Source organism: Talpa europaea (genome assembly GCF_964194135.1).
Source record: "Talpa europaea genome assembly, chromosome: 12".
Classification (NCBI taxonomy): Eukaryota; Metazoa; Chordata; class Mammalia; order Eulipotyphla; family Talpidae; genus Talpa; species Talpa europaea.
The window spans coordinates 52960579-53104757 of NC_140079.1; the positions used below are offsets into that span (position 1 = coordinate 52960579).

At 39.1% G+C, this 144179-nt stretch overlaps 3 protein-coding genes across 3 annotated transcripts; 1 reads left to right on the forward strand and 2 right to left on the reverse strand.

Annotated features, from left to right (window-relative positions):
* Nucleotides 1-8292: 8292 nt before the first annotated feature.
* On the forward strand, nucleotides 8293-31495 carry SHCBP1L (SHC binding and spindle associated 1 like; the record flags this gene model as incomplete). Its single annotated transcript, XM_084251516.1, has 10 exons — nucleotides 8293-8709; nucleotides 10703-10852; nucleotides 16782-16996; nucleotides 17723-17809; nucleotides 17880-18098; nucleotides 23634-23739; nucleotides 27312-27465; nucleotides 28648-28898; nucleotides 30366-30488; nucleotides 31244-31495. 10 exons carry the CDS (start codon nucleotides 8293-8295, stop codon nucleotides 31493-31495), a joined length of 1974 nt encoding a protein of 657 aa, XP_084107642.1.
* Nucleotides 31496-36356: 4861 nt separating this feature from the next.
* On the reverse strand, nucleotides 36357-72943 carry DHX9 (DExH-box helicase 9; the record flags this gene model as incomplete). The annotated part of the gene is made up of 27 exons (XM_084251002.1): nucleotides 36357-36699; nucleotides 38676-38876; nucleotides 39573-39688; nucleotides 39836-40065; nucleotides 41772-41899; nucleotides 42014-42175; nucleotides 42734-42845; nucleotides 43611-43771; nucleotides 45867-46019; nucleotides 47758-47831; nucleotides 48097-48191; nucleotides 48366-48579; nucleotides 49585-49685; nucleotides 51730-51886; nucleotides 55583-55665; nucleotides 56059-56200; nucleotides 56936-57127; nucleotides 57662-57739; nucleotides 57874-58035; nucleotides 58147-58236; nucleotides 58538-58674; nucleotides 60038-60084; nucleotides 62333-62481; nucleotides 63058-63170; nucleotides 64148-64265; nucleotides 71950-72090; nucleotides 72833-72943. 27 exons carry the CDS (start codon nucleotides 72941-72943, stop codon nucleotides 36357-36359), a joined length of 3810 nt encoding a protein of 1269 aa, XP_084107128.1.
* Nucleotides 72944-81437: 8494 nt separating this feature from the next.
* On the reverse strand, nucleotides 81438-112122 carry NPL (N-acetylneuraminate pyruvate lyase; the record flags this gene model as incomplete). The annotated part of the gene is made up of 11 exons (XM_084250599.1): nucleotides 81438-81622; nucleotides 86465-86504; nucleotides 91049-91133; nucleotides 93302-93348; nucleotides 93476-93624; nucleotides 94481-94573; nucleotides 96869-96944; nucleotides 99064-99121; nucleotides 101121-101208; nucleotides 102848-102921; nucleotides 112055-112122. The coding sequence occupies 11 exons, from the start codon at nucleotides 112120-112122 to the stop codon at nucleotides 81438-81440; spliced, it is 963 nt and encodes a 320-aa protein (XP_084106725.1).
* Nucleotides 112123-144179: the final 32057 nt, after the last annotated feature.

The window sequence follows — 144179 nt, forward strand, 5'->3', positions numbered from 1 at the left end:
CCATTGAGTCCAATCCAAAAATATGCTCAAACTGTATGGAAGAATGAGAAAAAGAATTGCAAATGTGCACTAAAGATACAAATGCAAAGATACATAGAGATGTTCATCGATGCAAGCTGAGACAGGTGGGCAGCTACTGTTAAACATATTGGGATTAGTAGTCCACAAAAAGTAATTCCAGATTATTGTTTGACCCGTATCTAAAATCATTGAGATTTTCATGCAATGCTTAATTCTAACTCACAAAACAGCACAAAATGCCATATTTCTAAAGTACACAAAGATTTCCATAAGAATGATTTTGTACTTTGTAACTAAAGCTATGAGGATTGCAGTTAGCTCAAAACAATTCCAAGAAAATAATTCACTTAGCATTTCATTCTTGTACCTAAATCAAACCATATTAACCATGAAATTGAATACAGAATTTCTGGAATGTATGATCACTAAAATAAAGTCATGTATGTCATCTTATAAAAATGAGATTTATAAGTATTTTTAGGAAAAGATAAGCTCACAACATAACTCACAGTTAATCACCCAACAAGCAACTGCTCTGTGCAAATAAAACCTGTCTAGAATGCAGCCCCCACGGGGACCATTTCCATCTCTGCCCTCTGGGCTGATGCCAGTGAATGTGTGCCTGTGGCAAAGGGTCATGGTCCCAGGCTGCCATGTCTGACATTAAGCCGCAGCACTCAGCACAGGTTCCAGTGGGGCCACATGCACAGGACAGACCATCTCTCAGTGACTGGGCACATCCCCTGCCATGGCCCCTCATTCCACCCGCAGGCAGGCATGTGGGTGCCAGAGTGAGCGGGTGGGCTCCTACCTGGGTGAGATCCAGTGGGGCCACCCGCAGTAGAGGTTGTGACAGTGTGTGGTCATGAGCAAGGGGGAAGGTGGGACGCGCAAAGCAATTTAATTTCTCCAAGTGCTCACAGAAGAGGTTGGAAAGAGCGCGCCACTGGTGTACGGACGTGCAGCCGGGCACAGCCAGCACCTCCCGGTAAAGACTGTCAGCCCTTTCCCTAGACTGAGAAGATGCAGAACACTCTTGGCCTGACTTGGGTAAATCAGCACTGAGCACAGCACATCTTACTAAAGAAAGAACAGCCCTCATTCACCTCCCGGCCATGTCATGCCTAGGGATCCCTGTTGTAAACACCCAGCAGGCGGCAGCCCCCTCCTCCCACGCCTGTTGTGCTCTCAGGGCTCATCAGCCTGGGGGACCTCAAGAGTCCTGGAGGGTGATGACTCAGAAGTTGCTAGAAGTCAACACACCAGAGCACAGAGCACAAGTGACATTTCACTTTTGACCAGACTAGAACTATCACCACGCTGACACCAGTGGCTCCAGGGCTGCCAAACTTACCATCGGGGTAATGTCCTTAGAGGAAAAAAACCCCACAAGGGCTGGACCCCAAACCACAGAGTCTGTCCTCAGTAAGATTCCTTCTCTTTTAAAACACAGATCTTGATAATTCACAGACCCCACAATTCCCTCAGTGGAGACTCTCATATTCACAATCTGAAGCTCTAAGTTGCTCCTTTCTGGTTTCTGTGCGGTCACCTGCTGTGTTGTCCACACAGGCTGGCAGGACCCGGGACTGGATGTGCTCCGCTTGGCCAGAGCTCACAGGCCGGTCCCCAGCTCCCCCCTGAGGTCTTGGTCTCAGGAAGCCCTGAGCTGCCCGCAGGGCCCCGTGGATGTGTTACAGGGCAGCCCTGATATAAAACGGGTGCCTGTATGGAATTAGCTTAGGACATCCTTTTCCCCCTAACAAACGCTGTTATTTAACCCCTGGATGAAGGAGCCCAATACAGAGGGGAAGCAGGCACTTCTGGGCTCTACTTACTTTAATGGTGGAGTGCAAGAGACCCTCAAGCAGGAGAAGCCAGAAGACAGCCTGAGCACCCCCATGTCCTTTCCTCTCAAGGGCTTTGAGGTGGACACCAAGCAGCTGGGTGGAGGCGAATGGGTGTGGTTGGGAGGGCTGAGGCAGGGAGGGAGTGTTGGACACTTGGGAAAAGAATGATGTCAGGGAAAGAGAGTCCTAGATTGGAGTGAGGAGGGTTCAAGGTCAGTGGTTGAGCAGGTCAGAGGTGGCAGGTCCGAGCTGCAAACCAGTGGGAGTGGCAGGAGCAGGCAGAGAGGAGACAGGGCTCTGTCTGCCTCTGAGTCTTCTCCTGTTTGGTCCCGGCTTTGGCAACGCGGGTGTTTTATACCCTCTCTCCACCAATCCCTGCCTTTGTCCCTGTTGCATCACAGTGGACACCCTGAGTGACCTCATGTGGTGCATGCCCCTCCCCCACCTGGTGCTCCCAACTGACAGTTTCCCTCGGGAGCCTTGGCAGATACTGGGTTCTGGTTCTTCAATCCAGGACCCGTCCCCTACTCCTGGGCACTTCCCTCTTCCTTTCCCAGCGGCAGTGACTGAAAAACATCGTGCAAATATGGCAGAACTGTCCAAAGAACAAACATGCAAGCAGAATGGCAGCGTTCCCTCCCCTCTCTCATCTTAGCCATTTACCACCTGAAATGGATGGTTACATCACTTATCTCTGTTGCCCCCCCCCCCACCTGCTATCATGGGTTTTACACCAGGAACCTAAAAGGTCCATGCAGGATGCCGGAATGCAAAAGCCTACCAGGAAGCCCACCTGGGGGGCCAGGAATGCAGATACCTGCCTGGAGGACTCAGACAATGAGCCTCCCCCCTCCCCCTAAGAGTCTCTTCTCAGACAAAGAACCTCTACCTGCCCCACGAAACTCCCCCCGCCCAACAAACTTCCCCCCCCTCCATGAGCCCAACTACCCACCTGACCTCTCCTCACCCTATAAAACTGGCTTCCCCCTAACAACGTGTGCGGCTTCACTGACCCCCACCTTGGGTGCATGAGGTCCGCCTGGGGCGCAATAAACTTTCCCTCCCTTTGAGAAATTTAGCCTGGCTCTCCTTTTCTTTACCGGGCCGAACCTTTCAGAACCTAAATGGGGGGGTTTTCCAAATTGACTCTCATTTCCACCCAGAAGCTCAGTAGCTGGAGCACATTCAGTGACCTCTGGGGCTTGGGGACTACTCCCAGTGAGCTTGGCAGCACCAAGCATGGGGAGGGCCATCCCCATGGGGAGGACCCAGGGACCCAGGAGAATACACCAACCCACTGTGCTCGGCCACCCCTGTCCTGAACTGAATTTCCTAAGGTGCTTGATCTGCAGGACTCACACACAGCACACAGCTCAAGTCAGCCCAGGCAGCTTCACATCTTTGTTGCAAACCTCACCACTTCTTATTGTCATGTAAATGTATCATTAACAAAGTATTCTCTCACTGTTGTAATGCTAAGTCAATGTCTTCAATAAAAAAGAAAAAGTCAAAAGGGGAAACTGAACAGGCTACTCAATTACATCCTGAGCTGTTGCTGCTCACAGAGCCCCAGGGCCAGGCAGTCCTGATTATCAAGCAGAGCAAACCCAGGGGGACTGGGGCTGACGGGTTGGTGGGTGCTCACCCACCTGCTTAAACTGCAGGACATGACCCAAAAGCAGACACAAGGAGAGAAAAGACCCTGACGGAATTCATTAACACAGGGCAAAAAGGCAGAGCTGACAGAGAATTAACAGGAAGGAAAGCGGCCAGAAGTCGTCTGTTCTGCCCCAAATTAAGTCCTTTGAGCAAATGTTAGGGGGAAAGGATGTCCGCACCCCGTTTTGTATCGGGGTTGCTCTACAACACAAAGACCAAGGTCAAAGTTGAAGTTGTTGGTTCCTCCACAGACATTCCCTCCTCACTAGAGGTTTAACTGCTGAAACCCCAGCAGTTTTGTTACAGGGCAGGGAGAGGGGCAGCAAACCTGCCTACTCTAAATGGGTTCTGCCATCTGCCACATCAACACAAAACATATGAGCCTTTAATGGGAAGGAACTTTAATACAATTAGGGAACAATACAGGAAACAAACGCAAAGACTATAGTTTCTAAATCAAGCACCCAAAGTTACACGTCCCCGCATGAGTAAAAGTCCATTCAAATGGAATTGGCCCAGAGCAAGGCCCCAAAGCCTGCCACAAGTCTAAAGCATCTTCCAGTGGGGACCCACAGAAAAGGGTCAGAAACAACCAGACAAGCCCAGAAGGAAAAGAGCAAAATCAACATCAAGATAAAAGCTGCCATTGTCACCTCCCCATGGGTCTCACCCACATCTGTGTCACCCAGTCAACGACCAAAAGACAAGCACAGTTTCTTCACGGGTCTCTAGGCTCCATGCCCCTCCTCCAGGTCTCCTGGCTCCATCCTGCTTCCTTCCTCAGTCTCTTCTGCTGCTTTTCCTCTTCCTGCTCAGCTCCACCCTCCCTTGGGTGGGGCAGGGAACCTCCCCCTTTCCTGGGGACCACCCTGTTACAAAACTAGCAGCTTAATTAACAACGTCCAAAAAGTCTAAGCGCCAAATGCCCTTTTCACCATTGGCCACACTCAGGGCTGGAGTCAGAGGTTGCTTCTCACAGCTCCTCTCACAGTTACAGAAGGAGAGACCAGGAACAGAAGGGGTGGAAGGCAACCAGACTGGAAGAGGCATAACTGGGTCTGCCTGTAGTGACCCCCATTGAATGGCCAAGTTTGTCTGTTTTCCTGTGGCTATGAGAGGCCGCCAGCACGTGCATTGTGTGCTTGTGGAAATCCGCATGAATCAACCTAGGTGTGCGTTTCTGCATCTGCCAATGGTGGACAGGAGTTTACAGCTGTGCAGCCACCTCTGGGCATCTGTGCCCTTCACTGTGTATGTCTGTCTGCATTTGTTTATTTTTGTTACCTGGTAAGTATGTGTCCATTGTGCAGATCTGTGTGTGTGTGAGAGCAGTACCTGTGCAAGATTGGGAGCATGTGTGTTCCGGTGAGAGAGTCTTATGTTAGATCTGTGTGTGTCCTTATTATGGCTATGAATTTGAATTTGCTGTCATTTGGGATATTCCTGAATTTATGCGTCTAATGCTCGCCTAGGGCACCTGTAGGGGAGGAGAGATCCTTCTAGTTGAGGTTTAACCTTGCAGAGTAAGGACTGCTAATACATTTGAATCAAGTGTCTAACAAGGGAAAAGAGCAGGGAAGGGAAAGACCTACTGGCTGTTGGGTTCTCAGTGAAGACACCAGCAGAGTGGGTCAGATGTACTTGCTTCAGCTGGATAAGTCCAGCTGCTTCAATAGGCACCACGGAGGTTTCTCCAAACTTCCCCTCCTATTAGACCCTAACTTCTCCTCTAGACCAGAGTGCTAGAGAAACTAAGAGGTTAAGAGTCCTCCAGGAACAGGTTTGGGGAAAAATACTCTAATGCAGAAAGCTAGCAGTTACAGCAAAGGAGACCGATATTATATGATAGAAGAGATGGGCTGTCGGTAAGGAAACGTATAAGGTTCTTGGACACATTTCCAATGGGAGTAGATGTGGGAGGCTTCCCCAAACCAACAAGCAATTCTCAGTCATCAACAGGATATCCAAGAATCCAACTTAATTCTGCTCAATTCTGCCACTGTCTACCTGGAGATGGCAGAAGGATTTACTCTCCCAAGATCGCCCTCCCCTCAGACACTAGTCACCATCCAGAAAGTTCCTCTGACCCCCTTCTCAGACTTAGGTGCTAGCCAGAAGTACAGGGTGCTACTACCTGTCCTCTGACCACACCTACTCATATAAATCATTGTTCCTACAATCCTCCCCAGGTCCAGCTCATTTGCTAGAGCAGCTCACAGAACTCAGGAACTCAAAAACCACTTATCAGTGATCAGAAACCACTTATCAGTGATCCACTGGATCACTGATTTATTACAAAGCATGTAACTCAGGAACAGCCAGATGGAAGAGCTGAGTAGAGTGAAACATAAGGAAAGGCACAGAACCCCATGCCCTCTCATTTGAAAGAGGGGATAGAACTCAGGCCATAGTGGCCATGGTATTGAGATTTAACCCCTAGGCCACCAGGGAGGCCCTTAAAACAATTTTGAAAGAACGCTAGAGATTTTACTTTTATTGAGTAAAAATAGGTATCCTTTTAAAGCAAAATCTAAGACTCCTGACAAAAGGAATAAACAGTCAATATAGGAGTGTTGTAATTGCCTCTTGAATGACAGTAACACAGTGTTAATCCTAATATTTTCCTCAAGATAAATTGCAAATGTAACTGAATATAAATGCCCTTCCCGATGAGTGTGAAGGCAAGTATTTTCCTAGCATTGTTCTCCGTAGGCCCTGTCCACCCCTGTGTGGTACTTCACCTGACACTATAAACAAAACTTACTCTGATCTGTTCAATGCACATTCAATGGTAAAATAACAGAAATGGATGGGCTTTCTTCTTCTCAAAATGTATTAAGTAAACAGACTTTTATTGTGCAAATTTCCAGAATTTGCACACATTACTTACAGCTGGAAGTCTCACTCTTTCATAGTTACCTAATAATAGCTTTTGTGTGAGAATTTTTGAATACCACTGTTATAGGACAGGGAGAGGGGCAGCCCAAACCCCGTAAACCTGCCTATTCTAAATGGGTTCTGCCATCCGCCGCATCAACACAAAACATAGGAGACTTTAATAGGAAGGAACTTTAATACAACTAGGAAACAATACAGGAAAGGCAAAGAGTCTAGTTTTTAAATGAAGCACCCAAAGTTACCCGTCCCCTCGTGGGTAAAACTCCATCCATATGGGAATGGCCCAGAGCAAGGCCCCAAAGCCTGCCACAAGTCTAAAGCATCTTCCAGTGGAGACCCACAGAAAAGGGTCAGAAACAACCAGACAAGTCCGGAAGGAAAAGAGCAAAATCAACATCAAGATAAAAGCTGCCATTGTCACCTCCCCATGGGTCTCACCCACATCTGTGTCACCCAGTCCACGACCAAAAGACAAGCGCAGTTTCTTCACGTGTCTCTAGGCTCCATGCGCCTCCCCTAGGTCTCCTGGCTCCATCCTGCTTCCTTCCTCAGTCTCTTCTGCAGCTTCTCCTCTTCCTGCTCAGCTCCACCCTCCCTTGGGAGGGGCAGGGAACCTGGAACTTCCCCCTTTCCTGAGGACCACCCTGTTACACCACAACAGACATAAAAACGGACTAACCTATCCTTCTTGGGAGAAAACGTCGTATTGAAAATGTAAAGGAGACAAAATCTGGCCCGTTCAGGGTGGTATGGCGACTGGATCAAGAAGATGTGGTATGTATACACAATGGATTATTACTCAGCAATCCAAAAAGATAAACTCATGCAATTTGCAGTAACATGGATGGAGCTGGAAGGGATCATGCTCAGCGAAATAAGCCAGAAAGAAAAAGAAAATTACCGGATGGTCTCACTCATAGCAGGAATTTAGAAAACCTAAATAAGGGACCAGGAAAACGACTGATTATAATAAAGTAAAAATCGAAATCAACAAGCAACTATAAACCAGAGACACACTATGGGTGTGTGGGGGGGGGGAGGGGAGGAGGGATTAGGGTCAAAATAAGGGGGGTGGGAATTGTATGAGGACTATAACCAAGATGAAAATGCCTACATTGTGCAAAAATGAAAAATGATGTAAAATACATATAAAATAAAAAAAAAGAAACACAAGAAAAAAAAATCTTAAAAAAAAATGTAAAGGAAATGTTTTGGGAACCATGTGAGTAGGGTGGGAGGAAACTAGGTCGCTGGGTTTGTCATTAGTTTCCTCTAGAGATAAGGGTTCCAGTTACTGTGGCCTCAGAATAAAAGACAAATTCGTTCAAGCTGTGTGCGTGGAGAGGTAGGTGGCACATTTGTTAGGTCATAAAGACCTTGTGGGAACTCGCGATCACCCTGAAAACGCATGAGGACGCTAAGGAAACCCACCTTGGGGAGAGAATTTGGTGGCTGGATGGTAGAAAGGGTTGCGGGGTGGGGCCAGGAAGAGTGACCGGCATGGCTACGCCCTATTGCGAGCACGGCTCGGCTCCGAACAGAACTCGGGGCACACCCCTCTTCATGCCCACCTTCAGCTGAGGCCCCTCCCCCGCCCCCCACACCTTGCGCGGGCCACCCACCCCCACCCCCATCCCCACCCCCAACCCCACCGCCACCCCGCAGGGAGCCGCACCCAACCACAGCTCCACGCGGACGCACCCCCACACTCCCTCGGCCAACCAGCTCCGCTGCCCCAACCCCCTCCCGCGCACCCCGCCCCCGGCAGCACCCGCGAGCCGCCCCCCGGCTCGCCCACTGGCCAGCGCACCTCAGGGCGGGAAAAGTGCTAACGGCTGCACTTGAGCCTCGGGAGACCAAGGAGATGGCGTCGGGGCCCGGGGCCACGGTGCCTGAGGGCTCAGTCCGAACCGGCAGCCCCAGCAGGCGAGGCGAGAAGGCTGGCTTGGCGCCCACCGGGGACTCCGCGGTCGCGGGCACCCTCAAGGGCTGCGCATCCCCGGTGAGGTCGGTGGTGGCCTCCCCTCGCCCCGTGAAGGTGAAGGGGAAGGCGGGCCGGGAGGCCGCCCGGCGGCGGCTGCAGCTCCTGCCGGACTCTCAGGCCGAGAACCCGGGAGAGGGAGCTGAGGAGGAGGAGGAGGAGGGACCCCTCCTCACAGTGCCCGAGGAGGATGAAGAGGAGGCGCAGCCATTGCCCCCGGTCTGCGTGTCCCCCATGAGGGGGATGTGGCGGGACGAGAAGGTGGCTCTGTACTGTGACGAGGTGCTGCAGGGCTGTAAGGTGAGGCGAGGGAGATGAGGTGCCCGACGGAGCCCTGCCCAGGGAAGAGACGCCCCTAGGGGTAGAGGGGGGCTTTCTTCTGAGGGTGATGGGGGTACAGAGGGCGCCAAGAAAACCTGTCTATCAAGATCCACGTGGACGGCGCTTCCCCTATAAGAGGTGCCCAGGCCCAGCCCTCAAAGCGTTAGATTATCTGTCAGAGATTCTTCAGTTAAAGAGCTGACTGTAGGGCCTCCCTGGTGGCGCAAGGGGTTAAGCACCGCACCAGGAAGCAATCTGCAGCCTCTGCAGCAGGAGTTCGATCCCCGGCCTGCCAAGGAGCTACCCACATGGCGCAGCAGACCTCTCCTGTCTCGCCCACTGCTCCCCTCAACAGTGTATTTCAGTCAGTCTGCCTGTACCGTTCCCCACTCTGTCTCTGGTGGATCCTGTCACCCCCTGCGTCTCTGGCCTGTACCCAGATCTTGTATGCATAAATAAACAAATCTTAAAAAAAAAAAAAAGAGACGATTGTAATAGTGTTTTCTGATTTTCCAAGAGCCAAAAAGATGTAGCTAGGTCCTATCATTTCCCAGGTATACATCTTAGTACTTTCACATAACAAATTGGGCCAAACTTAAAGATAAGATTTCTTTTACACATAATACGAAAAATGGCAACACTTTAAGAATGATTCCCTGCTATCAGTCTAGGATGTGGACTGATGTATGTTTCAACATATTTTGTTTTTTAAAAGGTCATAGCTGGAGATTTAGTGTATAAAGATTTTCATTGCAGTGATATTTACAAAAATTAAAATTAGAAACTAAATTTCCATCTCTAGAGGTGGTGAAGAACTTATGGTGGCTTCAGATGCTGGTAAATGCTGCAGCTGTAAAATCATGTTTTTAAGAACTGTAGATACACTGTAATTTTAAGTAAAAAAATCAGGAGACAAAACATGAGTGATATATGAATAATTAGATGCATAGAAAAAAGACCAGAAGGAAATACATGAAAATATCAACAAGGCGTTAGAATTAGATATCTGTTATATCTAATTCTGGTTGCCAGGGTTAGGAGTGCTTTTTGTTTTCCTTATTTTTTTGTGTTTTCCAGATTTTCTGTAAGTGAACCATATAATCAGAAGAATATTTTATTTTTTGAAACATTATTACCATAAAGCTAGGGTAGTGTTAGTAAACAAATTATATCTGGTATTGAGGACTGGAGAAGACTAAGTCACTTAAAAGCAGTTGAAAAACATTTATATAAATTACTGTATCATTAATCAAAAAGAGCCTAGTTACTGAATTTCATTATAGCTGATTATCATCCTTGAGATAGTTGAGTTTAAATTTAAGTCAAATGGACAAATATTTATGAATACCTAGTATATTCATTTGTTTTATAGAATGTAATGCAATTTTAAATTTTTATGTTTGAATGCATCTTAAGTAGGTCATTATATCTATATGTTCAGAAAAAGAATGCTTGGACTTCCCTGGTGGCACAAGGGGATAAGTCTCAGCACTATCAAAATGTCGCCAGCCACTGCAGCACGAGTTTGATCCACGGCCAGGGAGCTAACCCGCATGGCACAGCAGGCATCTCCTGTTTACCCACTGCTCCCCTCAGTGGTGTATTTCAGTAGATCCGCCTGTTCTGCTCCCCACTCTGTCTCTGGTGAATCCTCTCTCCTCCCACACCTCTGGTCTATGTCCCAGCTCTTGTATGCATTAATAAATCTTTTTTTTTTTTAAAAAAGAATGCTCAATGGATTAATAAAACAAATTACTTAAGACAAATAGAGCCTCATCTCTGAATTAATGTACTGAAGAAATGGATCTCTTTTAAGTTTTTTATTGTTTATGATATTTTTGTTAAATATAGATCCAGTTAAAGTACTCTATTCCATTATTTAAAGGTATATTGGTTCCACATTTAAGTAGAAATCAGTTGTAAATCTGTAATTTTGTATATTTATACATACATGTATTTTTTGTTTTGTTAGGCAGAAGATGCTGATGAAGCTATGAGTAAATACCTATCAGAAAAATTAAAGTTGAAAGACAAATGGCTTGGTGTCTGGAAGACTAACCCTGAGTTATTCTTTGTGAAATATGAAGAAGCTTCTATCCCTTTTGTTGGTATACTGGTTGAGGTAAATAATTTTTACCTTATCTTTGTTCTTAAGTTATATATTCTTTGCAGACCAAATTATGACTGTATTAATAATTTAGGGCTTTGATATTTAATTAGAGATTGTCAAAATTTTTCCTCTTGTTAATAGTGTAAACAGAAGATAAGGGGATATTAGCACTCACTTACCTATAAACAGATATTATTAAATGGAATTAATAGCATCTGATAATATTTATTGACCTATTTTCATAGCAACATAAGGCGATGGAAGGATATCCCATGCTCATGGATGGGAAGAATTAATATAATCAAAATGAATATCTTGCCTAAAATGATACACAAATTCAATGTGATCCCCATCAAAATCCTGTCAATATTTTTCAAAAAAAACTGAACAGAAATTATTGAAATTTACATGGAAACACAAAAGTACTCAAATTGCAAAAGTAACCTTAAAAGTCTAAAGTTGCCTTACCAATTTTAAACCTTAATATAAAGCAACAGTATTAAAACAGTATGGTATTAGCATAAAAATATATACATAAACCATTGGAATAGAATGAAAATTCCAGAAATATATCCATGCATATACCAGTACCTAATATTTTTTTATTTTTATTTATTTTTTTATTTTATAGAGGCATGTTTATTTATTTATTTGTTTGTTTGTTTGTTTTCTTTATATATGCACTGGGTACAGTCAGAAGCGCGGGAAGGTGAGGGAATTCACCAGAGCCAGAGCGGGGAGCAGAGCAGGCAGAAGGACCAAAGTACACTGCTGAGGGGAGCAGCGGGCGGCAGGAGAGGTCTGCACGCCATGTGGGACCCTCCTCCAGTGGCTGGGGAGCAGCCGGGGATCGAACCAGCGCTGCAGAGGCCGCGGCAGGTTCGCAACCCAGCGCTCAACTGCTGCGCCACCGGGGAGGCCCCCAGTACCTAATCTTTGATAAAACATGCATGACCACAAGATGGGAAAAGATAGTCTCTTTAATAAATAGTGCTGGGAAAATTGAAAGGCCACAGTTAAAAGAATGAAGTTGTATTACTCACTAACACCATACACAGAAATTAATTCCAAATGGATTAAAGATTTAGATTTAAAACCTATGATAGGGTCTCAACTGTGGTGCAGAGGTTGAGCACTGGGTTGCAAAGCTGCACACAGCCTCTGCAGCCCTAGTTTGATCCCAGACCACTGGGCGAGGGTCCCACATGATGCACAGACCTCTCTTGCCGCCCACTGCTCCTCTCAGCAGTGTACTTCATCAGTCGGCCTGCTCTGCTCTCTGCTCTGGCTCTGGTGAATTCTCTCACCCTCCCGTGCTTCTGATTGTACCCAGTGCTTGTATAAATAAATAACTCTTAAAGGTAAAATAAAATAAAATAAAACCTACAATGATAAAGTACATAGAAGAAAACATTGCTGATACATTCTAGGATATCAACAATAAAGATATTTTTGCCAACACCTATAGCAAGAAAACTGAAAACAACTGAGATTACCTCAAGTTAAAAAGCTTCCATACAGTGAAAGAAAATAAAAGATTAAATAGGCACCCTACTGAATTGGAGAAAAGGTATTTACACAATATAAACTGATAAAAGTTTAACACCCAAGATATATAGAAAATCTCATACAATGCAACAATTAAAAAAAACTAACCCTATTAACAAGTACATATCATATATGAACAGACAGTTCACCAAAGAAGATATCTAGAAGGCAAAAAAATATGAAAAATTCTTCATTATCACACCTAATAAGAGAGAGACAGATTAAACTAGAAGGAGATAACAACCTCACGAACCACAGTACTGTTATATCCCAAAGTCCATAGTTTACATTAGGGTTAACTCTTAGTGCTGTATATTCTGCCGATTTGGGTAAATGTATATTGACATGTATTCATCAATTCAGTGTCACACAGAATATTTTCACTTCCCTAAAAATGCTCTGTGCTCCGATGTTCATCTTCCTCCCCCCAATCTCTCAACCCCGATCTTTTCATTGTCTTTATAGTTTCATCTTTTGTAGAATGTTATATAGTTAAAATTATACAGTATGTAGCTGTTCCAGATTTTCTATCATTTAAAGTATATAAAAATTTAAGGTATTTCCATGGCTTGATTGCTCATTTCCATTGGGGCCTGGATAAAATTCCGTTGTCTGAAAGACAACACAAAAAAAACTACAGGCCAATCTCCCTAATGAACACTGATGCAAAAATCCTCAATAAAATTTTAGCTATCAGAATCCAACAGTGTATCCATAAGATAATTCACCACGACCAAGTAGGATTCATTCCACAAGGATGGTTCAACATCCAAAAATCAATCAACGTTATCCAACACATCAACAAAAGGAAATATAAAAACCATATGATAATATCAATAGATGCTGAGAAAGCTTTCGACAAAGTGCAACACCCATTCATGACAAAAGCCATTGAAATTCTTGGGATACAAGGAACATTCCTCAACATCATAAAGGCCATATATGACAAGCCAACAGCCAGTATCCTTCTCAATGGTGAAAAGCTGAAAGCATTTCTATTAAGATCTGGAACAAGACAAGGATGTCCACTCTCACCACTGCTTTTCAATATAATACTGGAAGTCCTAGCCAGAGCAATAAGACAAGAGAACGATATATAAGGAATCCAAATAGGAAAAGAAGAAGTCAAACTATCACTATTTGCAGATGATATGATAATATACATAGAGAACCCCAAAAAGTCCACAGAAAAACTAATTCAACTCATCAATCAGTTCAGTAAAGTGGCAGGATACAAAATCAACATGCAAAAGTCAGTAGCCTTCCTGTACACAAACAATAAATCTGAAGAAGAAATAAAAAAAACCATCCCTTTTATTATCGAAACAAAAAAAATCAAATACTTGGGAATAAATCTAACAAAAGAGGTAAAGTAAAGGACCTATACAAAGAAAACTATAAAACACTGTTAAAACAAATAGAAGAAGACACAAAGAAATGGAAAGACATCCCCTGCTCATGGATTGGAAGAATAAACATGATTAAAATGGCCATTCTACCAAAAGCAATATACAGATTCAATGCTATTCCAATAAAAATTTCAATGTCATTCTTCAGAGAAATAGAACAATTATTGATGAAATTCATATGGAATCACCAAAAACCCCGAATAGCCAAAGCTCTCCTGAAAAAAAAAGAAGGGAATGGAGGCATCACACTCCCAGACTTCAAATTATACTACAAAGCCATAATCATCAAAACTGCATGGTATTGGAACAAGAACAGACACACAGACCAATGGAATCGAATAGAAAATCCAGAAATAAACCCACAGATTTATGGTCAACTAATCTTTGACAAAGGAGCAAAGAGTATGCATTGGAGCAAAGAATGTTTTTTTCAATAAATGGTGCTGGGAAAACTGGGTCACTACATGCAAAAGAATGAAGCTTGACTACTACCTCACACCATACACAAAAACCAACTCCAAATAGATTAAAGAACTAGACATAAGACCTGAAACTATAAAATACATAGAAGGAAATATAGGCAAAACACTACATGATACGCACATCAAAGACATCTTTACAGACACATCACCCAAAGCAGTGATAGTGAAGGCAAAGATCAACAGCTGGGACTACATCAAATTAAAGAGCTTCTGCACAGCAAAAGAGACAATAACAAAAACAAAGAGAAACCCCACCGACTGGGAGAACATTTTTGCACCCAACACTAATGATAAAGGACTGATCACAAAAATCTACAAAGAGCTGATGAGACTCAACAAAAACAAAGAAAATAATCCAGTCAAAAAATGGACAGAAGAGCTAAAAAGAAACTTCTCTGAAGAGGAAATGCAAATGGCCAACAGGCATATGAAAAAATGTTCAACATCACTTGTAATCAGGGAAATGCAAATCAAAACTACCATGAGATACTATCTTACACCAGTGAGAATGGCACATATTAAAAAAAGTAGCAACAACAAATGTTGGCGAGGTTGTGGAGAAAAAGGAACTCTCCTGCACTGTTGGTGGGAGTGCAAACTGGTCCAACCACTATGGAGAGCTGTGTGGAGATTTCCTTACCTACTAAACAGAGCTTCCATATGATCCAGCAATTCCACTCCTAGGTATTTATCCAAAGGACACAGAAACATCAATTCCAAAGAGCACCTGCACCCCTATGTTTATAGCAGCACTGTTTACAATAGCTAAGCTTTGGAAACAACCCAAATGCCCCAAAATAGATGACTGGATCAGAATGGTACATATACACCATGGAATATTACTCATCATTCAAAAAAGATAAACACATGCAGTTTGCAGCAACATGGATGGTGCTGGAAGGGATCATGCTCAGCGAAATAAACCAGAAAGAAAAAGAAAAATACCAGATGGTCTCACTCATAGCAGGAATCTAGAAAACTTTAATAAGGGACCAGGAAAAAGAATAACTATAAGAAATAAAAATCAAAATCAATAAACAACTATGAACCAGAGAGACACTTTGGGGTCTGGGGGCGGGGAGGGGAGGGATTGGGGTCAAAATAAGGGGTTCACAATTGTATGGGGAATATAAAAATAAAAAAAAATTATATAAAAAATAAAAATAAAAAAATAAAATGAAATTCAATTAAAAAAAATTCCATTGTCTGGATGAATCACAGTTTATTACCTACAAAGGACATCTTGATATTTTTCCAGTGGAAGTTTTGGCAATTATGAATAAAACTGCTCTATAAGTAGCTTTAAGTAAAAGAAAAACTACTGAAAAATAAAGTATTTTATTGAATGTGTACTGAAAATTTTCACAACTGATTATTAGAAGTATTAATTAAGGTATAATTGACAAAATGATAAGTTACTTAAAGTGTACAATGGGATGATTTGATATACTTATATATCAACATTTTACATATTATGAAAGGACTCCACTTACTGAGTTAATTAACACAACCTCATATGTTTACCTTTTGTGAGAAAATTCATATTCCTTCAACAGATTTCAGTTAAGCAAAACAATGTTACCCTTCTAGGCACTAATGTCATACTTTTTAAAAAAGATTTACTTTTATTTATTTATGCATATAAGAACTGGCCAGAGCTGTGGGGGGTGAGAGGATTCACTAGAGACAAAGTGGGGAGCAGAACAGGTGGAGCTACTGAAATACACTGCTCAGGGGAGCCCAGGTGAGACAGGAGAGGTCTGCTGCACCATGTGGGTTAGCTCCCTGGCTGGGGATAGGACTCATGCTGCAGTGGCTGGTGATAGCTTGATAGAGCTGAGACCTTAAGCCCTGTTCCAACAGGGAGGCCCCCACTAATGTTATACATTAAAACCTCAGACCTTCTTCATCATATACTGATAGTTTGTACCCTTTTCCAAACTTTTATAAATTTTTAATTTTTTGTTCATTTAGTAATTTGTAAAACAGTATAGTAAACTCAGTGAACCCAGTGGTTCTCAAGACTGATTTTCAGACAGATTCTGGAGATTATCACTTATTTGAAATGAAATAATTAAATGTAGTATTTTTTTTATTAAAGCTAAGTTTATTCAACTTAAGGACTTTTTTGATTATGTCCTTTCTACTTTTGTTATTTGAATAGTCTTTTCTTTACAAATGATATATTATAGATAAGATTTTTTTGAAAAGACACTTTGATGGCAAAATGAATGCTAGAATTTTTTTTTTAATTATCACTATTCTAGAAAATCAAAAAGTCTGGCAATTCAAGTTTAAAAAAGAATTGCTGTCATGCATCTTAAAATTAATGTGTATAGGATTCGAAAATTGTGATATTTAATATTGATCTACATTCTCTATTAGCTACTGAAGGAGTGATAACATTTAAAAGAAGAATGTTTTAAAGTAACTCACATTAACAAAAAAAATCCTTATAGTTTACTTTCATTCGTAATTACAATTTTATGACATTTATCTTAGGTAACTTGTAAACCTCGCCAAAGTTCATCATCTTGTTTCAAAGTTACTGTTTCTGTTGCTGAGCCCTTTTCTTCTAACATTGCAAATATTCCAAGGGATTTGGTGAATGAGATTCTGGAAGAACTAGAGCACAGTGTGCCTCTCTTGGAAGTGTACCCTGTTGAAGGACAAGATAATGATATACATGATATTGCTTTGGCCTTGGAAGTTGTAAGGTAATAGGATTTTTTACCTCTTGAAGTTAAAATTATATTTTAAAAGTCAATATTTTATTTGTTTATTTAAGTACTTCACAAATATTGATTTAATTTTCACTCACTGCTGAATTCAGTTGGTCCTTCTAAAATGAACATATTTAACTCTTAGTTAAAACATTTTCTTGCCAGAGTATTACATACAGGCAATGAAAAGTTTTCCAGTTGTTGATCTTGGATTTTATAAAAATTGAATTTAAAAAGTTCTATAGATAAATAATATTAATTTCTGTTCATATTTAATCATCTTAAATGTATTGCATTTCTCAAATAGATTTCTTTTTTTTATATTTAAGGACATAAATACTAGATCTCATCACTCACATTATAATTGCTTCTTACAGATTGATACTATCCATAAACAAAATGCAGACTGTGGGGGCATGTGTTTAGTTTTATACTTCTCCCTTGGTATTACAAATTCAATTGTATCTTAAGTATAATGTCTTTAGTGACAAAATTTATGAAATTTTGAAACTAAAGTTTATGATACCACTTCAAGAAAACACTATCTCTGTAGTAACCTAAAATAGAATACAAGATCATCTCAATTTTTAGTCTTTAATATTTCACTGAAAGGTCATTTAGAGATATTTTTCTTAAAAATTAAAATTTATCTGCAGAATTCTATTTTAAACATCCCAGTAACTGCTTTGATCACTATTATCTTTATCTGATTTATTATAGGTTTTTTTATGACTTTCTTTGGAGAGACTGGGATGATGAAGAAAGTTGTGAGAATTATACTGCTTTGATCGAAGAAAGAATTAATTTGTAAGTATAGTTGAAAGCTTACCCAGCAGATTATTAAGATAAACATTATAACTACATTGCTACTTTTCAGGTGGTGTGCTATACAAGATGGAACAATACCTGGTCCTATTGCACAGCGTTTTAAAAAAACTTTGGAGAAATATAAAAACAAGCGTGTTGAGCTCATTGAGTATCAGAGCAATATCAAAGAAGATCCATCTGCAGCAGAAGCTGTTGAATGCTGGAAAAAATACTATGAGATAGTAATGCTCTGTGGATTATTGAAAATGTGGGAAGATTTGCGCCTCCGGTAATAATTTGCTCTATTTTATTTTTTTTTTCATATTTGATTTGATTTGATTTTTTTTTATTTTATTTTTATATTCCCCATACAATTGCAACCCCCCCTTTCTGATCCCAATCCCTCCCCTCCTACCACCCCCCCCCCAAAAGTGTCTCTGTTTCATAGTTTTTTGTTGATTTTGATTTTCACTTTCTTATAGTTATTCATTTTCCTGGTCCCTTATTTAAGTTTTCTAGATTCCTGCTATGAGTGAGACCATCCGGTATTTTTCTTTTTCTTTTTGGCTTATTTCGCTGTAATTTGCTCTATTTTAAATGGAATCAAAAAGATTACATGGTCATTTCTTTACTGTATCAATTGCCTTGTCATGTACCCTGATTGAAACAGATCACACATTAGATGTCTAGTTTATGAGGTAAGCACAATGTACAACTACCAATATTGAAAAAAAAAATTTATATTAGCTGAATTCACGGAAATCATTATTTTGAGGCAAAAAATGTCATAAATCTTCTCCTTTCCTTCTATTTCATTTTTACAGCCTTGATTTTAGCCAAAGCATCAGAAATGAGGAGTTAGGCCACCTGTTTTGTATAGTGTGCAAAGTAAAGAGACAGTTTGTCTAATTTGACTGCCTTATAATTTCTGCATTTCTAACCAACATAAGATGTCAAGTTGCTTTTGATGATAAAGCATTGTAGATTTAACCATGATAATTTCCAGAAAACTGTGAAACATTAAAATAGTTTTACATTGCTGTGTAGTAAAGTACATATTTCTGTTTTTGCTTAAGAGGGAAAACAGAAATTATTGCTCCTGACCTCAAAATTAATGGAAAATCTTGAATGGAGCCAGAGGTTTCCTACTATTTCTCAGTAAATTATTAAACCCCTTCTTGTATAGTCCACCACCATTACTCATTCTTTGCCACAGGAATTCTGAACCAAACAACAACAACAAAATGAATACTAAGTCAAATTTTACTTGTCCAACAATTTAGTTAACTCAAATTTTTCTTTTTGTATTTCTTTCAAATTTGACCTATTTCTTAATCTAGTGCCTATTTTTGATGTCATGTTATTGTGATCCCTGTGTATCAAAATCTTGGCATTACTTTAAAGAATCGATAAGATTTTTGAAATTCACTTATTTCTAGATATTCAACTCATGTTGAATTTGATTACAGGTTATAACTAAATTTTTGATTCAATGGTATAGGGCAACACAGAGTTGGCTCATTTTAAAAGTTATGATTGCAGAAAGTATTTTTAGGAGTGGTGGAGTGATTTGATCAGTCAAACCCAACTATTTGAAGGTACTATGAAGTGACCAAAAGCAGGCAACAACTAGAAAAGTTCATCCTTGAAATGGATTTATCCTCGAAATGTGTAAGAAATGTAAATTTGTAGTTTTTTGGTCTTAGGATGATCCCCAATTCCCATAGCTCTGGCTAAAAAAACAAAATATTTTTAGTAATTGATATGTTAAGAGAGTAAATAAAAAGGAATCACAAATTACTCAACTAAAACTAAAAGAGTCAGAAATGAGGGAGAAAACAAAGGCAAGTACAACAAATAGCAGTTATTGGTATAGCAGGTATTAATTCCACTATATCGGTAATCACTTTAACTATGAATTGTCTAAATACACAAAAGAGAAATTGTCAAATTTGATAAAAATATATGTTTTAATTATATATAACAAACCCATTTTAAATATATAGGCTTAGAAATGTTAAAAAGTCAGAGATTAGAGAAAGATACTTCATGCTAACATAGCCATTAAGAAGTTGAAGTAGCTATATTTCAGACAAAATCAAACTTTGAAAACCAGTTAAATTATCAGGGACAAGTACAAGCAGTACATAATGATAAAGGTTCAATTTTTCAAAAAGGCAAACATTTTTTAATGAGTGTACATCAAAATAGAGCATGAAAATATGGGAGGCAAAATGAACAGAAATGCAAAAGCAGACAAGTCAGTTATTCTAGTTGGAGATTTCAGCATTATTTTTTCAATAACTGATATATCAAGCAATCATAAAATCAGTATGTAGTTTATCTGAATAGCACTATCAATCAACTTGATCTAATAGACATTTATAGACTACTTCATCAGACAACAGCTGGATACACAATATTCTCAATGTCACATAGAGCATTTACCCAGAGACCATATTCTGAAAATTAATAAACATTTTGATAAATTTAGAAGAGTAAAATATATGTTCTCAGATGACAATGGAATTAAACTAGAAATTAACAGTAGAAAAATAGCTGTAAAATTCCCATATTTTTATATTAAATATCACTTCTAAATAACTCATGGGTCCAAAAGAAGTCTCATAAAAAACAAACAAAAAATGATTTTAACTTAATGAAAATAACAAAAATTATGGCATACAGCAAAACCAGTCTTTAGATGTTTTAGTATTAAATGTGTGTATTAGAAAAGAAAGATGAAATAAGGTAAGCTTTCCTTTTAAAAAAAATAGAAGAACAATTAACCCTAAAACAAACAAAAGAAAACAAATAATAGAAGAACAATTAAAAATAGAGGAACAATTATAGAAAAACAATATAGAAGAACAATTATAGAAGAACAAAAATAGAAGAACAATTAACCCTAAAACAAACAGAAGAAAACAAATAATAAAATTGAGAGCCAACAATCAATGAAATAGAAAACATGTTAACAATGGAGAAAATCAGCACACCAAAGCTGGTTCTCTTTTTCTTAGACAGCCAAGAAAAAGAGAAGACATGAGTTGACAATATTAGAAATAAAAGAGGGGTGTCACTACTGATTCAATGGAAATGAAAAAAATGAGAATATTGTGAACAACTTTTATTAAATTTGATAACTTAGATAAATTGGAGTAATTTCTTTAATGACAAATTGCCGAAATCCACAAAAGGGAAATAGCTTCTTTGAATAGATATGTTTATATTACTGTGTCTATAATAATCTTCAAAAAAAGAAGCATCAGGCCCAGATACTCTCACAGATGAATTCTACCAAACACTTAAGAGGGAAGTGATACCAATTTTCTATAATCTATAAAATTGAAGCAGAGGAAGCATGCCCTAACTCATTCTGTAAGACCAGCATTACTCCAAGCACAAACCTGATTAAAGCATTACAATACAGAAAAATTACAGATCGTATGTCTCATGAACATGAATGTAAAAACCTGTATTGAAATATTAGCAAATAAAATCCAACAATTATTAAAATAATAGTATATCATGACTAGTTAGGATTAATGTAAGATGTGTTAGGTCAGATCAACATTTGAGTTTCATTCAATGTAATCCACTACACCAAAAGATTAATAGAAAAAATCATGCTATTTTTTTGCTGAAAAATGGACAAAATCATTCTCAGCATAATAGGAGTGGGAGAACGTCCTCAAGTTGATAAAGCACATTAAAAAAAAAAAAACTACAACTAAATTCTACTTAATGGTGAGAAGTTGATGTTTTCCCTCTAAGATCAGGAATAAGACAAGAATTTTTTTCTCTCATTCAATATCCAACTAGAAATCCTAGATAGTGCAATAGAACAAGAAACAGAAATTGAAAAATACAGATTGGGAAGGAAGGAAGAAAACTTTGCAGATGATAAGATTGTCTACATAGCAAATCCCAAAAAGCAGCATCAACAATAAAAATCTCCTGGAACTAATAAACAAGTATACCAAGTCCACAAAATACAAAGTTAATGTCCTAAATTTAATTGCATCCTTACATATCAACAAATAATTTGAATTTTTAAAAATATCATTTATAGGAAAGCCCAATAATGAAATACTTAGGTATAAATCTAACAAAATATGTATAGAAGCTATATGTGAAAAACTATAAAACTATGATCACAGAAAAAATAATGCAGAGATGTGCCATTTATCCATTGGAAGACTCAACGTTGTTAATGTCACTTCTTCCCAATTTGGTCTATAGATTCGATACAATCCTAACAAAAAATACCAGCAAACTTATTTTTTAGCTAACATAGTACTGAAGAAGAATTCAGTGGGATTATTTCAAACTCCACAGTTTTAAGACTTTTTTATTAAGCTACAGTAATCAAGAAAGCATGGTGAGATAATAGGCACATAGATCAATGGAACAGAATATAGATTTCATTAAAAAACCCACATAGAGTTGTCTCATTTTTGGCAAAGTGGTAAAAGAAATTCAGTGGAGGGGCTTCCCTGGTGGCGCAGCGGTTGAGCGCTGGGTTGCAAAGCTGCCCGCGGCCTCTGCAGCGCCGTTCGATTCCCAGCTGCTCCCCTGCCACAAGAGGAGGGTCCCACATGGCACGCAGACCTCTCCTGCCGCCCGCTGCTCCCTTCAGCAGTGTACTTTGGTCCTTCTGCCTGCTCTGCTCCCCACTCTGGCTCTGGTGAATTCTCTCACCCTCCTGCGCTTCTGACTGTACCCAGTGCATGTATAAACAAACAAACAAAGGAACAAACAAATAAATAAAAATACATGCCTCCTTAAAAAAAAAAAAAAAAATTCAGTGGAGGGCCTCCCCTGGTGGCGCAGTGGTTGAGCGTTGGGCTGAAAAGCTGCCCGCAGCCTCAGCAGCGCTGGTTAGATCCCCGTCCACTGTCGAGGGTCCCACGTGGCGCGCAGACCTCTCCTGCCGCGCCCGCTGCTCCCCTCAGCAGTATATTTCGTCAGTCTGCCTGTTCTGTTCCCTGCTCTGGCTCTGGTGAATTCTCTCACCCTCCCGCACTTCTGCCTGTACCCAGTGCTTGTATAAATAAATAAATCTTTAAAAAAAAAAAATTCAGTGGAGAATTTTTCAACAAATGGTACTAGAATAATTGTCCAAATGCAAAAACATAAGTCTAAACGCAGACTATACATTTCACAAAAAATTAATTTAAAGTGGTCCATAGTCAATTTTTTTTCTAATGGAATACTTAAATGATTAAGAGATGGGAAAAAGGAATAGTAAAGGAAAACGGAAGAAAGAATAGAATTAAAAGTGAACTAAAAGAACTAAATAGAGCTACAAGTGCTGAATAGCAAAGTATAAACAACTAAAAATCTAGAATTGTTCTGCTGGAAGGAAAACAATCTGTTAATTGAACAAAATATCTAAAACTTGACATGTTCAAAAAGATTCTTAAGCCTTTTTATCACAGACACAACTCACCTGTTTTGTGTGAGTCTACAATTCATTGGATCATGAAAGTACAATCAGGAAAATTTTCTACTGTATCGAAAAGTTGAGGTGTTTGAGGTATTGATTGCAGTGGGCTGCATGCAGATTTTTCAGATACAACACATTTAAATGAACAGATATATAGGGTTCAGGTGCTTAAACACTAAGTTAACTAAAATATTTGAATAATTCTATTGCTCTCAAAGATGCTCATTACTCTCAAGGAACTTAAAACTAATGAAACCTATCCTTGATGTAGATTACCAAGTTTTTATTTTCTAAGTGTGTATAGGTGAGTCTTTTTAATGTTAATTTCAGATATAATTCATGCTAACTTAATGATAAATGTTTCAATTCTAGAGTTCATGGGCCCTTCTTTCCAAGAATTCTGAGGCGTAGGAAAGGAAAGAGGGACTTTGGAAAGACTATAACACATATTGTAGCAAAAGTGATGACTACTGACATGGTAAGAAATACATATTATTCTTAAGATTTCACTCCATATAGTAAGAAAAGAAACTCTTAGAGGGTAGGATTATTGTCTGTCTCATTATTGCCTTGTTTCCTCAAAAAAAAGGGCATAGAATAAGTACTAAGTAAATAAATGTTAGTGACTATTCACTGAGCACTAATCAGGGAAAGGATAAGAGAGACTATTATGAGAAGATTGCATTTGAGGGAGATCCAGTATTGGTTCAGACCCAGCAATGTCTTTCTTCTTCATACATTTGCTAACTTTGAACTATGATGCAGCTATGGTGGCAAATAGGCAATTACACTTATAACACAGAATGATAAATGCTATATATAATAAGAGTATGTACAAGATGTACCTAAGATGGATACATAAACCAGACATTATAGCTCGCTGGTTGGTATAAATAACAGCTGAAATCTGAAAGGTGAATATAAATTTAATCATTCTAAGGGGGAAAATGTAAGTGAAAGAGTAAATATTTCCATCTCATTTGACCTTTCAGTAGCATTTCACAGCTCTCTCCTTGAAGTATTCTTTTTCCTTCTGTTCCTGTACTTTATTGGTTTTCATTCTCCCGAGTTGCATATTTCCCTTCCCTTCTGTCCTGTAATTGTTTGGCACTTTTCTCTGTACTATGTTATCCCTAAGTAATTATCTGATTTCTTGCCATTACTGCCATTATATTTACTGATAATCTAAAATGGTGTGCACAGCTTAGGTTTTTGTTCTGAGCCCCAAACCTATATACCCAATGGCCTATCTCCAGATGATTGTCTCACAAATACTTAAACTCTCAAATGTCCACAGTTAAAATCTCCATTGACCTGCTTATTTTCTAGAGTGCCATTCCAACAAATGGCAATAGCATTTACTCACGTAATGATTCATGATGTTGAACATCTCTTCATGTGCTTGTTGGTCATTTGTGTATCTTCTTTGAAGAAATATCTATTCAAATTCCATGCCCATTTTTAAATAGGATTGTCTTTTTGCTGATGATTGTGTGTTCTTTATATATTCTGGATACTAGAGTCAGATGTTTACTTTGCAGATACGTTCTTCTGTTCCATATTTGTTTTTTCACTTTCTAGATGTTCTATGATGCACAAAAATTTTAAAGTTTGGTGAAGTCCAGTTTATTTTTTTTTAATTAGTCATGTTTTGGTCTCATACCTAAGAAACCATTACCAAACCCATGGTCATGAAGATTGGCCCTTATATTTTCTTCTAAGAATTTTAAGATTTTAGCCCTTAATATTTGAGTTATTGATCCATTTTAGTTTTTGTATACAGTATGAGGTAGAGGTTGAGTTTTAATTTTTTTCTGGATAAGTATAATTACTTTATGATAGTACATGAAAAAGTAGGGCTATAAGCTCTTCCCATTCTTCAGGACGTCCATGATGGAAAAGGCATTGAGGTCAGGAGATTCTCAGTATGTTGGATAAGTGGGTAATGGATCCCCAGCAGCTAAGGATCTCTCTTTTCCTAAAATACACTCACTTGCGCTGGTGGTACAGGAAGATCTTAATTCTTGGTGGGCAATTTCATTCTTTCCCACAGATACCCAGTTTTCCCAATACCATTGTGGAAGAGACTGCTCTTTCCTCTATTGAATGATCGTGACACCATTGTAGAAAGCCACTGGCCATATTTGTATGTTTTTTTTTTTCCTGGACTTTGGATTCTATTGTCTTTTATGTCTAGTCTTGTTATAGCACCACACAGTTCAATTGCTGTAGTTTTGTAGTAAGCTTTGAAGTCATAAGTGTGATTCTTTCAACTTTTCCTTTTTTTTTTTTTGATACTCAGAGTATTTTGCAATTCCACATGAATTTGAGGATGAGGTTTTCCATTTCTGACATATGGTGTAGCCTAGAGAATGTTCCATGTGTACTCCAGAAGAATAAGATTTCTATGCTGGCTTCTGTATATGTGTATTAGGTCGACCTGGCATATAGTGTTGTTCAAGTCCTCTGTTTCCTTATTGATCTTCTGTATAGATGTTCTAGTCATTGTTAAAAGTGGATTTTAAAATTCTCCAACTGTTATTGTAGAACTGTCTGTTCTCCCTTCAATTTTGTCAATGTTTCTTCATATATTTTTGGGTCTCATTGTTTAATGCATATGATTATCATAATTATATCTTCTTGATGCATTAACTTTGTCAATATAAAATGTTTCTAATAAGTTTTTGACTTACCAGTATTTTGTCTAATGTTACTATAATCACTGCAGTTCTCATTTGATTACTATTTGTATCAAATATCTTTTTTATATGTTTTTACTAGTAATATGTTTGTGTCTTTGAATCTAAACTGAGTCCCTTGTAAGTATAATATAACCATCAGTTCATGTTTCTTCATCCGTTGTACTAGTCTCTGTCCTTTAACTGGTGATCTTCATTTATTAACATTTGAATTGGTTACTGATAAGAATTTACTTCTGTCTTTTGCTATTTGTTTTCTGTATGTTATATTCCTTTGTGTTTAATTTTTCCTAGTGCATGTTTGGTTCACTCCTTATGTCTTCTCTGTATGTTTTTGTTATATTCTAAACATGAGGATTATCATGGGGGGTTATAATTAACATTGTAAATTTATAATACTTTAGCTTGAAAAAATAAAATTAAAATGCTTTTAAAGCAAGAAAAAAGGAATTTGGTTTGAATTGACAACAACTTAGCTTCAATACCATATAAATGTCCATATATAGCTCCATTCCTTCTTTAAGTTGCTGTTGTCACAAATTGCATTTTATAGATTGCCTGCTCATAACCTTGGATTTATAATTATTTTATGCAGTACTTTTTTAAAACTCAATAGGAAACAAAAAGAGGAGTGTTAAACCAAGATTACAATAATATCAGTCTAATTTACTCATGTATTCATCTTTACCTGAGTTCTTTATTTCTTCTTAGTGCTTTGATTTACTATGCAAAATCCTTTCCTCTCTGTTTGAGGGACTCCCTTTACCATTTTTTGTTTGTTTGCTTGTAGGACTTATCCAGCCTTTGTCTATGTGGGAATGTCTTAATTTCTTCTTAAAAATTTGAAGGACAATTTTGCTGGATATAGAATCTTTGATTGACAGTTTTTGTCACTTTTAGCACTTTAAATATCTCATCTCACTGCTTTCTGATTTCCATAGCTTCTGATGAGAAATCAGCTGTTAATATTATTGCTGATTACTTGTACATATAAAATTGCTTCTTTCTTGCTGCTTTCAAGATTCTTTTCTGTTTGATTTTCTAAAGTTTGACTATAATTTGTAGTGATGTGTTTAGCTTTGTGTTTATCCAGCTTGGAATCTATCAAGCTTCTTGAATATGTAGATTCATGTTCTTCAATAAATTTAGAAGTTTTCCCAATATTTCTTCTTAATCTGTGGATTGATATTTGAACATTTGATAAACAAATACATAAATTACAGTGTACTAATACTTATACAAGATAAGTTTGGGGGAAAGCAGATGTTACCTATTATGTTAATTGAATACAATTACTTATTGCAGCATAACCTTTTTGTTCAAGGTATATTACTTTATTTCTTCTTTTCAGGTAAAGGACCTATCTTCAGACACACTTCTCCAACAGCATGATGATTTGGATTTGGCTTTGGATAGTTGTTATAGTGGAGATACAGTAGTTATTTTTCCAGGAGAATATCAAGCTATCAATCTTGCTTTGTTGACTGATGACATCATTATAAAGGGTTAGCAGGGCATCCTTTGCAATCTTTTAATAGTAATGTGCAGTGGAAAAACTGTATATTATAAAATATGGTTAATGAAACTACTAAAAATTATAGCATATTTTATGTTACACAAAAATCCTTATGAGCCTCTTACTTATTTTTCTCATAGCTTATATGACCTTCTCATTGCTTTAGATGACCTTCTTTGGACATACTGTACAGAGCAAATCAATCAGTGAGACTGCTTCTTCACCATGATAATACAGCACTATTCACAGAGATTCTACATAAATGAGCAAAACTAGAAAAAAAAATATGTTCATATTATTTTCAATAGGTTGTATATTTTCTCAAAAGCCACTTTTTTTCTCACCTATCTCCACTTTAGGAGGAAAGCTCACATGTAAGGATCTATTAAAATTTATTCAGCATTTTCTCAAATGCAAACTAAACTAGATAAGAAGTATAAAAAGAGTTTGCTACATTACTTTTAGTTTTTGAACATATTTAGGAACTTTGTTTCTGTCCTTTTTCATTGGAATAAGGGTATTCCCACTGTTTGGCCAAAAGAAAAGAATGAGTGACTTAATTTTTGCCTATCCAAAAATTGAATAAATTTTTCAATAGATTTTTATGCTAGAAATAGTGTTTTGCCTAATTGCATAGGTACTAAGAACCATATTGTAACTCTAAAAAAATTGTAGCCCCCTTGAAAACCCAACCCCTTCCTTATTTTTAGATTGATGTTTAGTTTAGATGTTTTGACTATTGCAAGGCAAAATTATGGATGTTATTCAAGTAATCTTTTAATCTAATTCAAGTCTGACAGTCTTTTTTAGTTATAGTAATTTATTTTGTTTTTAAAGCAGGTTATGGTAAGATACTTTTGTAGCTTAGACATTGTGCACATGACTGCAGGTAATATAATTTATGGAAATATGTAGTGAACTGAGTATATTAAATAAATAACCATATGTCCATTTACATTTGTTATAAGCCTAGATTTTTCCATCATGGCATCAAAATAAGGTCAAAAGATTACATTAAAATTAAGTATATAATTATAACTGAATAATTATATATATTACAATATTATTTAAAACATGTAAAAAAAGAACTTAGTAATTATTGACTGGCTAAAGGTCTTTGTATTTAGGGATTGCTGATTTAATTAGGTGATTTTTTCTTCCTATTATTCAGGAATTGGAAAGAGAGAGGAAATTTTGATTACTTCTGAACCATCTCATGACAGTTTTGTGGTGTCCAAAGCTGATAATGTGAAATTAATGCATCTATCTTTGATACAACAAGGGACAGTTGATGGTATTGTGGTGGTAGAGTCTGGTCACATGACTCTAGAAAACTGTGTGTTAAAATGTGAAGGAACAGGAGTGTGTGTTCTTACAGGGGCTGCTTTGACAATTACAGACAGTGAGATAACTGGGGCCCAGGTATTTCATTTTATAAAAACTATAGCTCTATATGCCTATAGGTAATTTTGAATGCTCTTAACATAAAAGGGTAACAGTTATTTCATCTTTGAATTATAATTAAGCCTAGAAAATGATAGAAATAAGCAAAATGAGGACAGGTGCAAGAGTATCATAGTGTACTTAGGAAATATAAACTGTTTAAATCCACAGTAAGGAATTGGCAGCTTTGGTTTAAATGTGAGTTTTTAATAGTATAAGAATCAGTGGCTATAAAACAGATCATGAGTCAGTTACTTGATGACTTATTTTAAAAAAAATAAGTCCTTATGTATCAGACATGACTAAAGTATTAAGATTAGTTCTGATAGTTTCTTTAGATAGCAATCATGTAGCTTGAAGGACTGGAAAATTGAATTAGAAAAAAATTAAAGCAGAAAAATGAGAGAAACGTTTTTAAACAATGATTTTTTCTTAATTTCCACTAGCTAAGGAAATTAGACTTTAAAAGCATTATGAGGGATTTGGAATATTTATACATTAGTCCTTCCTTATTCATATGAGATAAGTTCCAAGACCCAGTGGATGCCTAATATTATAAGTAGTACCAAATCCTGTAATTGTTTCCTACACACACAGACCTATGGCAAAATTTAATTTATAAATTAAGCAGCTTTTGTTTAAGTGTAAGTTTTTAAATGAGTTTATGAATTAAGCACAGTAAACAATAACTAATAAATAATTGTAACAGTAAGTTGTAATAAAAGACTATATGGGACCTCCCCGGTGGTGCAGCGGTTGAGTGCTGGGTTGTGAAGCTGCCAGCAGCCTCTGCAGCGCCAGTTCGATCCCCGGCTGCTCCCTGGCCACCGGAGGAGGGTCCCACATGGCGCGCAGAACTCTCCTGCCGCCTGCTGCTCTCCTCAGTAGTGTACTTCGTCAGTCTGCCTGCTCTGCCTCCCGCTCTGGCTCTGGTGAATTCTCTCACCCTCCTGCGCTTCTGACTGTAACCAGTGCTTGTATAAATAAATAAATAAATCTTAAAAAAAAAAGTATGTTTAAAAAAAAGAAAATGAATGTAGTCTATCTCTCTCAAAATAGCTTATTTTCATAACATTTTGGAATCATGGTTGACTTAGGTAATTGAAACCTCAGAAGGTAAAAAACCATGGAGAGTGGGATGAAAGGGGTAAGGGGAAGGCAAACTGCTATAAGTAAGTTTTTATAATTATTGGAAAGAATTGCCTAGATTTTTTACTCCTTCCAGTGACTTCATTTGGGTGGGAGAACAATGTAGTGACCTTTGTTGTAGACCTAATGATTTTCTTAACACAAATTAGAACATCAGCTCTATAATAAATTGGTTCATGCACTATCATGGGTTTTCATATATAACACTGTGCTTCGATTGCTAATACAGTTTTCAAATATAAAGAAAATTTGGAAATGTACGTGCATGTTGTAAATTGATTTTCTTTTAATTGGCAGGGTGCTGGTGTTGAGCTGTATCCTGGGAGCATAGCCATCTTGGAGAGAAATGAAATTCATCACTGTAATAACCTCCGAACAAGTGATAGTTCAAAAAGCACCTTAGGTGGAGTTAATATGAAGGTATTTTCATGTTTCTTAATATAGGATTGTTATAATAATTATAGTTATTAGAGAACTAAAATATTTGCTTTAGCCTTAAGATTTAGTCTACATGTTACTGATTTGGGAAAGGACAGTAATGTAAGTAATTATGATTTAAACAATTTAAATTCTTAGTAAATGAATATGAGTAAGTACATTAACTTTTGCACTTACAGAAAAGCTTTAGATTTTTCATTGGGCAGTTTTAGAATACATTTTGAAAGAAAATAAAGGGAAAATGTGAAGTATTTTGTCTTCCAAACTGTAAAATAATTCAAGCTAACCGATTAAAACATCAATAGCAACACTTTCTAAGGGAAGTGCATTTACATTCCTCTGTACTTCTATAATTTCTGTCTTTCTAGGTCCTTCTCTAGACTTGTAGAGTTAATAAAGTTCTCTCCCCTGGAACTCTGCTTATCATTACTTGAAATACCATCAATTTATCATGTTATATTAAAAGTCAGCTTCCTGGTATATAATTGTGTCCCCATGTACAATCAGTTGTTTTTATCACTGATGAAAATAAATTGAAAATTTTTCATTTAATATTTTCTCATTAAACATTTGGTAATATTCCAATTAATCAGGAAAATAACACTTGTTCAAAAGTGAGATTCAGTTGTTTTAAAAATATTTGTAAACCCAAGAATAAGCTCCAGAGTTTGATATGTTCATTAGTTCCTAGCTTTTAAAAAATCATTTAAAAATTAATTTTTTGAATAATTTAACAGGTTCTTCCAGCACCCCGATTGAAGATGGCTAATAATCATATTTACAACAACAATGGTTATGGAGTAAGCATTCTTCAACCAACTGAACAATTTTTTATTGTATCAGAGGAAGCCCTCAACAAAGGGGCTGCTTCAGGAGATAAAAAAGATGACAATATGCTTTCCAAAGTAATGCAAAATCTGAATTTGGAAATGAATAATAATAAAATAGAAGCGAACTTAAAGGGGGATATCAGAATAGTGACAAATTAAAGCATTTGGATTTATGTTAAAATTTTATATTTCAGATATTTCTCATATCCCACAGATACGGTAATTTTAATTCAAAACTTATTTAAAGACACATAAACATTTAAAATGCTCTTTCATTGGCTGATTCACTTCTTTTTTTTTTAGTAACAGTTGAAAATACTCCAGACACCATAAAATTCGCCCTTTTTGGGCAGTGCTGGCAGAGGGCAGTGCAGAATGCATCGATATTTTGGGGGCCGAGGGGAGTGCGCTTCAGTGGGGCCTCCACCCCCACCACCTGTCTTGTTGCTTTCCTGGGCACCACTTCCCCCACCAGCTGCCCTGATGTGATGCCAGCACTGCTCTGAGCAGTGTCACCCTCTGTACCAGAAAGCTGGGGGGCACTATGGGGGAAAAGAGAAAAGAAAGTGGAGGAGGTACTATTGCATAATAGGAGGGGAGAAAGAAGAGTATGTGATGGGGAAAGTTCTTGACCTTCAAGTAGTAAAAGGTACCGTGGAGTTACTTTCTGAACTACAAAGTGTTCTCAGATTAGGACAACAGGGCGGCACCAGAAGAGAACCTGGAAGGCTGGATCTCGTGGCCAGGGTTCTAGTCTCAGAAAACAGCAGGGGACAGATCAGAGGGAGGCAAGTGCAAAGCTGACTGTGGTTCTGAAGATAAGGGAGAGAGCAAACCAAGGGTGGGGGGGGGGTGGAAAAAGGAGATGCCAGGAGAGAGGCTTGGGGTGGGGAAGAAGAGAATTGGAGCGAGAGCCCACTGTTTCCAGTGGAGAACTCATGTTCCTGCTGAAATGGGAAAACTGATCAGGCTAGTCTGGCCCCTGCCGGGGAAGCCAATGTCAAGTTGTCATATCCTTCTAGGAAGCCAATGTCAAGTTGTCATATCCTTCTAGATTTGACATTGTATTTCTACCCAAGGAAGATGACCAAAAAATCGGCAAGATTTAACTCTTAAGTACCAAACTCCTGTCATATCTGACTGTGGGTTTCAAGTGGGAAGGGGAGGAACTCAACTTTTCTTGAAGCCATGGAAGTGGCTTGAGTCAATGTCCTTTGAAGAGCCATAGTAGTTCTGTGTCCAGCAGCAAGCCAAGTGCTTTAGAGCTGTTTCATGCTATATTGTTTGCACACCCAGTGGAGGGCTAGGACATTAAGTGGCTGAGAAAAGCGAAGGACCTATGAAGGACAAAATTTGTAGATTGGGTGTGGAGTTGGGGGTGGGGGGAGCAAAAAAAACCTGCAGAGCTTCATAGAACATCTCCACAACCCACAGCCTTCTTCTCAATAGTGTTGACTTGGAAGTCCACTGTGTCGCATGTGCAGTTTCTGGCTATTACTGGTGTCTTGGTGGTGGGTGGAAGGGTTGGGGTGGAGAGGGAAGGATATAGGTGGGGTGATTTTTGTTAAAATCTGAGGCCTGATTGGGGAAGTGGTGAAACAAGGGAAAGAACAGACAACTAATGGCAATTTGGTTCTATGTCCAGAATATATTACCATTTTCCCCAAAAAGTTATCGGCAACATGAATGAGGAACATGAGACTTTAAAAGCTGTGAATTCCTGAAACTTAGCAGCCAAGGTATTCCCTGCCTGAGCTTAGTGATCTTCTCAACAAAGCACTGAGCCAGTCAATAATTGCCCCAAACTGCATTTGGGACTGAAAACTGATCGAGGACCAAACTTTACTGATGTGTACAAGCAGGCAGATTGTTCTGTCACAAAGGTGCTAATTTTTGAAATGGACATGAAGACCTTTTATCTATTTTGAAGGTATAAATTATACCAGTTTGTCCATTCAAGCTACTGGCTGAGGTATTTGGAGAGTTAAAGGTCAGGGGAAAGCAGGGAAAAGATGGGGGCCATGCACTGAAGAGTGAATGGCTCCTGGAGCCCTGTTTGACTTTGAACTCAAGCCACTAGTGGCAGGCAGGATTCAGCAGCTACTGACAGCACAAGCTCCACTGAACCACTTGAAGAGTTGGATCATTTAAGCCCTGACTTCAGATTAAACTTTCAGGGCCTCCCAGGTGGTGCAGGCAGTTGAGCGCAGCGCTGTGAAGCTGTCCACAGCCTCTACAGTGCCGGTTGGATCCCCGCCGCAGGATTTGGAGCAAGCCACATGGCGAGCAGACCTCTCCTGTCTCACCCGCTGCTCCCCTCAGCAGTGTACTTCAGTAGATCCACCTGTTCTGTTCCCCACTCTGTCTCTGGTGAGTCCTCTCACCCTCCCGCGCATCTGGCCTGTACCCTGGCTCTTGTATAAATAAAATGAATCTTTAAAAAAAAATAAACTTTCATACTAAGGCAGTGGTTCACTTTAAAATACAGGAAAAAAAAATTAATCCTGCGCATTAACTAATACCCAAAATGCTGACATAAATCTTGAGAGCCATCAGTTCAGTTTGCCATCGTCTAGACCTGTATCTAGAGCTCCACTGTAAAATCTTTTCAGGCATGTTAGGTTTCTGTGGAAAGTGTTTAAACTTTATACCAGTCACTTTTTCTCTTAATAAAACTATAGGTTTTTAAAAATCACCCTTTTAAAGTACACAAATCAATGGTTTTAGTATGTTTCTAGTATATAGTACCATCATCACTAATTCCAGAAATAGTTTTAAACATTGTTTTTAGCATAATTCATCCAGTAAGAAGCATTAGGTGTTCTGTGTAGAGAACAGAAATTGTTTATAGCCAACTCCTTAGTCCCATTTACCTCTGCTAGTAACCAGACTAAGGTTCAACTGCTAAAAAGGAAATCCAATATGAGAGAAAACATTGAGATGCATTTTCCCTTCATGTTTAAGTCCAGAACAGGACTTGTGGAGATGTTCCTCAGTGTAGAGCTGGTAGGTGAGTGCTTCATACTAGTAATTCAGGCTTGCTCTATGTTCTAACCACTTAGGGGTTCCACTCAAAATCACATGGTCCAAGATGACAATACTTCATTATATTGTCAAATAGAATTAGGACATTTCTACAAAGTTTCTTTCAACTTTCATGTATCCTTTCAGCAAGAATCTAGTCACATGGCTGCACCTACCTGCCAAATGGAGCCGGGAAATATAATCCTTAAATTCATTGCCAAGTGTCCTCTGAACAGTCAGTTGAAGTCTGACATGGGTCTCAATGGGCAAAAACCAAGGTACTGACAAGGGCTTTATTCCTAGACGTTTTAGGGGAAATTTTTTTTTTTGTTCATTTGGATGGTTGCCAGATGAGGGCTTTTACCAGCTTCTGATGGCCAATTGCATTTGGGTTGTATGTATCTTTCCTCCACTTTAAGCCCAACTACAGAAATTGTAAATTATGATGTTCAAGCAGGAGCACTATGTGTGTGTACTTAAAGCCATCATTTGGTGTATATAGAGTAAGAGTATTTCTTCTTGTATTAATTAGGTTCTTAATTATGTAATGTCCATCCCTCTCTTTTTTAATTGGAAGCCTTTTTTATCTGACATATGTACAGCTGTTTCTGAATCAGTTTTGCAATTTGCTTATAGTCTTTAAGTCAGTGCTTGTCCTTGCTGGTAAAATAAGTTTCCCGTAAACAGCAGCAGATTGGACTTGTTTTGAAATATACTCAGCTACTATACTTTTTAGCTGGTAATTCATTTATATTTAGGGTAATTCACAAACCTTTTACTGTTGTACACACAATGGGGCATTGCACAAATACTAAAGTACACAACTACAACTTTAATAACTTTTCTGATTGTGTTGTGACCAAATCTAAAGCTTTTAGGTAATGAGTGGAAATTGCAGCTCTTTATCAGTCAAAGTCAGAACTTTCAGGTCAGTTCCAGATCAATTCAAAATTGGTCTGGTCTTCTCCACTATCCCCCATCCCATTTCTGTTTCTAGATTCAGAGGGAGGGAAACTGGCATTCAAATATGCATTTTGCCACAGTTGATACCTGTCCTCTAATTGTGTTGACACATCCATTTTCTTCTGGTCTGTTTCCCTGGCTCGGATGATGCCTGCAAGATTTTATGTCCAGCTTCCCTGCACTGGAAAACCCGCTAAGTTGTAGCTCCTTCTTAGCAACACTGCTGCATATTCTCTTGACAATAGTGCTGCAGCGTCTCTCAGGAACTGCCACATCACCTAACTCCTCCACTTAACTTTGAGCATCTTTCCATTCCCTTCCACATCACCCTCAGCCCCAAAGCAAGCTGTTGAGTTGTTACTGCTAAAACCTCCAAACTTAAAAGTGCACAGTGAAGATGCTGCAGACAGAACAGGTACAAATCACCTCACCCCTCCCTGACTTTTTAGAAGGGCAGACCCAATTTTGTCAGTGCCAGCTCTAATTATATTCCCAATGTATGTGCGGTGAGAAGAGGGATGATGAGCAGTAATTTCACACCTTTCTACATATTCTTCCTTTCCAGATTCTTTCCCCTAGTGTGTCTAGCACTATTCACTTCCCTACTGAATGGGAAAGATACAGTCAATTCAACTAGTACTTGCTGTAACTTCTTGTAAACTGAATATATTGTCGTTCTTGGTAGATTACAGGGGGATGCTTAAGAAAGGAAATGCAACAACTACATAGCCAGTATTCAGTGTAGTACTTTATTTTCTATTTTATTAAACTAAAGCCAAGAAAATACCAAGTTAATTTTAAAGGCAAATCTTTACTCCTTAAAGAAAAAATACAAACTGGTACTTTTATAATAGGTCATATTTTACATAATATAAACAAAATCACTAGTCTATATACTTGAGTTTCCTTAAACTACAATGAACCACAAAATGGGTGGAAAATGGGTTTACTTATCGGCAGCAAATAAACAACCTGGGAAAATAGGTAGCATGCACTTTTAACTATCTATGCACAGGTACTGACATAACCAAGATTAATAGCCCCCTCCTCTTCCTTGTCCATAATAGCCACCCCCATACCCTCCTCTGCCACCTCCTGCCTGGAAACCCCCAGATCCCCTGTAGCCTCTTCCACTTGACCCTCTGTAGTCCCCCCCTGAGCCACCTCGGTAGCCACCTCGGTAACCTCCTCTGTAGCCACCACCACTGTTCCCACCATAGCCTCCCCGATAGGAATTAGAGCCCCCGCCATAGCCCCCACCACCTCCATAGCCTCCAGTGCCATAGCCTCCGGTGCCATAACTAGAACCACCCCTTCTGTATCCACCTCCATTGTCATATCGGGCCATCTTGGGAGGACGCGGACCATCTCCATACCTGGGAAGAGCACAAAAGCACCACGTTAGCAAAGGACCCTTAATACTTTTCAACTTTCACAAAATACATTCAGTCACATTTGAAAATTGAATGCATAAAAGGAACAAAGCCAAGGGCAAAATGCAAATGGAAGTGAAAAAACCTGCTATTCCAAAATAGATGCAGGAGGACGTGCCAACTGTAACCATGTGTTTTTCTAAAGTTCTTTCTGGTTCAGCCTCAAGATCTTAAATTTTGGCAGGAAGTCCTTACCACTTTAATATAGTGCTCTTTCACTCAGTTCAAATATATAGCACTTGAAGAAAGCAGCAATATGTTAGTAAAGAGGCTCTTGGAGCTGGTAATATATTATTTCATCTTTAACAAGTATTTTTCTGCATTAACTCTGAAATATGTTCTTGACACGTCTTTGTTTACAGCTAAATCTGCTTTGTGTAGCAAAGAAAGAAAAAAGGGGCAATGAAAAATTGCAAAAGTCAGATTTTTCATTAACAAATCCAATTCAATATAGCCCAAACTATTATTCCTGTGTAGCTTTTGTCAGACACCAGCAGTAGCAATTTAACAGTTGCCCAAGTTAGAAATAGGGCTGGAATCTCTTTTCATTCATTCACTAATTTGTTCTAACATCAACTGCTACTGATTTTACTACAAACCTCTCTAATCTACTCAGTTCTTCCCATTTCTCTTCCCCCTACCATAATTCAGGCCACCATTATGTTGGTATATTTTAAGTTCTTTCTCCATTTATCCCATCCTTCCTAGTTTCTGGTCCTTCACAGAGCAGATTATGTGTGAAGCCCTCTTGATCACCACTGCTCCTGACAAAAGTAATTTCCCTCTTTCAGACACTTGTTAAGGATGCCCATGACACCTGGATGGTGTAATAAAGGGCAGCACCATGTCAGGAGTCACAGTGCTTGAGCTCAAATCCAGCTCTACCATTCACTAGCTTGTGACCCTGAGTCTTCCTTGTTCCTAGCTTCCTTATTCACATTGAAGGAGATAATGATTTGTCTACATCATAGGTAGATTAAATATTAAGATGAGTTAATACTAGAAAAGCACTTAGCACAGTGCCTGGCACATAACCACTATGCTTAATAATGTTCAAAATTTAGTACTCACAGTCAAATTGGGAAACCCTAATTCACAGATATGATTTTGCACCTTAAAATTACAATTGTAATTGTTTCAATCACATGCAGTAAGGTTAGCTTGATGGAGAGATTAAAGAATACTTCTGGATAACTATAAACATTTTACACACTTGTATAATAGGATTACAACACAATTTTAGAGATGTGATCAGTGTTCTGTGGCTATGTTCTTAAAAGATAAAGGATACTGATGTAAAATGCCATAATATCTGCAACTTAATCACAAATGATTAAGCAAAATTAGATGGACGTGTAATAGATCCATGAAAGTGTCACAAAATGCCCACAATTAGAGACTATGTGGGTGTTCACTGTACTGTCATTCTCCCCTTTCTGTAGGTATCAAATATTTACAAATAAGAAGTTGCAGCCAAAGGAAAAAAAGCAGAACATTTTAAGAATTAAGACACAGTTCACATTTTTTAAAGATAAGCATGTTCCTGTATTTCCCTAAGATGATAAACCCTGCTGCTTTTCATTGGAGGATCAATTTAACTCCTCGCCAACATTTTTTCTTTAGCAGTTTCAACATAGTGCTGAGGAAAAAGGATCGGTTGAGTTCTGGTTGTGTGACTAACCTAGATACTGCATGTATTTTTAAGGCCCCTTTCTATCTCTACTATACACATGTGTAATAGAGTAACAAGACAAGAGTAAACACCCTTTTAGTCTGTTAACCAGAACTAAACTCCATATTCAGTGTTTGTCCAGAATTATATCTTAAAGCCTCTAGCAACTCACTGTGGAAATTTTAGGCCTATGGAAAGATTACTGTCCTCTGCTTGGTTCAAAGAGAAATTTTACTATGCTCCTCACCGTGTACTGACGATCATTAGGTTGATACCGGCAGCAGAGGGCCTAGATATCTGGCGGATTGTGTTCAGCATACGCTCGTTAACAGGGTCCAACTGGCTAATGATATTAGGTTGTTTGGTTACTTCAACAACCAGAGCCTCCATGGCTGCCCGGAGAGCTGTGATACAGGCAGCAGCTTCATGAGAAATTTGCAGTCTGATCCTAAAATAGAAAAAATTTTACAAATGTGCATACAGGGGAAAAAAAAAAATTATCTCTCAAGTTACTGCATGACAACTGTTTGGTACTATGTGCCAATACTTACGACGACTGTAATGGTTCCATCTTATGGAAACAGATGTGACTAACAATAATACTCTAGGCTAAGTTCTTAAAATTCACCATCAGCTACTGGCAGGAGTTTTGAACTATAAAGACTATCAAGCAAAATACTGCTAGCAATACAGACCACTAAGTCTCTCTAGTAAGATGGGAGTAAGAGACTCAGATTGTCTGGGTTTTCTATGTTTTCAAAAATATGGCCAAGCCTGCTGACCGTCCATTAATTTCTAATCCATTTCGTCAAGTTATTACTAGCTACTTACCGCTAGTCTCTAACAAATGTATAGGAATCCAGGCCCTATCAGAATCTAATTCCCCAGTGTACTATTCATGTTGGCATATATATCTCCAATTCCTAAGGTTTTGCTTCGAGTTATATAGTCAGTTGAAGACTTTCTACCAATTGTGAACCACACTAGCAAGCAAGGCATCCTATTACTCACAGAAGGCATCATAAAGCACCTGATGTACCACCAAATTATGTGATGTTTGTTTCACAAATTAGATAAGCAGTTGATTTACATTCCCTCTCAATTGTAAGAATTCAGTTTGGGGATCGCATCTGAAAATTCATACCAGTCATCTACAAACACAATCTCTCCATCAGATTGGACTTTCTTGGAGGCAAAGAGAAGCAACTGCAGGGGAGTGACTAAGGTCATGCCTTTGGCAGAGATGGCCCGGGTTCGAATCTGCAAGTGGAGAAAAAGGGAAGAGGGCACAGTTGACATTCCAACCATCAAGTGATGCTTCGAAAATTAAAATTTGTGTTCCCACTGCACATTAATAAGAAAATTTGCATTTTCAATGAAAATTTTTCTGAACAAATTCTTTCTTACCTTTTCACCAAACACAAAGAAGGGAGATGGGTACTTCATGTCTTGGCTGCTAAAAGGACAATTAACAGAGGACTTGTGGATAAGTGCATTACGCCCTTCAGTGGTGAGAATCTTCCTCTTTTCTTTATGATAGCACACATTGGGGTAGACACCAAAGGCCAGAAGTGAAATGACAACATCCAAATTATTATCTGGTCCGGTGTTTGTAAACACTTGTGTCAACAAACAATCTGTTATGAGGAATCAGGTTAAAAAAAACAAAAATCAACTGACTCATACTCATATTGCACATACACTATTTAAAAGAACTGGCTCTCGGGCCTCCCCCATGGCACAGTGGTTGAACGCTGGGTTGCGAAGCTGCCCGCAGCCTCTGCAGTGCCGGTTCGATCCCTGGCTGCTCCCATCGGAGGAGGGTCCCATATGGCACGCAGACCTCTCCTGCTGCCCGCGGCTCCCCTCAGCAGTGTGCTTCGGGCCTTCTGCCTGCTCTGCTCCCTGCTCTGGCTCTGGTGAATTCTCTCACCCTCCTGCGCTTCTGACTGTACCCAGTGCTTGTATAAATAAACGAATAAAAAAAAAAAAAAAAAAGAAAGAAAAAAGAACTGGCTCTCCTTTCATCCTTTGTACAAATAAATTGAGTAACTTCCTCTCTTAGAACTCCTACTAAAGACTAAGTCAAGGAAAAATTTTGTTTCTACAGTAAGAAAATTAAAATGTTCTCTTACAGAACTCAGCAATAATATAAGCTTGAAGTGCTTACTCAAAAAAACAAAAACAAACAAACAAACAAAAAAAAACAAAAAAAAACCCCACAATCACCTACTCTCACAATAAGACCTGGACTGATAGAACCACTAAGTACCCCATCTGCTGTTCCTAATTGCTGTTACTTCCGAAGATGGAGTGATAATACAAGGGGAGTGCACTGGAATTAAGGCTGATATTTTCATCACGACTCTGGTTTGAGTATTTTATTATTGTTTAGGAAGCTCTGATGGTGAATGACCAAAAGCATGGAAATATTTTACTCTAGACAAATCTGAGTTCCAGTCTTACAGCCTCCTAACTGAATGAGTTTGGACAAGTAACTTAAACCTGTGTGAGCTTTCTCTTCTACAAAATGGGATAATAATATCTGCATCTCAGAATTACTGTGGATTTTAGCATATAAAAAATGTTTTTCCCTTTTCCTTTGATTTTGTAAAAGAAAAATTACAAATGTAGTCAGCTTATAATAGACGAGAACTATTTTGCTTAGTAATTCAGATCACATCCTTTCAAAATTTAGTGTCTTGTCCCACTTCCTTCTATCTCTCAATGAAACATGTCCTTCAGGTTATATATACCAGTGCTCAACTATTTTAGGAAATATTTAGGAAATAGTTCTATCTCAATCTAGTTGCAGATACAACAGCTCAACCTCTTCTCAAGATAAGAGTTGGATTGCTGTTTCTACATCAGTTTTCTATATCCACACACTGAAACTTTAAAGTCACTGAAGACATAATGCGATAGAATTTACATCAAAAACGAACACATGGGCAAACAGACACATCACTTCACAACCACTCTTTTGAGGTTACTGAAACAAAGCGCTCACTCCAAAGTCCTGAGAGCAAGACCAGTGCTCTTTACAAGAGATTTTAAAAAACTCCCCAAGTAGTACAATTTTTAAATATCCGTTATCATCCGTGTGCTATATTACAATTACTTTCTTTACCTTTGAGCAGCCTCATCTTTTGTTTCATTTTTAGAAAGACTAAACTGATGTGGAAAAACTACCATCATAGTTCAAAGAACTAAGGAATACTAGCAAGTTTTAAAAAAAATAAAGCAGAAAACTAAAGCATGAAACTAAAATATACTGCACCGTCAATTTACATCACTACATAAATGTCAATTCAGATATGTCTTAAGAATTTGAAAGTAGTACCTTCTGGAAATCCTGAATTTATCAAAATCTCTTTGAGTTGAACTTTGGCTTCCCAGGTCATTCTTAGTGTAGCCATATTGAGCCTTTTGTGCTCACAAAAGCGTATTTCTGCTTCTTCTCCACCCATCCTAAAATAAATAGGAATGAAAAATTATTCTGAAAGCCCACAGAACTAGATACAGATTAAGAGAAAGAGACACAGTTCACCCAAATCTTACAATTCTCCCCTCTCGAGTCCATACCTAGCATCATCCCAAGCTTGAAATACTGATAAAAGGGCCACATGATCAGAAAATCTGTTTCCAGCAAAATTCCGATGGATATAACCCAGTCTCTTTCCTTCACTGATGAAAGGCTCTGGAAAGCAGGTGGCGGCAGAGATGGTGCAGACAGCATCTCCCACACTGAAAAAGAACAGGGAAAAGCCATCTAGACCAGAATCTTGTTCCAGCAGCTTGGACAGTATTGTCAACTATGGGTCAGTCTTTATCAGCTAATATACTACTCTATTAGCACTGAAACTGGTTTAACAAAGAACGTTACAGCTGTTCTCTCCAGAAGCAGAAAGGAAAAAAAAATGAGCTCTGATATTAAAACATGCACATTTACCACAAATTATAATCTTATTTTCCCAACTTACCAAATTTTTAACCTTCAAAACTTTCTGATAAAATATACCTGTTTTCCTAATGCTACTTCTCTTTTAAGGACAACTACTTAAATCTTCTGGGAGGAACAGCAATTTTCTTTTGAGAAATCTCTGCTCTTTCCCAGGTTGTTCCCAGGTGTCCACCTACTGGAATTACTCATCTTTTCACTTTATTCTTCTCTGTAAGTATCTAATGTGTGCTACTTCTCCACTTGAGAATAGTTTATTCCTTCTGAGTCCATCTTTTTAATGGGGAGGGGAAGAAGAGTCTAAAATTGTTCTACCAAATAAATATCAGCAATAAAACACTTACTAGAAAATACACCCCATTATCATCATTTTGCCAAAACGAGGTTCGATGGGGAGTTTAGCCAGGATTCGTCCCAGAGGAGTCAACTCATCATTGGCATCTAATGCATCAAGTTCTGTAGGGAGACATTTCTTTGTGAGCAGATACTAATGAATAGTCCTTTAACCTAGGCAAACATTATGTATTTCTATATAGATTATGGTTAAAATAACACACTTCAGTTCTCATCTGTCAAGACAATTATCAGTACCCATGCCCAGTAATTCTCTTCACGCAAGAACAAAATCAATTTCTACTGGGTTTGAAGAAGTTACTAGAATTAGGCCCAGTAGGTTATAAATTAAACAGTCCACAAGATATCTATAAATACAGTCACCACAAGCACCTGTATGCCGTGACAAGTTTGAAAACGTGCAAGATTAGAGAGAGGGAAAAGAAATCTGGAGAATCAAGAACTGAAGTTCACAGAGCAGGTGAGAACTAAATTCAATTCAGATCCTCTGGTTCCAATGCCATTACTTTTATCACTGTACCAAACTGCTTCTATAAGTCAACTGGAAAACAAACATATTCTAAAAGATAATACATATTACAGGTATCACGAGAAATCTGTGTTTTAACAATTAAATATTTAGCGATAACACCCTGACTTTTCACCACTTTTTTCAGGAAGAGTCACGTCATCTTTTTCCTCATGCTGCTCACTATACAAGCGGCCATGGTGAGGTCTGAAGCAACACTGGGTACTTTAGCACCCCAGCCCTGTTTATCATCACAGCTCCGCTTGACAGTGTCTTCTTTTATTTGTTGCTATTTGCCAGGACAAGACAGATGGTATAAAATAAACACTTGTGTTAGGTAGGTCTGCATTTGTCAGTACCTCTAAGAGTGTGCTCTGCTTCAATCACAGCATCCAAAGGTGGAGGTTCAATGGCTTTGGCCAGGAATTGGCCAATTCCTCCCAGACGAAGAAGTTTTATGCTCAAAGCAATTTCATGCAATGGTGTTCGGAACATCTCTGGTGTCATGTGGGTTTCGAGTCTAAGAGACCATAAACATAAAATAACCACCTTCCCTGGTGTGTGTACACACACACTCTCTCTCACACACACACTCGTTTAATAAAATCCTTGCAGAGAAATAATCAGGTAGACAGAGCTACCCTTCCATCATCCTTTAACCGTTATCAAAAAATGTTTTATATTTACTACACTCTCACTGAAAAAGACCCTATGAGTTGTTTATGACTTTACAATTACAGCTTGATGGCATTTTCAGCTGAGGAGTGGAGGATTAAAAAAAATATCAAAATTCCGTGATACTATTACTCCCACTGCTTTTTTTTAGGTCTTTCCTGCTGACAAACATGTTAAAAGGGGTGACCAGGCTTTTGGGGGCAATGTAAGAACGCCAACATTTTCCTACAAACTGCTCCCCTTCCTGACCCACATAATTCCACTGGAAAGGATCTTAGAGATCACTCAGTCCTTTTGAAATTTTAATAATATTGATTTATAATAACAGCTAACATTTAATGAGCTTATTATGTACCAAGCACTATACTCAGTATTTTACATTATTAATTCATTTCTCAAACAAATCCATTATGTTGGATATTATATATATTATCACTCATAGACTGGAGAAACAGAGGTCTAAGGAATGCAAGTATTAGTTTATGCAATGTACTAGGCACAAATAGTATTAAAACACCAGTCTCTACACTTCTAACTGGGGCTTATTCCCTATAAAGTGTTCATGATGAAGATTCCTGGGAATCATTTACAAGTGGTTCTAACACTGCTGGCAAGATTTAGATCAACTTTAATCAGGTTTACATAAAAGCAAATAGTAACCTATTCCTCATCCTACAAAGAACAAAAATTCCTTATTAAAGGTCTATTCACACCGCTACTATTTAGTAGGTGGTTTTACCCTAAGTTGCTAGACACAGTACTTGTTTCATCAGTTCAAGGGACAATCTAGCCTTTAAAAAGAACTAGGTACCTATCAAATGTTGCCCTGAGTTAACGGCTTAGTGCTCAACTAAGCCTGCACGTGCAATTATTAGGGAGTCATGTTACCAGGATAAAATCAACTCAAAGTTTTCTTTAATTTTTCTTCAGTGCATGACAGACATGTCACCTAGCAGTCTATCTCCCTAACCCTACCTTTATTATCAGCTGGTTTAAACAAACATATAACCACCACATAGATCTCCAGAAATATACAACTATTGATAAATATTTTAAAGCTATAATGCATAAACACAATTTTTAAAACCAACAGGTCCCACCCACAAACATTCCCCAAAAGGCCTGTAGTATAAATGGAAATTAGCAAAGCAGTAGGAAACTTGGATTTCGGTCCTGTCTCTGATACAGTTTTTATTAAGTTAACCAAGTTTCTTAAGCTTTAGTTTCCTTATTCAAATAATGCCTCCCATTTCTCAGGAGCAGGATCACATGAACATGAGACGTGCTAACAGTAGAAAATAGGAGTATTCTATAATACAAAAGTATTGTTATTTAACACTCTGCAAAGAGTTAACCAGTTTGTAACAATCAGTAATTCTCAAGTGATGATGCCACGTGAAGCCAAAATAGCATCCACATAACCTCATTTTAAAAGGTACTTAGGGGCTTCCCTGGTGGCGCAAGGGGTCAAGACGCTGTGCAACCTATGAAACTATCCACAGCCACTGCGGCACAAATTTGATCCCCGGCCAGGGAGCTACCCACATGGCATTGCAGACCTCTCCTGACTCACCCACTGCTCCCCTCAGCGGTGTGTTTCAGTCAATCTGCCTGTTCTGTTCCCTACTCTGTCTCTGGTGAATCCTCTCAGCCCCCAGGTCTCTGGCCTGTACCCCAGTTCTTATATGCATAAACAAACAAAACTTTAAAAAAAAGTAAAAAAAATAAAAGGTACTTTGTAGACGGTAACTGGTAGCAAACATGCCAACATCAACAATTTCTGATTTCATTCTTTCCACAATCTCAATATTGGAAGCCAGATTTCCTCTAGTACACTTAAATGGTGACATTTATGTATTAAATTCACTGGAGGACAGAGAGAGAGAGGATGTGTAAAGGGTTAAAAAAGTTGTCCGTCTTTACTCAAGAGTGAGTCACACCTCTCAAAACGAGCTCGGCTGCAGAGGTGAAAGCAGAATCCAGGCCGCACACGGCCCGCTCGTCCTTTCCGCTGCTCGAGGTTTGTTTTGGATGCCCACACCGTAGCGTAGTTGGTCATGTTGTTGTGAGCAGTGAACAACTTCACTTTCTGCCTAAATAGAAAAAGAGAGGTAAGTTCTAAAACTCACAGGTAGTAAGTTGTAAGACCGCCAGCACATAACTCTTACACTCACTGAGTGGTGGCTGCTTTCCAGATAACCACACCTACTGTGATGTCTATTTGTAACCAATACCAATAAAAACCAGTAACTTGATTCCCACTCTTCAGCTGTCAATCTACTGAAAGGCAGCAGAATACATTCATTTTCTTCATCTAAAATAAGTATATTAATATACTCATTAATATAAAATGAGCATATTAATATATATAAGGGGCCTCCCCTGTGGCGCAGTGGTTGAGCATTGGGCTGCGAAGCTTCCCGCAGCCTCTGCAGCGCCGGCTCAATCCCCGGCTGCTCCCCGGCCACAGGAGGAGGGTCCCACATGGCGCGCAGACCTCTCCTGCCGCCCGCTGCTCCCCTCAGCAGTGTACTTCGGTCCTTCTGCCTGCTCTGCTCTCCCCTCTGACTCTGGTGAATTCTCTCACCCTCCCACGCTTCTGACTGTACCCAGTGCTTGTATAAATAAATAAAAATAAAATTAAAAAAAAAGTATATTATTACCTAACTCACAGGGATCCTATTTATAAACACTGACTGAATGAATGAATGTGAAGCATTTAAAGACCATGAGACACACACATATAAGTAGGTAATAATTATTCAAGCCAACTGTATCCCAAAGCTTAATTTTTAGGCTAAAAGTTATGTAGTGACCAGAAAATGTGGATAACCTCAAGAAACAGTGCCTGCATAAATCTTTTGAAACCCTAAGCAGTTTCAGAATCCTTCAATGTCACGTACAGGCAGAAGTCTGAGATGATTTGGATTGCACAACAGAGCTGCGTGCTTTGCACCATTCCCTAAAGTAGGAATTGCCAGGAGAGACTTGAGAGACTATATAAAGAGAGGTCAGTTATGGGGCACAAACAGCGATATACCAAGTTTTGACTTTTTTTGTCTTGTGTATCAATTACCATAAGGTTACTTATCTACATATAAGCTCTTGCCTATGTTTATTTCCCAGGCTCATTCCACACCCAATAGGAAGGCTTTTAATTCTTGAATGAGTGTTCAACAGGTAGGATGTTTATTATGTGACATATATTGGTCATCTTTCTACACCAAACAGCATGCTATGGTATGGCAGTGGTCAGTGGAAACACCCACTGGAAATGAGCAAAGCACCAGCAGTGACTACAGTGGGAAACAGTCACTTTCTATGATGATTCACTGATTTGTGATGATCAATACAGAGGATTACTAATCAACATTAGTCGTGTGTGTGTGTGTGTGTACATGCACAGTAATTTTGATGGTAGAACACATAAGTTTAAAAATAAGTGCTTTCTGGGGCCTCCCCAGTGGCGCAGCGGTTGAGCGCTGGGTTGCGAAGCTGCCCGCAGCCTCTGCAGCCCCGGTTCAATGCCCAGCTGCTCCCCAGCCACCAGAGGAGGGTCCCACATGGTGCGCAGACCTCTCCTGCCGCCCGCTGCTCCCCTCAGCAGTGTACTTCGGTCCTTCTGCCTGCTCTGCTCCCTGCTCTGGCTCTGGTGAATTCTCTCACCCTCCCGTGCTTCTGACTGTACCCAGTGCTTGCACAAATAAATAAATAAATAAATAAATAAATAAATCTTTAAAAAAAAAAGTGCTTTCTATTATTCCATTAACTGATAAGCAATAGGGCAGTCTAAAGATTTATTCTAGGCAAATAGGTTCCTTGGGAACTTACTTGCAAGAGTCAATGACATAAACAACATCATTTATGGTAATGCTTGTCTCAGCAATATTTGTGGACAAAATAACCTGTGGAGAAATGAAGTAAGAAAAATTAACTTCAGGAAACATTCTCCTGCTAAGTATTCAAAAGGAAAGATTTGCTTCTGTACTCGTAAGGGAATTAACGACATCTTTAAAAACATCATTGACTAATGAAAAAACCTACATTCAGGAAGAAGACCCCCTTTTTCCTTCTTAATTTAGATGGATTACACATTTTTTGATAGCTCTTTGAAGATCTGTAACATTTACTTAATATCTATGTCACGTCCAACTTTGTAATGGTATTTACCTTGGTTACTCCAACTGGCACTGGATCAAACACTTTGCGCTGTTCCTCCCGAGGAATCTGAGAATGCAGAGGTAGAATCTGATACCTGTGGCTTCCTATAACAATAAGGAGAAGTTAAGATCTAAAAATAGAAGCTTACTTTAAAACTGTAATATGTATTCTAATTGCAAAATTAACACAGCACTAAATTTTGTTTTCATGTACGGCTAGGGAATAAACAAAAATATTTACTTTCACCCTCAAATATGTGAGAATTCAAAGACTCATACCAAAATGTGGATTCATTTCTAAATGCTTCTGCATAGTATATATCAAATTCCAGCCAGGCAGAAAAACCAACACAGCTCCAGGAACATTAAGGGTCTCGATGTACTTAAGTAGTGCCTCAATAAGTTCAAAGGGAGTTTCCTTTTCATTCAGCTGAGCCATGCTCATCCTTGTTTCTGGACCATATTCATCACCACAAATCAGGTTGCAATTTGCCTGCCAAAAATAGGGAGACAAATTTTGGGTTGTCTCAATTACCACACCTTATAAGTATTACAGATTTGTTTTTAAAATAACACCTAATGTCCTTATTGATCTCACTGATTCATCAGTCATATACTGGCATACAGGAGACATTAAATTTCTAAAAATTTTGGACCTATTGTAAAGTAACACACTGAATTTCTCAACAGACCAGTAGTTTCCACAGGACATGTCTAAAAATCAAATACTAACTCTAATAAACTTTCTAATTTACTATTCATTTACATCCTCAAGTATTCTGATTAAAAACATCCAATCTCAGGTTATCTTCTCTCAAATTCTGCACTGCTCACTTAGTACTCAGATGTTTAAATGTCCAAATGCAAGATGCATTTTACATTACCATTGGATCAAGACTCAAGTACTACAAAATGTCACTTTCCCCTCCTATTTATTCTGAAATCTTTTATTATTCCCTAGTTTTGTACACTCTCCACCTGACAAAGTAATCACCAAATAATCTCTTTAATCTAGAATCAAACTGCTGCTCCTCAAGCTGCACTGTACACATGGATCACCTGGAGATCTTGTTAAGTGTAGATTCTGATTTAATAGATCTGAGGTGGGAACCAAGATTCTACCATTCTCAGGTGTAGTGGTTTATGAAAAACACTTTGAGCAACAAAGTCTTATAAAATGGATTTATCTATCATACTCTGGGGCATCTTGTCAGGTTGCATAAATCTTTCATGTTTTAAATGGAATTATCTTTAACCACATGTGGTCTTTAAACATCTTACTTTCCTCTTCTTTTTTGTTTAACTTTATGCCAGAAATGCTTTAACTCATGGTATGAAGAAGAGTGAATTCTTTGGAGTGAAATACATCAACTGTTTTTTTAGTCAATTTTCAAAGATATTTGCTATAATGCTAATTCACTGCATGCTTTTACTCAAATTACTCTTTTCTGCAATAACAATTTTCCTATAATGAAAATTTTTCATAGGATTCACTTACATCATCATCCTCACCACCATCATCCTCCTTATCCTTCTTCTTCTTGTCTTTTGGTGGAGGAATAAATTGGGTCATCTGAATACAGTCTTCCAAAAAATATTCTGCCAAAATAACCCAGACAATACATTCAGAAAGAAAGGGTCTTTAAAATTCACAGTTCAAAAGTACTTAATATTAATCTGATTCTTCACAAGTGCTTAGAAACTGCATTGTCGATAATGTGTTTTCCAATCAAATTAAGTGCTCCCATCCCTTGGATCCTGAAGGAGGATGAGGTCTCTCTTAATTTGTTCCCCCAAGTCTATTATAATCTTCTACATGCAGTATCCAAAAATTTATGGAATGCCTACTGTACACATGCAAAATATTGAACAGTCCCAACGGGTGGGTGATACAGGAACAGAAATTAAGTCAACAGTAACATATTGTCATCCTTCTTCTATCAGAACAAACATGTAAGATAGGCTCCTTTCAAGTTATTCTGAAAAGGACTTCAATGTAAGGATCAGAACATCCACTGATCAATTAGGCCCGTTCTCTGACAGGCACAAAAGTGTCTCATAATTTCTAAACACTTCCCCTTCTCTGCCCTAAGAACAGCCACAGAGCCATTCCATCACAATGTAGCAAGAGTACATGCTATCAACATGACTTATCACAGGTAATGTTAAACTTGAAGTCCAAACTTAGACTGTATTTGTCAAGTTTTTCCATTGCAAACTCTGCCCCCATTCCTTCCGTTCTATTCTTTGGAAGCAAATCAATAAGCATAGTCCACTCAAGGGGCAGGGAGCTAAGCCTCTGTATTTTGAGGCAGGAGAATCTTCTAAAACTTTTTGAAATTCTTTCATATGAGAGATTTACCTTTATTACCCACATATTTATTCAATCACTATAGATATTCATGGGTATTTTATTATATTAGGGTTATAATCCAATATTGTATTTTTGGTTTTGCTCTAACTATTCTAGCTTTTTCCATTGAGAGCTCTTTCAAGTTGGCTCCCAGTGGCTCTTTGTCCCCAACAGTCTATGTGTGTGTGTTTTTAAGTACATCCTTACTGTCTAGCACTACAAGTTGTTCCAGGCTTTTCTTATATATTTCCAGCCTCAGCAATTAGAAGCAGCCTTTTCTCCAAGGACATCTGATACCTTTAACTGGAGAATGGTATTAAAAATAAGATTTGGTGCTGTGCATGCTCCTTCTCACTGAAGTATCAGTGCTCTGGATGTGCTTAGCAGACAGAGCTAGGAAATCTAAGTATACTAACTCATGCTTCCATACAATATCTGTAATTATTTCTGTATCTCGCCATTTGATCTAAACAAATGTATCAATCTGTTCGTATCTAAGCATTAGATCTTGCTGATGAAGTCTCAGTCAAGTCTTCATTTTATCTATAACCTTTCATTCTAACAACCAACTTGACTCCCACCATCTGCCATCCATTTACTTATATTTTCAATCCAAATATACATGTAAAGCAACTTTAAAACTGTTAACCTGTATACTTTGAGATACAACTGTAGTGACTTTTATTTCAGAGCTACCGTTACTTCTGAATATCAAAAATTAGCACCCTAACACAGTCATTCATCATTTTACACCCACACTGCAATTTCATCTTGTTTTTATGCCCTCAATTAGACTAATTCATTCTTTTAACCAAGCCATCAGATGACTATCCTAGAAAAAGGTGATGACAAAACCTCCCAGAGAAAATAAAAAGGCTCCTGACTATCAGAAATACTTGATTTTGAAGTACTTGTCTCAATCTCATTTCAAAGCCTGCCACCTCGGGCTCCAAGGATTTTCTTGTTAATTTGATATTAACTGCTTAAACTTTTAACAGTATTTCTCATGAACACCTGCAGGCCAAATTTATTTATATTTGACTATATAATCTTGTAAGTTAAGTGTGGCTATAAGTAAAAGCCAGCACAAAATACTACCTGATCTCGCTCCTCAAACTGCAGTCACCACACTTCATGACTAAAACTCCAAAATGCTATGTCTGACATTCTGAATCTTGCCTGTATTTTAAATATCCTTTAAACTGTTACTCTATTCTCCAGGATTAAGAAAATCCAACACTACTGCATAGAAGATGTTCACCCTCCCACACCACCTCCCACAACGTTCACCTTGAACTGGATATGTTCTCCCATAAACTTCAATGATGGGGCAATTGAAGAAATATTCACAGAACATGCTGGTATCAATGGTAGCAGACATGAGAACAATGCGAACTTCAGGGTAAGCCTGAACTACATCACGCAGCACTACCAAAAGGAAGTCAGTCTACAAAAGAAAAAAAGGTACATAAAAGTTTACTAATGAGATATACCGAAAAGATTTAGTGACATCAGTGAAATTCAGTTTCTTAGGTGACTTATGGAAGTTTAAGATAAGGGGTTACAGTTGGATGTATTAACAGTATTTTTAAGAATAGTTGGAGCTGTGGGGATTAAAAATGAATGCTACCTGGGTAGAGGAAGAAAAAAAAAAACATTAATGAGAGCAGAGAATTCATCTCAAGCTTTTTGCTGAAATTTCTAAAAAAAAAAAAAAGAAGCCATGAACCGAAAGTTCTAATCACCTTCAAAGCTAATCTTAAGAATATTGAAAAGGTCAGATTTGTTCAAACAAACAAAATAATGGCCAAGACATTTACTATTTAATAATATGAAGAATCGGGCCTCCCCTGGTGGTGCAGCGGTTGAGCACTGGGCTGCGAAGCTGCCTGCAGCCTCTGCAATGCCCGGTTCGATCCCCGGCCACCGGTGAGGGTCCCACATGGCGTGACAGAGCTCTCCTGTGTGCCCACTGTTCCCCTCAGCAGTGTATTTCATCAGTCTACCTGTTCTGTTCCCTGCTCTGGTGAATCCTCTCACCCTCCCATGCTTCTGATTGTACCCAGTGCTTGTATAAATAAATCAATCTTAAAAAAAAAAAAAATGAAGAATCCATCAAACCACCAAATACAAAGCCTAGAACTTTGACAAGACTTCTCTAGATATAAGGTCCACCCCCTTTTCACTCTTCATCTCCCTAAAGAAAACTATTATTCTGAATCTATCATTCCTTGTCACACAGATTTCATTTCTTCTATAGTTACCTAAAATGTGCAGACATGTGTGTAAAATTTACTTTATGGGAGTAAAGTAAATACTATAGAACTGCTAAGATCCATCCATGTATATCACTACAGTTATCCAGATGACAGTTTAATATCCCAGAGTGTGATTATATCAATTAATTTGCCTGTGGGTATCTGGCAGTGCAAACTGCAGGTAGACTCTGTAAGTATCTAGGTTGTTCCCAGAGTTTTCACTAATATGGACAACACTTCCCGCTACCATGAACGCTCATTTTTTCTCCATGACTAATGCTGTACATAAAACAAGTTTCCATGGCTAAGTGTGGGTATGAACCTATCAATATGTCAATATTAAGCTTCAGGAGATAATGCTAAGCTATTTTTGTAAGTGGTTTGCTCAACTCATATACCCCCATAAATAACGAATAAGTGATTCTGCTACTCCGCATTCTCCAATACTTGGTATCCTTACTTAAGTTTTATTAAAGTGACATAAGCAGTACATTTTTAGTGTCTTGATCTGTACTTCCAGATTCACACTTCCTCACATTTACTGGTCAAATATGCATCTTTAGGAGGTATTTACAATTTCTGTACTAATTCTCTTGGCAATATTAGAATCTTAACTTATGGTTTTCCTTAAAGCGTGTTTTGAGTGAACAAATAATCTTAATTTAAAAAAAGACAAATATACCTATCTTTTATTTCGGGGCTAGCACATTTTGTGTTTTAAGAACCCCCTTCTATAATGTCTAGAACATGTCTTGATACAGTAGCCATGGGGTTACATGTAACTACTGAGCAAAGGAAATACATGCAATCCATATTAAGATGTGCTGTGTGTGTAAAATACACACTAGATTTTGAAGAGATTATATGTAAAAAAGAATCCAAATTATTAGTATAGTTTTAAACTGACTGCATGCTCAAAATATTTTAGATATAAATAAAATATATCGAAATCTTTACCTTTTCATTTCACCTTTTAAAATGTGTTACTAGAAAATTAAAAATTACATATGTGGCTCACACTATATTTCTATTATATGGGCAGTACTAATTAGGTATTTACATATACATTGTAAAAAATGTAGCATTTTGAAAATGCTCTGGCATTTAAGTCCTTAATTTTCCTGGAGTTTATTTTTGCATTTGGTTACGAAGATTCCAAATTCAACTATTTCCTTATAGATGACCATTTGTTTTCAACTCCATTACTATTGATTTGGCATGCCATCACTCTTGTGTAATGCCATTAAGCTGCATACCACACAGAATCTGCTCCTGCACTTAGCACCATTCCATTGGCCAAGCTATCAACCCATGACTGCCTCAATTATTACAGCTTTTAAGTCTTGATATCTATAAAGCAAAACCCTCCATTCTGCTCTTCTTCAGAAATCCTAATTATTTTTTTTTTGCCACAAATCTTCCCTATAAGTATTAAGTATGAGCAATCTATTAAATTCTGTGAAAAACCTTGATTAGAATTGAATTCAAACTATGGATCAACTTGGGGAAAATTGTGATCTACATAATAAGCCCTCCTAGCCACGAACATGAACTGCTCTTTTTAAAAAAATATTTTGTGATAAAGTGCTACTTTTTTCTATAGAGGTTCTGTGTGTCTTTTTCTTGGACTTAACTCTTAAGTTCTTGACAGCCTAGCCACTGTAATGGTTATATTTTTTTCAGTTGTCCTCCAGTTGTTTTCTTATACATGACTTTTGCACATTAACCTTTTATTCAGTTACAGTTAAATTTTCCTACTCTCCCATCTCTACAGTAATTGGTCTGTAAAGAGTTTCTCTGTTTCCCACATAAAATGACATTTAGATATGCTTCATCAGAAAAAGAACATAAAAAGTTTCTGGAAAGGCATTTTTCCATTTTGTCTACCATTCCAGATGGTTAGTCTAAAGACTTGACAATCTTTCAAGGAAGATTTTAAAAGAAAAATAATGATGATTCATGGTATCAGTAAAACTTGGAATAATTTACACTCAGAACATTGTACAGTATCATGCAAGTAAAGACAAGACTGAAACACTTTAATGTTGATAAAGTTAACTAGGAGGAGAACATCAAAGAGTCTTTAAGAGACTGCGAAAGACAAAAATAGCAAAATTTTATCCTGATTTAAAAATCATCTGATAAAACACTCAAACTTTTTTTCTTTAGCTCTATCACAGAGGTCAAAGTTTGCTAAAAGTAAAGATGAGTAATAACCACCATAAAATTATTTTCAGAAGAAGAGGGTCTTCAGTTATTTTCAAAAGAAGAGGGTCTTCAGTTTTGAGTAAAGCAGCTTGGTAACAGTCAAATGACATACTGTCTATATAGTAACACTTTTACTTGGGTATGTAAGATAGTAGCATGAAAACAAATCATTACTTTTAGGTATCAGTCTTCAAATTTTACAATTAAATAATAATTCTATGCAAGTTTAACCAAGATCAAAAGAGGGAAGGGTGTGAAATAAATTCTAGTTTCCTAATTTGGGCATGATAGTAATTATCATTTACATTTGAAAAGATAAAGCCGCAAACATCCAAACTGAAACTGTATTCAATTATATTTTATTAAAAATAAAATTTATCAAACTTCCAATTCAAAAAAATTAAAAGTATTAAAATTCTATCAAGCTGTTCATTATCATAAATCATTACTTCCACGGCTGAACTGTGCTAGTTCTTTATTGATCAATGCAATTATACCTGCTTTACAAGGTCTTTTAGTATTCTGTGAGTTTAACAAAAGGGGAAAAAAGTTGAATGGTTTTGCTAAAAAAAGATGGTTCATGGTTTTTGATAGAAGGTATAAGCTGTGGGAAAAGTTATTCTTGTTTATTAAGAATATTAGCATTAGTACCTTACTGTCACCCTCAAGTTACTTACATTAATGTCTCTTTCGTGTATTTCGTCTACAATTACATGACTGATTCCTCGAATGCCTGCTTCTAATTTTCTTAGGAGCACACCTTGAAAAGAAAATCAGAACAACTAGAGATGTGTTTCTAAGTTGATTAAAATGGGAGGTATAATAAAGTGCAAAGAAACAAATATCTAGACAACTATGCTTCTGCATCTGCTTTGGAAAGAAATACTTGTATATTTAATTATTAAAAAGGTGACAATGCAATTGGTTCAATGAAAAGAGTATTAAAAGAGGTACCTCTAGTAACTTAAGCTTATTTCTTTATCTCTAAGCTACAACTAGCAGGCATTTTACATTCCAATCGCCCAAAGTTCTATTAAAACAATTCTGAGACTGGCTCCTTGATTATTTCTAGCTATTCTGTGCTATGACCAAGTTCTTCTTAAGCAACACAATATAAACCCCAAATAAAAACCAAATAAAAACCAATACTGACCTACAGTACAAAACATTATACTGGCATGAGGGCGGGGAAGTATAGACTCAAATCGAACACTATAGCCACAGCTTTTCCCAGGTTCCTCTCCTCGCTCATAAGCAACCCGCTCTGCCACAGAAACAGCACTGATTCTCCTGGGCTGAGACAAGATAAAAGAAATGTTGATGTAAAAGCTACAGAATTACCATTATACTCACTTATTAGATTTATTAAATTATTTTAGCAAATCTGTTCCACTGCCAGTCCAGTGATTAAACAAACAACAAAGATATCTTTTGGAATTACTACTTGAATGTATATGGGAGACACTGAAAATAAATTTCTTCACCAATGGTCCAAACTTTTAATGATATTCAGAATGATTTTTCAGTAGGGTAGTGAGCAAAATATAGGTAAGGAGCTTGTTTTCATAACTGCCTGCCACAGTCAAGGCACATGTTTAGAAGATCACTTAACTGAGATATATGGGTATTAAGAAAGCACTATTCAATAAAAATCAGCTATTATGTGTTTTGCTTGCTTGACTACTCTAGTTCAGACTGTATTTTTACTGAATAGTAAGGTGATTAGAGATTATCAAGATTCAATGTAGATTCAAAGAGAAAGAACTCTGCTTTGTCTGATTCTAGGTCCAAAGACCTCCTGTAGCCAAGACAAAAAGAATTCCCTCCATGGTTTAGCTTCAGTGGAGGAAACGCCAGTTCTATTAATGTTTTTTAGTTTTCATGTTTAAGGATTCTGCCTCTTTCAGATCCTTGTGTGGCTACAAAGAGGAGTTGGTCAGAGATTTAGGCATAGTCTGGCCTCTGGGTATTTCACCTCTCAAATTCTGTCCAACCCAGACACCCACCTTATTAAGTTCGCTTGCACTTACCTGAGTTACTACAATATTACAATTTGCTGCTCGGTCATTCTGGATAAACTCATCTAGAATAAACTGAGGAACCTGTGTGGTTTTACCACATCCAGTTGCACCTCGGATAATGACAACTGAGTTTTGACTAATTGCTTCCAGGATTTCACTTTCAAAATTCTTCACAGGTAGTAACTCTCTCTCCTGTAAGATCTGTATTAGAAAAGTTATAACTTAGTACAATGTCTACCAATATATACATTAGGAGTAATTGCCATAATCTACCATTATAAAATGTGCCATGAATATGAAATATATGGAGAAATGTGTCATTTCTAGAAAAACTTAATTCCTTTCCTTAGAAACTTAGTACTCAAAATTTACTTTTTCATAAAGCATACATATCTCAATAGGACTGGCTCTTTTCACTAAATTTCTGAAAAACTTAGTGGTTTTGTCCTTATCTCTAGTTTCCTTCCTCCCTAAATATATCTCACATATATTCATGTCTTCTAATATTTTAACACTCTTTTAAAAACACTATAAAGATGAGTTATTACTCTACTTACTTACATTAAGAATTCCAGGCCCTTTACTCTAAACTACCCTCAAAGGTAACTAGGATTAGCAGTTTGGGATGTATCTTTGATCTACCTTCCTAGAAAAAGCAAACTTTATTCACTGTTCTGCCCATACCTAGGAAATTCTGAAGCCCTGTGCACCTATGTCTAAATATTTCAGACTTACTGCTTGCAAATCGTGATCCTGCTCCAGCTGGTATATTAATTCATTCTTGAGGTCCATGCTTATTTGTTCTGGAGTAGCCTGTAAAATGAGAACTAGTCAAATAAAAGCACATAAAACTCAGCTTCAAAGTGATGCCACTTTTTATGGAATTCCTAATCCAATGCATTTAAAAGTAAAACAAGATTTTGATCTAAAAACAATGGTGTACTCACATAAGCCAGGGGCCCCTCATCAATGTTGCTACTAGTCCAAGGATTCCAATTGGATTGTGGAGGTGACCAAGGAACCACACCCATTTGGTTTTGTCGCTGAGATGGTTCAAAGTGAGCTAATTTGCCAAGGTTGAGTGTAACGGGCATGGAAGGGTCATCAGGCTATTATTAAAAAAAAAAACAAACAAACAAAACAACAACAAAACCAATACCATTTGCTTGTCTGAATAGAAAGTTTTGATAGAAAGGTAAATTAAATAGCTGTATGCTTACTGGGGCCACAATCTCAAGATTTAGCTCCTGAACGATGTTTTGCAGCTGATGCTCTAAATCTTGGGCGAGGTTAACTTTGTAAGGCTCCACCTAGAGAAAAAGTATGACCATGAATAACAAGTAACATTGTGAGTCCTATTCAAATCTACTGTATCAGGGCTAAGAATATGGAGGCAACACCAAGTCTACGATATTCATAAAGCCAATAACAAGTCAGTTCTCTCTCGTGAAAGAATTACTTCAACGATGACTTATTCAGTGCCCACCATGAACACAGCCATCACACCAGACACAGATAAGATTCCTAGAAGTATAAATTTAAGTTAAAACTAAATCAAAACTAAACTGAATCCTACAATATCCCTCTGGATTATGAAGTCTGAAGACTCACTGTCTCTCCTTCTTTCTTCTTTGTAAGTCCAGAGTAAGGTTCAATCACTCCAAGATGGTAGAGCTGTCTGACAAGTGACAGGGCACAGGACTGTGCTGCCAATTTTTTATTGGATCCATGTTCACGTGCAAAAATTCCTACAATTCAATGTTTGAATTACCAAAAAGAATAAATCATCTGAATAAAGAAACAAACAACTAGGGACTTTGGGACAAAAGTCACCCTAAAATACTGACTTGCCATGGGCTCTACATACTTTCTCGCTCTTAATTGCTAACCAAAAGCAATTCCACAACAACTTATCAACTAAATGCCAACCATCTTAACTTTACACTGATACTAAGACATATACAAATAATTTTAAAAGGTAATATCCTATTTCAGCAAATTTACAATTAATATCATTTGGCATTTAAAATAGGGGAAGAAAACGTAGTTTAACCTCTGAAAAGCAAAAGGATCAAAAAGCACAGTTTTTATGTTTGTAAAGGACATAAAATAAGACCAAAATAATGTGTGATAGATATATCTGGTCCTTTACAGAAGTTTGCTATTTCCTATGGTAAATGAGTGGTTACAGAAAAAATACCGAATTTTTTTTTTATAAAACCAGAAGCAGGCTGTATTTGGCTAGAGGGCCACAGTTCAGGAATCCTGGCATTAAATTGAAGCTAGCAGTCACTCATGTCCTTAAGAAAATGCTACGGAAAGCTTCCTTTCTTCCACTATTACTCAGTTTTAGGAGAGATGACAAAAAGAAAGGAAGGGGCACAGGATAAAATAGCCAACTTAATTCTGATGCTCAGATCAATGATCTCACAGAAGTTCTACAGCTTTAATCCTTTCCCCTTAACAGTCAATCCACTAAAAATCCTTATTTTTAAATGTCTAGGATAAAAATTCAACATCATCTCCTAAAGACTCATTCAAAAGCCATTCATTAGGTTCTATTAAGAGACTTTCTCCTTATCTTTCAAGCATAATATACCACCTGCTTAAATTATGTTAAAAAAAAAAAAAAGGAACATAGGCATTATACCTGTGTTATTTCCTTTAAGAATAACAATCCTAATCTATTCCCTAAATGTTTCCTCAGGGTAACCAGTTCACTATTTCTTCTTCATTCCATGACTCCCAATTGCTACCCATCCACCTTTATGCATCTAATCCTATCACCTGATTTACTCCTTTCTAAATATTTAAATATCACCAATCATTTTTATGTAGAAAGATAAAAATATTTTTAAGTTCTTTGACACTGGTAGACCCCTCAGTAGCCTATTATAGCTTACTCTTCGATATATTACACTACAATGATCTTTTTTCCCCCACAAGCAAAGTGGACCTTCAATTTATATAATTACTAATACTCTAAAATACTTTAGAGACTATTATCACACACTTTCAATTAATAAAGGCTACATATTTGTGGTTCAATACTCAGTGTGAACATTACTCCACTATATAATACTCAGTTACCAGGGAAGCAGTAACACTTACTTCGGCCAAGCTGCTTGATATAAATGGTCATTTCTGCAATAAAGCTCCTGTAACAACATATGCAAATGAGGTTAAAAATTTCACTATTAGGAATGACTAAATCTAGAAATCCCAAATCAGGTAGACTTTCCAACCGCTTAGGCATATCACAGCAAAAGATCATTACAAACATTTATCTCTGTTAATTCCAGAAGAAATAAATTACATAAACCTCAAATACACAACATGGCACAACACAGCTATATTCAAAGTTGATAAGCCAACTGTTCATGAGAAGAAATTGTTAGGGTTTTACATTCTATATTTACTTCTATTTTAAAAGTTGAAGTATGAATCACTAAAATACATTCAATGAAAAAGAATTTTCCACTTAAGTTGGGGCAAAGATATAAAATAGGACCAAACTCTTTAAGTTATAGTTGCGATTATCTTAAGATTCCTTTGCATTGGTCACCCACAAATGATATCACGTGGATAAACTCAGCTAAGCTAAATATATGCTAGCATGCACACATACACATGGACATACAAACACTATGCATCTAAGCTCCTGGTATCTGCCTGTGTTTGGAAGCAGTCCTTGATAATAAAAAATTTAGCTTATTTATAATCAGGTCCTGGGATACAAATATTTTGAACATTATAGCTAAAATTACTAGCAGATTCCACAGAATGAACTTAGTGTGTAACAAGGGGAAAACTGCCCTTTGTAAACTACTTTCCGATCCTTCCACTGCTCAGGTACATTCTAATCTTTACTTTGTGCTTTGAATAAAGGTTAGATGAGTCTTAAGGAGAAAATAAATACTAGACTCCTTCCTATAACTCTTGCGAACTGACCTTCAGGCACAGAGGCTTCAGGGGTCAAAGGCCACTGGCTTTCAGGGGAACAATATCCACCCTTTCATTAATGACACCGATGCCAGTATGTTTCTCAGCCAGGCTTAAAGTCAGCACTCAATCTTATCCTCCTCCACCTAGGGGGAACAGCAACACCAGAAATCAGTTTACAATCATTTCCCATGTGATTGCTTAGTTCAGCCTAAGCAGCAGCACATGTGTGTATGAACACAGACCTCTGGTGTTGCTGTCTGTTATGTCTTTAATAAAGGACATGCTGTCCGATCTCCCCCAACTCATCACAACATCCTGAATTCTTCAATTTTTTGTATATCAATACTGATATCAAGAAATGTTTACGATAACAAGAGTCAGGCACGCTTAATGTTGTATAACATTCTTGGTTCAGAAAAACAAAATATTCAAGAAAAAAAAAATCACTGATAAATTATCTTTACAACCTGAGGGTTTAAATATATCTAACATCAGGATTCAGCATTTAAGAATTCAGGATTGAACAAAATATTGGGAAGAGGGGGACCATGCTCTGAACACTACTTTGCGAAAATTTGATTTTAGTAATAATTATGTTAGGATTGCTAGATGCATCCAAGGAGAACATTTTGATTTTTAAGGAAAATATTTTACTGTATTTTGAGTAATTTATTTTATGTAAGGACAGCAAATCAAATCATCCAGAAAGCTTCCACTATAACCTCCCCTCCCTTTCAACAAAAATATAGTGCCCCCAGAAGGGTCTAATCCATATGAGCCTTCCTGGGAGTAATAATTACTACACCCCGGAACGCTCTCGGGAAGAATAGCAAGCAGGCTGAGAAACATACTGTCACCATTACAACCATCTCACTTTACAATCAGTTTCATAAATTTAACAGAAAAAAAGTAGGCTAATTTAACTCACATACAAAGACTAAGGCTGTCCTTCAGCTTTTTAAGAAACTCTTGAAACTCCAGGTCTCCTGAGAGCTGGCAGTTTCAAAGCTGAAGGTAAACTTGTATCTAGCTACCATGCCATCTACCTCTGATACTCTGAAGCAAACTGTCTAACTTGACCTACTACAGAAATAATTATGAATGCCTCTCACAAAAGCACAGTGAATACACTCATCACCTCTGCTTGGGCTTTAAATCTATTATGGACAAACCACCATTCTGTAGCTTTGACTCCTGTCTCTCACATTCAAACAAGACCTTGGGAGAACTTCCCAAATAAATTCTGGGAGAACTTCCTATACAGTTAACATCACTACCAGTAAGTGAAACTATAGTAAGCTGCACATTATAAATCAATGACAACTTTCATTGTGAAAGATCATTTTACCTTCATTTCACAATTTTCTGCTAGCCCACAAATGGAGTAAGACAAAAACAGAACAATGAATATACAAAACCACCCCAACTTACTAGAGAAGTCAAAGAGTGAAACAAGCAAACCTGTTGTGATCAGGACCCACTTGGGTGTACTTATATTCTCCCTGAATCTTTTCTTTTTGGAAAAACTGATTCAGACGAGCCTTAGCATTTTCCAAAGTCCAATTTCCATGAAGTCCAGCATTTAAATCCACTTCTTCTGATTCTAGAGTCTGTTGAATCAATGATATTAAAATTAGCTACACTAATTTTAGTTAAACTGTGTGTATTTAAGATATAAAAATTTATACCAGTACCTACTTTGTACCATTCTTTATAATGCAAAAGCTATTTTAAATAATATCTAGTCCTCATTGAAATTAAGTCAGAATGTTTTTCTGCATTTGATGATCCTAATGGATAAACAATCTATTAGCAAATTTATTTAAGCTTTCCTAAGAAAGCTTTAAGAAATTTTTGTGCCAGTTTTAGTGTTTAAATATATCAAATAGGAAAAATGCTGTCTCACATCAAAACATTTTTACTGCAACTACTTATGCAGTTAGTTCTCCTGAAGTAACTGTATTTCCTATAAAGCAGATGAGATCTTTTATTATTACCACCAGGAAAAATACTGCTTTATTTCATAGGCGATTCTGGTGACTAGATTTAGTAGGTAGAGTGTCATGTGAATAAGTACTCTCAGTCACTAAAAAGACTCACCAAATTACTAAAACCTTCATCTTAAACCTTCATTTGAACTAAGTCCTAAATCACACTGCCAGAGATATAACACAGGATAGCCTTACCGCTTGTACTTCCTGTTCTTCCTTTCTTGAGTAATAATCCTTCAAGTTGGCTCCTCGATCCCAGACGGGCCCAGAAACACCATAGCCAGAAGCTCCAATTCCAGAATTATTTTCTATTAAAGAAAGAAAATGATTGTTCTCTTGATGAATCAAAATGTCAGAAAATCCTAAATATTTGAAAGATAACTACTAATTTAGATTTTAGAACTCCATAATTAGAAATCCAAGGTTGAAGTGATTTGGAAAGGAGTTGAAATTGCCATTATTTAGTTAAAAAGAGTTTATATAGTTGCAGTATAGGTTTAAATTGCAAATTCCAAGATTGGTGTGAAGGCAGAAGCTACCTCACTCTTAACGATAAATGATTAACAATCCAGCACACATTACCAATGCAGTTTTATTTTTTAAGTTGTTATATGTGCAAGAACTGACTAAATGAATAAAACAGTTTCTTTGCTAAATATGACTGACACTGGGAAAAAAGCTAACTGCTAGTGTTGATGATGGAAATAAGTTGAAAAGATTTAAGAAAGTGACAAATCTTGTAACTAAAAATAATACTGACTAATTATTAACTCTAAGTTTATTACATGCTTTTTAAAAACCTACTCACAACACTCTAATGAAGTGGAAACTACTATTATTTTAATTTCATAGACACTGAATCTAAGACTTAAGTAATGTGACCAATATCCGAGTTAATCTACTCTTAAATCAGTGAACAGATCAATGAAAGTTTTGGTAATATATAGAATTCAGCAATGGCTTGGATCCATAATGTAAACCAACAATTTTATAATATATTTAAGTGACAATTAATAAGGCCCTTTAATGAAATATTTTAGCCTGTGCAAAATCTTCTAGATACCAAAATTAGCAAAAGTTAATGACAGTGAGGAGTTAAACTCTATCACTGCTTACAAGAGAAATTAAATGATTAGTGCTATTTGTCAATTTATGAAGGCCTGAGATTGTTTCCCAAAGTAAGCGTTTACTGCGATTATTTCTTTCTATGCAGGTGAGAGATGATGATCATGAAAGACTGAATATACATTATTCTTAGTCACATGTACACATTCAACTCCCTTACCTGCTTGAAGAGCCAGATGCGGAGGAAGAGGTCCGCCCATGGTTGTTGGTAAACCACTACCAGCAGTATTTGCTGTGCTCTCAGATGAATCAGTAAGTGTGGGTGGAGGGGGCGCTACCTACAAGAGAAAAAGTCAAGGCAGTGTCAGTAAATTATGCTTTCACAGGGACTGGTAAATTCTTTTGCACTTAAAAGAAGACCATGTGTCATACTTCCTCACCATAATATTGACATCTTTGTTTTCAGTAATTATACAACTATTAAGTTCTCATTTCAGTCAGAAAATAAGAGCAGTAAAAATTTTCCATCTGGAGATTATATATATATATAATATGTACAGAAACTTAATTTTCCTACAATAAGGAATTAATTTATGCTGTAATTTTTTTTTATTTTCTCCATTTACAATCTTTATAAACATATTCAACATTCAAGAAGTATCAGGAACGTTCTACATTACAGACATTATTCTGGATACTCAGGATAAAACAATGAAGAAATCATGTCTGTTCTATACTTACCATGCTATAACCTGAAAGCTAGATTCTAATTCTGTATTCTTATGCAATTAGACAATAATAATGCCAGAGAACAATTAAGCAGAGAAGAAAGGCAGGCACTATGAGAGATCATCACTAAAATAAAGCAAACAGGGAAAACTCCACTTACTCATAGGGTGACATTTATAATAAGTAAGGAGCCAAGAGAGTATCTGACATAAGAAATTTGTAGAGAGAAGGAATGTCAAGTTTTAAGACAAATACAAAATATTTTATGTATATCTATTTCTTTAAATACTAATCTACATGATAAGCACATTTTAAGGCAATAATATATTGATGGACATTTATATTAAAGCTATTCTTAAATTATATAACTTTTCTATAATCCCTTTCTACTTTGGTTTATGACTTTCAGGAAAAATTCATGAATGTGAAATTCCTGGGTTAAAAGGCACCGACATTTCAGAAAGTACCGTATTCCGCTACACAAAGTTGCTGATATCTGTACTCATGCCAACACTAAACGAGAATCTATTTCCCCACATCTTTTCCAATTCTGGGAATTACAGCAACAGTTATACTACTATGCATTTTATAACATAATTTTAATTTATACTTCCTTTGTCCATTAGTCTATGTGGACAGTCATTGTTCTAATTGATATTTAATACTTTAGTGCTAGTCACACTTTGTCATATAAGTTGCAAATAATTTGTTTCTGTAGTCAAAACTAGTTTCTGGGGCCTCCCTGATCTTGATTTTAATTTTGCTCTTTTCCTCTTAGACTTGTCTGGCTGTTTCTGATCATTTTTATGGGTCCCACCGGAATGTGCCTTAAACTTGTAGCAGGCTTTCAGGCCTCAGTGGTCCTGCTTTGGGTCAACCCTCTTTGGCTGGACATTTATCCAGGAAAGGATGGATAACTCTGGGTGCTTGATTTGGAAACTATATTCTTCCCCTTTCTGTACTGCACACTAATTGATTAAAGTTCCATTCCATTGAAGGTCTTATGCACTAGAGTATGATTTTTTTTGATGCAGTTGATGACAATCTATTTAGAACAGGAGGGTCTGGGGGTCCTGGGGTGGCCCCTCCTTGTCTTGTAACAAACTGACTTATAAAAAATCGACCGACAGCTTCTAATATTGCAACCTCTCATCCAGAAACATGGTAAGACACCACATTTCATTAAGACAATTACTACTGAGACAATTCTCTATGGATATTGCATTTTCCAAGTCCTGTCTAAATATCTTTGTAAAGACGTCTGAAGAGCAACTAACCTGAGAAGATACAGATAGCTTCCTACAGGGTAGGGGGCAGATTTGTTTCCGAATGAGGAAAATAAAGAGAGGGACAGATTTAACAGTAGCCCCTTTTCAAGACTGAGCGTTTTCTAAGCTCAAAGTGCCTCAGCTGTGATACAAAGCTAGTGGGTCCTCAAGTATTAGCAAAAGATCATGATTTAGTCTAAGCGAAAATGAAGGACTGATGCATTCATTACAAAAAATATATATATACAAGTACAAACGACACAAGAAAAGTTTCATCAAAGTTCCCCTTTCAGTGGCACACTGTGTTTCCCCAGGAAAGTTTTCCCACGAGGCAGAGACGTTTTGTTATACTCAAAAGGACAGGCTTATTATAAAAAGGGAAGGGAAGTAAAAGGACGCTTGCACAGACACAGTGGACAGAAAGCGCTGCCCTTGAAAGGGACGGGTTTTCTAAAAGAGACGCCTGGACAGTCACAGGCAGCCAGTCTTGGGAAGATAGGGGCCTCTGATGCTTTGCAAAGGGAGGTTGGCCACAAGGAGCACCTACATAGTCACAGGCAGGCAGGAGGGCTACTGACTCTTGCCAGTATATAAAGTGCATTGATAAGAGTCTTCTCTTTGGGGTGAGCTCATCCCTTTGTGGGATTGTTAACTGCTGTTAAATTATTTCTAGGGTTGGTGCCTAAGGATTTTTTCTATATTTGGTTTGATTAGGTCAATTTTTAAAAGGACCTGTGATTTTTTTCTTACAATGGCCCTCAATCTCCATATCCCTACCTGGTCTGCACCTTGGTTTGCCCCTCAGGATACCTTACTTTTCTACAGTTTGTTTAATGACTATGTTAATCATTTCTACCCCTACCTCCTGGTTCTGTTCTCACGGTGCCAGTTTCTGTTTTGTGATGCCTCCTTTCCAAATTTTCTACTCTTACCCTCCACCCTCCATCCAGGGGGAAGATGAAAAACAAAATTAAGGAACAGTCTCAGAGACAGTAAAACAATTGGCTAGCAGTGCATGCCATGGGATTACCTTTCCGTAAGTGGTACTTATGGAGGACAAGAGCAGAAAAGTTGGAAAGGTTCCACAAGACCAGACCAGACACCTAGATCACACAATGCTGGGAGCTGGAGGTGAGGGTAGAAGTGATCAACATAGTCATTAAACCAGCTATACGTCTTAAAAATCGTTAGGCACCAAGGTGCAGACCCAATGACAGTGTCTACTTGCAGTTAGTGTCACGGCACAGACCTGAGGAGAGGATATGGAGATTGAGAGCCACTGTAGAATCTCCAGTCCCTTTCAAATTCTACAGTTATTCAAAATCAACAGCAAACAAACTACTCCACAAAGGAGTAAGCCCCTCCTGAGACACAGGGCAAGCTAGGAATTAGGCAGTTTTAAGGACAGTCCAGGAGGGGACCGCTGAAGAATTTAGGGAGGCTTCAGAGATTAGGACCACCAAGGGAATGTAACCAATTCCACTAGGTAAAACAAACATCCCAGGACCAAGGACAACATTGTTAACGCTGGTCCTGGTTTCCTTCAGGTGGTAAAGGGAGGCAGAGACTGGAGAAATGGAGAGTGGTTTAATTTATGGACAACTTAAAAGGGCAGCTGTTTAACTTCAATGCAGGGATGCTCATCCAGAGGACTGGGCCATAAAGATAAAGATGTAACAAATGGGAAAGAGAAAGCTGTTAGATAAGGAATGTGAAGATACCCTACTCAGTAGCAAATTAAGTGACTCAGCCGAGAACTAACCAATCACAAAGAGACTGGTGGAGCTTTAGAATAATGAGGGAAAGAAGGTATATATTCCCTGAGACACAACTCCACTTTGGCTTCCTGGCCTGGGAGTCCCACTTTATTTCTGCTCTTTTTTCTCCTCAATAAACTTTTTCTTTCTATAAACAAACCTGCCTCTTCTCGCTTGCTTGCCTGAGAGTCTGCGAAGTTCCTGCTGCGGCTTCGTGAGACACCAGCCCGTGGGGTTCTAGTGGCTGGGGCTCAACATTGCCCCAGCAGCCTGGGCTCCATTCCTGGCTGGGAGACTAGGCCTGACAATTCCGGTATCACTCCCAAAGAGACGATTCTATCAGTGCAATCTCTGCACTGGCACAGGGCAGCAGTCCTTCTGTCTGCCTGTGACCTGTGGCCATGCCTGTGTTTCTCACTGACCTTTTGCAAAGCAGAAGAGGCTGCTCTCCTCCCCAGGCTGCCCACCTGTGACTATGCTGGTGTCTCTTTCAACAACCCTGTCTCTTTCAGGGGCAGCTCTTTCTGCCCTTTGTGTCTATGCAAGTATCCTTTATTCTTCTCTCACTTTTGTAATAAACCTGCCCTCTTGGATACAACTAATGCCTCTGTCACATGGAGAAACTCGCCTGGGAAACTCACTGGTGCCGCTAAAAGGGGAGCTCTGGTGAAACTTTTCCCAGAGGTAATCCAAGGACCTCACTCTGAACCCAGCGTCTCTAAAATGAATTCACTGAGAAGCACTACTAGTGGAAATGCACAATACAATTCCTTTGGAGAGAGAAAATGGTAATAACCTGCAAACTCACATTAAGCATATATCCTTTGAGGCAGAATCCTATTTTCAAAATCTCTACTACAGACTATTATAACAAAAGTACCTACTTAAAAGGTAGGCTAGTCACTTCCATCTGTAATTGTTAAAAAAAAAAAAAGATAGAAAAAATTAGACAAAAGTCAATTAATAGAGGCTCATCAACAACACTTTGGAAGTGAAAAAATTAAGTTCAAAAGTCTTGAGTCAGATATCTGCTGGCATACTTGGAGACCTGCAAGGTCAGAGCAGCTGGAAGAGGAAGTGAGGGAGAAAGCAGAAAATGCATACAGCATTCAATGGGAAAGATCTGAGTAGGTTAAAATGCTAATAATAGACAAATGGGTATCCAATAAGAAAAGACAAAAGTGTATCCCTTCTGGTGTAGTCCAGTAAGCTGCTACTAGAGGAAACTACAGATTAACAATAAAAGGTCTAAGGGGAAAAAGTACAAAATTTCCACAACTACATACAGGTACTAAAAAGTAAACCAAGTTGAAAAATTCAAGAAGGAACCTGAAATGAGGAAGCAAGGAATAAGGAGGGTTAATTAAGACTTTTAGACTGAAGGAAAATCACCTGAGGCAGTTAAAACTGCAGTAGAAAGCTTGGGCCTTCTGGTCTGAAGAATCAATGTAAGTGAAGAGAGATCCTCGAAAGGAAAGGAGCAACCACAAATACTGTGTATGAACTCAAGTCAAAATTCTTGAATTACATGTAGACAAGATGGACTCTCAGGACCAGAAAACTGAAGTGAGATCTCAGCAGTTACTTAAAAGATAAGGTTTATAATTTGAGTCAAATGGTAAATAGTGTAATCTCCATACAAAGGGAGGTTCCTGGTTCCCTGCCCCACCCAAGGAGGGTTGAGCTGAGCTGAGAGGGGAAGGGAGAAAGGAATGGGGCGAGGGCTGGTAAGAGAAAAGGTGTGGAAGAGAAATGTGGAACATTTCCTTCTCAGCCTTGGGCTTACACCAAGGACTTGGGGAACATGGAAGTGGACACTTGGAAGAGACGTGGGTGAGAGATCTGTGGGGAGAGCGAAAATGGCAGCCTTTATCTTCATTTGCACTTTGGTTTTGCTCTTCTCCTCACAGACTTGCCTGGCACCTTTTGCCTCTTTCCTATGGTTCTCTGTCAGAATTGACTTAAAGACTTGTGGTGAGGTTTCGGACCCTGCTTTGGGCCGGTTGTTTGGCTGGGCATTTGCCCATAAGGGGATGTGTAACTTTGGGTGTTTCACTGAGAAACTATTACCCTTTCTCTTCTCTCTCTATGCTATGCACACTAGTTCTTTTAAAATTCTATGGATGATCTTACATATTAAGTATGTTTTGTCTTTATGTGGCAGCTAGAACTCAGAGCATGCAAGTTTGGCGGGAGGGTCTTAGAGTACCTCTCAGTTTAACTGCTTGAAAACCAAATAACAACAATACTTTCTGGAGGAATGACATTATTATAAAAGCTCTGCAACATACATAATGTCTAAGATATAATGCTACTGACAAAGAAGAGATGGTGATCCAATCTCAAGAGAAAATAAAAACAGAACCCAACCCCAGATGACACAGGTGTTACAATTAGTTTTTAAAGCGGCTATTATAATTAATTTCAATGACATAAAAGAAATTCACAAATTATGAACATATGCTTATAAGAAATAAAATGATTAGAAGTATGAATTGCAAAAAGTACAATCTAAAAAACAGTAAGTTGGAAAAGAGGCAAAAAAAGAGTCTGAGGAATTTTTGTGATAATATGTAAGGTTTAGCATGCATGTTAACCTATGAATTCTAAAGGAGAAGAAAAATGAAAATAGCCAAATCTCCCAAATTTGGTGAAAGACATAAATTTATGAATTCAGAAATGAAATCTCAGCAAACTCTAACCAGGATAAGTACAAAAAGCTGTTATTTAGTTACACCAAAGTCAAACTGCTGATAACCAGAGATAAAGAAAAAAAGTAACTGAAGAAAACGACACAGTGTGTGTGTGCATAAGGTAAATTTACAGTTGACTTCTCATTAGTTAACAATGTAAGATGACAATGAAACATTTAAACTGATGGTAGAAAACTGGCACCCCAGAATTCTTTATTCAGTGAATATATTTTTCAAGAATGAAGGTAAAATAAAAATATTTTCACTTTCACTTTCGAAAGACAGTTACTGAATTTGCTGTCAGTGGACACACTACAAAGCAATTGTGGAAGTGAATAAAAGACAGAAAAGGTCTTAAAATGTGCAATAAGTATCAATGTTTTAAAAAAACTGAAACTTTATTTGTAAGATTCTTTTTATACCCAGAAAGAATTGTTAAGATCATGTCCAATTCCTTCACTGTACAGGTGGGCAAACCAATGTAATCAAAAATCAAATAATTACCTAATGGTATAATATACTAGAAAGTAAGTTCCCTGGCTTCTGGGTCAGAGCAGTTTATGAATATAAAACATGTATTTTTACACTTATAAAAGTCACAATACAAAAAATTTTGTGTTAATGAATAGTTATAATTGGTATGGATACAATTCCTAAAGGTTTTATTAAATCTTTAAATGTACCCAAGGAATTTATTTAAGCAATAACATGAATCTTTTACAATACTAGCAATCCTTTTTTGAGTTTTATGAAATTTTCATGTTTTTAATGAAATAAGAAAGTTTCCTAAAAGCAGTAGTAGAAAGAAGTCTTGGTGGCATTCTTGTGTAATAAAAATAAGGCTATCAAAAACAATGATTCCACTGTACAAAAACCTATTTTCTCTCTACTATATAGAAGGAAGAATCAATAGATGCAAATCTTGTTTCTTTAAATATTACTGATTTTTATATTCCTTTTGAATGTTATTCTTGGAATTAGAGAGAACACATTAGATTCTGAAAAATCAGTTCACAAACAAATGAAATATAGAAAACCTTAGAGCATACAGATTAATGGTCTCATAAAAGTCAGGTACATGATTAGAATGAAATCCAGCTCCTCAGGAACTTACTCCAGTGCTCTGAGAAAATCAGATGCCAAGATTCATTAAGGAACACATTAATAAATTTTAAAATCAAATTGAAAAATGTTCACCTTGGATCTCCACATTGACTTAGCATAACCTTGCTTTTTTTTTCTTTACAGATTTATTTATTTATGCATACAAGAACTGGGGTGTAGAGTAGAGGTGAGTACTATTATGATCTTTTTACAGAGTAATCCCCAAAAGGATTCACCCAAGAGTGGGGAGCAGAACAGACAGATCTACTGAAATACACAGTTGAGGGGAGCAGCAGGCAAGTAAGGAGAGGTCTGCAGCACCATGAGGATTGCTCCCTGGCAGGCCGAGGATCTAACTTGTGCTGCAGTGGTTGGTAATAGCTTGACAGCTGTGTCTTTAGCCCCTGCACCACTAAGGAGGCCCATTAGCATAACCTTATACATGGCAAGTGCTTGATTTTAAGTACCTACCCCAACAGCCGGGACTTCTTCACTCTTTACTTCATTTATTCGAACCAAATAGTTAACAAAATCTCTGGCAGCATTGCTCTGTGCATCTTTTTTATTAGTGGAATTGCCCATACCAGTGTAATTATATCCTTCTACTCGAACCTTTAAGAGTCAGGGGAAAAAAAATTACAAGATTAACCTGGGTGATTCTGGGATTTAAAAAATTCATAAATCAATACTCCATTAAGGGATAACAATTAGCTATTAGAGATATACTCTTTAAATACAATGAAAATAACATGTAAAAGAATTCATGGGCTGTCTACAGTTTGAATTGTGTTCTCCAGTGTGATAAGCTAATCCAAAAATATTGTGGCTGAAATACTCTCTTCTGTTACAACAAAATGTTCTACATTAAAATCCAATTTTAATATCCAAGAACACACTCTCCATTTTTAGTAAGCACTTTGATTGAAGCAATTAAGAATTGTTCTACATTCAACAGGAGTTAGAAAACTGTAGAACCAACTATACCTAATCTGTACTTAGGGTACTATGGAAGCTGAGGAAAATACATGTTCTAATTAAAATAATACCTATTAGTCTGCTTTAGTATTTATTTTATTAAAGTAACAATACATCATAGAAAAATGATGCATTGTTATACATAGAAATTTCAGATGCTGACTGCTGAGAATCAACACGCATATATACCCCACAAATTGTTTTACGTAATTTCAGGTAATGCTCATTTGAAAATGATTTATAGTAGAATAGCAGGCAGGTTAACCATAAAAATTCACCAACCTGCAACATACTAACATTTCCAAACAGAAGACATTATTTCTTTTAACATCAAAACAAGCCTTATAAACACAGATATGTAAACTGTATTCTTTAGTACCTCACAGATGAATTTCTGCCTGTTTTTGTTCCCCACTGCCCTAATTTCATAGGTTGGGGTCATCTTCCTTTTGCCACACCAGGCATACAGAAAATTTTTAACGTCACCCATGATTCAAGTATTTTCTTCAGACCTGAGAAAACAAAATTTATAGACAGCATTACTTACAATAATCACTGGAAATAACCAGTAACTAGAATTTACTGAAATGAAGATATTTTAGTGACATAATTGGAAAGTCTATGATTTGTTACAAGAAAAAGCAGGATATAAAAGTGAACAATTTGACTACATAAAAATTTACATATACATACACATATATACACACACACACACACACACACATATGCATAACTCAAGACTGGAAAGAAATAGCCAGTGGATATTCTGGGACAGTGCATGTTACTTTTATCTTTTCTTAAAAAATAGTATAAGTAATGCCCTACTTCTTACAATAAGGCATCTTTTTTTAATATTTATTTATTTATGCATACAAGAACTGGGGTACAGGCCAGAGGATTCACCAGAGACAGAGTGGGGAACAGAATAGGCAGACTGACTGAAATACACTGCTGAGGGGAGCAGAGGGCGAGGCAGGCAAGGTCTGTTGTTCTATGTGGGTAGCTTCCTGGCCGGGGATTGAACTCGTGCTGCAGAGCCTGCGTATAGCTTCATAGGCTGCGTCCTAACCCCTTGCACCACCAGGGAGGCCCTACAATAGGCATCTTACGTGTTTTAATTCATTTAATCCTTACAACTATGGTAGAGATTTTGTGACAGTACTATTATGATCTTTTTACAGAGGAAGAAACATAAGACACAGAAAATTTAAGTAATTTTTGCAAGTCACCCACTGAGGTGATCTAAATTCAACCCTAAACTACTATATTAAGAAATGGTCATTAGTCATTTTTATGCATAAATCCAATAGTTTATTCTACTGGACATCCTGATAATGTCTCCTAGTAGCTATATGCAAATATGTAGGTTATTTACATATTAATAAACCCAAACACATTATTCAATACTTGAAATGAAAATGGTAATTTATTTTAATGTTCAATACCTAAAATTTGCTATAAATATAAAGTTAATTTGCTGGGAAAAGACACTCCATTACTGGCATTAAACCTGTCTTCTGTTTCATGTTTAGGGCATTTTGTTAGCACCTAAGTTTAATGTATCAAAATTGACCCTAACATAAATTTGTTAAGGTTTATTCTATAGTCACAGGCTAACCCTGCAGACATCCTATTAACTGAAAGCTGTGGAAAACTGAAGATGTCTATCTATCAATTCCACCCCTGAATAATTCAAAACACAAGCCCTTAGGGTAATGAGTAATATGAAATAGGACTACACTATGAAATAGGACTATGCTATGAAATACCTTCCTTCCTTGGTAGTCTCACTTAACTCTAGAATATTCATTATCAACTATATGTTAGGGACACCTAAATTACATATGGAAAATTTAGTCCTTTCTCTTAGTTTCAAAGTCAAGTTCATTCAACTGCAGCACTAACACGTATCCATTTGAATGCTATCTTGAATTATTAAAGCAATTTTAAATTTGCTCCCCACACCTGTTTCCTGCTCCCTTACAATCCCAGTGTTCCCATCTCCCTAAATGCCCCTACTAGAGACAAGTTACTCAGCCACTCCCTTAAGATCCTCCAGGCTATGCTGTGGAGAGGCTTTACTATGTGCCAGACTTAGAGGATCGTTTATTTAAACTATTTTACTTAATTCTTGCAACAGCTGTATATATAAACCACAGCTGGCTGTACAGAAAAGCATTAGCATCCCTTTTTTACAGATGAGGAAACTGAGACCCAGAACAACTTGCTCCAGAAGGCAGAGCTCCTAACGGGGGCATCCAGAATTCCAAGCCAAGGCGTCTGACTCCCTATACCAGGCAAGTCTGCCTCCAAAACTTGCCTTGGGTCCATTCGCTTCAATGCATCTCCCCTGCCCCCACACTGCCCACCTGGGTACTACAGGAGCTTCCTAACTGATTTCCCTGCTTCCATGCAGGCCACCCTACAATTCATTCTTCTCTTAATCCCTTCTCGCCACACTCCAGGCACATGGCCTTCCAGTTTCTCTCCAATCGCTGCCCTTAGAGCCAACGAACACGAAGGGATCAGCTCAAAGGTCTCCCAAGCGGGATGCCCTTCCCTGCCACCCTATCGAAAGTAGCTCTCCCTGAACGCTTTGATTCCCTCTTATCTTTTCATCAAAACCTGCAGCCGTGTTCATACAGTCGCTCCAAGCCACTGCAACGAAGGAAAGGCGGGGACTGCACCTGCCTACCTCCCTCACTGCTCTGCCCAGTGCCTGCAGGGCGGGATGCAGCGTCTGTGACGCGCATGAACGAAAAAATCAAGGACCCCAGGCCCGTGTGGCGTCACGGGGGGGGGGCACCTTCACCCCCTTTCACTCAGCTGTGAGGGGGAGAGTGGAGCTCGGAAACAAGAAGGAAGCTGCTAGACGAAGTACTGGGGGGCACAATGAGGCCCGGGGCAGCGCCAGCGCCGCCAGCAGCGCTCACAGCCCGAATCCCCGGACCCGCGGTCGACGCGCCCCTTCCCCCACCCGCCGCCGCCCGCGCTCCGCAACAAAGCCCGGCCGCGGAGCCCCAGGCCGCCTCAACGGGCCGCGAGAACGCCTTTCCCTACCGGCCTCGGCCTCCCGGCGCCAGAGAGCACAGCCCTCGTACGACCGCGCGTCGCTCCGGCCTTCCACGCCAACAACCGGCGAGCGCACCACAATCGCCTCAACGCGGCGAAATGGCTCCTCCGGCGGCGCCAGGGGGGCGGGGCTAGCGCGCTTACGCCTGCGCACAAGGCGAGTTCGGGACGGGGCGCACTTCCGGGCGGGGCCGGAAGTCGCGTCTCCCTGCTCTCGGCGTCCCGTCGCCTGGGAGACCTGAGGCGCCGGCCCATCCGCTCCCTGTGTAGCGGCTTCTCCAAGTGCGCTGCTTAACTTTCCAACAGTTTTGGGAGAACCTGAAGTATCTGGATGCACCCAAATGTTTCTCAGCTTCTGCATAGGAACCTCTGGGAGATGAGGTGCCCTCGGCAGAACCGGAAATTGTGGTGCTAACTTCATAATGTCTTTGAGATGATTATATGAAATGGCAGTTCTTAGCGCAGTTCCTGCAGTTCAATATTTGTTACTGCAGTGATTCCGTTATCTAACTCGAACATCTCCCACAGGAGAAATAAGTTAAATGAAGGCAGGAACCCTGCTGGCTAGATCATAGATTGCCGTACTTAGCACAAGGCAAATGCCAGTAAAACACGGTTTAATAATGAATAAAGCTTGCAAGGTTTTTGTTTTTGTTTGTTTTTGCTTAAATTATACCCCCTTCCCACTCTGGTAATTGCATATCCTTTTATCCTCAGAGTCCTTAGAATAATTTGTATCCTTAGGAATCATAGTAGTAAATTACGCTTTTTTTTTAAACTCCAGTGTAGAGACTATTTCAAGTTGGGGTTGTTCCAGAGAATCCAGGCTAATCAACTATCAACCCCATGATATTTCCATCTTTTTTTCCATCTCTTTCATTTTTTTAAATTGAGATAACATTGTTTTACAGCACTGTATATGATTTGGGGCCTCCCTGGTGGCCTAGGGGTTAAGTCTCAGCACTATCACCACTATGGCCTGAGTTTGATGCCCAGCCAGGTAGCCTGCTGCCCCCCTTAGTGTAATTTAGTAAATCTGCCTGTTCTCCTCCCTACTATAGCTCTGCTGAATCCTCTCACCACCACCCCCGCACCTCTGGCCTACACCCCAGTTCTTATATGCAAAAATAAAAATGATTTGGAGGTGTTACAGGGCAGAGAGAGGGACACCCCAGAACCCCCAAACCTGCCTTCTCTAAATAGGTTCTGCCATCCACTGCATCAAGACAAAACATATAAGGACTTTAAAGGAAAGGAACTTTAATACAATTAGTAAACAATACAGAAAAGACAAAGAATGTTATTTCTAAATCAAGTACCCAAAGCTACCCACCCACCCTGTGGGTAAAAGTCCACCCAAAAGTGATTGGCCCAGAGCAAGGCCCAAAAGCTGCCACAAGTCTAAAGCACCTTCCAACGGGGACTTACAGAAAAGGATCAGAAACAGGCAGACCTGTCTGGGAGGAAAAGAACAAAATCAAGATAAAAGCTGCCATTGTCACCTCCCCACAGGTCTCTCACCCACATCTGTGTCAGCCAGTCCATGACCAAAAGGCAAGCGCAGTTTCTTCACATGTCTCTCTGCTCCATGTGCCTCCTCCAGGTCTCCTGGCTCTCCACCCTACTTCCTTCCTTCCTCAATCTCCTCACCTGCTTCCTCTCCTCCCTGCTCAGCTCCACCCTCCCTTGGGTGAGGCAGGGAACCTGGAACTTCCCCTTTTCCTGGGGACCACCCTGTTACAATGGTATAGGATCCTCGCTTTCAGGTGTTGTTACCATTTTTCATTTTTTTTCTTGCCTCTTGTGGTACCCAACTGCTAAGCGCCCATTGCTTGCCACACTTCGAAGAGGCTCAGGTAATGGTTAGGAGACATTTGCCAACTGTTTACCTCAGAGCTTACTGTTCTCCAAGAATGAGACTCCAGAAGCAAATACTCTGAGCACCGTCACATTTGAACCCTGTGAGCACAGCTCTGCTCCCATTTCTCTCATCAACCCCATTTCAGACTCCTGTATAACTACTTCCATTTATGTTACTTCCTCTGTAACAGGGTGGTCCCCAGGAAAGGGTGAGGGTCCAGGTTTCCTGCCCCACCCAAAAAGGAGGGTGGAGCTGAGCAGGGAGAGAAGAAGCTGCAGAGGAGACTTGAGGAAGGAAGGAAGCAGGATGGAGCCAGAAGGAGACCTGGAGGAGGCGCATGGAACCTAGAGACACATGAAGAAACTGTGCTTGTCTTTTGGTCGTGGACTGGGTGACACAGATGTGGGTGAGACCCGTAGGGAGGTGACAATGGCAGCTTTTATCTTGATTTTGATTTTGCTCTTTTCCTTCTGGGCTTGTCTGGTTGTTTCTGACCCTTTTCTGTGGGTCCCCACTGGAAGGTGCTTTAGATTTGTGGCAGGCTTTGGGGCCTTGCTCTGGGCCAGTCCCATTTGGATGGAGTTTCACCCACGAGGGGACAGGTAACTTTGGGTACTTGATTTAGAAATTATATTCTTTGTCTTTCCTGTATTGTTTCCTAATTGTATTAAAGTTCCTTCCCATTATAGTCTCATATGTTTTGTGTTGATGCGGCGGATGGCAGAACCCATTTAGAACAGGCAGGTTTGCAGGGTTTGGGCTGCCCCTCTCCCTGCCCTATAACACCTCCACATACACTCCAAATGCTGGTCATGCCTAGATTCTGTTCTTACCTCACTCTCTACACTCTGCCTGGACAATCCTCTGCCAGTGAATTCAAGTGCCATTCATATGTTAATAGCTCCTAAGCCTATATCTCTGTCCAAATCTTTTTTTGAGCTTTAGATCAACATATGTAAATGCTTGGTGGACGTCTATATCATATCCTACAGGCTTTGGTTCTTGGGTGTCAATCCTAATTCCTTCATTTTTCTGGTAGACAACTTCTAAGATGGCCAACGGTGATCTTCACCTCACTGTGTCACTGTGTAGTCCCACCCTACATTGTACTAGGGTTGATCTTTTTGACTATTAGCATATATAAGGGGATGGTAGGTCAATTTGGAGGCTGCTTTAAAAGACCTGTGCCTTTGATCCACTGTTTTGTTCTAAGCTCTGATATGCCCCCTTAAACCCCCCTCCCTCCCCTCTTCTCTCTCTCTCTCAAGCAAGCTGTCATGATATGGTAAGAATCTGAAGTCCCTGACAAACAGCCGAACAGCTAGCAAGGAACAGAGGCCTGCTCACAACTATATGAGTGAAGGTGGAAATGAAGCTTGACTGCAACTGTTACGGGGCAACCCCGATATAAAACATGTTGCCTGGCTGTGGGTCCTCACCCGCGTGCTTAAAAGGGACTTATTAATACTCAACTGCAGGCACACGCAAAAGGTTAATAAAAGGTTTATTTACAAGGGAAGGGGAAATGAGGAAATGTACAACTCAGGGAGAAAAGAGGGAGATAAAGTCTTAAATGTGTCCTACCAGTTCCAACGATAGGGAATTCCAAATGGCACTCTGAGAGCTGGCGGTGAGCCAAGAGCCGTGGAGCCAAGAGAGAGACCCCCACAGATCCACGTGTCTGGTTTTATATTAAACCTGGCTGCTTAACTCCACCCCCAGGTCCCAGCAACCCTCCCTTTGGCAATGATGGGATTTGTAGTTCCCAGTGTCTTGATGGCTTTGGCCTGGAGTCGGTGTGGAGTCCACAAAGCCTGTATGGAATTAGCTCAGGACATTCTTTTCTCCTAGCACAACCTTAAGAAAATTCTTGAGCCAGAACCATCTAGTTAAGCTTCTCCTTGATTCTTGACCCTTAGTAACTGTGTAAGCTACTAAATGGTTGCAGTTTTAAGCAGCTCACTTTTTGGGAGATTTGTCACAGAAAAAGTAACAAATACAGGTATTTTCCACTTCTGTTGATTGTTCTAAATGTCTTTTATTCTGTTCCCTCCTCTCCATCTCTGCTGCTACTTGCTCAATTTTAGAGTTTCCCCTTATTACAATAGGTCACCAAATGGTTGATTTGTTCAGAACAACTCATCACAATGCTTTGAGCGACATTTCTGATATAAAAAGTCATGTTACCTACCTTCTTACCCTGTAGGCACATAAATACTTCAAATCTTCATGTGGTGACTCACTGTTTCCTCTTTTCTCATCTATGCCTCTTTGACCAGCTGCTCCTTTCAAATACCTCTTAGCATTGCATTCTCCCATTGTGTTAGTCACTATTCCAAATAATCACATCTGGGTCCATCAAACCACAAATGTTTTTCTTCCCTACTCTCTCCTGTTATATGGAAATATAGTCAAAAACTCCCAAACTAGGTAAAAAATCCGAGAGAGGCACTACAATCAATAAATGCAAGTTTCCATTTCAGTTCTTGCCTTGGGTTTAGAATCATTTTCAAATTTATTTTGCCACTTCTGCCAGTTAAAAGGTTTAGTATTAATGTCATGTTTCTCTACTGTAGAAAGAGCATATATTGAATGCCTGGGACAACTACAAAAATACCTCACTGCATTTATGATGTGCCAGGAGCTACCCTAAGACATTTGCATGTATTATTTCACATAATTTTCACAACAATGCCAAGGAAATAGGTATTGAAATTCTTATGTTATAGATGACCTAACTGAATGACTGAAAAGAGAAATAACATAAGTCAAATAGCTAATAAGTGGTGGAGCTGGGACTTGCGGTTATCCTGCCTCCCATAACCATATTGTGCTGTTTGTCATTTCATATTATATGAACCTAACTCCCCATGAGTAGTTTCTTGGACTTGAGACTTAGAAATAAAACTGGCTTTTTAGTTATCACTAAAAGTGGTTATAAGGTTATTAAGAGTCTTGATGGGGAATATAAACTGGTATATAACCTGGCTAAAATTTATATTTGGCTCTGCCATCAGCCATGAGTGGCCTTGATGAAGATATATACTTTGATATATACTTATTTCATATGAGAAATGGCTAGAGGTTTCTTACCTTGTATCTTAAACACAGGTAATAACCTGTACTTTTGTGATTGCCTCCTGAAGTCTGATGAGGGGGTTCATAGGAACCTTTACTCATAGTCAGTTGCTCAGAAACACAAACAACAGCTCAGACTTGGAACTCACATTGAAGTGGAGAGGCTGAGAGGCTAAGCCTTTAATCTGTGGATTGTAATGCTATCTCAGGGTAGACAGTTAGAACTGAGTTGAATCCTTGAATGCCCTGTTGGTGCTTCTGAGATGCTTTTTTGTGTGGGGAAGCACACACACACACACACACACACACACAGAACTTAATCTCAGGAACACCCCAAAATTACCCTTTAGGGATAAAATATACCAAACTACTCCCATAGGACCTTTAATTATAGTGAGTCTTCATTTAACCCAACATTATGGGAAAAAAACTGTTAATGTCACAATCTGAAAACAGATGTTCTAGAATTAGACTGAGCACTCAAATGGTAACAGTTGTGTGGAGTTGAGCCACATTATAATTTGCATTGAAGTGAGTGTGTCTGCCCAAATGCAGTAGCTAAGAGAGTTTTCCTAGATTCCAAATGAGTATTTATTAAAATGAAAAGTATATTATATAGTGATTTAAAATTAGAAAACTTAAAAATAGGATTAAGAACTAGAAATCAAGACAATAGGAGCTTCCAAAGGCAAATGAAATGAATAGATTACAATTTCCTTTTGATTTCATTTCATCCATACAAAAAAAAAATTTCTCAAAATTTTTTGAAATATTGCATGGTTTAGGGCTCATGACTCTCTTTGAGAGCTTCAGCTTGTTCACAAGATCATTATAGGTACTTTACTACTTATTGATTGATATGAGACTTCAGTTGCTTGGAAACAGTTTAGTTCAAGCTCATCTTGAGAAATGAATGCCCCGTATAAGTTGGATTATGTGTGTGATATACACACCCTGAATTGATAAAGAGGCACTAGCTACAGGTTTCCAAGTTTCCATCATTTGAACCAGCCAGAGAAAGGAAATCCAGGCTCTTGAGTTTGGCTTTTGCACTATCAGTGAACTCCCTGGAGGCTTTCTGCAGTGGAAGCCGGGGCGGACCCATGGGAATCCCAGACACAAGAGTCATGATGGCTTTTGTCTCTGATACTCCAAAACCTAGAAATGAAAAATAAATGAAGAAACATGACTGGGACCATCCATATTGCCACAAACATCCCAAAGAAAAGGTTATATATATATTTTTTATTTTTTTATACTATTGTTCACTTTTGTACAATATTTGATTTCTCCTCTCAGTGTGGTCCCCATAATTTTCTCACCACCACAGCACCCATAAATTATCACCGAAGTCCTTTGTGCTCTTCCCTCCTTGTTTTGACTCCCTCCACCTCCCTGCTGAATGCCTCAAATTTATGGTCTGCCTGCAAGTTTTGTCTTTTTCCTGATCCTTTGTTCGATTCCCCTATATTCCACCTATAAGTGAAACCATCCAATATTTTTCTTTTTCCTTTTGACTTATTTCATTGAGCAAATTCCTTCCAACTCCATCATGTTGCTGCACATGGCATGAGTTTATTTTATTTTTTTTTTGATCACAGAGTAGTATTCCCTTATGTATATATACCACATCTTCTCGATTCATTTATCTGTTTTGGGGCATTTCAGTATCTGTTTTGGGGCATTTCAGTTGTTTCCATATCTTAGCTATTGTAAATAGTGCTACAATGAACATGAGAGTGCAGTTTTCCCTTTGAATTAGTGTTTTTGTGTCTTTGGGTAGATTCCTAGGAGTGGAATTGCTGGATCATATGGTTGCTACATTTCTAGTATTTTAAGGATCCTCCACACAGCGTCCCATAGTGAAAAGGTCATATTCATACAGTGACTAGTATAATAAGATAAGGTGGGATAAGGTGAAAAGATGGGAATATTTCTAGTCAAAGGACAGATTGTGTGGACATAGGTAATCTTTCTGCTTTGAACCCAGAAATGTTGGAAAATTTTAACAAATGGACAAACTGTAAAATAAAAAGAAAGATGCAAAGTAAATTCCAAGAGAAGCAGGGACCAAAGGTAGGAGGGATAAAGAAAGGGGTCAGCACGATGAGGAGGAAATGAGTCAAAGGACCCACAAGAAAAATCTGAAGCAAAGATAGCTATTGTTGATTGACTGCTGTAAAATTTCATTGGTAGGATTGAATGTAGTTCAAGTTCATCTGAGAATTCCCTGAGAAATGTACTATTTAAGGTTGCTTATGACTCCAAGGCTGTTGTAGAGCTGGTATTACAAAGTTGGGTGGGAATGCAAGCTGAAGCCCAAGGATCTGTGCATGGTGAGGAGTTGGAAATGAACTCCTTGTGTAAAACTGGTAATCAACCTTCTGTGAAACACCATAGGAAAACAAAGCAAAATAAAACAAACAAACAAAAAAAAAACAGGCCCACTGTCCTGGAGGTAGAGAGGCAAAGGAAAAAGATCATAGGAAGAAAATCTCAAGTCTGTGCAATATGAATGCCGCATCCATGTTTGTATTATGCTTGTGGAATTAAGAATCACACAAAATTGGGCCTCCGTGGTGGCACAAGGGGTTAAGACGTAACCTATGTAGCTATCCGCACCCACTGCAGCACAAGTTTGATCCCCGGCCAGGGAGCTACCTACATGGTGCAGCAGACCTCTCCTGGCTTGCCCGCTGCTCCCTTCAGCAGTGTATTTCAGTCAGTCTGCCTGTTCTTTTCCCCAGTCTGTCTCTGGTGAATCTTCTCACTTCCCACACCTCTGGCCTGTACCCCAGTTCTTGTATGCATAAATAGATAAATATTTAAAAAAGAATCACACAAAATTAACCTAAAGATTGGGTAGAACTGGCTAATTATAGTGGTCTAACAGACAAATGTAAAACCACTTGGTTGAACACCTCATGACTATGGCTCAATGGATTCCCCAGAAAATAACAGTCTTTGAAGATACAGTCAGAGCTATAAATGACACAGTATGTAAGAAAAAAAACTCATGAGAACCAGCAAAACTCACAACTGACAACACCTACATCTCCAGAACAGATAATACAAAATTCTGAAAGAGATTTTATAGAGGAAAAAAAAAAGAAATCATAGGTTAAGAGAAGGACAAATAAATAAAGAACAGGTAAATTTAGAAAAAATAAAACGAACTATTGAAAATGAAATTAAATAGTATAAAACATAACTTAAGATAGAATTACTGATTTTGAAGGTAAATCTAATGAAATAATCCAGACTACAGCACAGAGAGAAAGATGTGGGTTTTTCAATTGGCTTAGACTTTTAGATCCAACCCATGCGTAGTGCCTTTTGGTACATTAACATAATTACGGTAACAATTGAGCACTGGGGAGGAAAACACTAGCATGACTAATTATATTGAATAGTTTGATGAATGCAAATGGCAATCCCAGAATTATCAGTGGTGGACTAGAATGCTACTTTTATAATAATACTACAGTTTATTAAGATAAGTCTTTTTTTTGGGCCTCCCCTGGTGGCGCAGGTGGTTAAGCACTGCGCTGTGAAGCTGTCCACAGCTACTGCAGTGCTGTTAGATGCCTGCCGGCAAGAATCCCACATTGAGCAGCAGACCTCTCCTGTCCCGCCCTCTGCTCCCCTCAGCAGTGTATTTCATCAGTCTGCCTGTTCTGTTCCCTGCTCTGTCTCTAGTGAATCCTGTCATCCTCCCGTGCATCTGGCCTGTACCCCGGTTCTTGCATAAATAAATAAATCTATTTTTTTTGTGTGTGTGTGGGACACTCGCCGGTGGCCGGGGAACGAACCAGCGCTGCAGAGGCTGTGGGCAGCCTCGCAGCCCAGCGCTCAACTGGGGAGCGCTCAGGGGAGGCCCAATAAATAAATCTTTTTTTTAAAAAAAAAGTAAGTTTTTTTTTTAAGTTCTGTGTTTATTTTTTATTATTTATTTATTTATTTATTTTACATAAGCACTGGGTACAGTCAGAAGCGCAGGAGGGTGAGAGAATTCACCAGAGCCAGAGCAGGGAGCAGAGCAGGCAGAAGGACCGAAGTACACTGCTGAGGGGAGCAGCGGGCAGCAGGAGAGGTCTGCGCGCCATGTGGGACCCTCATCCGGTGGCCGGGGAGCAGCCGGGGATTGACCCGACGCTGCAGAGGCCGCGGGCAGCTTCGCAACCCAGCGCTCAACCTCTGCGCCACCAGGGAGGCCCAAGATAAGTCTTTTTTTGACTAAACTATGAAAATCCTGAACCCCAGCGAAGTCTAAAATAATATGTTATTTTGACCATAAAATCTATTTCCAAGAGTGCTCCCTTTAAATAAAATTTTAGGACAAAATGGATAGATTTTGAGGTGATTATACTATGTAAAATAAGTCAGAATGCAAAAGACAGTTCACTCATGGATTCACTTGGTTATATCTACAGAAAACAAACACAATAATAACAACTCCTCAATTCTGTGATTATCAGAACCTCTGGTGGTTACCAGAGAAGAGGTGGGGGAGAGGTGATGATGGAGGGGTGGGTAATGTGACAGGGCACTGATACTGGTTGGAGCTTTGGTGCAGATTGAGTGAAGCATGTGCACATGTTGAGGTATGTATTTGTACTCCCCAAATTATGTAGTTTTGTAAAGGAAGAGTAAATCAATAGAATTTGATTAAAGTCCCCCTTTAAAATGCCAATATTCTAGCAAAAGAGTTATCCATTTAGTTACTTAGAGCTCTATTCTGTAATATCGCTACTGATATGTGTGTATATAAACTTTTACTTTTAAATTTAATTCTGTAAACATGTTAATAGCTCAATATTTACTTTTTAAAAAAAGATTTATTTATTTATGCATACAAGAACTGGGGCACAGGCCAGAGGTGTGAGGGGTGAGAGGATTCACCAGAGACAGACAGGGGAACAGAACAGGCAGGTTGACTGAAATAAACTGCTGAGGGGAGCAGTGGGTGAGTCAGGAGAGGTCTGCTGCGCCATGTGGGTAGCTCCCTGGCTGGGGATAGAACTCATGCTTCAGTGGCTGCGGATAGCTTCATAGGTTGCATCTTAACACCTTGTGCCACCAGGGAGGCCCCTCAGTATTTACTTTCAATACACTTTGGAATTATAACTGTCACCCAACCCATAGTTTTGTGGAAAGTATTGTTTAGGACAGGGAATAATATTTGTGGTGACACATAAATAAGACAAAAGTTATGAGAGTAGAGAAACAAATGGGAAGCATCATCTCTGAAAGATTAAGAGAGCTGGCTGAGAACACTGTGGGAATGAGGGCCCAACACTAATAGGTGCTTGGGGCTTGAGAAGGGTTGCCTGGGTGAGGCAAAAAGACTCTGAAAGGGAGGTGGGAGCTCAGCCAAGATAAACCTAAACCATTCCTGGACTTGATCCAGGTTCTCAGGAAGAGCCGGTCTTGCTGAATGGCGGCATTTGGCGTTTGCCACAGGGTAAGATTTAGGAGATTCTGGAGAAGATTCTGTACCAAAATTCACTCAAATTTTACTTTGTCCTATTACCAGGTATTTATCCATTTAAGATTCCTTGTGTTTATAAACTCTTTTTAAGTGGCAAATACTCTTAGGAGTTAGTCATTCACAATTCAGTAAGATCTAGATTCAGACTGCCTTCCTTTGAGCATTTAAGCTGATATCAGCCACAATGCAGTAGTAGAATTTTAATGAGCACAGACAAGTGAAGGGAAGGTGGTGCTGGAGATGTAGAAGAAAAGGGAAGAAAAATGGCACATGTGTAGAGTGGGGACTTGAGAGCTAGTTCAGAGGAGAGAGATGTGTAGAAGGGGGTCAAAGACCTTCCAAGTAGGTTTACATCACCATTTTAAAGGGTTGGTCCTTTAAGTCAGTAATGGAAATAAAATTCTGCTTGTAACAGGACATTAAAAGACTTTCTTGTTAATGTATCAGAGCAACTGATGAAATTCTATATCCTTTACATCATCCAGTAGCAGACAAAGGAGGAAACTTACCTAGCTTGACCACAAAGTTGATAAATCTCTGGATACAAAACTAGAAAGGAACAAACAAATCTGTAATCATTATTACTAAAACGTGACAGCAATTTAAAGACTTTAGAGGTCAATTTATAGAAACCTCAAATCACACACCAGCCAAGTGAGGATGTTTGAGATCCATCTAGGATAAAGTAGGACTTTGTCATACATATAGGCCTTATAAAATGAATCCATGGAGAAAAGGAACTCCAGTGATAGATTTGGATAAGAGAGAAATAAGATGGGGTATCAATCCCCCACTCCTCCTCCAGCTAGATTATGTAGGTAAACTGATCTAGTATGGGCATTTCAAAATGGGGTACATGAACCTCTGGGGTAATTTCCATGATACCTTAAGGACAGTTGGCTAAGCCTAAGCTTATGGGAATAAATTTCTAGGTACTCAATTCCCAAAGGCACTGTATTCTAAAATTGATTAAAATAAAATTTCATATAGACTGGAAATGCAGGATGTCTTTTATATATGTCCCCTTTCATCGCCCTTCTCCAACTTCTGAAAAATTAAAGATATTCCTCCCACATCACTGCCTGGGGAAACCTCTGGGGACCAAATAAAGGAGCAAATTAAAATGTTGGTGCTACCATCAACAGAGCAATGATTCCTGTAATTAATTAACACAGTGATTCCTGTAATTAATGGATAAAGTTCTCTAAAAAAATTACAGGGTTTTCAATTTTTGCTTTTAACATTGCTCTTAATGCTGCTACACGGGCTGAAAACCAGTACATCATTAAGCAGACTGAGTTCTCAAATGTTCAAAGACTTGAGTGACATGCTATAACAAAAAGACTTCCACTTTTATCTGCTAATTCATATGAACAGGATTTCTCAGCATTTATTTCTCTAAAAACAACAAAAAGAAGTACTGGTACTGAAATTTAACCTAACAGATAGTAATATTTATCATGAATACACGAATTCATTGGTTAAAAAAAGTCTCATCCATCAACTAAAAAGATGCATTTTCTTTTTTTTAATTTTCTGTTTTTTTTTTTTATTTTTGTGTAGAAGAACTGAGGTGTAGGCCAGAGGTACAGGGGGTGAGAGGATTCACCAGAGACAGAGTGGGGAGCAGAACAGGCAGATTTACTGAAATACACTGCTAAGGGGAGCAGCAGGCAAGACAGGAGAGGTCTGCTGCGCCATATGTGGGTTAGCTCCCTGGCTAGGGATAGTGGTGACAGTGTGATTATGCTGGGACTTAACCTCTCAGCCACCATGGAGGCCCTAAAAAGATGCATTTTCAATAACATTTTGCTTTCATGATGAAAAACTAATTTTCAAAATGTGTAATTTTTTAGTAGTTCAAGAAATCTCCACACAGCTCTCCATAGTGGTTGGACCAGTTTGCACTCCCACCAGCAGTGCAGGAGAGTTCCTTTTTCTCCACAACCTTGCCAACATTTGTTGTTGCTAGTTTTTTTAATACGTGCCATTCTCACTGGTGTGAGATGGTATCTCATTGTAGTTTTGATTTGCATTTCCCTGATTACAAGTGATGTTGGACATTTTTTCATATGCCTGTTGGCCATTTGCATTTCCTCTTCAGAGAAGTTTCTTTTTAGCTCTTCTGCCCATTTTTTGACTGGATTATTTTCTTTGTTTTTGTTGAGTCTTATCAGCTCTTTGTAGATTTTTGCGATCAGTCCTTTATCATTAGTGTTGTGTACAAAAATTTTCTCCCAGTCGGTGGAGCTTCCGTATGATCCAGCAATTCCACTCCTAGGTATTTACCCAAATGACACAGAAACAGTAATTCCAAAGGGCACTTGCACCCCTATGTTTATAGCAGCACTATTTACAATAGCTAAGCTATGGAAGCAACCCAAATGCCCAAAAATAGATGACTGGATCAAGAAGATGTGGTACATATACACAATGGAATATTACTCAGCAATCAAAAAGATAAACGCATGCAGTTTGCAGCAACATGGAAAGAGCTAGAAGGGATCATGCTCAGCGAAATAAGTCAGAAAGAAAAAGAAAAATACCGGAAGGTCTCACTCATAGCAGGAATTTAGAAAACCTAAATAAGAGACCAGGAAAAAGACTAATCAATACAAAGTAAAAATCAAAATCAACAAGCAACTATAAACCAGAGACACACTAAGGGGAGGAGGGGAGGGAGGGGCGGGGAAAGGAAGGACTAGAGTCAAAATAAGGGGGGGGTGCAATTGTATAGGGAATATAACCAAAATGAAAATGCAAACATTGTGCAAAGATGAAAAAAGATATAAGAATTATATAAAATAAAATATTTAAATTAAAAATAAATAAATAATAAAACTGAAAAAAAGTGTAATTTTTCTATATTGTTTTAGTCAATTGTTACCTAGCAATAAAAAATTCAATGCAGATTAAAATCTCAATACTGAGACTCTTACAAATATATATGTATCCATTCTTTTCTCCCTCACACACAAACTATAGTCCAGAATATTCCATATTTTGTACTTTGCTGTTTTTTTCCCTTAATATATCAAGGCAACATTTCCAGATCAGTATATCTAAAACTACCCTATCCTTTTAAAGGACTTGACAGAAACCCATTACATAACTTGAATATAATGGATTTAACCATTTTCTATGGGTGGATATGTGGGCTGTTTCTACCATTTGCTTTTACAAACACTGCTTAGGGACTATCTCTGTACACTTGTTGCTTCACTTATGCAAACAGAACAGATGGCATTTGAATACGTGACCGTGAATGAGAAAAATTTAGTCCTAACATTTCACTTGTCTGTTTCTTCACTTGACTGCAAGGCAAAAACCAGCTTTATTGAAATTATGAATTCAGCTCAGGTCTCGATATATGAACAAATGACTACATGAGACCCACTGGCATTTGTTTTCTGTAAGAAAAGACCGAGAATGTGGTCAACTAAATTCCTCACCAACACTATTTTGAGTGGGACTAAGTGGGGGGAGGGAGGGCTGAGAGATGAAGGGAGGAGACATAGAATCCGGATCAGTCAATAAAAGAAACCACTGAGTGGAAGGGTCCACACCAGAACTGTCTCTTGGTTTATTCCATCCTTCAATTTACTTGTCATTCAGCTCAGAACAGGTTAAAATTTTCAGAAATAACCTTTCCTGGAAAACTAAGAAAAAAGAAAATACCTGATGCAAAGATATAGTGGGGTCTGTACAATTCAGGCTTTTCTTCCTCCCCCCTCCCTTATATTAATTTAAATTCTTGCCAATGTTTACTTTGGTTGGCACAACTTCCCAAGTCCCCCCATGCTGTTCCTGGGCTCAGTTTCACCTGGTCTGGGGCTAAACAGAGGTGGATTGTTAAATAATATATTTTGACTTTATGTAAGAAGTATATCTAGGCTACTGCATCCTCATATTCTCTGAGCTGGAGCTCACCTCACTCCCTCCAGGATGCACTATACTTCTCTGTATCTTTCCTCAGATGACAGTCTATTCAGTTCAAAAGATCACTCATCTGAATTTTTTTAAAATATTTATTTATGCATACAAGAACTGGGGTACAAGCCGGAGATGGGGGTTGAGAAGATTCAGCAGAGACAGAGTGGGGAGCAGTACAGGAGAAATGACTGAAATACACTGCTGAGGGGAGCAGTGGGTGAGACAGGAGGGGTCTCCTGTGCCATGTGGGTCACCTCCTGGCCGGGGATCGAACTCCTGCTGCAGTAGCTGTGGATAGCTTTGTAGTGCTGTGCTTAACTCCTTGTGCCACCAGGGAGGTCCCCACTCATCTGAATTTTACTGGGCCCAACAAACTGCCCTGATCTTGCTTATACCCTTTTATTCCCACTTACTTTCTTGGAATGCTTTTGCATTTACTTTTACTATCCTGAAAATCTGTGCCTTTTAGCCAAGTTTTTCTCTTATGCTGACCTGATTTCCTTTTGCTTCACTTCATTTGTCCCCAGAACATACACTCCCCAGTTGCTGAGACAGGTGCTACACCCAAGCAAGGCTCTCCTTACTCTGGACAGTTGGGCTGTCCTCATGCAGCACTAAGGCCGCCAGTCCATCCCTGCACCACGACAGCTCCTGCTGCTTCTCTTCCTGTGTCAAGTCCCCTTGGCTATCGTTTCTGCTGGATGTTTCCAGTTCTCAGCATGTTCCAGGATGAAGAGCATCAGCCTGCTCTAACTTCTAACTTTGCATCAGTACTTCTCCAATTTAGTTACCGACTTTATGGTGTGTTCACATTCTCTGGGGACTCTGGTGTGATTCCCTCAAGAAGACAGCCTGGGGTCACTTTCCCAGAAATCTGTCATCATGATTTTACAGTTACAATTATACTCAAACATAGAGTTAAAAAAAAAGTAAAGACCATTTCTAGGAGGAGCAGAGAGGAGTCATTCCTGTAAGGAGCCTGCACTGAACAATGGGGGAAAGGTTTGATTTTAAAAATAAAAAGTAAGAAACAGAAGAAAGATGCAGCAAAGCTGTTTTATTGAGGGCAGGTGTGGTAGAAATGCTGATGAGAGAAAACAACAACTGTTCAGGGAGGAAGACAAAAGGCTGTAACTGATGGCAAGGGAAGAAAAGTTTACCTGATAGCTCAGGGCAGAAGAGAAGTCCTTTCGTTCAAAAGCTTCCAACATCTGGTTTGTCTTTTTTCCCAGGTAGTTATAGGTACTGGGAAAAACAAAAACAAAAAAAAACCAAAAAAAAAAAAAAAAACCAACCCACACCTCAGAATCACTAACTCTTTGGGAAAGGTCCAGATCTTTTAACCCCTCTGGTGCTTACAAGGGAAAAAACATTCCAGACCTCCTGGAGGTCTATTTATAGACTTTACTCTATCAGAGGATTAGGTGTCTTTGAATTTTCCAAAATATCAAGTAGTGCCAGGAGGAGGCAGAAGATACCAAAGGGAATACAGAAGGGGAAATGGAAAAAGGATAAAATTAGAGGGAAAAAAGTGAAAGATGGAGGCATATTTGGTAGGGAAGTCAAAACCTACCCAGAGGAAAAACAGAACGTGACACTAGATTAGAACTGCGGATGAAAGGGAGGATCTGAGATGAGTCCAAAAAAGCTCATGAATTGGGTGAGTGGAGCATGGCAATACAAGGGTAAATAAATCCCAACAAATTACCTAAATTCCTTGTCAATTTATATATCACTTAAAGACTAGTTTCTAGAGAATAATATTAATAGTGATAATCATACAATGAGAGACCACTTATTAAGTTCCTGTTACATTCCCAGGGCTTGAATCATAGCTAGCCCTCTTATAGTCCTGCAAGACAGGCCTTGTTTCTATCTTGCTTGGAAGAAACAATAGCTCCATGGAGAGCTGCTAAGTGGCCTCATATTCTTCCCATCTCTGTATTCTGCCTTCCATCACAATTCAACCCAAGTGAAGGTGAAATGGTTATTTGATCTGGTAAACTGATCTTGTAGACTTTAACTCTACCAATAAAGACAAATAGACTAACCACTAAACTCTTAGAGAAACCACCAAGGTAGGTTATAGAAATTCATTATAAGGATGTTTACCCAATTTCTAAACAACTTCTCAGAGACTAAGTATCAGATAATGTATTTATTTTGATGTACCAAGAATGGAATGCTGTTGGTATGTAATATTTGTAGATCCTGTGGTCAACAGCAAGGGATTTGAAGAAGATGAAGTTTGCATTATCTTCTGGTAATAGAGTAAGGGAAATTAAAAATATATTAGCTGAGACAAGTCACTTGTAGAGGTGAAACATCCTTAAGTCACAATGTGCACGTGAATGTCTGCGAAATTTCAGAATATGAAAGTTCAAAGCCCAAGGCTCTTAGGTGCTTCCTCAGTTAGACAGAGAGGAATATGATAATAATGAAGAAGAAATGAAGTCTAACCACATACACTTTGCTTATAGTTTATATTGATAGGATTTAAATGCCTAGTATGGAGACTAAAAAAGAAGAGTCAAAAAAGAGAGAATTTCCAGTAAATAAAGGTTCATGGTCAGCAGATCTAGACACTCAGGTTTCCTTGGTAGAAATGTCTCTGTAGTGACAGTGGACACTGCAGGCCATCTTGGCTTGGTAAATAAGCTATTAAGATTATGCATCTCAACTGCTCTTCACCAAAGCTGTGCTCACCACATCATGTTATGAATATTATTTTGTTCCCCTATACTTTTCCTGCACTTTAAGTTAATGTAAATATTTCACTCACTTTTCTTGCAGACATATTTCTAAAGAATTCTAAAGAATTAACATGCCCATGTATGGTGGGCATGTTAATCAAGCCACAAGCCTTTCCTGAGTCATTTGCTGAGTAGGCATTAGGTCACATGATTCTACTTCCTAAGTGTAGTTGACTGGACACCTGACTGGGCAGTGTTGTCCTCAGATGCCAGTATTGCCATGCAGAGCTATGTGTACATGGAAGCAGAGAAAACCCATGTGGAGAGAGCGGGAAATAGGTACAACAGTGAGCATAACTAGAGGGCCACATAGAGAATTATTTACTTTGGCTGCTGAGAGCTTTGCAATTCCAGGTTTTCATCCTGTCTACAATCTGGCTGCACTTCTTCCTCCCAGTTTTACATAATTTCTCAGTACTTTATCACAACTTATAATGCATACACTGCATTCATGTACCTCATCTCTAACTGCAACAGAGCTTCTAAAGAACAATGGCTGAGTTTCTAATAAACTGCTTAGCCCTCCTGAATTTCCTTTTGCTGAATGGTTGTGGGGTAAAGGCAACTTCTCACAGAAAGAAGTATACTTAACTCTAGCAATGAATACAAAAGGGGTAGAATTTATATTTGTAATCATTAGAGGAAATGAGTCCTGCTTACCTGCCCACTGCGCCAGTTGCTCCCATCACCAAAGCACTCAGCAGTTGCTAATCAGAAACAGAAAGAGTATTTACTTTTATGAAGAAGAGAAAGAAAAGATGCTACTATATAAGCAGCTATATAAATTGTCTTGGAGGGAAATTAAGTTGCTGGGATATTCCAGGGGTAACTCACCTCATCCACCCCAAAAAGGAAAGCAAACTCTTGCTGGCGATTCTGATCAACACACTGTCCGAAGTCTAAGAGATCTGTATCACTGAATTTCAGTCCCTGGAAGGTGGGGATCTTATCCTGAATCCCATTCAACAACTCCTCGGCTCGAACTGCTCAAATAGTTAATGTTTCGTTAGTCTGCAGAACCCTAGACAATACCACATAACTCACAGAGCCCCACACAGTTGCACAGAGCTGCTGGGGGCTGTTCTCAGCTAGAAGAGACTGTGCATTGGACATAATCACTTGCCCTGGCCTAATGTAAGAGCTACTGCTCTCTCTTACATACTTGTTAAATTATAGCCCTAAGCTTTATAATCCTTGAGGACAGTAGAGGGGATATTTATAAAGTATGCTTCCATTTTTTTCTTTTAAGGAAGTTAGAAAGGAGTGGGATTCAAAAAATTATCTCCTAAGAAATTTCACCTAATTGTAACAAATCTTCTTACTGAAGAAGTATAGTAGTAATAAAAGAAACACTAGAAGAAAACTGAAAAGATTTCGGAGTACCTTTCTACATACCAGGCACTAAGACTATAGTAGCACATAAAGGCAAATATATCCTTATCCCAAAGGGCTTATAACCTCATGTCTTTAAACACACACACACTCTCTCTCTCTCTCTCTCTCTCTCTCTCTCTCACACACACACACACACACACACACACACACACACACACACACACACACACACATGAAGGAGAGATGTGATTGACACCAGGTGTCTCTGTTGAAAGCACTCTAGGGTTAATTGTTCTTTCATATTTAACTTCCATAATACAGGTGATGTCAATGGTTCATACAACTGATTTATTTTTGATATAAGAGACTTATTTGGAGCAATTAGATCTGTTTAGTCAATAGTGTTACAATGCTTTTGTGATGTAGGATGGGCAGGGTAGAGTAGGGATTTTTAAGCAAAATAAGATAAGACGTGAGAGATGGAGAGAAAGAAGCAGTACTTACTCTTTACCCCTGTCAAGGTGGGAATATGATAGTAATAAAATGGCAATGTAGGTGCAGCAGCAGCCACCTCTTTTAAGAAATTAATCAGGGCATCTGAAAGAATAGTAGGAAAAGTCAGGGTGTGAACAGGTATAAAACACTGATTTTCCTGGCTAAATTAAAAACAAAATGAGTCATCTGTTGACTGCAACTATTCTTTTCAGAGGCCAAGAATTCTTGATCACTCTTCTCATCCCTGACATTGCTACTGCAATGTCTTTGCAATTCATTTCATTTGATGTTTTATTTTCCTCTGTAGAGAGGCCAAAATAAAGTGATCACTTTTCTATCATACTAACATACTATTAAAAAACTAGTGTAAAGTTTACCACATACCAAGAGATCATGAAATACTCATAAAAACCAGAAGCTCATAAGGTAAGACTCTGTCCTCTTGCCCCAGAAAGATTAGTTGTGGTCCATGAAAAAAATTTTGCATTAGGATCAGAGTAATAATACCATAACACGGAAAAGTCTATAGCAAAAAGATAAACATCTGTTCAAAGAGGGAGGCTATAAAAGTATCACATGTTATAATAATTCAATCTCATAATAAGTTTGGTACTTTCTCCTTTTAAGATGAAATTCAGATATATCAGAAGAGAGCTCACCCTAATATACTGGGGAATTTGAATTTACTCCACTGTCCAATATTATTTCCAACTGCAACAACCACAGATGATGAATTAATGGCAGAACTGTTTACACTGTGGATGCCACCTTGGATATTGGAGAGAGAACCTTGTGTACTTCACCTAAACACTATAGTGCCTTCTATGATAAATATTTCTGACAAAATTATTATATATAATTTATTATTTCTTCTCTTTTGTGAAAAATATTCATGTAAAGCTCTTTAAAACCATGTGATAAAGGGCCTCCCCTGGTGGCGCGGTGGTTGAGCGCTGGGCTGCGAGGCTGCCCGCAGCCTCTGCAGCTCTGGTTCGTTCCCAGGCCGCCGGTAAATGTCCCACAAAAAACAAAACAAAACAAAAAACAAACAAGCAAACAAAAAAAGGTAATAAAATCTTAAAAATACTCATGTGTCCCCCAAATAACATATTTAAATCACTTACCTATATTACAACTATTTTCCCCTCCTACCAATAATAGCTATTTCATGATAATTAGATTCTCTGTACATTTAGCTATGGGTTTATTTAATCATGCATGCAAATCATGTCTTGTCCATTTTTAATTCTTTTTATAAGTCTATTTCTTTTTTGTGTGCAAATCAATGATTAAAAACATCAGTATACTTGGAAACCACAAGAGAGAAAAAGAAAGTAATAAGGTGATATATCAGAAGACAATGGATATTCCTGTGAAATCTCTTTTCAAATTCATCACTAAGTTATCCTTGAAGGGAATGTGTAGTCTCAAAATGCCCATCACTTATTTTCCTCTTTCTTGAGAAAAATGGTTCAAAAGTACCTTGCCATGTTACTCTGACATGCCCAACTGATGGACAAGGAGAGGACACTTGATTCAAGCACAGGTGGATGGTTTATGCTTTAGTTGTTGACTCAATCAGATTACATGGCAAATGAGCTGGGGTTGTTTAAGAGTTTTTTTTGAATCCAGGAAAGTCAAATAAGACTTCTGTGCCATTGCAATGACATGTCTTTAGTCCATAGAATTATCTTTTCTTTTTTAAATCAACTTTTATTGATTAACTATAATGAGTTAAATATAACTATTCATTTGCAAAACTATTTAAGTTTTGGAATACAACTTCACACCTTGATACATGTATATGCTATACTTGTTCTTCACCCCTCAAGCTATCAAGCTTGACCCCCTCTTACCCACATGACCACCTCTTTCCCCTTCCCTCTGGTAAGAACCATATTTTTTCACAAACCCCAAGAGTCATTTTTGTTGTTTTTTGCCAAAGACATTTTGGTTTTTATATTCCACATATGAGTGAAACCATATAGTAATTGTCTTTCACTTTGTCTTATTTTTTTAATGTAATCACCTCAGATTCCATTCATATTGGGGCAAAAGGCAAGATTTCTTCTTTTTTAAATAGCTAAACAATTATTCCATTAAGTATATATATCATTTCTTCTTTATTCACTTATCTGTCCTTGGGCATTTAGGTTGAGTCTATGTCTTGGCCATTACAAATAATACTGCTATGAAAAGAAGGGTGCATGTATCTTTACAAATTACTATTTTAATAGTCTTTGGATACCTACGTAGGTGTGGTACTGCTGGATCATATGGTGTTTTGATTTTTAGTTATTTTAGCGATCACTATACTGTAAAACTTTCATGAGTTAAATATAACTATTTTGAATGGAAGCAAAAAGAAATAGACTGTACAGCTCTGTATCTGTGTACCTTTGTTTAGTGACTTGAAGAAGCAAGGTGCAATGACAGCAATGCCATCAGCTCCGATTTCTGCTGCATGTTGAGCCTTTAAAAGAAGAAGAAACCATTATGGATTTGGTGACAATTTCAACATGTGGGTGACAATTTCAAAATGGGCGATGTTGGTAACTTTCTGACATCAGTGTGGTGTCTACAATTCAACTCAAATCTGACACCATCTACCTGAACCATACATCTACCTGAAAATAACCTGCCCATCAGATCCTACAGGGTAAGGGCTCAATTCCACAAGGCCGTCCCCCTAACCCTCCACTTCAGAAGCAAGTTGCAAGCCCAGGTTATCATCTATGCTTCTGACAAATGGCTACAGATTAGGAATTCCCACAACTTCCTCTTTGGGAAGATTAATTTGGTGAAGTGCTCATAGAATTCAGAGAGACAAAGAGGAAAATAAAGTAACTGAAAAGAATGATTTTTTACCACATACTGCCTCAGTTGAAAGACCTATTGTAAGAAGAATTCATCGAGTCTCTGATACATCGAGTTTCAAGTTTACTATGGTACCTTCTAGGAACACATCTTCCTTTGTGGCTTGTGTAAGAGAGTGAATTGTAATCTTGCAGGTATGTATAACATATATCATTTCCAAATTGATTTAATAGGAAAAACAATCAAATAAAACCACAAGGAAGATGTTGCGCTAGATTGTTATTATAGTCTTTGTGGTTAGAATACCCAAATTCTGGAAACCTGGCCCATTAGTGGCAGCCTAAGGTACTGGGCCTCCAGTAAACAATGTCAACATCTTTATGTCCTCCTTATCCTCCACTCACTCACCCCAAGCCTGCCAGCAACTTGAACTCCTTCTTCTTTTGCTTCACCTAATCTGCTAACCTCGAAACCTAGAACAATCTAACTATTTGCATTCTAGTTCCTATGTTTTGGTTGAAAAGAATACCTAGAAAAAAGTTCCCAGAACTGTATGAAATGTGGTATGAAAAATTTATGACTTATATGTTTCACTGTTTTTGGTCAACATTGGGCAATCCTTTTTAAAATAATTTATTTCCTTAAAATTTATTTATAAAAACTTACTTTAGAAACATAACAAAATTTGCCACTTTACCCATTTCTAAAAGTAGAAATCAGAAGTGAACATATTCAAACATATATCTATATATATATATATGAAACATATCTCCAAAGCCTTTTCATTTTGCAAATCTGAACCTTCATGCCATTAAACAACTCCTTCCCCCACACCTAATTAGTTCCCGGAAACCACCATTCTACTCTCTGTTTCTCTGAATTTGACTAGTGTAGAAATGTCATCTCAGATAAATCATATAGTATTTGTCTTTTAATTACTGGCATATTTCACTTAACATAACATCCTCAAGGTTCCTCCATAGGGAGGAAAATGACAAAATGAATTTCCTTCCTTTTTAAGGCTGAGTACTACTTCATTGTGCATTGATCACACTGCATTTATCCATTTATCCTTCCAAGGGCCCTTGGGTTGCCATTGTGAACAGTGCTGCTAATATGAGTGTGAGCACTCTTTTTTGTGTTCCCTCATTCTCCAGGCAGCAATTCTCAATATTTATTATTTATTATTATTTTTTTAAGATTTATATGTTTTTACAAGAACCGGGGTACAGGACAGATGTGCGGGAAGGTGAAAGGATTCACCAGAGACAGAGCGGGGAACAGAACAGGCAGACTGACGAAATACACTGCTGAGGGGGAGCAGCGGGCAAGACAGGAGAGGACCTCCGTGCCATGTGGGATTCTTTCTGGCTAGCCAGGATTGAACCCACACTGCAGAGGCTGCAGGCAGCTTCACAGCGCGGCACTCTACTGCCTGCACCACCAGGGAGGCCTGCAATTCTCAAACTTTACCATTCACCGTCCATCTCTTTTACACCCAGGAGATAGCTTTCTTTTACATCCTAGAGAAAACAGATTGGCTCAAGTTCTGACCCTCACCTGCAAACTTGGCTATGTCTCTACTCATCCTCACCTGGCTCAGATGAAGAGATGCTTCTATCTTCTATCCAAAGCTCTGTGATGGCAGTTCTCACCCTGGGCTACTCTCTTTAGGACTCTATGCCTGCTCTGAGCTCCTTGAGATCACACACTATATTCTCCAGCACAGCATCCAAGATACAGCAAAAATGGTATTGATTTTAACTTATACCTACCAGTTCTTGTGACTCCTTCAAGCTCAGTGCACCAACATGAATTACTACTTGATCCAACCTACAATAGAGAAAACTCTGTTGCACAGCTTCATGTTTACAGTATCACAGAAGGGCTGCATTATACTGGTTTGTGCTAGTTTTAGCAGACAGCTTATGTCCAATTCATTGCAATCTCAAGACATTAAATTTCACAGGTCTATTTAAGGTTAATATAATTAGGAATTAAAAAATAATGTCCAGGAAGTAAAATTTAAGGTTAAACCAAGAAGTAGAATTTTGGGGCCCTGGTGTTAAATCTCAGTGTCATCACCACTACCGCCTGAGTCAATTTTCCACTCGCTTTAAAATCCTCTCCTAAGGCTTCAGAAACATACTCAAGATTTATCCACTTCTAGAAAAAGAAACTTCACCTCTATAAATTTTGCTTCCTCCTGCCCAATCTCCTGCTCTCTCTCTCCTGCCCTTCACTGGAACAATTTTTGTGAGAATAAGCTACACTCACTGCCCAGCTGCCACACACTTGCTCATTCCACAGATCACTGCATTCTGCCTCTGCTACAGGAGCCCTGCTCCCTCTGTTCCCTCACATGCTTGGTCACTTCCTACATGTCAAGCCAAGAGGTCTTCCCCGTCCTCCGGCTACTGACTTTCACAGTATCTAATAATTATTATAATAATGCAGCATCTACTGCAAATGATTACAATGAATGCTTGCATAATACTTAGGACTATGTGCCAGGCAATGTTTGAAACCTCCTAATACTTATAAGATAGGTTACAGTTATCCCTATTTATCCATGAAACCCAGGCGGAGGAGTTTACAGGTCTAGCAAAGGCAGAGCCAGGACACAGATTCAGGCTATCTGGCCTAAGGTCCTGCTCTTAACTCCCATGCTACACTGATGCTCTTTGAGGCCATCTCCTTGGCTTCAGTGACAGGAGTCACTCCTGACCCCCCTCCTACTCTTCTGAGGTACTTTGTTTCTGTCCTGTTCTTCATGCTTCCCATTTCTGGTGCTTAACGCTTAGCCTTAGTCTTTCCCTTTTCTTACTCTTTCCAGGGTCTGTAATCTCTCTGGGCCCAGAATTTGAGTGAAAATGCACTGAAAGCCAATGCATTACCAGAAAATGCTTGTGTTGACTCACACGCAAACTTGACATAAAGTTTCAGAGCATTCAAGGTGCCAATGGAATTAAAATGTAAAAGTCCTTGACATATTTCCAAGGCCACTGATCATCTGTGCCACAGACACACTTGGCATTTACCTCCAATCTCTGCCTCTACCTAGGGTAACATCAATCATGCCTTCCCATACCCATTAGGCTGTTGATCAGTATGATCCGTGTTCATTTCCATGATCTGACATATCCACTGACCGGTAAGCACCACGAGGGCCAGAGCCTATTGCATTTCCCCAGCCAGTGCAGACACACAGCAATATAATAGTGAATAAACCTTGAACTGATAGGATCCTATGTGTTTTACCATAGTATGAGAAGAGTGGAGCATTCTAACCAAAATATACCATTACACTATCCTCTATACCATCCTCTACCATTAGAGGATGTAGGAAGTTCCCGAAGACTACAAGAGGAAGCCCAATAAAGAGCATGCTGGGTGAGAGCAGAGGCCTTATAAAGAAGCACCCAGGAGACAGAACCACCTGAGTTCTGTCCTGAGAAGGGAACGAGCAGGAATTGTACAGCAGAAGAGCCAGGAGCCCAGTTGGTCACCAGCACCATCCCCTCTTATCTTTTCAGACCAAGGACAGGTACCCAGAAAGGACTGACCTTGCCTAGTATTAATGGGAAATTTCTGGATGGAACTTCTGGGGCCAGGTGTGCCCTGCAGTGTGGCTGCCCTTCCAGAAAGGAAGGGGCTTCTCTGCCTCAGCTCCTGGCCTCCCAATGGTCAAGATCCTGGGGTCCCTGCTCATTTTCTTACTAGCAGACATCCAGCCTGACTCATGGCCAGAACCACAGAGGCTGTGTCACCCGGGAAAGAGCCACATTCTAGCAGTTCTTGACGCAAGTGTTTAGATGTTGGTTCCACTCACTTATTTCTCCCTCTCGTCACCCACTCCTCCGCAACCTGGCGGCGCTCTGCGATGCTCAGGGACAGGCCTTCCCCCGTGGTGCCGTTCACTGTTCCAAAAGAAGAGTCAGTTAGTGGGACCAACCAGCCCCTCTCGCTCCCCCAAGCCACCACTGCAAGTGCAGGGTAGGAAATCCCTGTGTAAGAGGAAGGGGCAGGGAGAGACAATGAACATAGATTCTGGGTGGGGGAGGGAATGCCAAGCTTCCCTTGCCATCCAGACTCAGTCTTTCTGGCCATCTCCACCTGGTGAAAATCAGCAGGTAGTCTAATTATGAATTGTAATTAGAAATGGCCTGTGCTCTCAGGAATAGTATTTTGAATGGCGATAGATAGCTGTTGAGATTTTAGGCAAGTCTCCAAACACAACACCCAGGTCTATATTTGGACTTGAAAACCAACATGTCAAAATGGTCATAAATGGGACTAGTGGCATATACTACAGATCTAAAACTGCCTCTACAGTTCGATGAGATAGTAGCATTCTAGGACAACACATTTTTGAAAAATGATAACTCATGCAAAATCACAAAGCTATTAATTTTCCTGTAGTAGCACTCCTATTATTTTTCAGTCTTGTAATAATTAAGCAAAATACAAATGATTCTTTTCATTTACAGATGAAAATATAAGGTTCTGAATCACTAAATCATCTTTTGGAATCCAGATCCACATGATCCCAAAATGCTCTCTCTTATAGAGTCACAGAAAGGATGCAGATGGCACCAGGACACAAGAATGGAGTCTAAGGCATATGGATGTACTTTGGATCTCCAAGCACTGAATACTCACCTGGGGCTAGAGGGGGACAAGTGAAGGGATGCAGAGAAGAGTGTTTTTATCACTCTTTTGGGTTTTTGAGACACTTCAAGTATGTTCCAGTGGTAGGGATGCTGCTGTTTCTCCCTCGTACTCAGGGGAAGTGGGTGTTCCTCTGAGGAGTAAGAATCTGTCTTCCCTACTGTGGCCTGGAGCTGTAGGGGCACACAGGGTGGTTCTGTAGCCAGATTTTGGTTTTGACATATGACTCAGGACAACTGTTCACACAAGTTTTAACCAGCTCTATTATGCCCATGGCATAATAGAGGCCCAGGGGATAGAGCAGTAGTTCTAGTGCAGTGTTCTCAGAATGTCAATTGAACCAAAGGGCCCAGCACCCAGGACACAATGCAGGGGGTCACCCAGTCACAGTTAAGTCTAGTTCCCAGACTTGAAAGAGTCAAGGTTTGATTTTTAAATTTTTGTAGTCTATGAAACAGGTAAGGGGAGATGCTAAACACACTCTTCTGTGTGTTGCATTTAGAGTCTTACATTTTTTATTTGAATAGTTGTCAAAATAGAATAAACCCCATCCTTAAGAGAGAAAAGCCTGGGTTTTGTTGTTACATTACCACTTCCTGGCTGGATGAACTTGGGCAACCTGATCTGAGCCACAAATTTTCCTTTTCAAATAGGGATAAGAATAATATCTGCCTGGAAGGTACAGATTTGGTAATCTTATTGAGATGCTTAATAGATGTAAAATTGATGAGTCTACAAATTCACAAATTTTACTTTGCTTAAGTAAAGGCTCAATCATAACCTATGACATGTTGACATGTTGACAAGGTTACTTCCTGGCTAGCAACCATGTGAGGATTCTAAGGACTGAGCTAAAGTTATATAGAGAGATCTGTAGAAAAGACTTACCAAAAATACTCTTTACTCCTTGTTCTTCCACAAGATAATCCACATACTGACCAATAACTGAAAAGTTGATTTCTCTATAGAATACAGGAAAAAAATATATCTTTAGTCTATTTGAGATTATTATCTAACAAATCCCCACACCTCTTACTGCTCTTTTATAAATAGTTACTGAAAAATCCACTTCGTCAGCTGTGACATGCTTTACCTGCTCTGAATAATAGCTTTCAAGTTTTTTCCTGGGAGTTCGATGATTTCCCTACTCAGTCCCATGTCCCTCACTTATATAAAAAAACACTACAATTTATCAGCAAAACCTTTACAATTTAACTCGTCACAAGTAGTATTTTAGAAGTAGTTTACTAAATAATTGTTTGCCCTTTTGGGGACCAGAGATGGTTGGCGTATAGTAAAATGGGAACTTAACATTTTCCATTTGGCAAGGAGCAATCATTTCTTAAGTTAACAAGCTAGAAAAATTTGATCTTAATAACAAGAATTTTAGCAGTGAAAACCTATGACAACAAAAGAAAGCTTAAACATCTGCATTTACTGGTTTTAAATCAGAGGATTAACAGTTAGAAAGGACCTCTGCCTTTACTGTATCTCTAAGTGTGACCCACAAAACAGCAGCCTCAGCATCCAGGGGAGTCTGTTAGAAATGCAGAGTCCTAGGTCCCTCAAGTCCTGCCCGGCCAGGATCTGCACCAGAACAAGATCCTTCGGTGTATTTTGCAATGTGAAGACACTGATCTTGTATGCGTACTCAGGGCTCCTTACTTAAATTCATACTGATTTTAAAATCTAGAAACTGACACAAATCATATAAAGTGACCTGTCCTCAATCAAGATGCAAGTAAGGAGGATAGGGGATGGAGTGCCAAAGGCACACTGTGTGGCAAGTCTGTGTTAAATGTTACAGAATCCATGGTTACCATGCCCAGAAATTACCGCTTGCTGCCATTTGCAATTTTGTCAGTGGGTCTAGTGAATACAATTTAATTTAAATATTATTAACAAAACAAAATGGAAAAACCTGATGCAGATAGGAAACAAAGAAATCCAGTTCAGCAGGGTGACTGCCACCAAGTGGGCCCCTACTGACCACTCCAGCACAGGCACTCAGTGTTGTCCCTGGCATCAATTAAATGCTCAGTCATGACTGCATTGACAATCTCTCAGAGATGAAAATCAGAAATATCTCGCACCCCAGCAAAGTTCACATCTCTATTACTGCGACTGTCTTGTAGATTGTACCCAGGCTGGAGTGACAACTTCCCAAAGGAGGCAGCTGTGTCCTTGATACTTGATCATCCATGATCCCCAAAATTGCAGGAGGCTTTAACTTTGGCTATTACATGAATTGAGTAAAGAATATAGCATAGATAACTAAAATGCAGAGGAAATTATGATGAAAGCTATGACTGAGTTAAAAATTAAGGGGTTCATAAGAGGAATTGATTATTCTAACTAGGGAGGTTAGGAAGAAAACTTCAAGGAAGAGGTAGTCCTCAAATGATAAACAGGATGGAACCCTATGGCACTGCCCCCTGCCCTTTCCCCTCACATTCCTGTGAGCTGTGGTTGGTCATTTTGGGGAACTGGCAGCCCCTCAGGCACATCTAGGCCAGTGAGTGAAATCCACAGTTCTTTCTCCTTCCTCAGTGAACCCCACACTACTGTATTGCTTTAGTGGGTGGTGCATCTGTCTACAATGACCCACCTCCCTCCTTCAGGCCTTGTTGGATGACAGGTTATAGCAATTTTGCACAGGCTAGGAGTCTAGTGGGCAACACATTATCTATCCCTTCCAGAAAGCACAGTTTCCCCCTTCCTATAAAATGCCATACCCTGTAAGGGCAACACTATGATAGTTTCTGAGGCAATGGCAGAGTCACTCAAAAATGTCCTTGAACGTACAGCTTTTGGAACTACCAAGTCCCTTTAGAGAGGTCAGCGTTCATGAAAAGGGATGGCTCCTAAGTGTGTTTTGCTTGACTTTCACAATATTAACATTTCTCTTCATGTAAAAAACTGACTTCATTTCAAAACCTAGAAGATCCAAGGAAGGGAGGCCTACCTTTCCATTCAGTTTCCCTAGAGCACCCGCTGGCAGCCAGGAGGGCAGTGCTGCCCCTTTTGGAGGTACAGAAGCCCCCAGGTTACCTCAAGGATTTCAGATCCCTGTCTGACTGTAGGGAAAGGCTGCAGACCTGGCAGAGAGGCTTGGTGGCTCTTGGCAAAGCAAATCACCCAGAGCTGACTCTATTTGTCACAAGGGTACCTCAAACAGCAAGGCTGGGGTGATAACAGGGTAATTCTGTCTGGGGACTTTGCTCCCTCTCCTGTTTCCCACCTTGCTCTACCTCTCCAGGTATCTGAGTTTATGTTCATTACTGCAGAAATTTATGTTCATTTCTCAGAAATCACTGGGGTGAATGGAAACAATGAGATTGGATTTTTCATCTCACTTCTGGCTGGCCACCGGGGCTTAGGGAAGAAAGAGGTGACACAGGTCAGTTCACCAGAAAGCTTTGGACTAGTTTTGCATCTTTCTTCCTCTGCGAGCCCAAGAGCACACAGGGCCACCAACCACCTTGGGGAAAGTGTCTGGGAAAAAACCCCGTGGTTGCTATAGACATTCCCATACTCAACTCCAATTTAATGTCTAAATTTCAATTTTCATGAGTTCAAGTTTTTTTTTGCTTTAGGTCCATGATTTTCTTTTTAAGTAAGAGTGTTTAACTTTTTTCATATTACAGAAGCTATATGGTTTATTTTAGAATACCCACAATTAAAAAAAGGGGGGGGAGGGAGACTTAGGATCTTTCTGAAGATGATAACTCATTATTTTGATAAGTTAACATTTTTCTATTCAAAAATACATAACATCATATTTTCTGAAATAAATGTACTCAGACACAGTATTGTAACATTTTTTCACTTAGTTTTCCAAATTGAATATTTCCCCACATCTTCAGAGTTCTATTACTATATTGATTGCACAACATTTCATTGTATGAATGAACATAAATCATTTAGCTAACAGTATATTCTTAGATAATTAGTTTACTTCCAACTATAGTAAGAGGAGGGATCTTTTATCAAGTTTTTTTTTTTTTTTTTTTTTTTTAAATATAAGAACTGGAGCACAGGCCAGATGCATGGGAGGGTGACAGAGTGGGGAACAGAACAGGCAGACTGACGAATTACACTGCTGAGGGGAGCAGCGGGCAAGACAGGAGAGGTCTGCTTTGCCATGTGGGACTCTCACCAGCTGGCCGGGATCGAATCCATGCTGCAGAGGCTGCGGACACTGTGAGCACCTCACAGTGCGGTGCCCAACTGCCTGTGCCACCAGGGAGGTCCCAAGTTGTTTTTGTCACAAGTGTAGACTCTTAGTAGGTGAAACCAGATGCAAATTACACATCTACTCTTAGGGTATAAGGATAATATTTCAGAGTATAAGTCACATTTCAGAGAAAAATCCTACTGTTGTCCCTTTCCTCTCCTGGTTCATGACACAGTGAAAGACTTTCACTTCATTCGAGAACAGTCAACAGTCCTGGTGGCCCTTTCCAGTTGAGCGCAGCGCTTATGAAGCTGTCCACAGCCTCTGCAGCGCTAGTTCAATCCTGGCCAGTGGCGAGGGTCTCACATGGCGAAGCAGACCTCTCCTGTCTCGCTACTGCTCCCCTCAGCAGTGCATTTCGTCAGTCTGCCTGTTCTGTTCCCTGCTCTGTCTCTGATGAATCCTCTCACCCTCCTGCACATTTTGGCCTGTACCCTAGTTCTTGTATGCATAAATAATAAATCTTTTTTTTTAAAATGATAATAAGAAAATCTCAAAACTCTAGGTTTAAAGGCTTTGTTTTCATGTGTGGAGGACAGCCGGTGCTCTCTGATAGAGGGAAATCAAGCAAGTTGTTGGATTTCTTACCTTGACTGCTGTAGGCTGGGTTATAACTTTCAGCAGCTGACGCTGTGGGTTCGCCCCATGGATCATGGGCCAGAGAGTCAACAATCATCACTACAGCCACTGGCGAGCAGCCCCCCGTCCAGGGACCAGTCACTGCAGGGAGCAACCCACATGGCACAGCGGACCTCTCCTGACTCCCCCGCTGCTCCCCTCAGCAGTGTATTTCAGTCAATCTGCCTGTTCTGTTCCCCACTCTGTCTCTGTGAATCCTTTCACATCCCACACCTCTGAGCTGTACCCCAGTTCTTGTATGCATAAATAAATAAATCTTAAAAAAAAAAAAAAGACCGTGGACCTGCTAGAAGGAAAAATTGACTTTTTGAAACAACTAAAGCAAAAGTCTTTGACTTTAATGGAGAAAAAGATGAGGTTTGGGGAGCGTAGAGAAGGTGCCTCCCTTCCAGCTATGTGGCTGAGGGCAAGTATGTCTTTGATATCTTGTTTTCATCAACTGTAAAACTACAGAAGGAAGTTGTTGAGAAGATTAAATTGTCAGATGTAAATTAAACTGCCAGGCATGACACAGAGTGCTTAGGCAATCAGTGTTAGCTCTCTTTCCTCTTCTCGGCTGTCAGCATTATTCACCCTTGCAGTATTTCCACTCACAAAATAACAAATCTATCACACACTGTGTTAGATACTTAAGATACAGAGGCTTGTAAGACGTGCTCAATTCTAATGTATTACCGTGTACTTAATAAATACCTGTTGAAAAAGGTTAAATATCTCAAAGCCTATTGGTAGGGATAGGTGTGTAATAACTATAAAACCTATAGGCAAATAATTCTGATATTATGAGAAAAGTATGCAGAGTACTATGGGATCCTGGGGGAAGGAAATCTTTAACTCTTTAGGGAAAATGGGAAGAATCACCAGAGGGTGGTTCTTATGTATAAAAAAGATGTGTTCAAATGGAGTAGAGGAAGGAGAGGGTGGTGTCAGAAAAAGGCAGAGGAAACAGGATGAGTAAAGGCACAGAATGAAGACAAGGGTTATGAGGAAGTAGAAATGAAGCAGGAAAGGGAGAGGACTGCTTATGACACCCAAGGATTCTGGGCTTGGACATTTATATCAGTTCATCTCAGACTCAATGCACTAAAGAATTTTCTAGGGACACTGATAAAAGGCAGGTTCTTCAGTAGCAAGTTGTTAGGCAGGTTGAGAGTCTGTATTTCTAGCAAGGTCCTGTGTGACATTGGGGCTAGCAGTCCGTGGGTTACACAAGGAGTAGCCAAATTTAGAAAAAAGGCGTCAACAGAGATTCCTAGAGAGGAGGGTGACATGATTATTTCCGAGGATGGTCTCTCTGGGCTACAGTGTGATGTCTGCAGGTTCTCGATACTTTCTCACTTAATGGCAATCATCACAATACCCCTAAAGACAACCCCAGAGCACTGCAGAAGGAGCAGAGATAATGTGGGTGAACTCCCTGTCTTTACAGAATATAAAAGAGAACTTTTAAAAACAGAGTAAGTCAGAAAATGTCATGATTTTGAGACAGGGCAAGCTAGGGTTATTAGGCAGTTTTAGGGATAGTGCAGGAGGGGACCTCTGAAAAATTTAGGGAGGCTTCAGAGATAAGGACAAGCAAGGGAAAGTAACCCATTCCATTAGGAAAAACAAACATGCCAGGACCAAGGACAACATTGTTAATGCTGGTCCTGGTTTCCTTCAGGTGGTAAAGGGAGGCAGAGATTGGAGAAATGGAGAGTGGTTTAATTTATGGTCACATTAGAAGGGCAGCTGTTTAACTTCAATGCAGGGATGCCCATCCAGAAGACTGGGCCATAAATTTAAAGATGCAACAAATGGGGAAAGAGAAAGCTGTTAGATAAGGAATGTGAAGATCCCGCACTCAGTAGCAAATTAAGTAAGACAGCCGAGAACTAACCAATCACAAAGAGACTGGTGAAGTTTTAGAATAATGAGGGAAAAAAAGGTATATATTCCCTAAGACACTACTCTACTTTGGCTTCCTTGCCCCTCCCAGGCCTGGTTCCCTGGCCTGGGAGTCCCACTTTATTTCTGCTCTTTTTCTCCTCAATAAACTTTTTCTTCTAAACAAACCTGCCTCTTCTCGCTTGCTTGCCTGAGCGTCTGTGAAGTTCCTGCTGCGGCTTTGTGAGACACCAACCCGTGGGGGTCTAGTGGCTGGGGCTCAGCGCTGCCCTGCAGCCTGAAATCCGATCCCGGCTGGGAGACTAGGCCTGACAATTCCGGTATCAATTTCACTCCAGCATATAGAGAAATCAAACAAATAAATAAAGTAAAATAAAAACAAACTTTTAGTCTATAAGATCAAATTGTTGGTTACCAGAGGGGAAAGGGTAAGGGAGTATGGAAATTGGATCAAATGGGTCAACTGTATGGTGAGAGATGAAATTAGACTTCTAGTGGTGAACACAATGTTTTATGTACAGCTATTGATTTATCATTATAAATACACCCGAAACTTATATAATGTCATAATCCAACATTATGTCAATAAAAAATTATTTAAAAAGCATCAAGAAATAATCAATAGAAAGTGACAGGACCTCCCAAGGGTCAAACAGCTAATTAGTGGCAAAACTAGGGGTCAAGAACTCAGATAATCTCCAACTAAACTGCATTTAACTATGTTTTTCTGCCACCTTCCCCACTGCAGCACATCAGCTTCTCTTTAGAGAGTTGAATCATTAGAGTTAAAAGAAAAAGGATGCAGAGGAATAATTTTTAGTTATTCTGAATTATGGTAGTCATGGTAAACTGTATGCACCAAATTAGGCAGACTCTGCAGGTAATCTATTCCATGGGACCCTTTTGTTCATCCAGTCTCCTGAAAACATGTCAGAAATGCAAATTCCCTTGTTGGCAATTAAATTAATGCCTACCTGCTCTTGGTACATATTCCAAACCTGCTTTGAACCTATAAAAATGTTTGGATGCAGGTGGCAGGAGAAAAGGGAACTAGTATAGCTATCTGCTATATATTAACATGTATTATTTAATTCTTAAAAGGCTCTTGCCAAAAAATGCATTCTTATTTTGATTGCATACCTCAGTAAAGTGAAGTTCCTAGAAGAGGAAAGGAGAATTGATTGAAAAAAAAAAAAAAGGAAATAGTGAAAACTATAGCAGCATGAACAGAGGTATTGGGAAATAGGGGATCCAGAAAAGCAGTCATTTCAGTTATCTCTAATACATGGGGCCTGGTGTCCCAGGAAAACAGCAGAATAGGAAGGAAGAACACAATGACACTCTTAGTGGGTCTCAGATAAACAAATAAGACTGCTTTTAGAAGCCATTTCTAGGGCCTCCTGGTCGCCTAGGGGTTAAGTCTCACCACTATGGCCTGAGGGCCTGAGTTCTGATCTGCAGCCAGGGAGCTACATCACATGGAGCTGCAGACCTCCCCTGTCTCACCCGCTGCTCTCCTCAGCAGTGTATTTCAGTAAATCCGCCTGTTCTGCTCCCCACTCTGTCTCTGGTGAATCCTCCCACCCCCTACTCCCTTGTATCTCTGGCCTAAACCCCAGCTTTTTTATGCAAAAATGAAAAAAAAAAAAGCCATATCTAGGCTAAGAGGAATCTGATAAAAAAAAAAAAAAAGGTTAAAGTGGCATCAACCAGATATAGGGCTTTAAAGTTGCAAACAGGATCTCCCTCCATAACAGGAAGTAACTTTGCCTGCTCATTCAGTCACATGTTCTCTGTTTCATCTGGCAACAAATAGCTGATGCACTGAGAAAGAGCTGACTTCAGTTTTTCTTACAACTTGTGTAAAGGGAAAAGTAACAGAAAATAAAACTGCTATTCACCACTGAGTATCTGAATGCTATCTCAGCAAGAATTTTATTGAATCTAATAAAGATATAATTTCTTGTGAATCTTCGAAGCCAGAAGACTTGTACTCCAATGATTGAAAGGGAGAACTTTGATATGGCCAACTTTGATGAGAATATTAAAAATCATAAAAAAAAATTTCACCTATTTTAAAGAAGTAGGGCTAAGATTTATAAATTCAGCAAAAGAAGACTCAAATGAAAAGACTTATTTAAAGATATCTTAAAATAACCATCTTCCTTTTAGGTCTACCTCTATCTTTTTTAAAAAGATTTATTTATTTTTGCATACAAGAACCAGGGTACACGCCAGAGGTGTGTGGGGGGGAGAGGATTCACCAGATACAGAGTGGGGAGCAGAACAGGTGAATTGACTGAAATACACTGCTGAGGGGAGCAGTGGGCAAGTCAGGAGAGGTCTGCTGTGCCATGTGGGTAGCTCCCAGGCCGGGGATAGAACTCTGTGCTGCAGAGGCTGTGGACAGCTTCATAGGTTGCGTTTTAACCCCTTGCACCACCAAGGAGGCCCTCTACCTCTATCTTGTGCCACAATTGCACTTCCAACTTATAGACTGATTACTGACTCTGTGCTATGCCCTATTACATGGTGTCACCTCATTTAATGTTCATAATGCCTCAATGTAGGTATGATGACTATCACATTTTATAAAGAAAGAAAGGAGAAGCTTTAAGAAATCAGAAATCCTGTTTGGGCAGCCTGACTCCTAATGATTCAAAAACACTTAAATCCACTGGTGGAATCTCTTCTTGTTAATGGTGATCTCTGGAGCAGAGTCATCAGACCATTACTTGCTAGTACAAGCAAAAGGGCTGTCACGATATTCACCTGCAAATTAAAATACTTGCTTGGGCAATAGTTTCTCAGCAATCATCTGCTGTTATCTCTCACTCCTACAGGCACCCCAACATTTAACCAATGTACAAAAGAGACTGTAAACATGCATGTAAACCTGCAGCTATCCACTGTCCCGACTCTGCTCAGGACAGGACACTTTCATTGAGTCTATGAATAGCCTGGGCTGGAGACATTCATATTCCTGGAGACAGGATCTAGAGGGGCTGCCTGACACCAAATCCTGCTAAAATGAGATTCTCCTTGTCCAGCTTTACTGCCCGTTTCCAGGAGAGGCATGTCTGTGGGAAATCCCAGAGAATTTACTCTGCGACTCTACAGACACTGGGAGAAAGGCAGCTGCCATGTCCTCCTTCCCCTTTTTCGACACTGTTATTCAGAGATCTCTCTCTGACTGGTCAGAAACTGTGGAAGGGGATGTTCAATGGAAGCTTGCCATTTGGCAACAGTTAAAATGGCTGTCAGTGTAGAGAACCTCGGTCTATTTTTGGTGGAGAGAGAATAGATCCCTTGAGATCCTAAATGATAGTTACCCATGTTCTGTCATCGGTGTGATGGTGGCGGCCACAAGACCTTGAAGTTTCTTCTTTGGGGAGGCCATTGAGCTTCTGAAAAAAAGTTTGGAAAACATAATGTAATTCCTTTCCTTCTTCAAGGAATGTTAATTAATGATAAAACTGCAGGGCAAAGTCCATTTCCAGTTAGAATGGTGAAAATGCTTACAAGAATACAAAGCAAGTGAAAAGAATATAAAATTGTAGAGCCTAATTCTATAGGGCAGTAAACGATTTTTTAAAGATAGGCAAGAAGAAATCATCAGATATTTTTCTCCCATTTTATCTCTATAGATGATTGAGTCAATCTGAAACCTCAAAAGGCAGAAGTAAGCAAACAACAGACCTGAGAAAGAACATCAATTTGGGGAGGTCAAATGTCTGAAGAACTATTATCACTTAAATTGAAATATGGTGAATACACAAGGGAAATTCTTCTTTCTTTCCATATATGCTTTTTAAGTAGGAATCTCATGTAATACCAGCACTCACATTCTAAAGGCTTCAGTCTGACTTCAGGTTTTCCTATCCTTGAATAGATATAAGCAAAAACCAAAACTGGCATAATTTTGATCAGTTTTGCCCTATTTTCTTAGCTCTAGTAAACCACATAAACTTTATCACAATGATCTATTCACCTCTCCCCTATGGGATCAGCTCCCAAGATAGGAAATATCTTTCACTTGCCTTTGCTTTGCCTAGACTGATGGCTCTGCTGGACATTCATGATGAATCAACAAGTGATAAATATGTGGATGACTTCACAGTTTGGGGTCCCTGGCTCTCATTTGCATACTAATTCCTTAGGCTTCATGGGATCATCTTTACTACTTGGCCTGTGAACCTGCCAGGTCAGTAACACAGGCCCTATCTCAGACCAGCTTCTGAGCATGGAACCAGATTGTTGTTCCATCTGCTGTTTATCTTCACTGCACTCCTAGAAACATCTCAACCCAAGATACCCAAAGTGAATCTGCCCTCTTGACCTCTAAATTCTTTCCTCCTTATAGTAGAGGAGTTTCAAGTACAATCTCTAGAGTTAGACTTCAGAGATCTGCATCCTAGCTCTACCATTTTACCAACTAGGGGACCTTGGGTCCATTACTTAACCTCTCTGTACTTCCATTACTCCTTCTGTAAGTGCAGATAATAGAAATACATTTCACAGAGTGGCTGAAAGAATGAAATGAATGCATTCATGTAAAGTGAATCACAACAGGGGCCAGGCACATAGTCAATACAAGTTGATTCTCCTCCATGAAGTCTGGACCTGATGGCTATAGGCTATTAGCATTTATTACTATTCCCTAACCAGCACCTTCTTTCCTGTCATCTCAGCTCTACTGGCACCTTCTTCCCAACCCTTGCTACTCTTATCTATTCAGGGACTAAGTCATTTCAATTTTGTTATCTTTTTTTCCCCTGTAATCCTTCCCTCCCCACCTCCCTGTCCCCCTCCTCATAACTCACCCTTTGTTACCTCTTATCTAAGTTAGTGGGCACAAACCGCAGGTCAGAGAGGCCCACAGAAGCTCAAGAAGCTTCAAGTGATAAAAGGGCCAAGAGTTAAGTTCAGCACTAAGAAGCTCTTAAATTGACCACTACTAGGCTGTTCACACTAATAAACTTCTAGTACTTTTCTATGTATTTATTTCATATTTATAGGGCAATTTGTAGGGCAATAAGCGGATATTCAAAAATGGTCAGAGCTCAGAAGCTCAGTTTTATACCTGTCTTTGACTGAGAGAAACCAAATTGCATGTATTTAAGTACATTTTGATTGCTCTTCAAAAAGTTTAAAACATAGAGGTTGGAAGGGTGTGCGAGGGGAGTTAGCAATCACTGTCCTAATCCCTGCTCTCTTCTGCCCCTTCAGTCTATACAGGCTGCCAGAATAATCTTTCCGTGGCAAGGCCATTTCATATCTTAGCTTTGTGGTGCTCAGAAAGTGCCAGTAACTTGTCCCTGGCTTCCATAGGATTAAGTCAGGAACTTCCAGGTTCAGTCTCTATTCTTTCTCCAGGGCACGTAAAACCCCACAGTTCCCCTGTTGTCCTAACTATTGTCCCACCTGCTTGCCTTTCTCCTGTGGTTCCCTCCTTTGGAATGCAATTGTCTCTTACTTCAGCCCTTCTGTCTAGTCAGTTGGCTTTGAAAACTCTCTTTAAGAGCTAGCACACACTCCCTGATCCAGAGGGACATCAGCATGGGAATTCTGATGGAGGGAAAGTGAAGATTGTGCACACATGGAGGTGTAGAGATGTAGTACCCAAGTTATATAGCTATGTAAATGACTGACATATTAATAAAATTTGAGTGCAAAAAGAAAATGATTTCATACTACCTAGAATTCCTGCCCCCCCTCCCCCATACATGCTTTTCATTAAAAACCTTACTTCGGAGTTATTAGCAAGGTGTTCTGGCTCATCTTTTACCCTGTAAGTCATCTGGGGGCAGGAACAATTTTAAAAATCTAGCTTTCCACAGAGCAATATACTAAACAAATGAGCAAAGTCTGCTCCTACAAGAAGAAATGGGGTGAAAGTTCAACTGCTGAGGAAAATGAACTATATTTTGTAAATCCAGTTTTAAACCAACTTGGTAATGTTATGCTTTGAATTCTTTATAGGTTGTATCAGAAGCAAAAGCTTAGAATGTTTCCAGTCTAAGGCTTAATGTGAATTGAGAATGTCACCGCCCAAGCACTTATATTTCTAAGCACAGGCAGGGGCACTGGGTGCAGAGAAATCAGGTTGCTTCAGTCAATTTTTCTTCAAAGGGCAAAGTTCAAAAAAAAAAAAGTATGGGGGTGGGGGTGAGGGTGGGGGTGTGTGGGAAGCAGCTCTGTACAGGAGATCGACTTGAGAGAAATACATGGAGAAGAAATAAACACTAAAAACAACATTAAAAAATGCAGAAACACAACCCAGTTGCTTTCATAAGAAGAGAATAAAGTAAATGTAATCGCCCAACTCTCTTCTGCTCAATCGTTGATTCTGATCATTTTGGGGAAAGGATCCTTAGAAGCCGGTTCTGAAATCCGAGAGAAGTCAGGGGAAGGGGCCCCTCTGTGCGGGTGAGCCAGGACACCAGCCAGACTGGGAGGGTGGCGCCTTCACACTTCCTCCAGCTCCAGCCTCCGGTGTCTCTGCCTTTCCCTTTTCCTCGGGCCCGTTGCTGTCTCCCCCACCCTCGAGACCCGGCCCGCGTCCTCCCAGCCGAATCCCTCCTGAGGTCTGCAGTTTCCGCAGGCGCAGGGGAGAGGGGACTCACCCAAGACCCCAGGGTCCGCTTCGTGGTCTCAGCGCCGCTGCTCGGATGAGTCCTCAGCTCAGCCCGTGGCCCCAGCCTCGCCCAGAGCCTAGACCGCCGCGGGGCCCCGCACACGTGCCCGCCACGCCCCGGGAGCCTGGGGGTGTGGTTCCGGGCCTCCAGCGTGGCGCGCGCAGGACCCCGAGCCCACATCACAATAGCGGCTCCAGCGCCCCCAAGGCGGCATGCAAACGTGAGGTTCCCTCTTTCTGGGGTGTGACCTGAACGTGGTGGGTAAAAGAAGTATGCCAGGCTCCCCGAGGCTTTAAAGCAGCTGCAACTTGCCGCTTATGGCTTGGAGCGCGCTTGCAGGCGCCTTTTCCACGATCCTGTCCCGCCAGTCCCGTTGCCAAAGGCTCCTTTCAGCCTGAACATTCCTTCTGTCCTGGGCCCTGTGACAACAGGTGCTTCGTGATTCTGGCTTTGAAATTTAGGCTGCGGTTTCAGAAGCACGCTGAGCACACCGACCCTCCATCCCAGGTTCTGTGCGCTCCAGGCGGGTGCTGCTGCCCCCACTCCACATGCTCTCGTGTTGAAAGGAGATATGAACTGATACTGATTGAAAATGGATTAGTTACCAATACAGCAGCCTTTCTGGCATATTCTGGAAAACAGTTGAAAACGTTTTGAAAGGCAGAGTATTTTTAACCAAACTCTATGGAAGAAATGTCAAGAACTTATTTTCTAATACCATGGACTGTGTTAATAAATCACAAACAGCCATAAACAAGTCTTCAGCTTTCACTTGCTGATGTGAATCAACCTCGATTTTCCATAAAAGGCAATGGTTTATTAGTTCATTCATTTTATTTCATTCAAAGAAAACAAATTCCTCAAAGGACTTCCTGGTTTGCAACATTCTTTTAAATCTGTCATAATAGGTCTTTCATTGCATATAATACCGGAAAATTAACTAATAAAACAATTCTCCATGGTGGGTATTCATTTTTAAACGTATTGCTTAGAGATGCGGAAGCATCATCCCATTTTAAAGAGCAAAAATAGAGGTTTAAAGAGAAGAAGCCATTTCCCAAAGATCATAGAGCCACGGAGTGGTTTAGCTGTGATTAGATTTCAGATAACTTCAGAGCTGAAACTTTTATCCACTATTCTGTTACCTTGCAAAAAAAAAAAAAAAGAGGGACAAGAAGGCAAGACAAAGGAAGAGTCCCAATTATATCATTATAACCTAATAGGGCAATGTTAGTCATTTTTTTTTCAAAGTCATACTTTAATATAGGAAAATTAATTATTTCAATACCTGAAAGATAGGAGTTTTGGTGGTGCAGGGGAAGATCTTACCATATCCCTCTGGGTTCGAAAGACTGGCAAATAATCAAACAAATGTCAGATTGACAAGAGAAAAAACCAAAAAGAAGTTTGACTTAACATATGTATGTCCTGTATGCATGGGGGAGACCCAGTAAGACTGACTAACTCACCCTCATGGCCTTACATATTTTTAGCTAGAGGCAAAGGAAATGGAGGAAGAGGGAGGATGGTCAACCAGGGGAAGTCACCAGGAAAGCCACAGGCAACCAGGACAATACTGTGCAGATGCAAGTGCAAACTTTTCAAATGATAACTGAGGGAGAGTGGGTCTTCCTGGAATACTGAGAGTCATGGCCCGTAGAAAGGGACATTTTCCTTTAAACATGTAAGTTTCTTTTACAACAAGGCAAGATCCTTCCAGTGTTCAGAGCCCCTGTTATGAAACAAACCTTATGTCCAAGAGACGGTTGGGGGTGACATAGTTTTGCTTCCCTACCAGTTCATTAGGCTTCATCTTGTCAACTAATACAACAATATTTATTTTTTTAAAGATTTATTTATTCATGCATACAAGAACTGGGGTATAGTACAGAGGTGTGGGGGGTGAGAGGATTTACCAGAAAGAGTGGGGAGCAGAACAGGCGGATGTACTGAAATACACTGCTGAGGGGAGCAGCCGGCTAGTCAGGAGAGGTCTGCTGCAACATGTGGTTTTGCTCCCTAGCTGGGGATGGGACTTGTGCTGCAGTAGCTGTGGATAGCTTCATAGGTTGTACGACAATATTTTAAATGCATAGACTATTGTTAATGTAAATATGGTAGAACAAAGCAATTCTTTATGTTAAACAAAATTCATCAGAACAAGCTTAGAGCTCTAATGGGTTTTATTAAACAATTCATGAATTAGGGCAACTTTCCATCAACAAGGGACAGAGAGTTTTATAGACAGAAAGAGGATGGGGAAAAGTTATTAACAAAAGAAAAGAAATATTATTTCAGACATAGTTATAGTTACCTTTCCTGCAAGGGAAGGCAAGAGGGCCTTATCTTGCAGATTACTTTATGGTGCTAAACTAGAAACACCTGATTGATTGATTAGCCTTCCCCTTTGGGGAGAGGCTAAAACTCTAAATTAAGTATTAAGTCTTGGTGGGGTCTGGAATGAATAACACCATTTTAGCCTGTTGTTCATTTTTTTAAACACTTATAAATGTATTAGGATTTGCTAAGAGGCAGATGCCAAGATAGGTTTTTTGGGTTTTTTTTTTTTTTTTTTTTTTGTGCAGGAGATTTCCTGGGAGTAGGAGTACAGAGGCAGGAAGAGTTTTTAGATTATCTTGCAGGGCTGACACCTATGGAGGGAGCACTAGAAGAAAATGTTGGGGTAGGAAGAATCTCTTTGGAATGTGGAGGGTCCCTGAAGAGACTCATAACTGTGAGTTGTAGAAAAGATATTTATCTTTAGAAACCAGCTAGGTGAAGCGACAGGCCTGTGCAATGATAGTAAGAAATGCCTAGAGGAAATTCTGATCTAGCTGAGAGATGAGTGTGTGTGTGTGTGTGTGTGTGTGCACAAGATAAAGCAGGAAAATGTTTCAGAAAAGTTGTCCTGAGGGTCTTAGCCAAGTAAGACTTAGAAGTGGGGAGAGGTTTTCCTCCAACATTTTTCTAATAAGTGGCAAGGCTCTAGACATTTCTTTTATTGTAATCCAGTCATATTTAATTATCATTACTTAACTTTTCATGCTTTTAGTTCCTGCTCTCTAACTCATTACTCCCTGCAGAGACTAGCCACCTGCAGGCCAAAAGGGTAGAATTTGGAGCTATCTGGACCCTTCACCTCTCCTCTGATTGTTAAAAATAGAGTGGGGTTGGATGGTCTCACTCATAACAGGAATTTAGAAAACCTAAATAAGGGACCAGAAAAAAGACCAATTATAATAAAGTAAAAATCAAAATCAACAAGAATCGATAAACTGAAGACACATTGGGGGATGGGGGGAGAAGGGAGTAGGATCAAAACAAGCGGGGTAAGAATTGTTTGGGGACTATAACCAAGATGAAAATGCATACATTGTGCAAAAATGAAAAATGATGTAAAAAATATAAAATTAAATGTAAAAAATAAATTAATAAAATAGATTGGGGCTCCGCATCATATCTTGTTTCCCACAATTCAAGTCTGAAATCCATGATGTAGAGGAAAGAGCTTGGAGTCCTGTAACTGGTCAGACAGGTCATCCTTAGAGCCCACTCCAGACTCCTGCACTGACTGTGGGGGAAGGGTGATTCCCTCAAAAGTTTCCCCTCACCTTCTTCTAAGGATGCCCTTCCTTACCAGCAAAGAGAAAATGGATTTTTAATAGTGAAAAGGATTCCTGCACCCAATTCTAGCATGAGCGTGTGTAGAGGCTTCTGCACACCAGCAAGCAATTCTTGGACACCCAGCCTGTTTTTCCAAGAATTCAACTCAATTCTGACACTACTGAAATCTCAATGGCCTTTTCTGGTTTCTGCTTATCTTTCAAGAACAGCAGCACAGGCTTGTAACAACGGGACAAAATACCCCTACCCATTTTAAATGAGGGGGCAAACACCGAGTTTTTTCAAAAGTTGACAAGTTGTGTTTCAGAGTGCAGACTCAGAGAGTGTGTGTGTCATTGAGGTGACCTCTCATTGCCTGGACTGAAAAATAGTTCTGGAAGATGGAACTAAGATGCCTGGTTCATGGTGAGAAGGACAACCTTCAGAAGCAAGGTGTGCTTTGTTTTGTTGCTGTTCTGGATCCAAATTTACATCATGATTTAGCAGAAAACAACTAATCAGACTATCAACTTGCATTTTAAAATATTTTTCTTTACTCCTCCACCCCATAAATACTGTCAAAATCCCATCATTGGGAAGACTGATTTGTGCCTTGCCTCTAGTTTCCTGTTAGGTTAATTTACATTGAATTGGTTCATAAGCTGTTGGCACACTTTTTGTGCCATTAGGTGCTGGACCCACAGTTGGCAATACTAGCTATGCAGAGAGAGAAATAGGTTCTGTTACAGGACTCCTTAGAACTTTTCCTTGCTTACCTAAACTTCCTGTTATTGAGCCCCCAGGCTAAACAGCCAGGCCAGCAAATCACCAGAGAGAAAAAGACCCTCTACCCTGCAGAAGTTTCCTGTCTTCCAAGATGAATCCAGAACTAGCTAAAACCTGATGGCCACACTGATTCAGATGGCAGGAGACTGACCTAGAAGTGGCCTCAGTCTCATTAGCTGGCTGAAACTTACAGTCCCAAATGGAGACTCAAGATGCTAATGAGACATGCTAATATGAAGAACATGCTCTTTTGCGCATGCCCCAGTAGAACCCAACCCCAAACAAGCTTCCCCCCAAATCAGCCACGTAAATCTAAGACCCCTGTCTTTCTCAGGTTTTGAGGATTGCTCAGTATATTTCCCACCCCACTCCTATTGTGTGAGCCACAATAAAAATCCTTTACCGGAAACCTCAAAATTTGTGGGGGCATTAATTGGTGAAAGCCAAACAAAGACACTTTAGGACGTGTAACAGTTCCCTAGGTAAAGGGTTGATTTCCTAAGACCACACTCCACTTCAGATGCCAGTTGTAAGCCAGTTGTGCTGACTTATCAGCTGCAGATGGGCGGTTTCCATGACCCCCTCATCAGGTTTGATACATTTTCTAGAAAGGTACACAGAATGCAGGAAGGCCATTTATTCGATAGATCACCAATTTATTACAACTGTAACAGGGTGGTCTCCAGGAAGAGGGGAGGGTCCAGGTTTCCTACCCCTCCCAAGAAAGGGTGGAGCTGAGCAAGAGAGAGAAGAAGCTAGAGAGGAGACTGGAGAAGGAAGGAGGAAGGATGCGAGCCAGAAGGAGACCTGGAGGAGGCACATGGAGCAGAGAGACATGTGAAGAAACTGCACTTGCTTCTTGGTCCTGGACTGTTTGAAATGGATGTGGGTGAGAGACCCATGGGGAGGGTTAACCCATGGGGAGGTTAACAATGGCAGCTTTTATCTTGATTTTGATTTTGCTCTTTTCCTTCAAGACTTTTCTGGCTGTTTCTGACTCTTTCCTATGGATCCCTTCTGGAAGGTGCTTTAGACTTGTAGCAGGCTTTGGGTCTCAGGTAAAAAATCAGCTATGTAAATCCAGGACCCTTGTCATTCTCAGATTGAGAGGATAGCTCAGGATATTTCCCTACCCCACCCATTTGGCTGGGCACTTACCCATGAGGGGATGGGTAACTTCGAGTGCTGGATTTGAAAACTATATTCTTTGTCTTTTCTTTGTTGCACACTAATTATATTAAAGTTCTTTTCCATTAAAGGCCTTATATGTTTTGTCTTGATGTGGCAGATAGCAGAACCTATTTAGAACAGGTAGGTTTGGCATTTCTGGGGTGCCCCTCTCCCTGCCCTGTGACACAAAGGACTTAAAGGATAAGAATCTAAAGCCAAATGAAGAGATTCAAAGAGTGAGGTCCTAAACCAATGAACTTCTGCTGTCATGGAACTTGGGGCCCAGCATGATAACATGTGGAAGTGCTCAGTTTCCCAGCGTGGAAGCTCTCCAAACCTCCTGCCTTTGGCTTTTTATAGGGGCTTCATTACATAGGCAAAATTGATTGAATCATTGGCCATTGGTGATTGAATTCAACCTCTAGCCACTCATTCCTTTCTGGAGTTGTGGGGGTGGGGGTGGGGACTGAAGTTCCAACCCTATAATCACATGGTTGGTCCTCAGGGCAGCCAGCCTCCACCCTTAGGTGCTTCCAAGAGTTACTTAATTTATCTAACCAAAGGTACCTTATCACTTTCAACACTTAGAAAATTCCAAAGTTTTTAAGAGCTATGAGTCAGGAACATATATATGAGAAATATTATTTTTTGGTTATCCAGATGACCATATATATATTTTTTTAATTGATCATAGGGAACCATAACTGCTACATTGGGGAGCAACCATGAAAGAAGGAAAATATAAGTTGGATCTTGAAATGTTGTTATTCATTGTGCACACAATAAAGGTCTGTCCATAGGTAAGCAGGCATCATCTCATTCAGTGTCAAGAACATATAACCAGGTTGCAGGTATGAGCATTACTCCTGGAAATTCTGACTATGTGGGTTAATGCTGTAGAAGCTGGAGCTTACTTTTGCATCTAAATTTAGAGATTATCAAAGGGAGCAGTCCACGACTAGAAGTTGAACTATTTTCTGGTCGCTGGGGCAAAGACCCTTCCTTTTCAGGATTCAACTTCTGAGACTGTCAACTAGTAGAGGAACGTCTCTTGAATATCGTCATCTCTTGGACATCTCTTAGAAAACCTTTCGGGATCATTCAAGTTTCCTGATAGGTGTCTTGTGGAAAAGCTTATCTTTAGAAAACTTTTTGGGATCATGGGTAGGGACAGTTTAAAGAGCAGTAACATGCAGCCAAACTTAGCCGTCTCCTGACTAAGCTCTTTGGTGAACATATATAGTGGGTTTCTAAGGAGAAAGAGATAGAAGAAAATGAGTTGAAAAGAAAACATGTACTTCTATATTTGGTATTCTTAACCTGGGATCTGTGACACCCCAGTTTTTTTCCTAATAACAGCTTTATTGAAATATAATTCAATATTATACCATTTACCTAATTTAAATATCTAATAGTTCAATAGTCTTTGAATAGTTGTACAACCATCACCCAATTTTAGAACTGGAATCACGTTATTTGGGCTTTTGCATCTGGCTTCTTGCCCTCATCTTAATGTTTTCAAGGCTCATCCATTTTGTGGCATAAATCAGTACTTCATTCCTTTTATGGCTGAGTAATATTCCATTTTATGGATAGATCACATATTATTTATCCATTCATTTGTAGACATTTATGTTGTTCTCTCTTTTTGACTGTTATGAATAATGCTACTATTGTAACTGGATCTTCCTGCAATTCTGTTGTATCTTTTTTCTGGTGCAGTTAGTCTGTAGCAATCTGATCTCTGTTCAGTACTTAAGAAATCCTTACTAAGATCAGTACTTTCACACATGCACAGGATGCTCTTCTTCTGACAGTCATTCTTTAGAATAATGTAACCTTCCTAAAAGGTTACCTAGCTTACCCTTCTAACTTCTGTGAAACCCTACTCCTCAAAGCATCCTGGGTTTTCCCTTTCTGTCACAACTCTTACAGTCACGTGTCACTTGACAGGGATGCTTATAGGGGAACAAAAATCTACCACTTCCGAAATATGTCACTTTGACATAAGGATTAATCCTTATTAAGGAGTGACTCTGAGACCGGGTGGAGATTGCCTTTTTTGTGAGAGATGCTTACACAAATAAAGGAAAATCTTCCTTTGTGGGGTGTCTCTGTCACATGCCAGGAAGACCTAACTGGCAGCAATTTAAATCTGCACAACATAATGCTCTCACCCTAGTTTGCTGTGCCTTTCCTGATGAGCTCCCATGACTGACTTTCCTTTCCCCTACCCCAAATCTATTTTTTTTAACTGAAGTTATTGTAAAACTCCCATAAATTATTCCAGAGAGAACACTATGGCCAAGAAGATGGTATCAGCACAAAAATCTGAAAACTAGGGAGTCGGAAACACCCTAAGACACAGTAACTGGGTGGAGAGTCTGTAATGAGCAAGAAGGAAGAAATTCCTGGCTTGGAATAAGTCTGGAGAAGGCTGCTTTGTTGCTGACTTTGAAATCTCTGTAAATTGTACCTCTGGACCAATGTGGCCAATGAGTTATACACATTTATTTGTCATCGCCTGAAACCGGAAAACTATTTGAAAATTTGGGCCTGATTTGAGCACAGGTAAGGGGGAATTATGAGGGTTCTATAGGTTGAAAACAGAAGTTATTTATTATTCACAGAAATTAATAATAGTCATTTTGCTTAGCAGGGCTTCTTTGACAATATTTAAATAATTAGATACAAAACTTCCTTTTGAAGGATGTTTAGCCTATGTAAGCTGTTGTCCACATGAACACTAGGCCTTTGGAAGCAAATGTCAATCTATTCGACTTGTGACAATAGTCTAAAATGTTCCCCTTGGGTCTCATAAGTTTGTCTTCCCAAAGAATCACAAAGCTCAGTAGCTACTCATAGTATGAATAAAGAAAAACCTTACCACTCGGGGGCAGTATATCAGCAGAAATTGCTTTCTCTTTCACTGAATCCTTTCCAAAATGAAAGAATATCAAAGAACAATAAAAACATTAGTCCTTTCCTGCTCCCATTTCCATGTCCTTCTTACCCCCCCAAATCTATGCAGTTGACATCTTCAGTTTTCAATTTTAGATGTTCTCCTTTAATCTTTTTCTCCTCATTAACATTAAAATAATAAAAAGATATATAAAACACATAAATTAGGCATTTAGGAAAATTAAGGTTTTTTTTCCTCTCCAAATATTTCTTTGGACTTTGAAGATAAAGATAGCTCTAAACTGTAAGAAGATTGTATCCAGTGGTCTTGACTTGGAATATGTAAAGATACTTAAAATTTCAGTTCCAGTAATTTCTATTTTCTCCCTCATGACTAAAACTCTATGCTTCCTCTCAGAATTTGAGGTGAAGATGGGAAGTATTTGCTAGCTCTTTTATGAAGAACTTTCATTTTATACCCCATTTAAATGAAGGGAAAACTCCCTGGAAAAAATTCAGTGAGGTAGGTACAATTTGAAATTTAACTTGCTTCCATACAAAGCAGGCTTGATTCTAGGAAACAATTGAATTTAGGTGTTAAGAGTCTGGGCCTTGGAGACTAAGGCCCCTCCTGTCAGTTGGCATCAGGGGCCAGAACCCAAATGGCCTCCGGAGGATATTTGGGGACATGTAGTTAGTCCTGTCTCTGCCATTTTCCTTCAGTCTGAGCCATCAAAGTGTTGTTATTCTGGACTAGTATACTCAGATCCCAGCTTTCAGCATCATTTCCAAGATTCCTATTGACCAGATTCTTCTGGCCTGTTGAAAACTCCCATGAGTCACTCCAAAATCTCACTCATTAATCCTCTTTTCCATTTCTTGGGTTGGATGTTGTAGGGAAAAATGTATCTTTGACACGAGGTTGATTTCATGGGAGGGATTGTGAAGTCTGGGTAGAGGTTGCTCTTGAGAAATAAAAACACAGTATCACAGTGATGTGTGCTTCACAAAACATGTTTGGAGCCTTTGTTTTCTTCAATTTGGGAAAGATTTTGGGACATTTAGGCACCAGTTTCATCACTGAAGTTTTTGTAGAATTCACTAGTCAAACCATCTGTTCTTGGACTTTTGTACTTTTGGAAGACTTGTGCATACTGTTTCAATTTCCTTGTTTGTAATTGATCTGTGTAAATTTTCTGTTTCTTCCTAATTCAAATTTGGAAGATTTTATGATTCTAGGAATTTGTCCATTTCTGCTAGATGATCCAATTTTTGGCATCAAGATGTTCATAGTAGTCTCTTAAGAGCCTCTGTGTTTCTGAGATGTCTATGTAAACTCTCCTCTTTCATTCCTGATTCTAGTCATTGAAGTTTTCACTCTTTTCTTCTTAGCTTCCTTTGGTAGACCTTTGTTTATTTTGCTTTCTTTTTTGGGGGAAGAAACAGCTTTTGGTTTCGTTGATCTTTTGTCTGTCTTTTAAATTTCAATTTCATTTATTTCTCCTTTAATTTTTATTATTTCTTTTATTTTAGTGCATTTGGTTTATTTGTTCTTGGTTTTCTAGAAGCCTAAGGTATATAGTTAGTTTTTTTGAACTCTTTCTTGTTTCTTGATGTGGGTCTATATTGCTTTAAACTTCCTCTTTGCACTGGGCTGTCTTTGCTGCATCCCATAGGTTCTGATACCTTGTATCTTTGTTGTCATTTGTTTCCAGGTGTTTTTTTAGTTTCTCCTTTGACTTCCTCACTAACCCAATAGTCATTCAGTAGCATGCTGTTTATTTGAGCTGCTGCCTGTTTTCTTTCTGTGCTTGATTTGTTTTCATGGCACTGTGGTCAGAGAAGATACCTGAAAAGATTCAGTCTTCATGAATTTATTGGAATTGTTTTGTGGCCCAACATGTGTATCCTTGAGAATGTCCCAGGTGTACTTGAGAACAATGTGTACTCAGGTTTTGGTGGGGTGAAATGCCCTATGATGTCTATTAAATTCATCTGGTCTAATTTTTCATTTAAGGCTGTTGTTTCTTTATTGATTTTCTGTCAGATTGATCTGTCCATTGATGAAGTATCAACCTATGCCCCCAAATTATACAGAATGTTATAAAGCACTGTTATCTCAATTAAAAATAATACAATAAAAACAGAATAAAGACATTTACATTTACAGAATAAAGACATTTACAAACTTCTCTCTGTAAGAGGGTCTTCCTCACCATACTAGAGAAATGTAATCTCCTTATCTCTTTTCAGTGGAGAAGACAGGTCTGAGTACGTTTGTTTCCCACGCACACTTTCGTTGGTAAACTCCCTAGCTGACCTTCCCCTCTTTCTCTCCAATCTCCCTTTTTTTTTTAAGCTAACCTGTTTAATATGGTTTCTGAGGCATGTGGGGGAGTAACTCAGTCATGCCAGGCTCTCCCATGTATACAGTAGTTATATGCCTGCTAGTATTAAACTTCTTTTTGACTTTTTCTCTAATCAATCTACCTGATGATTATTTGCCAAAGAGATTATTTGCCAGCCTAGAAGAACCCAGAGGGATAAGAGATGGTTTCTTTTACACCTAAAGGTGTCTTATTTATAATCAAATTATGTTAGGTCCAAAAGAAAAGCACACAGTATATGCTTGGCCATGTATCTAAAGGTAGATCAAGTAGGGGGTTAACAAAGTTCAGAATGGCATTTACTCAGTTCTTTCATTTGTATCAAAAGAGACAAAGGTGTGTATAGGGATTTGTCTGTGTTTATGTAGGTAATTTTTTGACAGATAACAGTGATAGTCAAAATATTGAACAAATGGTTCAGTATTGGTAAGCAGAATGGCTGCTTACCATTGCAATTAGAGGAACACTGAAGATTACCTCTCCTCCCCCCAGCTAAGTTTTTAACAGCCCCTTAATGATAGATTGAAATTCTTGGGGGAGGGGTAGGTAGAACTCCTGGGATTTGAAGCTTTGAATTTTTGCCAGCCTATAGGGAAATATTTAAGTATTTTTAACAAACTGTGGAAAAAATGAGATTATGACCATTCTATGGCAATATCATAAATAATCACAGTAATAGGAATTATTTCAGAGATGGGGAAAGACAGTTTAGTTTAAGAGACAGAGCGGGAGAGAAAGAATAAACAATATGTTGACAATCACAAAACAGGTAAGAAGTCTTTAATTTCAAGGTATGACCCCTTTCCTCTAACGGCAGTCCCTCCTCAGATGGAGAAAGTTATCAAGTAATCTTCAGATGAAAAACATGATTTTCATTCAATTTAAAAAATGACATTGCCTGGTCACATGTCTTAGTTTCCTGGTTTACAAACAGAAGGAAGGTAGTAGTTGGATTGATCATGGTGCCCAAGCCCTCTGTTACTCGGTTCCTTTATATGTTCCTACTCCAATTCTAGATCAGTCAGTCTGCTTAAAGCCCACTAGAAAATCAGTCTCCCAACTCCCCCACCCCCAACCCACCCACTGCCATTCGACATGCCAGCCAGCATTTGCTGAAGGCCTACTTTACGGTTCCTAGAACACTGTTTGGTGCTGTGGGACTTGCCAAAGCAGGCCAGACAGGGACCCTGCCTCCCTAGTGCTTGTAATCTAGGTGGAGAGACAAGACAAAAACAGATGACATAATCGCAGAATCTGACAGAATGTAATAAAGTGCTAAATTGTGTGGTACAGACAATTAGAGAACAAGACAGTATATAATAAAGTGCTAATTGTGTGGTACAGACAATAAGTATAATAGGAGTTCAGTGAAGGGATGGGTGAGTGTGGGCTGCAGTCTTCAGGGAAGGATTCTCATCATGTCATGCCACGTTTATCCAGGGCATGATGGGAAGCTGAATATGAAATCGAAGATGGATTCAGAACAGAAAACTGCTCTCTTCTCAGCCTGGATGAGGACAGAAAGATAAAGAATTCTTTGAGAGGTGGCATTCTCTATTGACAATGAAAATAAGATAGAGAAAATAAATACCTTATTTTCCTCATTGTGTTTTGGAAAATTTCCACAGAAACTTATAATCATATTTTAAAATATACTAACGGAGTTCAGTGTTGAAAGAAATGTTGTAAATCCTTTTTGTTAATGAAGAATAATTTTTCATGATAGATAATGACTTACTAGTTTGCACAAAATTCCTGAAAGCCCGGAAATAGCAACTTGTGTACGCTATTGCTGTGGTTGCTAAAACTTTTACAAGGAAATTGAACAGTGGGCACCTCAAATCTTGAAAATATGCATATTCTTCAATTCTAGTTTCACTTCTGGGAATTTATCCAAAGGATGTAATCCTGGCTGATTATAAGAATAACTTTTATTTGAAAATAACAATCGAAGAATTGAGAGACATTGGGGACAATCCAAACACCCCCACATAGAAGACTGATGAAATAACACATATTTATAAAAACAGAGTGTGCAGTCATTAAATGCACTAGAAAAAACTATTTAATATGGTGGATAATGTTGAGCATAAAGATAAGTGAAAGAAGCAAAGTCAAAAACTTTTAGAATAAGATTCTGTCTTTTAAAAAAAACAAATTTTAAGTGCAGAACCATAGATGAGGGGCAAAGTTATACGTAATTTCTACTTTTTTATGCTTGTGTGAAATTTCCAGATGTTGTCCAAGCTACATGATTTACTCTGTAATAAAGTGTGTATTATAATCCTGTGGTATCTGATTTAGTTATTTTTAAAGTCTGGATAGTCATAATTAAAAAAAAAACTTACTGAAGCCATATTAGTTTATAACATTATATAATTTTCAAGTGTGCATTATTATAAATCAACATCTATATAGTGCATTGCATTGGCACTGAAAGTCTAATTCCATCCTTCACCATACAGCTGACCTCTTTTACACTATTTACCTGCCCTCCTCTCCCCATCCCTCCGGTCACCTCTAATTCACTCTTATAATTGAAAAGTTCATTTTTGCTTTATTTAGTCCATTTATTTTTTTATGTACCAAAAATGAATGAAATTACACAGTGGTGATCTTTTCTCATCTGATTTATTTCACTAAACACATTTCTCGGTCCATCCAAGTTGCTGTAAAAGACCAGATTTCATCTACTTTTTAGTTTTGGTTTATCATTGAGTAGTATTCATTTGTGTGTATATGTATAGTTACATATAGTATACACACACCCATATTCTGCATCTTCTGTATTCAGTCATGTACCGGTAGTACTTAGGTTGTTTCTAACCCTTGGCTATTGAGAATAATGCTGCATGGACAGTCATCATTTGCACTATTATCCAGTGAGTACTCTTTTTTTAAAATATTTTATTTTATAAATTTCTTACATCATTTTTCATTATTGCACAATGTATGCATTTTCATCTTGGTTGTATTCCCCATACAATTGCACCCCCCTTATTTTGATCCCAATCCCTTCTCTCTCCGCCACCCCCCTACCGTGTAGTGTGTCTCTGGTTTATAGATGCTTATTGATTTTGATTTTTTCTTTATTGTTATTATTCTTTTTCCTGGTCCCTTATTTAGGTTTCCTAGATTCCTGCTATGAGTGAGACCATCCAGTATTTTTCTTTTTCTTTCTGGTTTATTTCGCTAAGCATGATCCCTTCCAGCTCCACCCATGTTGCTGCAAATGGCATGAGTTTATCTTTTCCGATTGCTGAGTAATATTCCATTGTGTATATATACCACATCTTCTCGAATGCAAATCAAACCTACAATGAGATACCATTTTACACCAGTGATAATGGCACATATTAAAAAAAAATAGCAACAACAAATGTTGGAGAAAAAGGAACTCTCCTGCACTGCTGGTGGTGGGAGTGCAAACTGGTCCAACCACTATGAAAGCTGTGTGGAGAGTCCTCAACCTACTAAAGATAGAGCTTCCATATGATCCAGCAATTCCACTCCTAGGTATTTACCCAAAGGACATAGAAACGTTAATTCAAAAGGGCACCTGCACCTCTATGTTTATATCAGCACTATTTACAATAGCTAAGCTTTGGAAACAACCCAAATGTCCAGTGAGTATTCTTAAAGCATGGTAGATATATCTCCTGGAGGGATTCCTGCAAACCCAGGGGATGGAGGTGGAAATGGGTTAGAAGGTGGAAATGGGTTAGAACTGAAGATCTCATGCAACAAGTATTATTCCATTCTCCTTTCAGTTCTAAATAATTCCTATTTAGCAAAATGTAAAATATCTTATTTTTACAAATTCATATCAGTGTAGGAGGTATGGGGTGATTGCATACTTTTAAGCCTCCTCTAATGTGATATTTGAGCAGGAAAGCCTGTCAGAGGAGGTGAAAATTTGAGGGCATTGATCGATTTCTAAAACCTCTGGAATACTGAAAAATCTTGTACCAAAACAGAGTTTCAAGCATTGTGGTCTATTCTAAAGCTTTAATTCAAACAAATTAATGCCTTTAATACAGACACTACAAAAACAGAAAGTAAAAATTCTTTTTGAGATTATGTCAAAAGCCTGAATTTGAGATCTTTGGTAAATGTCAGATCAGGTCAATTTAGGCCCTGCCTGGAAACCATGCAGAGGATGTGGAATTATGACAAAAAAATCAGGAAATACCTGGACAGGGTTTTGGAATTTTTGGTTCAAGGGATTTTTCCGTGTCTAACATGAAAACAAAACACTTTCTCTGTTTTGAGACCTTTGTTTAGAACTATTTTGAGAGGGACCTTTCTTTGAAGTGTTTCAATACATCAGCATTTTATTTTCTCATTCTACGATACGGTGTCTCCATTTTCTAGATTTTTAACTAGATTTTTAATTTCAGATCTTAAAATATACATGTTTCAACCCTTTTTAGTTAATGTCATCTATTTTTGTCTCTCCCTCTTGCTTCTCGTCTTTTAGATGGCCCAGTGAAAAAATGCATCAAAGTCAGAATGTTGCTTCCGTTTCTAAAGTCCACAAAATGTAGAGGAAATCCGTGGATAGTCAGGTTTTTGGGAAGTCAAACCTTAACTAAAATTGGGATAAATTTGCTTCTCTTTGAAAAATCCACCTTATAGAAAGTTTTTGTTAAGGGGACTCAGGAGCACCAATTCCTGCATATTACCTGGTCTTCCAGCTCATTTGGGTGAATAAACCCCTCTGTGATGGGATTTTTATTGGATGGCATAGAAATGTGCTCAGTTGGAGAGTGAGGAGCATATAAAAGCAGTAAATTATTTCTGACAAATGGCAGACTGAGCTGACAAGGACAAGTCTTTCCTCCCACTGCTGTCACACAGAAACGCTACATGAAATGTGACAGCAATTTAAAATATTTATATACAACCAATATTGAGAAAAGCAAGGGAAATATTCTAGGTCCCCATATGAAAAAGAAATTCAGAAATAGAGTGACAACTGTAGCTAATGTTGCTGGACCTGCATATAAGTCCTAAAATCTGGAGGCTGGGATGTTGATATTGTGGCTTCAAGATCTATGGCTCAGACCAAGTTTTGAGGAATATTGTGGTTATGGTTGTCAGATTTAGCAAACAAAAATACAGGGTGTCAAGTTAAATTTGAATTACATGTAAGCATTGAATCATTTTTTAGTATAGCTCCAAAGTCGAATGGAATATACTTATGCTACCAAGAGTTTATCTGAAATTCAGATGTACTGGGTGTCCTATATCTCACTTGGCAATACTACCTGTGACAGAGTTCTGGCAACAGACCTTGGTGACCAAAAGGGTACCTCATCTATGAAGACTATACTAGAGAAAAGATTGATAATTTGTAAAGAAGCAGGATGGAAGTTTATAGTTTTTTCGGGGCCGTGGGATGGCAAATGTAAGAGTCCCCCAGACATACCATGTATGGTTATATGATTCAAATTTGTATAATCTATAGGAAATAGAAATCTCAATCTGAGAAATTACCATAATAACTGGTCCTAGACCTTTTAATACTCAAAGTTTCACCAGAAACAAATTGCTGTGTTGGACCACATCGGTATCCATTGCAATAACCCATTCTTGGGTCTCCCTGGTGGTGTAGGGGGTTAAGCACAGCACTATGAAGCTATCCGCTGTCTCTGCAGCATGAGTTCAATCCCCAGCTAGCCAGGCAGCAACCCACATGGCACAGCAGACCTCTCCTGACTCACCGGCTGCTCCCCTCAGCAGTGTATTTCAGTCAGTCTGCCTGTTCTGTTCCCCATTCTGTCTCTGCTAAATCCTCTCACTCCCACACCTCTGGCCTGCACCCCAGCTCTTGTATGCATAAATAAGTAAATCTTTAAAAAAAAAGAAAAAGGAGTTTGTTTCTAAAAAAAATAATAATCCATTCTGCTTTGAAATGAACTCTTAAAAAAGTTACAAACCAAATGAGGAAATGAATCACCCTCATTCATCCTAAGAATTAGGTTAACTTAAAAAATCTGAAAGACATTATGAAATAAATGACTTAAATATCAGAGACATAAAGAAACAGAATGAAACAGAAAAATAAGTACTAGGTTCTTTTGAAAAAAATGGAAAGTATAGAGATTAAAAATGTATTTGCTGACATTAGAAACTCAAATGAATAGATTAAATAACTATTCTTGGCATCTTAAAAGAGCAAATGAATTGGAAGAAAGAAAAATGAAAATCACCCAGAAGGCAGTGCAGGAGAATGATAAGGTAGAAAGATAAGAACAAAAATAGGAGAAATGGAGGTTAGAATGAGAAAGATACACATACACACACACACACACACACACTCACACAAACACACACTGAGGTAGGCATAAGGGAAAGAATAAAGAGAACAGGGCTATAATTGTTAATATATAATAGAAGTGATTAAAAAAAGAGACCCTAAATTAAAGAGGCCTGAACAAGATAGAAATTTATTTCTCTCCCATACCAAACTCCAGATATCAAAGAAGAGTGGCTCTATTATTTTATTTATTTATTTTTAAATTTTGTTTTTAAATTTTATTTTTATATTCCCCATACAATTGCAACCCCCTTATTTTGACTTATTGTTTCATTTATTTATTTATTTTAAAGATTTATTTATTTATTTATACAAGTACTGGGTACAGTCAGAAGCACGGGAGGGTGAGAGAATTCACCAGAGCCAGAGGGGAGAGCAGAGCAGGCAGATTGACAAAGTACACTGCTGAGGGGAGCAGTGGGCGGCAGGAGAGGTCTGCGTGCCATGTGGGACTCCCACCCGTTGGCTGTGGATCGAACCGGCGCTGCAGAGGCTGTGGGCAGCTTTGCAACCCAGCGCTCAACCGCTGCGCCACCGGGGAGGCCCTGACCTATTGTTTTTAATGACAGATTTCTGTTTCAGAATCCCCTATAGTTCTTTAGATTTGACCCTCAAGTCTGCATCCAAGGCAGAGATGGAGATGGAGGAGTATGTAAGAAAGAGGAAAGGGTCTCTCATGGCCATTTCTTTTGACAGAATATGCCTTATTTTCCAGAAGGCACACATGTCACTTTTCATATCACAAAGCCTGTAGGGAGGGTGGAGAGTTTCCATGTAGAAATCCAGAAAAAATTTTGAGAGTTGTATTCTCAAAGGAAATAGAGAAAAACGGAGTTTTGGAATTGATCCCACAGATATGAAGTGTTATTAGAGGAGATCATGACTGGAGTTTTTAAGAATTTATGAAAGGGTCCTAAAAATGAAAATCAGGGCATGTTCAAAGCAAGACAAATAAGAACAAGCCACAGACTACTAAAGTAAAATAAGAATTAAAAACAACTAGAAAGAAGTCCCAGATTAACCACAAAAGAAGGGCAAGGTTATTCCTAGCAGAATTTTTATCAACCACAGCAGATACTTGGGAACAACGAAATTTCACCTTCAGAATGTTGACGAAGAATAATATTTTCTATATCCTATATCTGTATAGGATATATATATCCTACTGAGCTGTCATTCAAGAATGAGGGGAAAATAAAGGCATTTTCTGATAAATAATTTTGAAAATAGACTCTTGCTGAAAGAACTAGCAAATATATACTTCAGTAAGGTGGACAGTGATGCAGAAGGAAGGTGTGGGATGTAAGAAACAATGGTGCTCTCCTCCCTGTTCAATATTCTTGAACTCAATTGCACTTAAAAATTTGCCTCAAAAAACATGAATCAAGAAAGTGACAGGATTATGAGGATGAGAGGTTCCACGGAAAGCGCATAAGATCAAAAGATTGGGGTTATGACCTCTCCTTTGACACTTTCTCAGAAATTTAGCTTGATTAGATATTTCTATAATTTATTCTAACTTAAAAACACTTCAACTCCAGATTTATTAGCTTTATGACTTATCAAGGTGTAATCTTTCTGGTTTACAATGTGGCTTTGGATTGTGCTAGTCTTGGTCTTTGCTCGTGTCATTACTAACGTTGTGATCAGGAACAATTTAACCTCTTAAAGCATGTTTCCAAGTCTGAGACATAGGGAAAATACTGTATTATTCTATGTGCCCTTATTAGTTCTTTAAATAATCAAAGCTGACTTTTGCCAAACAATGAAAAATATTTTATTTTAAAGATACTGGGTGGATCACAGAACTGTTGAATGTACTGGAAAACTGAGCTTCAGGATAAACCTTAAGAACAATACATTAAACCAAATCACAGATGTAATGGAAAACTGCTGCTGCTCCACAGATTCAATTCTATAAGAAACATACCTTTATAATCCCTGTGAAATACCCACACTGTTGCTGTTACCACAAAAAAAATCAGACACCTCTTCATCCCCGTCACCAGCAAGATGGAGGTCAGTGCAAACTCTCTTTCGTCTTGTGACCTACTCCTGCATCAAAGCCGTATAGTATGATGGTATCCCTGATTGGCAATAAGTAATTCATGGATCCAAATCCTAGCTGCAAGGGAGACTGGAAACTTGTAATCTTACTTCTCTTTGGAGTGATTATAATCATAATTTGAATGATTCCCCAAATATAAGGCTACTAAAACATGATAGGTGGCATGAATAAGATACATGCTAATGCTAATGCTGATAATAATGGTTGGAGAATCCACCACTTCATGAATTTTTCTAGGTAAACCATCTTCATCCGATAGCATAAGTGAAAAATAAAGATCAGAAACATTTTTTTTAACCATGATATGAGACTTATTGTATTAACATGAGACTTAAGCTCTATCCTTAGCTTATGATGTAGGAGTGAAGCAGAGACAGTTTGATAATCAAATCAGTGTCAGTGGTCTTGGAGACTATGACAGTCAGCAGCCAAAGTCCAGTAGTAGTAATGACAATGCGATCTGCAGCTAGCAGCTGTTATTATCACAATGAACATCTTTTTCCTCATCTAAACATGGGCACAACCCGCTTCAGAGGGTATAAGTAAGTGTAACATGAAAAAGTGTCATGTATGAAAAAGGCCTCTGAGAATCATCAGGGTGTGTGAATTCCAGCTATAACATGTCTTTTGAGAACATTCATTTGAAGCTCCAGATAAGGCTGATTCAAAAATTTTCTGGCACATTAATATTACTCTCAGTTAAAAAAAAAACAACACAAAAACATAAGACATCTCATTGTTAGAACCACCTGTGGCAGGAAATATGCAATTGCTATACCAGGGTTTACATTTGGGTTTTTGTTTGTTTTTCTATCCACTTGGTGTTGTTTCTGTAATATCCGCACCTAACATTTATGTGTGTGTGTAGTGACAATTTCTTTTGTGTACCATTTGGGGTGGGGAGTGAGGACTAGGGGAATTTTCAGTCCTTTGGGAGCTCAGTAGGGATGTGCTGGTAAGTTAGCTCTTGGAGAGAAAGACCCTAATTTACAGCATTTTTCAATTGCCAAGGTGTAAATGGCAATTTCTCATGAGGGCCAGTTTCAAACTACCAACGTGGTAAACATGAAGTTGGAAGGTGATGTTCAAAATCAGCTCTTGTACACCACAGGCAGTTTGCATCTTAAATGTTTGTTCTTAAGGTAAAGAAAGTTCACATAGTCCATAAATCACACATAAATCATATATATCAAAGTTATAATGTCCCCAAACCAGAAATCAAATATATATGTTTAAAAGATTTATTTTTATTTATTTATGCATATAAGAACTGGGGTGTAGGCTAGAGGTGTGGGGAGTGAGTGGATTCACCAGAGGCAGGGTGGGGAGCAGAATGGGCAGACCCACTGGAATACACTGCTGAGGGGAGCAGCAGGTGAGACAGGAGAGGTCTACTGCGCCTTGTGAGTTAGCTCCGTGGTCTGGGATCGAATTCATGCTGCAGTGGCTGACTGTAGCTTGATAGCACTGAGACTTAACACCTATGCCACCAGGGAGGCCCCAAATGCATATATATTTTATCCCAAGGAAACCTTTAAGTCTACTGTCCCTCTAAACTTCTTAAAAACTTCCTAACTTAAATGAAAAGGCAGCAGAGACATCCCTTCCAACCTTAGTGTAAATAAGGTAGTGAGGCCTCCATTCAGGTTGGAGCCCTTTCTGTGAGTTCACATGTGAAAGGGACTTTCCCAACTACAGAGGATCATTTCTAACATTTATACAGTACTTTGCTGTGTTCTTCATTTGATTCTCCATTTTAAAGAGGGAGAATTGGCTCAGCAAATAAAAGAATTAAGATATGATTCTTCTGATTCCAGATCTGGTGCTTTTCTGTGTGCCTTCCCACGGCAGCCAGAGATTCCCTGGTTCTCCCCTGCAATCCAACTCAGACGGGATGTTGTCTTTTCACTGCCAGGAAGCTTCTGGTTTCATCATCTCTTTCCTACTTTCACAAGGGGAAGTTCCCTTGGCCTTTGATGGACTTGCTATTTTCAGTGTCTCTTCAGATCACATTCCAGCAAAGGCCCTTCTTCAGATTCTCCAATCTTGCAAACTGGCTCTGACTAACCACCACAATTTGCACTTGGACCTGTGACCTGTCCATGTAACGAACACTGGAGAGGTTTGGTCCGTGAGAGCTGCCTGAGGAAACAGCAAGATCCCTCTCTAGAGAGAACATGAACTGAGCAGGGCCCTGGGTGGTCTTAGTGATAACATTTATCCCTTCTGTTAACGATGTGAGTGATGAATTTTGTGATTCCCCTGCAGTCTCTGAGAGAGAGCTCAAAACCTGACCTCATTTGGCTTTAGAAGCAGCCACAGCAAAAGCCATCACTCAACAGTTTCAACAAAGAGGCAAAAATGCTGACTGCCTGGGGAGCTTGACAAGCTTAAATAACATTCATTTAATGCATTTGTAAGTTGACCAAATATGTACTGTACATCTGTTGTGTGCATAGTTCTATTGTAAGACCTGAAGGCTCTTGGGGGGGAAAGGATGGTGTTTGCAGTCCCCATATTTTTGCAGTGACAAGGCAGCCGCACGCACTGATGGGCGTCATTGAATGTGATACAGTCTACAGTAGAGACAAGTGTAAGTGTGATGGAGGAGGTGGGTAACTTTGCCAGGGGAATGGAAGAAACTTCACAAGTGCTTAAAGCTGGAGCCAGGACTTGAAGGACAGTAATGACACCAGTTATATACATAAATATACATCCTTACTATGTTCCATAAACTGTCCTATTCTAAGTATTTTCTACATACTAACTTATTTAATTATCTGCAAAGGTGGTACAAATATCCCTTTAGGAGCCTCCATCACAAAGAAGTTAAATAATTTGCTCAATGTCGTTTAGCAAGGGAATCGTGGAGCTGGTATTTGAACCATTGCTGCTAAACTAAGTGCTATTCTACTTTGATTTGCTGTAGTTTTGGGGGGTTAGTTTTGGGGGTGTGGAGGGTATTTCATGTTGTGGGAAGAGTATGGGCAAAGATCTAAAGATATGAGAAAACATGGTATATTTGTGGGTTTTGTTTTGAATTTTGATGGGGGGTGGGGAGACAACACAGAAATCATACAAGCATTATTTTCTTTCATGACAGATGTTTTTCTGGAGATTAATGGGTAGGAATTTATCAATATTATTTCTTAAAATTTCAGTGCTTTTAAATGGCTGCTATCCAATGCTATCCAACAATGGAGGGTTGTTTTTTTCTTTCTTTTTTTAAAGATTTATTTATTTATACAAGAATTGGGGTACAGGCGAGATGTGCAGGAGGGTGAGAGAATTCACCAGAGACAGAGCAGGGAGCAGAATAGGCAGATGGATGGAAAACATTACTGAGGGGGGCAGCGGGCAAGACAGGAGAGGTCTGCTGCACCATGTGGGTATCTCCCTGGCTGGAGAGGCTGTGGACAGCTTCACAGCGTTGTGCTCAACCTGCTTGCCACTGGGGAAGCCCTGAAGATTGTTTTAAATTAATCCCCAGGCAGATACAAATTTCTTGACTTCCTATGATTCCTAAAATTGATTTGTTCTTATGACTCTTGAGGCCAAAATGGCAAGATTGATGACCACAGGAGATAGTTAGCATATCCGGAAGAAAATTCTTTGGCATAACCGCAGAGGATGTTCCTGACCGTGGCTGAACTTCTTGCCAATGTCAGTTATGAATCACTATTGAGATGTATCTTACCACCGCAGGATATGTGATAAGTACCCAAATGCACATAGTTTAGTAGCAAAAGCAAAGTATAGCCCAGCACAGCACATAAATGGATGGTAACATATTTCTTGGGTCATTTTCTGCTGTTAATTCATCAGAAGCTGATTGCATTCATTCAGCAATTTCTAGGTCCTCCTATAATAAAAACCAATAATAATGATTTAACATTTAATAGAGCATTTACAATGTGGCAGGCATCATGCTGAGTATCTTAACATTATTTTTAATTAATTAAAAATAATTATTTCCTTTCCACTGGTTCTCTGGGTAGAGCAGGCTGGCACTTCAGTTTAGCACAAGTCACTTTCTTTCTCTTTGGCTTCCTTTTCTTTCTCATCATTTTCTTTTATGTGTTTCAGGAAGCTTTCTTGGCTCTTAGAGCTCTTAATGTGAACATTAATTCTCTTGGCAAGAATCTTGCCCTTTACATGTTTGTTTCCAATTGTGCCAGTGTGTGCTGAGTAACAATGCAGACTCTTCCTGTTTGAACAGTGCCCATCCCCTTGATGTCCACAATATCACCTTTCTTGTAGATTCCATGTATGTGACCAAAGGAACAGCTCTGTGTCCTCTAAAAGGCCTGGAGAACAAACAGCAGGCACCTCTCCTTCTCCTTTGTGTTCATTTGGGTCACTTACTGGAAGATGGTGGTTTCAGCTGAAAGGAAGACTATTATCACATTTAATCATCACAATAACCCCATGAAGTAAGAATATTATTATCCCCAGATAAAAAGACAGAGGGATTAGGAAACTTGTTCCATATCAAACCTTTTCAGAGCTTGATTTCCATCCTGCATAGTCTTTGTCCAGAACCTTCTATGCTGTGACATCTCCCTACGTCCTGGTCTCTATAGATGGCTCAATTAGGGACGCAAACAACAAATGGTAATCAAGTCAGAATCAGACAGTTATAGACACTGGCTTCCAGTCTTTGGCCCACTGGTGGGCATGTGTGTGATGCATTCTCTGGGACAGCGGCAGCAGCATGCAAAATTCCACCCCTGTTATACCACCCTCCTGTCCAGGAAAGGATAGTAGAACGCACATGAATAAGAATGACATGATTATGGCAATGACATGGAATCAGAATTAATTTTATGAAGGCAGTAAATCCTTTGCATGGTTTTGTACAAAAAGATACCAAATAAAAATCTCAGGACACAAAGTTATTCAAGACATATATTTTATTTTATTCTTATAAATCAGCTCAGTTTTGGCACTGGACACCCAGACTCTCAGACTGACAGCACATTTAGCCTCTGTTATTCTGGGCTGATCGCTCCTCCTCCCCATGAGCTTGTGTTAAGATCCTGGATCTCATGCAGGGTAAACATGTTATGTTGGATAGTGACTTAGCCTGGTTCCACTGAGCCTACTTTTGTCTTCAGCCTTTGGAAACCCTTTGACCTTGGGGCTGTGAAACTGATGGGAATCTGGGAACCCTGGGTGAGAACTCAACCCCCAATTTCCTGAGGTTGCACATGGTTTTTTCCCCCTAGGTACCTTGGATCCATCTTTCTCCCTCCCACTAATTGAGACGTACCTCAGCACCACAGGATACGTGACAAGTACCCAAAGGCACATGTTCTTCTTTTTTTAAAGATTTATTTATTTATGCATACATGAACTGGGGTATGCATACATGAACTGGGGTACAGGCCAAAGGTGTGTGGGTGTTGAGCGGATTCACCAGAGACAGAGTGGGGAACAGAACAGGCAGATTGATTGGAATATACTGCTGAGGGGAGCAGTGGGTGAGTCAGGAGAGGTCTGCTGCACCATGTGGGTAGCTCCCTGACCGCCAGAGGATCAAACTTGTGCTTCAGTGGCTGTGGACAGCTTCAGAGGTTGCATATTAATCCCTTTGGCCACCAGGGAGGCCCCAGGAGCTCACCATTTCTAAATCAACAGCTCACAGAATCAATTATCACAGTATGATGGTTCAGCCCGTTTTTTCATAGATCCAACAGTAGTGAAATTTTTAGGAAATTCAGATTGCTACTAATTATAAAGAGTGACTAGTTTTATTGGTAATCCAAGGGTCATTTTAGAAAATGTGGAAATACTCAGAGAACATTATTGGAAGAAATCCTGTGAAATTCAGCAAGATGGAACATTTGCTTGGCATGGATTTTGTTAACATCTGCAAATACTTTCTTGTCCTCTGGTTTTAGCTCAAATTGTCTTCTTTCAAGGCCATGAACTTTTAAGAACTAGTATTTTCCATTTACCTTTGCAAATGAAATGAGTTCTCTGCTCCCCACTCCCTCTATCTTCTCTCTGGGGTTTAGGTGGTAAGAATCAAAAAGCCTTCCATAGAGTGTTCAGTGTAGAGAAGGAATAGAATGATGCATCAAGGCAATATTCCTGAACGCTGAGTTCAACAGACCATGATTAACGTCATCTTGCAGTTATATTGGCTAAGAATGTCACACCAGCTGCTAGTAAGCCCCATAAGATGATGGATGTCTTCCTGCTATCCCTACTGCTCTCTAGAATTTATCAGCTGAAAAGAACAGGGGAGTGGAGAAAACTGGGGAAAGGTTATAACTCCCAGAGATCCCAAAATTCTTTTTGCAGCACTGAGTAGTGAAGGCTTAGGTGTCAGTGATGAATGAATCTAGGGACATTGGTGTGCTATGCCACGTGTCAGACCTTGGCACTATAATTAAGAACAGCAGGTGGAAAGAGGGCTCCGGGGCAGATCCATTGTCATTCCAACCTGGTAATTTTAGCCAGTTGCAGCTGAGAGGAAAAATCTTTATTAATGTCAGGGAAAAAATAGCCTAACATCCTCACTCACTAAGGAGGCGACAGGGGATAGAAATCCTGCATGGATTCCCTCAGCAGGTGCTGGAGTTCTGGTGTCCTGGAGCTGGCTCAGGGCTGTGTGTGGGAATCCAGGGGTAGCTGGGAAGGGAGGCAGGAAGATGAATCTGAGTCCTGGGTCTGCTCCTAATTTCCTTCCTTTCTCTTTCCCTTTCCTTTCTCCTAGTAAGGGAGCTAAGAATAAAAATGCTGGAACCTGCTGTTTTATTTTTCACTCAAGAAACTGATTAATGAGGGCTGCTGGGCTTAATCAATGGTTGTCTATTTCAGCTTAGAAAACACTATTTTGGGGAGTGGAAAAATATTGGCAATCATTCACCTCATGGAGAACTGCATTATTTTGCAAGAAGTTAAAGGAACAGACTTTCCTTAAATGTTACTATTGGACATAAGAGATCCCTGGGCTAGGATTTTTGTTCTTCCACCTGAGTTAAGATTTTTTAATAGCTGGGTGTACTTGAGCAATAAGTGTTCTTCATCTGAGACTTAGTCCCCTTGCCCAGGACATGGTAATAAACTACTACTTGCCTCTTAAATTTGTTGTGAAAATTGAGCAAGAGCCCTATATGTTGGATCACTGTTAACTCTCTCCATTACCTACCTATCCTTTCGTCTCTTCAGAAGTGAGATAGAGAAGTAAGATAGAGATGCATGTTTATAAGTATTTGGGTTCAAAGCATTTGTTCCTGGTTAAATTTCCTAGTGAGTGTTTGCTGAGCCCCTACTCATCATTATTAATCGGGAGAGTTAGCATCACCCTGTTCTTTTCTGTCTGGAGCACTCCCCACTCTTTCTTGCCGGAGGAAGTAAAAAACGAACAGATAACAAATGGAAGTTTGCTTTGATTTCCTGAAGAGAAGATGTGGAATAATAGTTTGAATACTTTATCATTTCTAGAGCCTGGTCACTGCTAGGAACCCTTGCATAGTTGGTGCAGATAGGCTAAGAGAGAAAGATGTTCTAGGCTCCCAAAGTCAGCCTAGTATCCATGGGCAGAGTACACTAAATCCAAGCTATTGTATTCAGTCATAAAAAAATTAATTCAAGCACTGTACCCCCTTTAACCTCTTATGGTCTATCTCTCTTTATCTGGGAAAAAAGGAAAAAATTAGTTCGGGCTCAGTTCAGGAAGCAAAAATTACTCCTGGTACTTTTAAGTAGAAAAGGGATTGATATAGGAGACTGGTTCCCAAATGATAGCAAGGGTGAGGAAGAGTGGGCTTTAGACTAGGCCTCCAAATTGGCTTTTAGAACATTAAAGAACTGATCTTCAAGGGAAATGATGGCAGGCAGAGGTTGGAACCATCTATTTTTATAATACAATGGTCAGAAAGACAGGATTAAGAAGCTACCTACTGCTCTTCAACTTAATTGTGGATAATGGGTCCTAGTGATCTCCACTGACTAACCACCTCTCAATACCAGTGAAGATGGAGACTAGGTGTTGAAAACACTAGAAACTTCTCTTCCCAAAAGCAAACAGCAGTAACAGGAAGACAGTTTGAATCCACTTCTACTTTCCAAATCTCTTATGAGTGCATCTAAGTAATGGAACTTAAAATTAAGTGCAACTAATCCCTTAACTAGACTTTGGAAAATGTAGCTTTTGGCTTTTGATGTCTGTGGCATTAAAAGGCACCTGGAAATAGGTGAGAACAGATTCTGAGCCATGATCAACTGAATTCTGCCTATTGAGAATCTTAACCCCTGGTGGCTCAGGGGGTTAAGATGCAACCTATGAAGCTGTCCGCAGCTACTGAAGCATGAGTTTGATCCTCTGAATGGCCTTCAATTCAATATGGAGTCAGCAAAACCAAATTTGCTCACTGAGGAAGAGAGCGATTTTAACATGGCAGGCAAGTGTGTTAAACAGTCTACTCAAGGAGTGAGCAGAAGATCTGGGGTTAGAATGGGATGAAATGTGGTCCTTCAGGGGTTTCAGCGAGTCCTAATTCCGACATACCTCTCCCAACACGAGATTTGTCCTCTAAGTTGTATATGTGGAATAAGTGAATAGAGTGATTGAAGAACCACACCATTGTCACAATCGGACCCCAGGCATAAGGCCAAACACTTTGAGTTTACAAGATAACACATTAGACACAAAAGAATTTCAGGAGGGCGCTTTTTCAAACACTGCTTATAATTATTTTGCCTTCCTTGGTGAAATTTTCAAACTCTTCTCTCTACACTACTCCCATAAGACATGGCTTCATTGTTTGGTAAGTTATGTGAAAGTATGTTGTAAACGATAAAATGATATCAGGTGTTATTCTCATATATATCGTCTTAGGTATAATGGGTATATTTCACATTTTGCCAAATTAGCTTAATTGTCTCTCTCTTGTTATCTCTTTCTCTTTTAAAATACATTAATCTTATATAATGGTTGTATGTGTTATAATACATAACAATATATAGGTTTTTCTGAATCATTTAACAAGTTTCAGAAATCATTTAATAAAGTTTGTTTGTCCCTAAATACTCAGTATATATTTTCTAGGAAGAATATTTAACTATGACATACATTACAGACCTCACATTTTCCCCTTTGTTTTCATAAAATTTTTTATAGCATTTTTTCCCCCTAGTTTAGGATCCAATTCAAAAATCTTACATCTGGAATGGCTTTCTGTCCTTTCTTTGATTTTCATGACATTGACATTTTTGAAGAATTTAGGCCAGTTATTTTTTGGAATGTCCCTCAAATTGGGTTTTGTCTGAAATTCCCTCATGACTTGAGTCAGATTATACAATTTTGGGAGAAATATTAAATAAGTGGTTAATGTTTCTTGAGCTAAATAGAAAACACAACCTGACATAGATTCCCTAAGAGGTAGTCAGCCCACGTGGAAGCCAAACCCCAGGGTGGAAGTCAAGTTCTGCTCTTACCAGGTGATCTTGACTTACAGTAATAGCAATGGTGACAATGGTAATAATAATGACTTTATTTGGCAATATACAAAGTGCTTTTACCGTCACTCTTTTCATTTAATCCTCAACAATCTCACAAGGTAAAAATTA